The sequence below is a fragment of the Gymnoscopelus braueri genome (assembly GCF_963280865.1).
Source record: "Gymnoscopelus braueri genome assembly, chromosome: 11".
Taxonomy (NCBI): domain Eukaryota; kingdom Metazoa; phylum Chordata; class Actinopteri; order Myctophiformes; family Myctophidae; genus Gymnoscopelus; species Gymnoscopelus braueri.
The window spans coordinates 28,747,024-28,884,136 of NC_137613.1; the positions used below are offsets into that span (position 1 = coordinate 28,747,024).

General features: G+C 41.5%; 7 protein-coding genes across 7 annotated transcripts; 2 read left to right on the forward strand and 5 right to left on the reverse strand.

The window, feature by feature from the left end:
* Nucleotides 1–1,478: 1,478 nt before the first annotated feature.
* On the reverse strand, nt 1,479–12,419 carry mtdha (metadherin a). The gene is made up of 12 exons (XM_080441451.1): nt 11,989–12,419; nt 11,231–11,332; nt 10,395–10,500; nt 9,403–9,561; nt 8,955–9,005; nt 7,741–7,890; nt 6,507–6,587; nt 6,092–6,163; nt 5,720–5,847; nt 4,815–4,925; nt 4,417–4,468; nt 1,479–3,620 (listed from the first exon to the last, which is right to left on the reverse strand). Exons 1-12 carry the CDS (start codon nt 12,361–12,363, stop codon nt 3,553–3,555), a joined length of 1,455 nt encoding a protein of 484 aa, XP_080297577.1. The 5' UTR covers nt 12,364–12,419; the 3' UTR covers nt 1,479–3,552.
* Nucleotides 12,420–13,514: 1,095 nt separating this feature from the next.
* rrm2b (ribonucleotide reductase M2 b) lies at nt 13,515–20,092 on the reverse strand. Its single transcript, XM_080442265.1, has 9 exons — nt 19,941–20,092; nt 18,773–18,940; nt 17,688–17,804; nt 17,354–17,487; nt 16,776–16,870; nt 16,418–16,551; nt 15,408–15,512; nt 14,679–14,792; nt 13,515–13,991 (listed from the first exon to the last, which is right to left on the reverse strand). The coding sequence occupies exons 1-9, from the start codon at nt 19,980–19,982 to the stop codon at nt 13,839–13,841; spliced, it is 1,062 nt and encodes a 353-aa protein (XP_080298391.1). The 5' UTR covers nt 19,983–20,092; the 3' UTR covers nt 13,515–13,838.
* Nucleotides 20,093–21,229: 1,137 nt separating this feature from the next.
* On the reverse strand, nt 21,230–27,018 carry LOC308095338 (nuclear transport factor 2-like). Its single transcript, XM_080442363.1, has 5 exons — nt 26,935–27,018; nt 25,603–25,729; nt 23,086–23,157; nt 22,623–22,721; nt 21,230–21,606 (listed from the first exon to the last, which is right to left on the reverse strand). Exons 2-5 carry the CDS (start codon nt 25,705–25,707, stop codon nt 21,493–21,495), a joined length of 390 nt encoding a protein of 129 aa, XP_080298489.1. The 5' UTR covers nt 25,708–25,729; nt 26,935–27,018; the 3' UTR covers nt 21,230–21,492.
* Nucleotides 27,019–29,268: 2,250 nt separating this feature from the next.
* Nucleotides 29,269–30,372, forward strand: LOC308095572 (tyrosine--tRNA ligase, cytoplasmic-like; the record flags this gene model as incomplete). The annotated part of the gene is made up of 1 exon (XM_080442626.1): nt 29,269–30,372. One exon carries the CDS (start codon nt 29,269–29,271, stop codon nt 30,370–30,372), a length of 1,104 nt encoding a protein of 367 aa, XP_080298752.1.
* Nucleotides 30,373–34,008: 3,636 nt separating this feature from the next.
* On the reverse strand, nt 34,009–40,665 carry bloc1s4 (biogenesis of lysosomal organelles complex-1, subunit 4, cappuccino). Its single transcript, XM_080441746.1, has 5 exons — nt 40,254–40,665; nt 39,022–39,093; nt 38,322–38,423; nt 37,255–37,389; nt 34,009–35,942 (listed from the first exon to the last, which is right to left on the reverse strand). Exons 1-5 carry the CDS (start codon nt 40,596–40,598, stop codon nt 35,844–35,846), a joined length of 753 nt encoding a protein of 250 aa, XP_080297872.1. The 5' UTR covers nt 40,599–40,665; the 3' UTR covers nt 34,009–35,843.
* A 563-nt stretch (nt 40,666–41,228) lies between these two features.
* On the forward strand, nt 41,229–42,101 carry LOC308095573 (heme oxygenase 2-like; the record flags this gene model as incomplete). Its single annotated transcript, XM_080442627.1, has 1 exon — nt 41,229–42,101. One exon carries the CDS (start codon nt 41,229–41,231, stop codon nt 42,099–42,101), a length of 873 nt encoding a protein of 290 aa, XP_080298753.1.
* Nucleotides 42,102–43,878: 1,777 nt separating this feature from the next.
* Nucleotides 43,879–85,170, reverse strand: pard6gb (par-6 family cell polarity regulator gamma b). Its single transcript, XM_080442867.1, has 3 exons — nt 84,872–85,170; nt 80,242–80,464; nt 43,879–45,566 (listed from the first exon to the last, which is right to left on the reverse strand). Exons 1-3 carry the CDS (start codon nt 84,941–84,943, stop codon nt 44,503–44,505), a joined length of 1,359 nt encoding a protein of 452 aa, XP_080298993.1. The 5' UTR covers nt 84,944–85,170; the 3' UTR covers nt 43,879–44,502.
* Nucleotides 85,171–137,113: the final 51,943 nt, after the last annotated feature.

Consider the following 137,113-nt stretch of genomic DNA (forward strand, 5'->3'; position numbering starts at 1 on the left):
TAGGTGTAATGGGAAAAAATGGGTTTTGCACAAATCGGCCTCCTGGTGGCGCTATAGGCCCATGTGAAAATGTGGGGCAGAGGTTCTGAATTGGCATCCAGGGAGTGTGTGTACACAGTTTCGCAGCGACCGGGCCAACGGTACCGGAGATTAGCTGGTAACACACGGACAGGACACACGGACGGACGGACGGACGGACAGACAGGGGGAAAAACATACTCTCTCGCCATGCCTTTCGGCCTGGCGGAGACAATAAAAGTCTAGCTAATAAAGTGTCATGTCTCTCATTTTTTACAATGTATTTGATATTACCTTTATATTATTTAATAAATTATGCATTTCATCCTCTATATATTGTCCAGCAACCTTTATGATAAAGGCGAAAAAAGATAATAGACCCGTAGGAGCCAGATTGCTCAGATGCCAAGGTTCCTGTGCTGGGATTTGATCCCATGATCTTGTGGTCTGAAGGGAAGAGCCCTTCCGACTGAGCTATGGTCTTGTTTTTTTTTAGGACTTTCAGAAAGTCTTAAGCATTGGTTCTCAAAGTGGGGTCCTTGGGGGAGTTCCAGGGGGTCCCCAGCAAAATGTTATTATCAAATATGGCTCTTTTATTGCTACTTTTAACTTTTAATGGGTCCTATGTAAGTAAAGCCTGATAAAAGTGTCAAACTCCCAAAATCCACCAGAATACTGGAAAGTACATCTACTCTGTTAAAAAAAATCCTGGGGGGCGGGGGGGCCAGCGTGGTCAAGCGTGGGCAGTATTTAAAATACATGTATCAGGGACGTGATGAATAACATTTATATTTGCATTAAAGAAATTCATTACGATACAATTCACATTTGTGTGTGACAGGGCCTGACTTTTAAGGGGTGAAACGTTCATATTATTCATTTTACAAATATGCTGAGATGGCAGGATATGTGGATATTCTGTGACTCATTTTGAGGCACAAAATACAATTATATAATACTGTGGATGACATATGTTATGACAAATGTTTTCGTTTTTTGATTTTTTTAATTAAATAGTATTGAATGATTTATTCTTTAAATTGATGACATAGATATATGCCTGTCCAGCTCCAACCCACCCAGATAGATTCATCAAAGTCTTCCAAGGTTATCATCCCTTCTGAGTGTAGAATACACTCATTCACACAAAGCTATCTCATCAGAGCAGAAACCACCAGGGAAGCATGAAGACACGTGATCCTTTGGATCATGTGAATGAATGGAGAGAAAGAGATTTCTGCAGATTAAATGCTGGTAAATCCTAGCTGAATGGAGAAAATTGGGCCTGGGGGTGTTTTTATTAGAAGGGGAAGGTCAGCCGCTGCACTTTCGCCATGCGACCTCAGAGGTCTGGCACAGATTTTTTATTATGACGTTTGAAGCTATAAACCAGTTATAAAAAGTGAGTTGTTTTAGAGCTCTATTTGCCATTGAGACAAAATAAAAAAATGCAGGCATAAGACAGTAATATCAAGCATTTAATTTATTACCTTTTCAACTTTAACAAACATAGAAATATTGTTTATGCGATAAAACAAAATCATTCTCAAAATCATATCCTAAGGACAAGTATATAAATACATTGACTGAATTGATCATTTCATTCATCAGTATAAAAAAAAGAATAAAATAAAGAAAATAAGTGCCTGTAGCTAGAAGCTACACCAACTACTCTCACCGACGACCTATCAAGTCTACAAAGATTTATGGGCAAACATAAAAATACTGTATCACCACTCTTTGAACGCACAGTCAAAACCTAGTAAAACACAGCAGTTTTAATCCCCTCTAAAGCATAGGTCTATGAAAACGCTCAAGCCCCACATTTAACCCCCTATATGTACACCAAGTGGTACTACAGCAGCAGGTCCATAAATTATAGCACAATTATCTGCCCATTTCATTTATGTACACAAGTATTGTTTGCCTGATTTATGCTTCGGCAACAGTGTCATCCCCCCTTCCCCCAACTTAAGCCCTATTTTATAGTAAAAAAGTAACGCATTGTGAAAATAGCCGATCTACAAGCTCACAACACATTGTCAGCTTGTAGAAAGCTTTTGAAAGTTTTCACCTATTCATGATATGCCCAAAATAGATGCCAGGTTGAAAGTGGTTAAGTTCAAAATACATTGTTTTTGAGCGACATGTCGCACAACACTTTGTCGCTGAAGCATAAATCAGGCTTTGTCGAAGTCATGCAAGATTAATTTCACTTGACATCAATTGAAACTTGCAATTGGATGGAAACTAAAACGAAAGGATGTCAACGCACATTAAATACAACTAACAGGTTAAGGCAATAGAATTCAGTTCCTGATGTATATTATCATTTGTTTAAAAAACAAACCTTTGACATGGAATTAAAGCTGCACCACCCCCCTCCCCCACCCTATTTTTAAATGTAATTTATGTATTTATTTGTAACATCACAAAGGACTTTCTCCTCATCACAAAGCCAGGAAGTCAATTACAAACTGGGATTTACACATTTCACATTCTGCAAAAGGATCCTTAAAAAGAATCAAATGTCACAATAACATCAAAAGAATTCAGTACAGCCTTTTGCACAGTGCAATCACAGAGAATTGGAAAAAGCCCTTACAATCTGTACATATGGCATGGCTTTTTCTAGCACAGAGGTTGGAAGGAAAGACAAGGATTTTTAAAACCATCTGACAGGTATTTTAGAGTGCAAAAGAGAGTGTTAATGTCTCCAAAAAGATCAATGCACACTATAGAGAGCTACTCAATAATAATAACTGTACTGACAGAAAAAACAGCAGTGTCCCACAACCTTGCACTTAAGACTGATCTGTTTCAGTATTTAACACTAGTTACAGTGCCTCCTAGTGGCTGAAAGTTGTAACTGCTACAAAGTAAAGCATCAGTACGCCTGCCAGCACTATGAATCCCGGATCAAGTTAACCACCTCAAAATCTCTGATCTTAGCTGTTGGAGATAAATGTGGTTTAACCGGTTCAAGGTCAGCAAATGGATCAAAGAGCTTTCAACCTTTCAGTAACGGTGACGCTGTTGCCTGCGCTTGAGTAAAAAGTGCCACAGAACAGGGGGACGGACCAAACAAAACGAACCAAAGTAAACTCAGTTATACATTTTCCATTCCTTAATTAAAACTTCATTTTCATTAACAATATTTAACATACTCACTTAACAAAAAACACACGTTTGTTGCCATTGAAAAAAGAATAGGTTTAAAAACTTGTACCGCCCACTGCAAGTGAACTTGTGCTCTGTTTGCAGTGTAGCGTATATAGTGCAAATCAGTTAAGATCTCAGTCCATAGGACCTCACTTGTTCACTCTGATGAGCCAAGCACTTGGTATCTGCTGCTTGTTTTCTTTAAATTTCTCTCTCTTTTTCCTAAATTGAATAAAGTACAGTCAATTTATCCCACAGCAAAAAAGAAAACAAAAACAAAAACAAAACAAAAACTCCCGTACCTGGTAATTATTGCATTTTACACACAGGACAATCATTTGCATATGATTAATACGGACTGGTCATGTGACTTCATGTTTCCCTTCGCACTTTCTTCTTCTGGGATGACTTTGAAGACTCCACTGTCTGCTCTGATTTCTCTGCAAAGATGGAAGGAAGGAAGGAGGGAAAGAAGGAAGGAAGGGAAGAATGAGGGAAGGAAAAGAAGGACAGAAGGACATCAAGGTCGTATTGAGGATAACTTACAGTACAGAAACTATGGAGATTAACCAACATTTAACTCCAAGACATTTCTGGAAACATCAAACATGCAGACATTTAAGGACGTTTTATCCCCCAACAAACATAGTATGAGATTCTACCACTTCATTACACAAAATGTATTGAAATATTTAAGCTATTTTTAAATGAAGCACTTTCAACAGTGTAAGCAAAGCATACAGAACATCAGCATGACACAGTAGCTGTTAAAGAGGCAGGAAACAAGGGGTGCAACGGCTAATCAAACTCATTGATTCAACTTCCCCCATACCAAAATTAGCAAAGCGTCAAGCTTATGACGCTATGAGGGCTATTTTGGCTATTTGTATATGAGACTGTTGTACAACCAAGTACAAATATGGCTTAAGTGGTTAATCAGTTGATTTAGTTGATTATAAAAAATCTATTAGAATTAGAATTAATGCATCAATATATAAAAAATACAAATATTTTCAAAAAGCGCTTCTCCATTATTCAATAATCAAAAGATAGAATAATCGCTAATAAAATAATCGATAGTTGCAACCCTAGATGTAAGCAATGCTAATCTGAGTTCCCATCTAACGCAACCATTATTAATTATATTAGCTGCAGCTAAAAAGAAAAAAAATCAGTCTAGGGTTTCATTCCCCTTTAAATAAAAATAGAAGCGTAAATAAATCCATGGAGACTTACTCTGAGAGGAGGGCATGATGGGAGGAGCCTCGTGGGACACCTCACTTACTGTCTAAAAAACAAACAGACGCAACAATTAGTTAACGGTAACTAAAAAAAAATCTTTATCAATAAAAATGACTCTTACCTCACAGGGACATTGTTAAATTATTTTCTGGTTTTAAGCACTTAAAACTGTATACTTAGTTGACCGGATTCCCAAGGGCTCTATTCTAGGCTCCCTCCTGCTTTTCACTCTACATTAAATATCTTCACCGAAAATCTACAATCTACAGTCGCAACTCGACACGTTGCGAGCTTGCAGATCTGCTATGTTTGACAAATGTTAGCCCCAGAATAGGAATGCTAGGGTTCAAGTGGTTATGGAATTTTGGTCTTTTGAGGTAACGTTTTCTTGCCTGAGTAACAGCAGCAACATCTTCTTCTGCCTTCTTCTTCTTTTTCTTCTTCTTCTTGGATTTGGCTGTTCCCTCCGAGGGATCCTCAACCTCCTTCTCATCCTCTGACACCTGGGCCACAACGAGAACAACAAAAGAAACCAATCAGAAGACAGAAACCCACAAAGATCATTTATCAGCTTAAAGTTACATTTTTAGTTCCAGTTACAATTTTGTCTGCTAATTGTTATGTTTTATCACTTCCAATGAAAATTGGTATCCCGAACTGAACATTTATTTTCTGGTCACTAAAGAGCTGGAGAGACCTCTGTTACTGAACAAGTAACCATGGGCCATAGTGTGTATTTTAAGTAGTTAAATTATTTAATAAATGAATGACAGGATCACTATTTGGCAACAAAGTAGTATCACTTTAACAGGGGGACTTTGCTAGCAAGATCTGAAAAAGGTGCAAGTACAAGTAAAGGAATTTCAAGTTAGCTGCCAGAACCAACTCTTTAATAATAATGGTACATGCCCATTTTATTCTATAGACGTTTCAGGTGGTCACATGGGTGGCAACATGTTAATTGGCATAGTAGGAACTGTACATCTATACTGAAATCGTATGACTAACACATTATATTACTTTGTTACAGCTAAAAGTTATATATTACTGCAAGACATTACTTTTGTAATGCTTTACCCTCAATACTGCTGGCGATACAGGCTACTATCTTGGTTCCATTCAAGAGTTTTCTTTACTGTGGGGTAGGTGGTCAACAAACAGATCTGTAGATCAGTAGATCTGCTATTTTCGCTGAATGTTCGCCCCGGAATAGGGACGCTAGGGTTCATGTGGTTAAGAACACACTGAAGCCCCTAAAAAACGGAAAAACAAACGTAGCAAAGAGTGCCAGTCAGACCTTGAGAGGGGCAGCCTGCTCCTTGGGTGGTGCGGCTGGTGTCACCAATACAGGAGGCTCTTCATAATTGCCCCAGTGCTCTGCTGGGGCGTTCCAGTCTGAACTGGGGTCCACAGCTGTCATCCCATCTGGAACGCCACATCAGCAGCATATTAATATAATACAGACAATTTTATAAACATCCTCCAAAATCCATTTCCAAACCTGCCATGTCTCATATTGATGTTTAACTCTGAGTTCCTGTTTTTCCACCTAATTTTCTCACCAAACAGTGTACAAGGTTCCATTTTGAAATCATAACCAACCAGTGTTTGACAGAATGCTTGTTCAGTAATGTACAAAAGAATATTTAACCGATGGTTGAACACTTACTGAAACCAGACCATTCATCACTAACATCAGGATGTCTGTCCCACTGAAGGTCAATAGGGTGAGACATGGGCTCTGAGAGAGAGAGAGACACAGAGAGAGAGAGAGAGAGAGAGAGAGAGAGAGAGAGAGAGAGAGAGAGAGAGAGAGAGAGGAATTATATTGATTATATTACATCTGAGGGGCGTTATTCAACAACCACTTCAGCTGTCATATGTTTGCACAAGGAGTTTGAACAGGTAAGATTGGTGCATTTTCATAAACAGACAGACAGGCAGCAACAAAACTTAAAGATATTTACACACTAATTAATCAACAACAACAAAACAGTGTGTATAGATAATATATCAAAGATATGCAACAAGCAAAATTAGTTTTGAATCACACCCCACCTGATAATTAAATCACAATTTCCTACCTGTAGCGTTCGCTCCCAGCATGGAGAAGGACACAGGGTTGAGATCAGCCTTCATCCTGCCGTCAACCCCACTCCATGTCCCTGTGCAAAGAGGACAACAAGATCATTGTTTGGTTTGCACACAAGATCGGTGTGTCAGATATTTGGTCAAAAAAGTGAAGAATGTTCTAATCTATTTGAAAAACTCATATTTTATTAAAGTTTCTATTTAAGAACTCAAGTCTGAGGGGTTTTGCTGATGGCATGTATTTTTTTTAAAACAATATGCAAACCAGAAAGACATATAACTAAAGAGTACAGCAAAAAACAATGAAGAAAAATGGTGATAAACTTTTCCCTGAATTTATGTATTTTTTATGTTTACCTATCATAGCTGGAAAAGAACCTAGCATTCTTTGAAAAGAGCACATCTCTGCTAAACTGTCTGCTTTACCCAGTAGCAAGTACCTGCCAGAAGGGGGTGCTGCCGCACCAGATCCACCACCCTTGGTAAAGCCTGCAGCATGTGGTGTCAAAAACACTGGCCCTCATTTATCAAAGTGGTGTAGACCAAATAATCACCGAGATCGCCGCAATTGTCGGGATATATCAATCTATCGTGACTTTGTCGCAGTCCGGTTGTTAATGTCGTATAATCGGGGCGTTTCGAGAATATTCAAGGGAGTGGTATTTAAATGACGGTTGGTTTCAGCCGTCACATTTATCAAGCTCAGACAAAAGGTACGCTAGGATTGGCTGTATAGGATTGCTTGATAAATCTCACGTGGACGTGGGCTTAAGCTAAATCCTGGCCTCGAATTTAAGAAATGAGGGCCACTGAGTGGACAGAACTACCACATTCCAATGCTTCATACACTACTATGTAAGATATGAGTCTATTGTGCACATTGGAGCTGTTATTGTGCTCTTTTATAACTGTGGTATTTAAAATAGAAGTCATTTAAATCAAATCAAGTTTATTTATAGAGCACATTTGAAAACAACTTTTGTTGTACCAAAGTGCTGTACAGAGCAATATAAACAGCACAACAGAACAATAATAAAACAACATACAGAGGCATACAGTAATAAACAGTCAGTAGTAAAAACAAAAAGCAACATCATCAGACAGCATGTATAATCAAAGGCCATAGATAGAACCAAAGTAACATATCAACAACATATCGAGCAAAACAAATAAGATAGAGCCAACAATATCAGGGGGATTCAAATTGTATCCAGATGTGGGCAATACCTTGTGTCTCCTGTCCCCAGCACTGGGTCTCAGGCTGGGCTCTGTGTCGTGATGCTGAGGACCCAGAGCTCCACTTCTCCCCCTCCAGACCACAGGCCATCTTGAGGGAAACACCATTGACTGAGGGCTCCTCTCTCCAACCAGAAGATGCTGAAGAGGAGGACAGCAGGAACAATAGATAATCTGAGTCTTTATCCACACCACTATTGATACTTTTCTATTATTTGGTGGAAAGATGCAACAACAAAACATTCTTAATATAAGTGTATTGCTTTTTATTTCTTAACTTAAATGAATGAAGCCGGCCAATGTTAAATATATTTTGGCCAATTAAATACGAGTAATTATTGGCCGTACAAATATTAGTCTATCAGACAGGTGAGTGATACATTTTTGGTTTCATAAAATGTGCTATATTTAGAAGAAGAAACTTGTTTATTTATTTATTTATTCATTCATATCTTGTTCTCATAGTGGTGCTGTGAGGTTGCAGATTTGATCATGTCATTACTAGGGGACTATGAGTTAGATCTATAAACTAATGTGTCACATTAAAATGTAGATCTGTTGTTTTTGAACAAGTCGCTGTCTATCGTACTATGGAGTATGCTTTTATGTTTTACCTTATGTGGAGCGACATTGTATTCAACTGATTTTTATAAGACAATCAACATCAATATCTCGTCTCTTGATACATGACGTCACTTCATGGACCCACTAGACCTGATAGATATAACGATTAGCTCAAACCTTACTGACTTACGAGCCACAACAAATTCTGAGCCAAGTCCTTAATAGAACCGGGTTTTGATCCGAAAGTTTGATAAATGAGGGCCAATGTATTGGACAGTATTGTTGTGGGCATGGCCTTTTGTTGACAATGTTGTGTCCTACACCTTCTACAACAGACAGGCATGTGTTTCTACATGCGGGACGGGTGTTTCGTCATAATGAATGCAGTTATGTGGTTTTGCAAGAAAGTACAACAAGATACTCGCACAAACCTTTCTCTTGACTTGCAATTAAAAAAGATTTTTGAGGAAACAATGTTTCAGTACACAGACCTTCTCTGATGAGGGTCTGTGTACCAAAACATTGTTTCCCCATAAATCATTTTGAATTGCAAGTCAAGAGGTTATGCAAGAAGGAAAGCTTGCCTGGTCTTCTGAATCTCTGACGCTGACCAGAAAATAATGGTTAATTTCAGCTCTTACCAGGTGCACTGCCTGCATCACCCTTTCCACTGCTTCTTGTGTGCTGAGACTCTGAAATACATAGCAAAAGAAAAAGGAATTTCACAGGATTATCCATTTTCAATAATTACACAAGTGTTCATCATACACTGTATGTATAGTACTATGTATAGATTTAGTTTTCATTCAAACTGTATTTCAATCATGATTTGTTTGGAATGCAAGCTATAGCCATTAATCCTATATTAAATCAATTCAATTCAATGAATTAAGCCAGATTTTATACTCCAAAACTAGCCAATCTACAAGTTCACGACATATATTGTGATGTGATGCATTGAGATGTGACACACTGCGATGCACTGTGAGCTTGTACATCTGCTATTTGCAAAATATTTGAACACTGGCTACATCAAATCCTACAACACACTGAAAATATCATCTCTAGAAGCTCACAACGTTTGACTACCTCTGTGCTTTCGGCTGTTTGTAGCTGCTGGGGCTGCAGGTGGCTCCACGTGTCCAGAAGGGGCCTCCACTGTTCCTGGGCTCCCAGAGTCCTCGGGGCCCTTGTCCTTTCTACGCAGCTGCCTCTTCTCTCGGCTACTGACCTTGGTCTCCCATGCGCCTGGAGTTGAGAAGAGAGGGGATTTTTGTGTTGGTTACTAATTAGTTTTTGCCGTACTGTCAAAAACATCTTCAGTCAGTTGATGCTTGAGAAACCTGACAATGTTGACAAAGATTTGTGAAATACGACCCACTTATTTACATATTTGCTGATCTGTGAACAACCCAAAAATATGTGGCTGTATAGGATACATTTCAATACGTGACCTAAAATGAAATCATTGTTGGAACACAGCTTCACTCAGCCAAGGTTAAATCAATCACTGATGAACTGAGACTGGGTGTGTGCAGGTTCTCACAGCACGTGGATGCTCAGATCATTATCATTAAAGTTATCATTCTTTATGTGGATGCCCCTTTACTCTTCTTATTATACCATTCTAAACTTCAGTTCAATACAGAGGCAAGAAGGAAAATTACTGCCTTTAAGGCGACTGTATAGCCAAGATGTAGTCTATTGAGGAAAACCGCAGCGTAGGCTTAATAAATATAAAACATAAGGTCAAATACATACGCATATTTCAAACAAGTAGAAAAACGATACAACGAAGTAATGGGGGTTAATTCTATTGTTTATATTTCTTAAGTGTGTCATACTGAGAGACACAACTCAATGTTTGTAAAATTCTCTAAAATGTGTTGCCAGAGCTACTGTCATTCCATGTTGAAAGAGAAGGGCACAGCTTGCTCCAAAAAAATTAAGAAAAGAAAAACATTTTAAGGAAGTTGAAACTTCTTGATCTAATATGACAAGTCCCTGCTGAATAAGTATTCAGAGCTATATATTAAACACGTGTTATTAAGCAACTTTCCCTGGCTGGAGGTAGGTCTTACCATCCTCTTCCTTTCCGTCAGTGGTATACATTTTCTGGGTTGGTTTTGCTTCCGCTTTGGCTTTCCTCTTGTTCTTTTTGGCCTGTGTTGTGGGTGCTTGTTCTACCTGCAGCAGGAAACAAACAATCAGCTGTTAGATCACATATACAGTAGATATAGATGACATCTACTGTAAATTTATTGTCCATGAAACAGGCTCACTGACAATCAGTACAAACAAAGGCCCACGCCATAATTTGTTATATCTCACATAAGTTCTTTCAAATGGGGATACGTTAAAGGTTTAATGACATTCACTTTTACACCACATTCAAAGTCTTTGTCCTGGTCCTTCAAAAGTGTACAAAAAGTTTTAAGTGAAAATTCCATTCCAGTGATCAATGGCCGGTGTTTTTCTCTCACATTTCTAAAGCCTTTTCAACTGCAATGAAAAAAGAAATCTTTGCCTGCGGGTGTCGCTGGTGAGGGATTTTGCCTGTCAATCATCGCCTCTGCTCCGCCCCCCCCAAAGGAAAGGATAGGGGAGGGGAGGGGCGAGGAGGAGAGTGGGCGGGATTATTCGACAGTGACCTCACTGTCGAAGGGCCAAGCTCAGATTACTTTTCAGCCTAATTATTCAGAAAACCCCAGACCACAGAAAATCCACTGAATGTTTTAAGTTCAGGTTTTTTGGGTGTAATTGAGGTCATAAAACCCCAAATAAAACATTGAAAATAAAAAAAGTGAAAATGAATGTCATGATACCTTTAACAAGTCTCTTTGCCATCCATATGTGTGTTATTATGCCAAATATTGTACAGTACAGACATCTGGGCGATAGCTGCACAAAAACACACCTTCTCCGTTTTGATCTCTGGAGATGGCTTGGACACAGCTGGCTCACTGACGTTAACTTCCTCTTGAGATGCAACCACCACGCCTCCATTAGACTGAACCTTCTGAATGGGAAAGATTGCTAGATTCATTAATAAAGTCAATTAATAATGATCAATCTGTGGATACACACATTTTGGTCTAGAGACTGTCATAGATTTATTTTATGAGTCTGACATTTGCATATCTTGTCCTAGATATGCAAATGTCAGACTCATAAAATAAATCTATGACAGTCTGAGTCTTGATCCAACTCAAGGCTAGTTTTGGTCCATTCGTGTGAAATCTTTGGAGTTCACATAGATATAATATTCCTAAATTTCCCCTTTTTTTCTCCAATATTTTTCTTTGAAAATAGCAAATCTACAAGCTCACAACGCGTCACATTGCGAGGCGTTGTGAGCTTGTAGATCTGCTATTTTCAAAAAAAGCCAATGGTTCAGAGAGACCGCTGACTACCATGGCAGATGCCAGACAGAATGTAAACAGAAGTCAAATCCTCAGTGTTCATTTATCCATGTGTAACTCTGACAGCGTACACATGTAACCAAATGGACCCGTACATTTGTAGTATCAGAGATAGAAAACGGTGGCTATTACCCCAGCTGATTAGGGGGCAAAAACAAAACCTAGTGTAATAATCTCTGAATAAACCTATTGTTACAAATGGTTATTTCATTCTCTCAGTTCCACGGTCCAGTAACCCAGACTGCAGCAGTACCTTATCGGTGGATTTCTTTTTATTCTTTTTCTTCTGCTCCTCTGGTTTGGCCGTTTTGATGAAATGAGGAGGTTTTATCATAGGCTCGCCACCTTCTCCTCCTCCTCCTCCTCCTCCGGCGGGACTGACCGGGGATCCCCGCTGTTTCCCAGCCAGCGGTCCGCCGCACAGAGCGGCCCAAGACAGCACGACCAGCAGCAGCAGAGCCATCAGGACCATCCACCCGGGGTACAGCTCGGGTTTCAGGCCCAGGTCGAGGCCGAACTGAGCTCGGACGAACCCCTGGCCGGACGAGATCAGCTCCTTTAAACGGCCCGACAGGAATTCGGCTTTTTCCAACACCAGGGCTCGCAGGTCGTCGGCCGCCGCTGCCATCTTTCCTTTCAAATATTATTATCGCTGAACAATAAACGTTACTATGGATGGCCTTAGTGCAGTGTTGCCAGGTTTAGCGAGGGAAACAAGCAACCAGGTCTATGAAAACTAGCCCAAAAGAAGCGACTACAGCTATTTGGAAAAATAGCAGATCAACAAGCTCACAAAAAATGAGAACATAAAAAAGAAAATCTTGGAAAAAAAAGGTAATTTTTAACAACACAAATCTCGTATGGCACAAAATATTTTCAGATGGGGGGGGGGCGGTCTGTGGACAAATACATATTAATACATATTAATTTGGGGGTCCTTGCCATGAAAATTAAAAATAATTACTGGTTTCAACAACATTAGGAAACAAGCACCAAATAAGTAACTACACTTTAGAAACAAGCCCAAAATCGCTTATAATAAGTGGACATGGCAACACTGGCCTAGTGCTGCCTGCCAGCCACCGTATGCTTACAATCCTATAGCCCAGAGGTACTGTGTGTGGGTCACGCTGTGACAGGCTACTTGATTGTCAGGGCCAATCCACCCACGAGCGGTGTGTGTGTGTGTGTGTGTGTGTGTGTGTGTGTGTGTGTGTGTGTGTGTGTGTGTGTGTGTGTGTGTGTGTGTGTGTGTGTGTGTGTGTGTGTGTGTGTGTGAGGTACTATTTTGTGTGAGATATTATCTGATCTAATAGCTAGCCTATATTTGATAAAACACTTAACATTTAATGATCGCAAATAAGATAACAATCTAAAGGAAATCAGGTTCACGCTACCTCTGCCTTAGTATTTGCTATCCACCTATATTTATTTAATATATAATGAATGCTTGATTTATTCAAAGACTATCAACGATGATCAAATTGCTCTTTCAATTTGATATTAAACTTGCGGATGCATGAGACAACCTCTTTAATACAGTGAATGACAACCAATCAGCGCGACCATTCCACTGGCGTCTGGGGCTATGGGATCTATCATCTGACTATCGTGGTTAGGTTACAGTAATCTGGTTGAAGAAATCTCAGTAAAACCACAATCCGTAGTAAAGATTTTGCAAGGCTAGTGAATATATGTGCACTAGTTCAGCTTGATTTAAGCACATGCTACATTTCAGTATAAAAAATATGCGCAATGTAAAGTAAAAATAACACCACATTTGGTAAAATTATTTTATTACAAAATATTAAAGTATAATATACCTGAACACACAGCAGCTGACTTTATTCTCTTGTATCTGTTTGGCATGAGAGCAATGGCAATCAAAATCTGTTGCCACTCTAAACCGAGAAAGTAACATAACCAATAAATTAAATGACTTGCCATATTATGGTCACTGCAGCTGAGAGAGTTATGACAGAGACAGCGAATACAGTACCCCATCTTCCTTTGTTGGAGTTCAACAAAGGACAGGCAAAAACAGGCAAACACATTCATTGAATAAATATCTAAAATGTAACAAAATATCACAAGTAAAAAGTCTTAAAAGTCAGCATCAAGAGTGAATTCACAGTCCTTCGTATTTGACATGACTCCAAATCTCTGATATTCTGCAACTCGTTTCTCAAAAAAGTTGGTTTTCCCCTCTAGTGAAATGGACTCCATGAAGTCGAACGGGTTTTCAGCATTGTAAACCTTGAAATAATAAAACATTTAAAAAAGAAAAGAAAATATTAGTTGTTCATACCATAAGATTAATGACACTTACATGCCAGTACTGGACGCCTAAAATAGCCGATCTTCAAGCTCACAACTCAAGGTGTGATGCATTGTGAGCTTGTAGAATGACTATGTTCAGCATGTGATGGATAAATCAACCCTTAAGGTCCTTACACACCGGCGATTTTTTTCATGCGAATAATACTTTTTTTAAAAACCTTATAAAGTCAATGCAAGCTTCCACACCAGTTTCGCGGAGCGAAAAAAGCGTCTTTTAATTATTCGGAATGAGTCCGAATTTTGCGTATATTCGCATATTCGCCGGTGTGTAACCGCCATAAGATTAACAGTTTATGCATTTAGAAGCAAACTAAGGGAAAAAAAGTACAATATAAACATTTTCTCATTTCTACGCATCATAGTGTTACTACAATTACATGTGAAATTCAAAGAATAATAACTGAGTAAGGTAACAAGTGCATGCTATTCATTGTACAAAGGTGGGCTTTCAAATTAAAAAAAAAAAGAAAACTGAGGGCATTCAGAAAAAACTCGGGATAACTCGGGGCTTGGCACTGAGAGAGTTAATGTTACGGATTGCAACTTTAAATGACCTCTTAATTATCATTACATATAAAGAATTCATTTAAAGAGAGTAATTACCTTGGCCAGTCCGAGGTCAGTGAGTAAGCGGTCAGCAACAAACTCAATGTATTGCTTCATGAGGTTACAGTTCATCCCAATGAGATCTACTGGTAAGGCTTCTGTCAAAAATTCCTGCAACAACAAATGTCATACATTTTCAATATTGTCATGTTTATGAAGGTTATGGATACTTGTGGGCAGGACAGACTTTTGAATAACAGAACGAACAATCTATGTTATGTGACACGATGGAGCCACAGTGAAAAAAGCTGAGAACATTTGCCAGATAAGGTTTTGAAACAATGCAGTCATGAGTAAGTGATGCTTACAGTTAAGATGATATAAATAATCAGATGTGTGAGACTGTGGGTTATAGCAGTGGTTCTCAAAGTGTGGTCCAGGGAGCCCCAGGGGTCCTTGTGGGGGTTCCAGGGGGTCCCCAGCTAAATGATGGCTAGCGAGGAACAAAATGGACCCTTACGGTTCTGTAACTCAGAGAGTGTTCAAATGGAACCAAATGGACCCCATTTGTACACTCTCAAGAATTAAATTAACACCGAGTATTTTACAGCATAGATTGGGGTAAAGTAAAAAAAAAAAAAAAGTTTGGGGTACCAGAGATAAATATTGTATCAAATGGGATCTGTGGCCTAACGCATACTCATAGGCCTATCAAACTGGGGGTCCTTTAAAATAAAAAGTTGGAGAGCCACTGGGTTAGAGTGATCTCCCTGACCAATGATTGACCTGTTCGATGCTGACTGCTTTGGTGATGATGTCCCTCACTCTGTCCTGTGACGGCTTCTTCACCAAGTAGCTGTACAACAAGACGGCAAAATTGCAGTGCAGGCCCTTAGAGAGACACAAAATACACACAGTAAGTGGGGCGTAGCAGCTTAGGTAGCTTACCGGATAGTGAGTCCACACCACATAATTACAACATCCATGGTTTCTCTCTGCCCACAGTTTCCTGTCTTTCTACTATTACTACTATTTATTTTCTTTTTTTACCACACATACTAGGAGGGCAAAGGAGGGGAGAGCGATTGGAGAGGTTAGGTTTGATCAATCAAAAATCAATCATTAGCTCTTTACATTTAAATTCCCCAACACTCTTATCCAGAGTGTTTACTTTACGGCATATTACACATTATTAAGGGGTGCAAGAGTCAAACTCTCACTGACAAAACTGATTATAAACATTCCTGCACCTCGTACACTTTTGCATAACATCAGCATAAATGATGGATATATACATATATAATATTGTTATTTTATAACAATGCAGTTGTAAACGGAAAAGTTATTTCTGGAGTTTCATTCAGACTGGAGTAACTTAAGTTTGTAATAAGAGAGAATAAGGCATATTAACAGGTTGATGAACTGTAAAAATACAGTCTAAGGCAGGGGTCTTCAACGTTTTCAGCCCAAGGACCCCCTAGCTGAAAGAGAGATGAAGCAGGGACCCCCACAACATACTGTATAAAATTGTATTTTCATAGATTTCATAGACCAACACCAAACCTCTTTGCAAAAAATAGCAGATCTACAAGCTCACAACGCCTCGCGTGAGCTTGTAGATCTGCTATTTTTGGCTTAAGTTCTCTACAGAATAGGGATAATAGGGTTTAAGTGGTTAATGTAAAAATAAAAAACTCTGAGGACCCCCTAGGGGTCCCGGACCCCCTGTTGAAGACCCCTGGTCTAAGGGTCACTGAACAGTTTTGCAGACTGTCATCATGTGACGTTTATCTGACCTCGTCCCTGCTGATGAGCTCGTTGGAGTAGGTGAGACCAGGCATCAGGCCTCTCTTCTTCAGCCAGTAGATGGCAGCAAATGAACCAGAGAAGAAGATGCCTTCTACTGCAGCAAATGCCACTAATCGTTCCCCTACAAACAAATAACACATCATATTCATCACATAACTTCATCAATTATAGTCTTCCATTTGATGGAGCTGGCATAAAAGGTGTTCATGTTCCCGCTGGTAAAACTCCAACAGAACCAAAGTAAAGTTAATACTGAATAGAAAGTGTTGATACATGTGCTGGACTAGGGATTTCAGGATACAATGTGTAACCTCATGTTTCAGATGAGATGGGATAATTTCTTACCAAACGTGGATTTGCTGTCATTGATCCACTGGAGTGCCCAGTCTGCTTTTCGTCTCACAAAAGGCATGGTCTGAATGGCGTTAAATAAATAGTCCCTACAAAGACAAGAAACAAAGTGTGCATGTTGAACATTTTCATTTTTTAGTTGACAAAATGTCAAAAACACAAACAAACCTTGGAGCTACTTCAAAATCTACTGGGGCCTAACTGAAATTGCTACTTGTGGTGGAGAGACACATGTTGATATGAAGAACAGGTGCATGGTTTACAGTTTGTTTATCATCTTTTAGTAACTGTGGGTTTCAAAAGAAATATGATGCAGGTGGCTGATGTGCAGACATCAAACCAGTTTAACCACCAAACCCCTATTGACCGGAGTCCCCCAGGGATCTATACAAGGCCCCCTCCTTTTTTCCCCCATATACCAAATATCTTTGCCGATGCGACGGCTGCGTTGTGAGCTTGTAGATAAGCCAATTTCTCTGAACAATACGGGGACCATTTTTTCTCCCAAACCTTGTTTGCATCTCAACGGATGCTCAATGGAACGCTTCCTGATTGACTGAAGAGAGACTGACCTCTCCTTAAGGTCCCTGATGTATGTGTTGATGAGCATGCCATACATCTCAGAGTGGACGTTCTCAATGAGGATCTGGAATCCATAAAAGGAACGTGCTTCTGGGATCTGAACCTCCTGGCAGAATCTCTGCACCTGTTGAAGAAGACAGATGCGCAAATGTATGCCTTTAATTACATCTTTGAATGCCCAAGAGCCGCATGTACAGCAAAAATAAATAGATTAATTTTTTTAACCCCCTTTTCTCCCCAATTTAGTCGTTTAATTCCTCCCCACACACTGATGTGTGTTGTCAGTGATATTCATGCCTCTGCGGTTTTCTATCGCTCTCTCACCAGGTTCTCGTTGACGATACCGTCACTGGCAGCGAAGAATGCCAAGACGTGAGAGATGAAGTGCTTCTCATCGGGCTTCAGTCTGTCCCAGTGAACCAGGTCCTTGGATAGATCCACCTGAAAATATGGCCCCATATATATATATATATATATTTTTTTTACAGATATAGCATAGCATTTATGAGTGTGTGTACAGTATGTGTCTGAGGCCAGTAACAGTAATATACTGTACATTACTAGTTCATTGTTCTTATTCATTAGTCTTAACGCTTGATAAAAAGGAACTGTTCATATGGTACCTACTACTCTCTGCACTCTACTTATTATTAACTTATTATTAATTGACTTTACTCATTTACTGTATTCCGATTTTGCACTTGTCTCACTCCTGATAAGAGCATCTGCTAAATACCAAATGTAATTGCTTGATCTGATTTGTTAGCTTTAACTGATTGGACAAGGGCTGATAAATAAATAAATACTATTTTTTTTACCCCCTTTTCACCCAAATGTAGTCGTTATGCCATTTAATTCCTCCACACATAGTGCTGTGTGTTGGGTTTGTGTGTTAATGTAGTGATCTGAAAGGCTGAGAGATTGAAGGACTGCATTAACTTGTAGTGATTTGAAAGGCTGAGAGTTTGAAGGACTGCATTACCTTGTAGGGATGAGTGAGTGGGGGCAGACTGTTTAATCCAAGGGTTCCCAAACTTTTCAGGTCCCCCACAATAATCATATTTGAACCCCCACCCTGACAAGCACTTGGAATTGTAGGCATTACATTTAGTTTGCAGATACATATCGTGAAAATAGCCAAACTACAAGCTCACAACGCCTCGCACTGCAAGGCGTTGTGAGCTTGTAGATCTGCTATTTTCTTTCTTAGGTAACATTTGCCAATTTGGTATTAAAAAGGTCTTAAAAGTCATTAAATTGTAACTTTAGAAATGTGCAGATACCCTATATACTGTACACTTGTTAAGCTAATCAACTGGGGACCCCCCAAATAATTTGGGGACCCTCCTGGGGGCCCCGTTCCCCAGTTTGGGAACCACTGGTTAAACCAACAACAAAATACCACTCACCTCTTCTACGGTCCAGAAGGAAGCTTGTGCCTGTTTGTACATCTTCCAGACGTCAGGGTATTGGATTGGAAAGATAACAAAACGTCTGGGGTTCTCTCTGAGCAAAGGCTCATTCTCCACATCTGTGCTATTCTCGTGGTCTTCTTGGTCTGTATCTTTATAACCATTCTACAATATAATAGATAAATCAATTGTCAGTGGTGGAAAAAGTACTCAATTTTTTTTACTTAATAAGTAAAAGTATCAATAGGCCTACTGCAATGTAGAAATACTCTGTAACAAGTAAAAGTAAGAAATTCTAAATTTACTTGAGTAAAACTAAAGTACAAAGGCATTTATTATGCAGAATGTCCCATTTCAGAAGTTTTTAGATGTGTAAAATGTATTCAAATCTTTTGAAAATAGCAGATCTATAAGCTCACAATGCCTCGCATTGTGAAGCACTGTGAGCTTGTAGATCGGCTATTTTCAAATGGCCAAAATGTATATAGGGCTGAAGTGGGTAATGCATGTTTTGTAATAATAATCAAAATCTACAAAGTAACTAGTAACTTTAACTTAAGTTTCCAAATAATTGTAGGAGTAAAAGTACAATATTTGTGTAGAGTTGAAGTAAAAGTATTGAAAATTGAAAATACTAGTAGTAGTACAGTACTTGAGTAAATGTACTCAGTGACTTTACACCACTGTGAATAAACGTCAGTTTTACAGTAGTCCTATGAATATGGAGACAGTGAATAGTTCATGGGCTCCGTTGCCTTTAAAATGTATACTCCCTCGTACGACGGAGTCGCGCACCTAAAACAGCCGATCTTTAAGTTCACTACAAGTCGCAGCGCGACGCAGTGTGAGCTTGCAGATTGACATTTTCTACGCGCGACACCACCGTGAGACGAAGCATAAACTCTGATGTAACCCAGTCCGCCGCGCTTGCGCACTGAAAGGCTAGGTTATAAACGTTCAACAAAAGGACATAATTATCAATGGCAAAACATACTCGTCTCTTGATTTTTCAGCATTTCGTTTTACTACATTAACTTCTTATTTCTTGGCTAATATTATTGGTATATAGACCTATATACCAGTCAGCAGTTAGCCTACATTCACCAAAATGCTCCACCAAAAAGGTTTTGAGGTTACATATAGATGCCACGACTGTTTACATTACCTTATGTTTACTGGACTCCGGGCATACAGTCACTACGTCCATTGTATGCTTAGTAAGGAAGATGTCCTGCAGAACAGCAGCAGCTTATTTCCAGAGTAGACCGTTGCAGTCACATTCAGTAGACTAGTAATACTGGTCTCTCTTGGTCTGATGGTTGTACGGGTCTTTAAACTGCGTATCACCGAAATGATATATATCGCCCCCTACCGTTTTTTTGGAAAAACAACTCTCAGCCAACTGTACAAAGCCTGCAGACAGAGCCTGAGAACTGCTCTCAGTGCAGTTTCAGTATATTGCCAATACTTCAATACTTTTACTGCAGTATTGACACTTTTACTTAAGTAACAAATGTGAGTACTTTTTACACCACTGGACTAAGTTTATTCTTAGGATTAGTTTAGGGGGCTAGTTTGGACTTCTGAATAGCCATGTCAACAAGAGGAGGCAATCAAATTTGAAGGATGTGAAATCCATTAATATTCCATGAACAGACCAAGAAAGAAAATATTGCATGTGCACCGACCTCAAACCAAAACAACATCCATAATAGGCCAATAGCATATTTAGACTTTTATGTTACATGACTTGATCTGAATCCTTTGAAATAATTGTACCGCCACTTACTCTACAGTTCAGAAAGAAGCCTCTGCCTCAATGCTTCACTAGTAGTTATTTACAGTAGCTCCTGTTTGCAGACCTACACATAGACCAACAGTGATTAGTTCCTGTTATCACTCAGGCCAATGTGCACTAGTTTCAGATGCCGTCAAAACAGGACTGCATTGTAATCAATGATGTACTGTCTTAACAATCTTGTTAATTTGGATGTGACTAGATACATTTATAACTTCAAAGACCTGTTAATTCCATTTGAAATAATGTCAATCCACAAAACCGGGTCACCGAAACCGAAAGGTTAGAACTTAGATCACAATAGGGCTGCAGCTATCCATTACATTATTAACTATTATTTACCAATCGTCTTTTCGAACAATTAAGAAGTGCACCTTTTTGCACATTTATATATAATAAATGAATCGACATGAAAACATTCTAATGGATTTTTTAAAATAATCTACTATATCGATTAGTCTGATTTTGGCATTGTGATCTTGTAGATCAGCCATCGCAATTTTTGCAAATCAATTGTTTTATTCAAATAGATTATTTCTTATAATTAATAAAAAACCTTTAGTTTGATCAACTGTTGCACCCCCTAGATCCCACCATCTCAATATGTTTCTGTATGAGTTCAACGCAAATAACTGAACTGTAATTTAGAAAACTAATTTCAGACAAAGAAATTATTTATTGGCCTGTATGTGATCCAAACCATCTTGTTACAGACAGCTATATACTCTTAGAAAACATGACTTAGTGTGACACTGCTATCAAAACTCACAATTTCCTTGAACAAAATGGACTAGGATTGTGTAAACAATGGGCCACAAAGTGTAGCCAAAACATAGAAATACACACACTGCACAACTGAATCTCAAACAGATGGAATGCAAGTCACTGACAAAACTATTCAAAACGCTATGCTGCAAAGTTATGCAAAGTTATGTAGCGCCAACCGGAAGATGTCATTTGTGCAGACCCATGCACCATCTTGAAGCCTCAGCATAAAGATTTGCTGGAAACCCATAACTGGGTCATTATCCGCCTGTTGAGAGAAAAAATGAGGCATATTTACTTTTTATGGGTGTAATTGATTACAAGCTGCAATTAAGGCTACATTTACACCACAGCTCCTCTTGCCCAGTTCTACTTTTTTTAAACAATACCTCTTTGCTTTTTGTAAGTCGCTCTGGATAAGACTGTAAATCTAAATGGTAAATTGTAACATATTTATCCGAAATTCTTCGCTAAGCAGTTTCTGCTTGACCCATTAAGACCTGAGGCTGATTCTACAAATGCCTTCTAAATCAGTAGTTCTCACACTTTCAAGATTTTTCAAACATCTTCAACAATAGCTGATCTACAAGTTTGCATATCTGCTATTTTTGAATAGTCAACGCTAAAATCTAAAATCACACAGATGCTTTCCCGATTTTAATGGGTTAAAGTAGCACTATGCAACTTTTTTTTATGAATAAAAGGTAATTTTGTCCAATATGTATGGTAAGAGTATGTTAATGCAATATAACTTATACAATTGGGGTGGTTGTATTTTGTCTCCCTGCTCTTTTATTGAGACATTTAGAGATTGTGTCAAAGGTCACGTCTCACCTAGACACAGTATCTGAGACAAATTTTGACCTGATGTTCAAGATTCAATTTATCCCCCGAGCAAGCAGGTAGGCTCTATTAGCTCAATGGTAAAAAAATAAATCAGCACTTGCGGGTTCAAAGCCGGTTAGAAGAGGAAAGTTACATAGTGCAGCTTTAACAACAGTTTCTGCCTCTAAGCCAAATGAAACACCTGTGAGGTGTGAGTGGGATTGAAATGTTGAGTAAGCAAAGCTAATCCATATTTAAAAAACAATGGTTTCCCCGCTGCGTGGGGGAGAATGTGTTAGAATGTGTGTCTCCGAGGGAAGACAGTGGCCAATGAAATCACAGGGGGAAAAAAGGTCAATTTGATCTCACGTCCGCTTGTGTGGTAGGTCGACTTAATGCCGTCACGTGAGTGTTAAAGTGCGCAGAAACAATGTCAACAGCGAAATGGTCCCCCCTCACCTTCAGCTGTCCTGTCACCATGGAAACGATGCAATTATCGGGCGTGGGTTGGTGGTCTTGCGATGTGATAACATGCTGAATGGCTCCGAAAGGCAAACTCTGTGAAAGGGAGAACCATCAAGTCAGATATACTTAAAGGCTGTGGAAGTGAGTGCATGCCATTAAATAACTGAATCTGAAAATCTGTGTGTCTCTTTCACACACACACACACACACACACACACACCCTCTCTCTTGTCGAAGCGTCCCACCCGCCATTCAACATTTGAATTGGGTGACCAACTCATGCAGACACATCACTACCACTGATGCCGTTGTACGACACCACACATTCCAGTTCCACACACGATTTTGGGCCACAGAGGCTAATCGATGGTCCAATGACAGATTGAAGTGTCACATCCTAGCCATAACACAATACTGAGCAACCCAACACCACCCCAACCAGAGAAGACACACTTACGGTCAGTTTGCCAATTATACCAGTCCTCCCTGGGAAGCGCTCTCCTTCCCACGTCAAGCAGGATTCATTACCCTGAGAAAGAATATACAAAATCATAAAAAAGAGACAATGTGGATTTCTCCTTATATATTCAATGTCTCCAATAATTCCTACAATACAATCAAATCTCAATGTGTCATTTTGTTTTGAGAACATTTACTACAAGTGTGTGAAAGCTCTATCCTACGCAATCTGGTAGTGGCAGGCTTCACCTCTGAACGTATAGTTACTTTGCATTACAGCAAAGGTTTTGCCTATAACGACATGACCAAAATAGGGACAGATTTCTAAGCTACTCATCGTCATGAGAAAAACAGAATTCCTGTCTCTGAAAACTGTTTCTCTTTTAAATACACGGTTTACACGGTCTTCCACCAATAACGCAAGAACTGCCATCATGTTTGCAGATGAAGTTTCTGACTGACTGCATTAACCCATTTAGACCTGAGGCCGATTCTAAAAACGACCTAAGTTTTCTGAAGAACTTCAAATATTTATTAAAAAATTACAAAAACATGTACGGTAAGTTGCTATATACTGTACATAGCAACAACAACCCCAAAAGAGGATCCCGTCTTGAAAGGTATAGTTACAAATAGGGGTTCTTCCGCCATAAATGGGTTAAGTATGGGCTATTATCGCGAGACTGTCAATTATTGACAGCCTGTCAACCAATTCTCACGATGACAATGAGTGTGCATATTTAAAATCAAACTGTGAGGACATATCACTGTGACAGTGATATGTCCTCTTTTATTTTCCTGAACCATTTATTTGACAAAGGTCGCAATCATTCGAAAATATTGCTTGTTCCTTGTCTTGTACATTGACTTCAATGCATTCCATTGAACTTCCGGCTCCAGCTTGCCTCCCAGGTGCGTCAATGGCACATGTCAGGCATAGAACATTTCTGTTCCTTCTTTACATGGCCTTGGCTCCTCTATCCACACTATTATTCCTGGCCCACGGAGCGAGGAGTGAGGATTAGGAGGCATCTCTGCAGAGCTATGAACGAGGAAACGTGGGTATATCCTGTCAGGAAAACTTTCCAAGCTGAACAGCATTATGTTTATTTCTGAGCCCTACAGCTGGCAATGTTATGTTACAGGAGTGTGGATGTTGCGTGTGGATGCCAATGTGAAACTGTAGGTGCGGAAAAATTAACTGTGGCATAAGGTTGACATCAGCAGTGACATCAAATGACGTCAGCAACTTTTCTTTGTTTCCTCTCTACTTGCATAGTTTCCCAGTTCCCACCATGCATCTTTGGCGGGAGGGACTAAGACGCAAGGACAGTATGCAAATGAGGGAAACAATTATTTCATTTTCAGACCATTCATTTCTGCAGCCAAGGAAATTATGCAGGGAGAGAGGAACGAAGAAAAATGGCACGTCTAAGCGACGTCCATTTCGGATTATGACACAGCTGAGCCCCTCCCCCGACCTTCATTACTCTCAGGCATGCAAACAGCCCCGAGGTGAAAAAGGTGACACTGACAACAAGTTTTTTTTCGGGTCAGGTGTCACACAATTGCCCTATTTGGATTCAAAACGGCTATTGTAGCTGAAAAGCTACAAGTTTGCATGTCTGTACTCTGTTTTTAGACAAAGTTATGGCCCGCTATTTGCTGCAACTGTTTCACATCAGCATCCACCAGCGACACAGACTTGCATGCACACGTACGCACACAACGTAACATAGGGGCCGAGTCATTAACGTCATGCCGTTCAGCTTGGAAGGCTTCTGGGAAGGACGCACCACTGTATCCTTGTTGTATAGCTCCTCATCATTGCTCCTTAGAGCAGGAATAAGAGACCTGACACGTACGCCAAAATGGCAGACCGACTTGAACTTCAAGTTGCTCAAGTGATGATAGAGTAGAGAGGAAATATCAGTCAAGAGTTGTTGTTCAGAGGGTGTGCAGCTGCCATGCTACAGTACAGTGTTGTTAAGCATTTTATTGGCAGTAGGGCTACAAGTTACTATCGATTATTTTCTTAGTGACTATTCTATAGATTACTTTTTCGATGAATCACTCACTATTGTTTTATTTTTTTACTTTGCCTATAATGGCATGCCAAAAATGCAAATGGGGATCGATTATTATTAGTTACCCCTGACAACACAAAGGCAACTACAGCAGTCCCATTTCAAAGCTGACCAGCAGCATATTTTATGATGTAGCACACTGGTTCTCAAATTTGGGGGTCCCTGGGGGGGGTCAAGGGGGTCCCCAGCGAAATGAGGAGGAACAGTTTAAAGTTCCTCCTCATTTTAAAAACTTAAGCCCCATTTTATCTTCTCATTCTCTTATGGGGGTCTCTGGCATGAAATATTTTCAAATGGGGGTCCGCGGCCAAACATATCAATTTGGATTTTGGGGGTCCTTAACATGACAATGTTTGAGAACCACTGCTGTAGCATATAGAAGTGTATCCAAAACTAGCTAAAGTTGAGTAGACAATGGATATACTTACATATAATTCACCAAGACTCGGCCTTAATTCGTTTTTGTCGAATCGTCTGTAATATTCTCCAACAAAACCCTCTCCAATCTGCTCCCACATTTCTTTAGCAGCCATGGCTCCGACTGCAGATTCAGAACTGGAAAAGGGAATTTTATTTTTATTTATTCATGTCTTGTGTTGTGATTTCTTCTGTTAAGCACTTCCTGACTCTGCTCTTGAAAGGTGCTATACGAATAAAGTTTATTATTATAAAGCTTGTAGCCCTTAACTGGCAGTGGTAGCAGGATTTCAATATCAGTCACATAAATTGTATTTTTTTTTTGTATTGTTAACTTGCACCATGAAACATGTTATCCTTGCTATAAATACAAGAACTACCTTTTCAAAACAGTGAGATGTATTACTTGCTACATTTAGGTGTATATGGGCTTTAATGAAAAGGCATAAATGATAATGGCCATTTCTCAGCTGAAAAAAAACATTCTGAGATGGTAAAGTGTAGAAACAGCTCTGCATTTCTGAATGTAAAGCTGTGTCAATGATCAACATATGTGAATTTATGTCATGTTATAGCACATATCTTTACCTTGTTAAACATTAAACAAAGAACAGCAGCTCACTCTGAACTTTGACATATGGCATTAGTAGTGATAAACTTCATCGTGTCTACAAAAAGCAATGAAAGTGTGGAAATACATCATTTATATAGTACAGATTATGTATCTCATTAAACTTCAACTTAGTAGTCAAATATGGCTTGCAACAGTGGTGTAAAGTAACCAAGTACATTCACTCAAGTGCTGTACTTTTTTTAGGTATTTTTCAAAAGATTTATATCACATTGAACTTGTGAAATGTGACAGTCTGCATTATGAGTACTTTTACTTTTGGTACTTTAAGTATATTTTGATGCCAACACCTTTGCACTTTTACTCGAGCAAAATCTGAATACTGGACTTTTACTTGTTGTAACTGAGTATTTCTAGATTGTGGTATTGATACTTTTACTTAAGTAAAACATTTGAGTACTTCTTCCACCACTGCTTGCAAGTACGTCCACATACAACAAGTTAAATCCTTAGCCTGATTCATCTTCGTCCTACGGCGGTGCAGCACACCGAAAATAGGCGAACTACAAGCTCACAACAGCGACGTATTGCGAGCTTGTAGATCTGCTATTTTCGGTATGCTACACCGTCGTACAAACGGAGTATAAACTACCCTGGAAGGACATTGTTCAACAGTTGCTATGCGACGCAGGAAGGAAGAAATCATTGAACTCCAGCCAAATTCGACCGACCAGGTCTGTAATGTGTCAATAAAGGGGAATTAATGCTTTACCTTGTGCTGTAAAAAACAACTAAAAATAAAATCCGCCCACAGCTCAACGTGGTTCGTCCAGAGTGCTGTGCTCCGTCCACAATATTCCCGCTTCATCCGGGTTACGAGAGCGTCTTGACGTCACACACACATTGACCAATCACAGAACACGACGGAACGACGTGCGATATGATTGGTAATGGCTTTGAAGCGTACATGCGTGCGTGCGTGCGTGCGTGCGTGCGTGCGTGCGTGTGCGCGCGTGCAGGAGAGAGAGAGAGAGAGAGAGAGAGAGAGAGAGAAAAAAACATTCTGTGGAAGTTCAGATATTCTTCTGTCATTCAACCTGTGGGTGATTTCTGTCATCAGAATGTATTTACAATTTATTACAGCTGAAGAATTCATGCTTTAGGTATATGATGATCCCTTTTCTTTTCTTTTTTACATTTGTGTGTGTGGATTCCCTGTGTCCCAGACTCCCAGCCCCAAGCAAGCCCTACATCAGTTTGATGACGTTCTGCCAGCACAGCAGTCTGTGTGCTCATTCTGCTCAACATTTATTTTGTGGGCTTGGAGAAACAGTGGGCTGGCTCCCTCAGTCAGCTGGACAACAGCTGTTGAGAATCACATAGGCCTATATAACACTGGAAAAACCCTACTATCCTACAATCCTACAATAAAATGAGGAAACATCTGTCTGTCTGTCTGTCTGTCTGTCTGTCTGTCTGCGATTTACAGTAAGCAAGGTAAACACAAGGTGATACATCAACTGCATAGAGATAGTAATCTAGGATCATAGGTAAACCAAGAAACTATCATCAGTCTAAACAGTATATCTTTATTGAAACTATACAAACTATAGGATGCCAGGTCAAAAAATCAACCCTGTATCTGTCTAAATTACACTTTAACGTGAACATGCAATATACCCATGCAGAGTGTTTAAAAAAAAATGTTGACCTTGAACTTTCATCCTGTGTCCTATAAATGCAGAACTGCGATGGATGAACTGTACGAATCCCTGCTGAAATGTGAAACGAAAAAACGATCCATTCGTTTTTTCCTCAGTTCAGTTCAGGCCCTGTGAGAATGAAGAAAAAAAGGTGGAGCAGGAATGCTCTGTGTAAAGATCTATTATTCCTTGTCATCATTTGTGACATCGTCATTATCACTCCCATTGTTTCGGATCTGCAAGTCGATTGCATTTTTCTTTTTAAGTAGCCACATTTAATTTATACTTTTGCTTTGGCTTTTAAAACACCTGTCGGTAGGCCATACACAGCAGCAAATGTATACCATACTGTATGTATTAAATTAAGTGCACATAACACTGTTCTGTCTGGGCATTTTTCTGTCTAGGAATTTGTCAACCCCTGTGTGACTTCCTCTTTTAAATCTTCCTCCTCTGTATTGTATGAAATCCTTCACATATTGCTTTCCATCCTTTCCCTTTTGAAAAACTTTGATGTCTTGGGGTGTCTTCTTCCTCTTGTGCTGCTTCCAACTCTGGTGCATCTTTCTTTGCAGTTTTCACCTCCTTTGATTCTTCTTTATTTACATCCTCTTTTGCCAAATTCTCTGTCTTTTCCTCTTTTGCAACTTCCTATTTTTTTTACATCCTCATTCTGAATATTTCACGGCCTGTGCACCTTTACCCTCTGGCACGAAGTCCTTCTCCTGTTACATTATCTATATTTTACAGAGCCATTTGGCCTCTGGTGGTCCCCGGATCCAACATTGAGAAACAGTGCCACAGGTGCCACACCGTGAAAACAGAGTCCGTTTGATCTCTGTTACCATAGCAACTGTCATGTCATCAGAAAATGCTGTCTAATCAGTGCACAGCTGTGACGCACAAATTTGGAAGAGTTTATATAAGTTATATAAGTTCATATAAGGACCATGTCAACCTTGCACTAATGCATTAGTGGAGTCTCACCTGTAGTAAGAAGATTAATTTCAGTAATGTTTATGCCAAAGGTGTTTGGTGTTGGTGTCACGGCGATGGCCGCAGGAACACTTATGTATGGTTACTCCTGCATGCAGAAAAGGAAACAAAGACAGGCAGACACCCTCCTGAAGGACTGGGAGGAAATGAACCAGCCCATCAAGGAGAATGAATGTGAGATGAAAGACAAACTGATTGAAAAGCTCCTCTCGCAAGACGAGATTAAGGACATGGAAGAAGAGAGGGTGGAGGAAAGTAAGGAATGGGTGGAGGAGGAGAGATTTCAATTGAGTAGAGAATTCCTTAACTCCAATTTGGTAGAGCAGAACGAAGATATGAAGATCGTGACCACAGCGCACAAGGTCCGGAAAACAGAAGAGAACATTAAAGACATGGAGCAAGAGAGCATGGCAGAAGAGCTAAGTCCAGAGGAGAAGTTCCACCTCATCACAAGGAACCTGCAGGAGGTCCTGGGTGATCAGAAACTTAAGAAGATTCTCCAGGAGAGAGAGTTGAAGGTGTACTGGGGAACAGCCACCACAGGCAAACCTCACGTTGCCTACTTTGTCCCCATGTTAAAAATTGCAGACTTCCTCAAGGCTGGGTGTGAGGTGACCATTTTGCTTGCAGACCTGCATGCCTACCTGGACAATATGAAGGCGCCGTGGGATCTGCTGGAGCGCAGGGTGCAGTACTACGAACAGATTATCAAGGCCATACTGGAGAGCATTGGGGTGTCGCTGGATAAACTCAAGTTTGTCAGGGGAACAGACTTCCAGCTCAAAGACCAGTATAATCTGGACATGTACCGCCTGTCAACCATGGTCACTGAGCATGATGCTAAGAAGGCTGGAGCGGAGGTGGTCAAACAGGTGGAGCATCCTCTGCTGAGTGGCTTGCTCTACCCTGGACTACAGGCTCTGGATGAGGAGTACCTGAAAGTGGATGCTCAGTTTGGAGGAGTTGACCAAAGGAAGATTTTCACTCTGGCAGAGAAGTGCTTGCCCTCCCTGGGCTATGCCAAGCGCATCCATTTGATGAATCCCATGGTGCCAGGTCTGATGTGCACCAAGATGAGCTCTTCTTCCGAAGAGTCAAAGATTGATCTCCTGGACAAGAACGAGGATGTGAAGAAGAAGCTGAATAAGGCTTTCTGTGAGCCAGGCAACACCGAGAACAACGGAGTGCTGTCTTTTGTCGAACATGTCCTCTTCCCACTCTGCGGACAGTTTTTCCTGGAAAGAGACCCCAAGTGGGGCGAAGACAAAATCTATACCGTGTTCAAGCAGGTGAAGAAGGACTTTGAAGATAAGTTGATCGACCCGAAAGACTTGAAGGCCTCAGTGGAGGTTGCGCTGAACAAATTGCTGGACCCAATCAGGAAGAAGTTTGAGTCGCCTGAGCTCCGCAAACTCACCAACATAGCCTACCCCGATCCCTCAAAGAGCAAGGCAGCAGGGAAAGGTGGTAAAGCAAAGAGAGAGAAAGAGAGAAAACAAGGCGGGGTCTAATAACGGCATGTCTCATGTGGGTCTCGGACTTCATGTCTCCAGTCTATGACATCGGTTATCTACGTACTTCCTTCCTTGGCCTACTGGCAGTGTGCACAAGAAATTTGGCGTCTCTGTCCTTTTGAGCATTAAGCACCTAGAAAATTTGAAAATGTTACAGATGCCACTGTCAAAGCTATTTTTGGCAGAGATTTGGTGTAGAGGGGAACAGTTTATTGCCTGTTGCAATACAAAGTATTTCAGGCTGTACTGTATAACTTTGAAAATGTTCACTGTTGATTGCAAACTGGTGAATCTCAGGGTCAGCTAACTCAGCTTGGAGATTACTAGCAATATCAAGACAGAGCCATGGAACACATGCATGTGAAAATAAGACTGCTAAACATTCATCTTGAGAAATGAATCAAAATGCCTATTCAATTTCCTCTGCCAATTATTCTTAACTACTTTAACCCTGGCATCCTAGTTTTGGGCAAACATTTAAAATAAATTAAAAAAATCTAAACATTTTCAAAATATCAGATCTGTAAGTTCACAACATGTTGCTATATTTTTTAAATATATATATTTTTGGTTTTTTATGGGCCCCAGTCTGTTACAGGCCCCAAAGCAACCACATTACATGCATTTCCCTAACTTAAGCCCCATGTCCAATCATTGGTCCAACTGCTTCCAAACTTGCCACAAATATTGCTCAGCATTTATTGCCCTTGCACAGGCTACTTTGTCCCATTCAATGTGCATAATTTGTATACGCATAAACAATCCAATAACAGAATACTGCCGATTGGTTACTTGAGACGTCATGGACCTCCATATGTTGAACTAAAAAAAGAAATACAAAACAGTCAAAGCGGGGAAAGCAATTCTGAAGAAGTGGGTTTTGAGGGCAGTTTTAAGGGATGGGAGGGGTGGGGGCCTCTTTGTGGCTGGGGAGTGCATTCCACAATGGGAAACAATTGAAAATCCCTACCTCAGGTTTGGTGTTCCCTGTGAATTTTGGCATCAGGAGGTTGGCATCACCGGACTCGAGGGAGTGGGAGGGCACATGAGATCAGAGAGGAGAGCTACGTTGTTGAGTAAAACCAGGTTCGTAGAGGTTATTGGAGTCCATCTGTCCAGCTCATTCCAGGATTTTAGAGAGGATGGGGAGATTGGAAATGGGCAGGTAGTTGTTGGGGGTGTAGGGTTAGGTTTTTTTGTTTTGTTTGAATGGCAGAGACAGCAGAAAGCTTTAAGTTCGACATGTTATCCAAGAGCTGTATATGTGTTATTTGCACACACAATTTGTTTTCCCAATTATGCCTACATGAGGTTTTTGTACTGCCATGATGCTACTGTAACCCACAAAGAGGTTAGGCGAACAGGTGGTGACAATGGAATGGCGATGAACAAACTGTCACCTTGAACACCAGAGAACCATGTTAATTATATACAGTAATTAGTAATTATATAATTAACAATAGATACCAGAAACATTGGGGGAAATCCATTTTTGTATTTTTATGTCAATAAGTCCAATCTTAATGACTTCCTGCCAAACGTCAGCAAGCCGTATGAATAATCTTGAATCATGATTTAATTCACTTGTCTGATTCCCATAGCTCATGGCGGAGACACAAGCAGCCTGTTTGACAAGGATTTTCACAATAAAGGTCGCAACAAATCTTTAAAGCAAAAACTCTCAAATGGGTTAGAAAATTGATTGTCTTTAGTATTTGAAGGCTTATGGAGAAGGAGCTCCAGGACGACAAGACACACACAACACTTTTACCCCGTGGGTCTGTAGGAGGAAGAGCCGTCCAGAAGAGGGTCTTAAAATAAATATTTGAAAAAACATTTTCTGTAATATTTAACTTGAATTTTAATGGAAGTCAATGAGGCTCGGATCAGGCTGAAACGTCCCAAAATGTTGAATCATATGTCATAGATGCAGTACATCATAGATCAGTGGTTCTCAGCCTGTGGGTCCCCACATGATTTGGGGGGGGGGTCCCCAGATGACAGTGAAGTTTCAATATAAGGACTTTTAAGACCTTTTTAATACCTACAAAAAAAAAGAAAGAAAAGAAAAAGACTTTACTGCATCAAAAGTAATCAACAAACTACTATAAAAACTGGCGAAACATTGGCCAAATTGTCAAATAATATAAGAGGCAAATATTGTGAAAATAGCCGATCTATGCTCACAATGCCTTTCAACGCGAGGCGTTGTGAGCTTGTAGATAGGCTATTTTCACAACATTTATCTGTGGAACCGAGTCAAACAAAATGTAATGCCTCAACTCCTACATTCCAAGTGCTTGTCAGGGTGGGCGGTCCCCAGTTCAAATATGATTATTTTGGGGGGGGGGGGGGGGGGTGAAAAGGTTGAGAACCACTGTCATAGATGACCGACATCACCTGTTACATCATTCATCTATAGTGTACTGCAACATGAAGTCTAAGATCTACATTAGGCCCATTCTTAACAGTGTAGTTGTCTCCGCCGAAGGTGGAGAATATGTTTTCGCTTTGTGTGAGCAAACATTGTTAGCCAAGCTAACATTGGGCAAGCTCCACGTGACACGTGTCAATTTGTTGACACCAATGCCTCTGATTGGCTAGAGGGGCGCGTGACGAAATAAAATTCTATAAATAGGTGTGTCACTTCAAAAAGCCTTTACTTTTTGAAGTGAGGTAAAACAGGATCAATCAGACTTGATTGGAACAGTACCTTCAGTAAGTCCAAGTCACCCGTCTGTGCGTGTGTGTTTCCCTCTGAGAACACCTAACATTGGTCAAGCAAAGGCGCAGAAGGCCAAAGCTAAGAAAGCATACTCATCTACAATTGTAACGTAGAAGAGGACTAGAGTTGAAATGATCCCACAACAAAGCCGAACTCTTAATACGTGTCAATATGTTGACATCAATGTCTCTGATTGGCTAGAGAGACGCATGACGAAATACAATCCTATAATAAAAAGGTGTGTCACTTCAAAAAGCCGTTTACGTTTTTGAAGCGAGGTAAGACAGGATCAATCAGTCTTGATTGGAACAGTATCTTCTAGTCCAAATCACCCGTCCGTGCGTGTGTGTGTCCCTTTGAGTTTGAAGAATTGGCAAATCCATCAAAGTACCCTTATGGCCGTGGTGGTTTAAAAACAGAAAGAGAAAAAGACATCACACAGAGAAAATATTTTAACCAACGCCTTTTGCATTATGATGATGATATTATGAAATTAGAACATTCCTAGAGAACTATGGTTAAAGATAGGGTAGGTGATTTCATTTGATTAAAATAGCACGGGTCCGCTGGCGGAGACTTGTGCTCCGAGGAGCACATTTTCTAGTTTGACATATTTCTACTGGTTCAGAACTGTACTGAAGATATTTCTTCCTTCTTTTTTACGGTGTGGCACTGAAGGAGTCAGCCATCTAGAATAGCATTTGTCTGTATATACGATACGATACATACTTTTGTATGTCCACCCTATTTTTTGTGTGGAAAAAGGAGAGTACCAAATAGACCCCTGGGGTTACAGTAAGTAGCTAATCAACTAAAAAAGGAAGTTTTATAATGCAAATAAAATGTCTGTACAATATCAAACAAATTCCTTGTATGAACATCATATCAGGCAACAACATGCCTCAGTCTTCTGAGTATAACAACTTTATTGAGGATTTTGGCATGTAAATGAGTCATGACTTGTGATCATTATTGACTGGTGAGTTCAGTTCAGGGGGGGATAAAGGGGCCAAATCACATCATACACATTGTTTTCTCCATGGAACAAGATCCAAGGTTCCTGCTTACTACGTAATTTTAACACTTCAACTACCAAGGTTAACCCAGAACCTTCCATAACATGTAACTTTTCAGAGCCTGTGAAGTTCTGTGATAATTCTTTTGTCATTTCCATTATAACCAAAACCACAGAACAATTCCAAAAATAACTAAAATAGCCGATCTATGCATCGCGTAGATCGGCTGTTTTATATACGTAGATCAAGCGCACAATGCGATGCGCTGAGCTTGTATGTGTGCTATTTTCGATGACAGTGTTGTGTTTCTATAACGTTTGGTTCCAGTGTCGTCCCATTAGCTTGACCAATCCAGAGCAACAGCACCCCTTTCTCCTCCCATGGGTTCCCAGAACTCAGGGTTAGAACATACTCCTTAGCAGAGCCTAAATTAGGTTCTGAGAACCTTATGTGAAACAGAGCCGTAGTGTATAAAAACAAATCCAGAACCTGTGAAATACATGGCACGGCACTGTTCACTTAATCCTTGGTTCAAGACCTTGTGAGGCTATGTTATACTCTTCCTATCCTCTATTCTAGTGTGCTTAGAAAATGGGCATGTGAAAATGATTGATCCACTTCAGTGGGTGTCGATTGACACTTCACCAGGCCTGCAAAACAGTGAACAGCTGTACAGGCATATTCACACTGTCCAAAAAATGCATTGCCTTTTTACATGAGAAATGACCAAAAGGTGATCAACCGCTTAGCGCAAAAGCCATGCCATTTTTTAAATGCGCTAATTTGGCCAAAAAAGATGAGAATAGTTTGACTATTTTGAGAATGCTCATATTGTTTTAGGGGTATTTGTCACTATGTGAAATTTGTTTGCATTTAACCCATCCTAACTATTAAGAGCAGTGGGGAAGTTGTCTTGCACTTTGATGATGTGGGTTGCTGACCACGCTAAAATGTGTCTCGAGACTACTGGCTCAACCCTCAGCAGGTCTTCAGCCCCTTGCTTAGCCTGAAGTAAGCTTTAAAACAAGCTTCATCCAGAGGGAACTCCTAGACAAGGTTTTGATGTTCCGTACCGCTGTCGACCGTGGTTCAGCAGAAAAAGTACTCTGGGCAGCGCTGTCTTCATAACAAGCAGACAGTGTAAACACACCTTAATGGAAGACATAGTAAGCGCAGAGCTAGATGAGACCAGTATTTTTGGGGTGAATTAATGATACAATAAAGAGTTCATAACAGTATACAGGTCTATACAAACGTCAATAGTAGGAATTCGTATAAAAACAGCTGGGTTGATTCTTCAGGTTATACGTCCTTAGATTTCCTAACAATACCATAATTTATATTGTGCAAGTCCAGGTATCCTACAGGCAAGAGGGATGACGTTGTTCTTTTTGACTAACAGAAATTTTACATCTTTCTGTGCATTTTTATCTTCACTATTTGTGAAATCAAGAGAGAAAAAAAAGACCCTATTAGGCACTTAAAAAATTATAATGAATCATTTCGCTACAGTTCAGTGCGTGTCATTGTTGCCCAGTGAGTGACACAGAGAAATCTATAGAAATCTTGAATTTGATTTCCACTGACTTGTTCAGAAAGGCTAATATTGCTTTGTCGATCTGTTGCACCAGTAGATGGACGGCAGTATAACTGTCTCTACAGTTCCAACCAGCAGGCTTCTGAGGTTAGAATCCTGTCCTTGTTAAGTGTTTTTGTGGGGACCGAGGTCACTGTTCCGGATGTGATGTGAAATAGTCGTCTGTTCGGAACACAGCAGGAATCTCCTGACGGTGGTGAGGAGCTGGTCTTCTTGGGCTGGACGGTTTCTGCGATTGGACAGGGACAATGTATTACTTTAAATGGTTTAAATTAATGCACATTTGAATAATAATTCTGCTCTTTGCTGCGTTTTGTCCTTTAACCACTTAAAAGGGCAACAGCTCCTATATATTTCATTATACAATACATCAAACAGCAAAAATAGCCATCTACAGACTCACAACGCGTCACAACTGTGAGCTTGTACATCTGCTGTTTTTGCAGAATGTTTGTCTATTATGACAGAATAGGGCTGCTAGGTCTGAGGAATTTATTTATTTGTATTTGTATTTGTATTACATGACGTCCTCTATTTACAATAATCGTATGAATGACGATTCTTTGGTTAGTGTTGTCAGATTTCACACAAACTCCTCCTCACAATATAATTATAGGATTCAAGTCTTAAAACATCTGTAATTTCACACAAAAATTACAAGCTTTACAAAGTGGGTTCTTACAGAATTATTACATTCTATTCACCAGTATTTATCTTTCCCAGTTTTAGAGCTGGGTAAACATACTGGCAAAAAAACTCAGACCCACACAGTAAAGTGTGTTACAGTGATAGTGTTAAATCAACTTTGAGAGCAAGGCCACCAACAGGAGGGACAACCGGGTCAACTGTGGGCAAAAGAGCCCACTAACCTCTACATTTTCTGCTGGAATAATTTGTCAATAAACACATTTGTGAGTCACATAAAAGCTTATTTTCTTCCCTCCTAATTTTCCTTGATATAGTAGTCAAAAACAAACTATTTTACTAGACCCTGAATTCAATGATTTGTTTCTAAATGGCTCATGGCTGAATTGAGGAGCTAGACCACTAAAACTGTTTCTTCACCATATCCGAGTTATGATTTTTTTGTAGGGCGGGGCTGAAATCAGACCCACAGCAGTCTTATACTCCTCATAACTGCAGTGCCGTCATCAAATCAGGAATTTAGCTCCACTCCTAATAATACCTCTGTATAACAGGGCTATCACACAGGGCACGCAGGCAGCAACTTGAATATTGGCAGCCATCTTTGTTTACAGTATTGCAATGACTGTCACTCGAGCTTCGTCTTCGCCTGATGTTATACTCCGTCATGACAGTGTCGCGCTGCAAAAACAGCCGATTTAAAAGCTCACTACACGTCACAGACGCAACGCATTGACTCATTGAGAGCAATTTCCCCCTCAAGACAATCAATGCATTTGAGTCCCAATTTGACTGTGTAATAAGACTGTTAATACAACACAGTAACAGCTAGTGAGGAAACAAACTCACTGAAAAAGTAAAGCTATTAATCTATAGGCATTTAAAAGAGCACTTGCATTTAAGAAACTTGGGACCGTCATTGTGCGCAGGATCTTCTTGAAAGCACCTGGCAGCGTTCCTAGTTCACTCTCTCCCTGAGTGACCTGCTCCTCCATGGCACACACATTGGCACCAACTATCTTCACCAATGCCTAGAGGTCAGACCACAAACAAAGACACCTTGTCAGTGGGAATGTGTTGCTAGGGAACAACTTGGGTCCACGTTTATATGCTGTCAGTCAGCTGCTGATGTTCACAAACACTGCAACAGGAAATAAACTTGGACTAATGGAATGTTTATGTTGTCAAGTGTGAAAAGGTCGCGAACAGAAATACTTAACGACATGATGGAACACCAGGAAATGAGTGCAGACCATTCCTAAAAAGGTCCTGTAAAGTAGGGCTGGGTGGTATGTAAGAAAATGTATAATAATCATAGGGCATCAACATTAATATACCGTGTGATACCCGCTTATGGATATCACCTTAAATAATATTGTTGATGGTCATCATATTGACATCATGTAATGGAGAAGTGTGATAAAGTGTCAAATGAAAACTACTTTCAGAGATAATTGAGGAAACAGAATTAATTAATTAAGTTTGTTTTTTATCAATACTTTAGACCAGGGGTCTAACGTATTGTATTTTCCAGACATTTAACCACTTATAAACCCTCAATACTTAGTAAACTTTGGCTCTGTAGTCTGTACTTGATGTTTTTTTTTACCTCTACACCAAACTTCTTCACCGAAAATAGCAGATCTACAAGCCCAACAGGCTTGTAGATCGGCTATTTTCGGTGAATATTCCCCCCAAGTGGTTGGTGAACCCCCTCACATAGATTTGGCGGACCCCCTGTAGTAACTCTGAGTGAGGACCCCCTAGGGGTCCCGGACCCCCTGTTGAAGACTCCTGCTTTAGACAACTAAACTGTGTATCGTGACATAAAAGGAAAAAACAACAACTACACCAACAGACAATAGAAGATAAAATCAATACATTATTACCAATAACGTATTGAATCATTATTACCAATAATCAAAAGTATTTGGTGTTTTAAGACAACAAAATTGGTACTTACTTCTAACTTGTCAATTCTTCTGTATATTTGTCTCATTTCATCAGATTTCCGCTGGATTTGAGGTAGGCTCTCATTCACTATCTGGGAGGTATCATTACGGATCTGACAAGAGAGCAAAGACCAATTTATACTTCGTCATAAGACTAGAGCTGTCACGATTACAAATTTAAGTTGACGATTAATTGTCACACAAATAAATGCGATAACAATTCAATTGTGTTTTTGGCATTGAACATTGGAACATACAATTGTTTGCCTTTTAGGCTTCGTAATCAAATATTGCACAGGGTAGATATGACAAATAAACAAAGAAAGGACTGACACATTAAATCATTGTATACTTTTGAAAATGTTAGAACATTTATGAGCATTTTTCAACATGGAAACGATTATGACGATTATGCAAAAATAATTGCGATTATCTCAAATAATTGCGATTAGGCGATTATGTAATAATTGTGACAGGCCTACATATGACAGAGTCATGTGCGTGGCAACAGCTAGTATCAGTGCACGACTGTTGTAAGAGTACAAATTAAGCATAAGACAAGAGTTACATCTTCATGTGGAACAGTCAAATCTCTGCTGCACATCATTGGCATGGTTGGTAAGTGTCCAAAACGTATAATGTGTGTTTGTGTATCACAATGAGAGGCACACATTTACAGAGATGATCACATCTGGACCAATTTAAACCTACCATATCAAGCATGCCGACAAACTCGTCCACTCTTGTCAGCATTTCTTCCAAGCTCTTCTCCATGCAAAGGATCTGGAGAAGAAATAGTTTAGAAAATGTGATGAAACACGTGATAAGTGATGACTACGGTAAATCTACTGGCTACAGTTTAAATAGGATGTGTTGAAAGGTCACACACACACACACACACACACACACACACAAGTTTCTGCTCGAGTGCATTGGGATGCCATTCAAGTGTTTCAATAAGGGATACAGAACCAAAACACAAGGAGCCTTTGTATTCTGGCAGAGCAAGCCAGCTGGCCCAGTCTCTTATAATTGGCTACCAAGCATATCCAGTTAACAAGAAGCAGTCAGCTCTCAAGCTGGTTTAGCAGCAGCAGTAATTCAGAAACAAAGTATAAATTTAAAGCTGCAATCCAGAACTTTTTTAGTGAATAAAACATTTTAACCAAAGATTGCCACCACCTTAGCTGTAGTATACAACCCTCGTAGACGTATTTATGAATCATAAATACGTCTACGAGGGTTGTATACTACAGCTACCACCACCTAAGCTTTGGTTGCACTCTTGAAAATATGGGAGGAATTTAAACAAGCTCTTGTGTGTACAAATGTAACAAGCATAAGACATTCAAGTTGCAATATGGAACTTGTTTTCATGAATGTTATTTTAACCAATCTGTATGGTAGACTAGCACATCTGCAGTGGCTGGAGGTGAAGGTGGTCTACCTACTCTTCCATTGAGAAATTTAAACGCTGGGGTGGCTGGGCATCTGGTTAAGTAGCCCTGTCTGAAGCTGTACGTTTCACCTTCATATAGGACATTTTTTGCCCACCAACCTTCTACTTTCAGCTGCATTTTCAGAGGTGGAAAAAGTACTCAAATTGTTTAATTAAGTAAAAGTATCTATACGGCAATGTAGAAATACGGTTACAAGTAAAAGTCCGGAATTCAAAATTGACTTGAGTAAAAGTACAAAAGTATTGGTATCAAAATATACATACTGCAAAGTAACTAGTAGCTAAGTTTTCAAATCATTGTAGTGGAGTAAAAGTATAATATTTGCCTCTGAGATGTAGTGGAGTACAAGTAAAAGTATTGAAAATTGGAAATACTCCAGTAAAGTAAAAAAAAAATCCTCGAAATACTTGAGTACATTTACTTAGTTACTTTCCACCACTGCTTATCTACAATAGCCCCCCCATGTATGTAGATGTTAACTACCTCTTCTCCAGCAGTCGCTCTTATGTAAGAGGAATAACCCAGGGCGGTGTGTCTCAGGACCTCGTCGTCGTCGTCGTCTGGATCGGCCGCCGGGTCCTGGTGGTCGACGGTCCCCGGTGCTGCTTCACTGAAGCTCGGGCTCTGGGAGACCGATGCCGCGGCCGCCGCTGCACCACCGCCGAAGCTGGGGCTCTGCGACACGGTGCCGCTGCTGAGGATGTCGCTCACCATGGACAGACTGCTGGCACTCTGCGACACGATGCCGCTGTCTCTGCTGATCTCCGCGCTGGACTCCTCCAGGGGGGACAGAAAGCCCACCCTGTCCATCCGTTGATGGTGGTCCATTTTTCCAGTCTTTTCTTCTAGCTCCGCTGCACACTACCGTGTTATCTTTTCGCTTGTCAACTGACTGGTGATCACGTGGGTCCTGTGCGGCGGATGGTAGCGTGCGAGGGTCAAAAAGAACTATCCGCAGTAAAAAGCCTAGTGACGCGAGGTGGCTCATTCACTTAGCGGATACGGAAACCATTTAGTGTGCAAAATACCGGATACAGTAGGGACTCTTGACCGGAATCAGAGCACTGTGGAGGGCTGTAAAATGCTAAATGGCCCAGGGGGGCGCCTCCCTGAGGAAATCGGTCCTCACACACACACACACACACACACACACACACACACACACACACACACACACACACACACACACACACACACACACACACACACACACACACACACACACACACACACACACACACACACACACACACACACAATGTGTCCACAATGTGTCCACACTCCAATGTGGATCTCAGACTTCATGTACATAATGAGGCCAGAATGTGACATCAGTCATCTATGATGTCAGGCGTCTATGACATATCTATGACGTTATACCTGGCAAGGCAGCTTTAAAGACTTCGGTTGAGAGGAGTCTTGAGTTATTGCTGTATGATGTCAACGGAGAGGGTGGCGATGACTGTGAAAGTCTCCAACGGACCACAGCTGGCGTATGAAGGAAAGCATGACACAATCTGTCTCGGTGACCTGTCTGACCTGCTAGCAGCAGGAACCAAAGAGGTTCACAAGATGTCAGAGAACACCCAGTTTGTCAAAGACTTCCTGAAAGGACGAATCCACATAGAGCTGTTCAAGCTTGGTGCAGTGGCGCTTTATTACATTTACACTGCCATGGAAGAGGAGATTGAAAAGAACAAAGACCATCCCCAGTTTGCCCCTCTCTATTTCCCTACAGAGCTGCATCGTTACAAGTCCCTGACCCGTGACCTTGAATACTTCTATGGCCCAGATTGGCAGAGCCAGGTCAGTTGCTCCCCCGCCACCCAGCAATACGTGGAGCGCATCCACCAGGTGGGCCAGGAGGACCCGGTGCTGCTGGTGGCCCACGCGTATACGCGTCAAATGGGCGACCTGTCCGGGGGCCAGGTGCTAAAGAAGGTGGCCCAGCGGGCCTTGAAGCTGCCCCCCACTGGAGAAGGCCTGGAGTTCTATCAGTTTGATTGCATCCACAGCACCAAGGCTTTCAAGCAGCTGTACCGCAGCCGGATGAATGAGCTGGCCTTGGATTCGGAGACCAAGCAGAGGCTGGTGGCAGAGGCTGTGAGAGCCTTTAAGTTCAACATGGAGGTGTTTGAGGAGTTAGAAGAGATTGGAAAGACCATCCAGGAGGACGTTCTTAAAAACACTGGCATCCCCGTCCATGGAGCCTGTGGAACGGCCTATGGCTGTCAGCTAGCCATGGCTGCACTCAGACATCCCATGGGACAGGTCCTGTTCGCTGCTTGGGTCGCCGCTCTGGCTGGATTGGCTGCCTGGTACCTCACGTGATCCAGCCCTTAGTTGGTGTGCTGCTGGCTGGAGGGGAAGGGAGGAAAAACACAAAGGAGGAAAGTGGGGCTGCAGAGCTCTTGGACCGATGATGATGTGAACCATCCACTTTCTCCTCTTCTCCACCTCCTTAACGTTGGTTTTCTGGCATGATTAGTCATCTCAAGCCATTTTTTTTATAGCTGTAGGCTATTGTCACCGTTGTATACTTATAATAATAATATCCTATGTAGAGAGAGACAGGAAACTGTGGGGAGAGAGGCGGAAAGGACATGCAACACTAGGTCGAAACAGTTAAATGTATAATTGAAACTACTGCATTTTTACAGAGCTCAACACCAAATGGGAGGACAGGTAACGGTATAGTGGTAGGTCTAATTACATGAACGTCAAACAAAGCACAAGCTGTTAAAAGAAGAATACTGTAGGAATTGGCATAAACAGTGGGCATAAACCGTTTGTTATAATATTTGCTGCCATCTGCTGGCTATCACACACACACACACACACACACACACACACACACACACACACACACACACACACACACACACACCCTCGAAGCCAATAGATGGCAGCAAAATTACACCATGAACAGTTTATGCCCACTTTTCTTTTATATTTGTTCATTATCTCCACCAGGCCAACAGGCCGGGAGGCAGAGATTATGTTTCCACCCCTGTGCGTGTGTTTGTGTGTCCGTCTGTCTGTCTGTGTGCAGCCAATCTCATATTTGTCATAAACCGCAGGACAGATCAGCATCAAACTTTGCACACTCCCAGTAGGCCAGGGATGACACTCCACCAGTGCGCCCAAAAGTTTTCAAATCAGCCTCATTGTGGAGCTAGAACAGGCCGCTTTACGTTTTGGACTATAACTCGACCATACAATCAACAGTTTTTCCCCCCTGGATTCCTTGGACAAGGACAACTCTCCATTTAGGCTACACCCATTTTCATAGATTTTACACCAATAGGCAGACTGGCAGGTCACCGTCAGACATAGTGACAATGATCCATTAGCTGTTAGACCAATGTGTCACCCCAAGTATACATGGCAGATAAGACTTCATTAGCAGATAGGTGAAAGCGTTTTTCTACTGTTAGAGGCCCTGCAACCGGCAACAGAACAGCATTCCTGCAGTCCAGTAGGCCCTACTGGACTGCAGGAATGCTGTTCTGTTGCCTACTGAGTAGGGATAGCAAACAGTTTGAAATGAACACTACCTAAATGCTAGCCTGATATGCTGGTTAACCACATTAACCCTGCCACCCCTACTTTGGGCAAGTCATTATATATATATTTAAAAAAAACATACTCAAACTAAATGGGACAATAGGATCCAATGTTGATGTACAATAATGTTTCTCATACCCTGCTGTGCCATAATAAATACCTCCACCTTGGATCAATGGAACTAATGTAGTATACTTTAAATTCTTATTAATTGGTATCACTTCAATATTAATGTTATATTATCATTAAGAGCTTAAGTGTTTTGCCAATTATTTGAGGGCCCAGTTGCAATGCCCTCACAGCCCACCAGTGGGCTCTCGCCCACAGGTTGAGAACCAATGCTATACAGTAAGTAGGTGGTCAGCTTTTGCTGTGACTGTTGCTGTCAGACCTTTAAATATTTTTTTAGGTGGCCTCCCTACTCTCAACTGTCAGGAGACAAAGAAAACTGCAGCTTTCAAAAGATTGCAGCTTTAAATGGCATGGAAAATACAATCGTCATTTAAATCCTGATGCAAAAAACACATTTATAAGCAGTGAATTTGTTAGGCTTAGAATAATTTATTGGAGCAGATACAAAGATTTCATCAGAAAACACTTAAAAGAACTATTAAGAAATTCAGAAAGTTTACACAGCATTTATCAGAAATATAGAATTACTCTTTAAAATAAAAAGTTCATAAACAAAACCTCAAAGTTGGTCCCAGTAAAAAGAATGAGAGAATTGTATTAAAAGTGGTCACTAAGAAGGATAACAGGCTGTATGCACATTCAGATACCACGGACTAGCCTAAAAACGGTTACTTGTCCCGATGTCGATTACATACATACAAATCTTCTGTAGTAAGACAAAGACAACGTTTAAAAATACAGAATGAAGACAAACTCTTCTTGTTTCCTGGTTTACAATTTCTTGTTACCTTTTATCTTGTAAAAACAAAAAACAAGAAAAAACGAAAGTTACAAAATTAGTTCGAGGCGCTCATACTCTTATACCCCCAACCTGGGATGTTCCCGTTCAAGTCTCTGTGCAGTGGGGATATTTCTGCACGTGTGTACGTGTGTGCGTGTGTGTGTGTGTGTGTGTGTGATCTGTGTCTGTGAGGCTGTGTGTGTGTGTGTGTGATCTGTGTCTGTGAGGCTGTGTGTGTGTGTGCTGTGTGTATTATAGGGTAATAACCGTGCCATCCTCCTCCACCCCGCCCCTGGGCAGTGCCAGGCTGTGTCGTGGGTCCGTTTTCAGGGAGCTGAGGATTTTGTGCAGGCTGCCGTTGCTGTGACGGAGAGCCGGGTTGCTGCTGTGGTGCTGGGGCTGAGTGTGGTGGTGTTGGTGGTGGGACTGGGAGTGGGACTGGGGGTTATGCTTGAGGTTCAGGTCTCTGTGAAGCTGGTAGCTGAGGCTGCTGTGGTGGTGAGAACCCCCGTTGAGGCTGGGCTGGGAGTGGAAGGAGGCGGTGGAGACCACAGAGGCGGGCCGTGGAGTGGGGGGGCTGGGGGGTTCTGGCAGGGCCGGCGCGGGGACTTGCGGATTCAAGCGCGATGCATCGGACGCTACCGATGCGTTTGACCTCCGCGACGGCCGCTTGATGCTACTCTCGATGACGATGTCCGCATCGTCGTCGCTCTCCAGGTCATCGGGGTAACCGTGGGCCCCCACGCTCATCATTCCCGACGTGGCTGCAGACAAGCTTGGGTATCCCGCCGAACCACTACTGTCGGAGGACTGGCCCGAGCTGCCGGAGATCCTGCTGCTCCTGACCACGTTGTTGCGCTGGTTCACCGGCTTGACCGTCACGATCAGGTTGTGGCTGTTGGCGATCATCATGTCCGTGACCTGGTCCAGTGATTTACCCGTCACCTCGATGCCGTTCACCTCCAGAACCTCGTCGTTGACCGCCAGCAGCCCCGTGCTCTCAGCCAGGCCCCCTGGAACCATCCGGGAGATGAAGATCCCGGGGACCTTCTCCAGGCCGTGCGGCGTCACCCTGACACTGGTGCCGTCCCGGATGTAGAATCCCAGCGGCTTGTCCGAGCCGTGGCGGTAGAGACGCACGCGGCGGTGGGACTCGGGCAGGATGTCCACGTCTATGATGGAGGAGACGGGCCGGAAGTCCTGTGGCATGCCGATGCGGATGTGCGGGCGCTTGCGGTTCACGTCGTTGTTCCGCAGCGCGACCACCGCCTTCTTTCTGCGTGTCAGTGTGCCAAAGTTAGCGTAGTCAACCTCTTCTGCAGAGAGAGAGAGAGAGAAGAAGAAAAAATATCTATTGAGAACTTGTAACTCATGTTCAACTCGTATAACAGATGCTCGACGCATAACTCATGTTCAACTCATAAATTAGTAGTAATTAAATTCACATTAACCATTTAAGCGCCTTTTCTAGAATAGGGATTAAGTCACATGTGAGGTTGTAGATCTGCAATTTTGGCTATTCTTTTACATTTTTGCCAATAATGGCATGCCCAAAATAGGGATGCCAGGGTTAAAGTGGTTAAAGTGAAATAACGTTGCTCCTTATAAAACAACTGAAATGGGAGCAAAAAACGTTGACATGCTGGAACGAGTTCTTGAAGAAATGTACACAAGAAGCTCAGTAGCTGTCTACACAAGTAAATCATGCCGCAAGAGACATTTTCCTGTCTCTGCAAACTCACGGGCCTGACGCACAGATGTGCTTGAAAATACCACTGTCTGTAAAAGCCATGTTAACCATGTTTCATTTATACGGGTCTTCATTCCTTATCCTGAAAATGCATTGTGTTTATTGTAGCCATTGACAGGCCTTAACCTTCTCCAGCATAAGGCAGGATCCTATAATATTATAGAATAAAGGGCAAACCACGTGTTAAAATGTTAAGATGATGACATGAGTGCACGTCAGCTTTATTTGTGTCTTCTTGCAGCAAGTTCAGCTGTGCCAATAAATACAGCTGCTAATGAAACCCTGACACGGTGTGTGTGCTGAGAGTGCAGAACGTTCCTGTGTGTGCTCACTGCTGACAGAGGTGACCCACCCTGGAGCTACTCAGCAGCTGCTGTACAGAGTAGGGGCACAAACGTATAGATCGCCCACATGCACGGACGTGCACATGCACGCACACAAACTTTATAAAGTTTTGGTAATCAATATTTAACCTAAAAGGCCAACAGCTCAACTGAACTATCGATTGTCAAAATCACGCCTTTCTGGAATTAAACTGCAAGGAGAAGATTAATATTGACTGCATCAGTTAAAGCACGATTATCTGACCATGGAGACTTTCAGCAGCCAAACTAGATCACTTTCAGAGAAGTTACTAGTTAAATGTTCACGGTGTCTGTTCAGAATGTTAAAAAATACAATTGCCACAAATGTTGGTTGCTTTTCATTTTGTCCCCAATGTAGTTATTGGGGACAATGCGGTCGCTGTCGCTGCCGACGTCCACTGTTGACCTGTGGCGGGTGTAAACAACCACATAGATAGTCACCAGCCAATTCTTTTCACTTGAGCGAGTAGTTTCACTGAGAGAGCAAAACACATGCTGAGGTTCACACCATCTTCCCCAGTTCCACCTCCCCTCTGAACAGCCAGCACCTCAACCAACCAGTAGGAGTTGCTAGTGCAACAAGAACACAATCCCCCATCGGCTTCCCGCCTGCGAACACTAACAATTGTGTTGGTTAGTGTGCTAGGCTCGGCAGGAGGTATCGCTACTGGGAACCGAAGCCGGGCCTCTGCGGCGGCCGGTGTTATTTTATCTCCTCATTTTGACTACTATTTAGAAAAAGAGAGGAGGAAAGATGGAGCCCAACTTGAGCAGTGATGAAACACCAAGCATTTACTCTGGGGAGTCACAAATAAGGGAAACTTAAGAGAGGATAAAATGCATTAGGCTCCCCTCTCTTTGATGAATAGTGAGAGACAGACAGACAGAGAGATAAGAGCCCTATGTTAAATAATCTCTCTTGCTCCCCCCCTTCTCCAGCCAACAGGAAATCTGGACACTGCAAAGGACCCTGTGACAGGAAGTGACGGTCCCCAGGCATCGGTTCTACTGCTTCCATGGCAAAAAGAATGAGTCATCCTGGCCCTTCTGTTTGGGACACCTGCATTACACAATAAAGCAATAGAGGTGTGTGTGTGTGTGTGTGTGTGTGTGTGTGTGTGTGTGTGTGTGTGTGTGTGTGTGTGTGTAGCACACATTAAATATTTGTATATGTTTTGTGCACAGTATGTTACTACACTAGGACAGGTCATGGACATTCAGAGCATTCTTCTCTTGTTCTGCTACATTTTCTCAGTGGGAGTGTGTACCTCAGCCATTTGGCGGTGTTATACTATGTTGCACACTTAAGATAGCTGATCTACAAGCTCACAATGTGGTACACCGTAACATGTTGTGAGCTTGTAGATTGGCTATTTTCGGCACACAACCAAGTACAGCTCTGACTCATCACTTTTCTACCTCTTCCTCCTTCCATCCTGTGTTTTAACCCACAGGAGGACAGCCTGTTCCAATAACGCTTTGCAAAACACACCGTATGGTTAGGAAGGTGTTAGGGGAATGGTCAATTGAAAATAGCACTCAGTCAGCAGACGATGTGACATGAAACGGCGGTCGGTCGCTGCTTTGCGGCCCCATATGGAGCAGCAGATGGCCTCTAAGGGAATCGGAGGCCAGAGACCCCAGAAACCACATAAACTCAAGACAAGCAGGCGATTTTCACATATGTCTCTGGCTGTGCCAACACGTGCCATGCCATTGCAAGCGAAAGTGTTTTAACTGGCTGACAGAAGGAATAGTCTGGAAAATACCTTCTTTCAATGTCCAGCTGTGGTGAAATGTGTTTCTAGAACAATGCCAATTTCTTTTTTTCCTCCATTTGTTTTTCGCGAAAGCTTCTGAATGTCATCAAAGTATGGAGTGGTAGGTATTCTTAGTTTAGTGTGTACGTCGTGGCAGAAGTTGTTTTGATTGAATCCAGACAAGGCATTTGCTAAAGGCCTGGAATTTCTGCCACAAGTGCAAGTCTCCCTGATGGGAACCATATTGGTGGGAGCGCTGCCGAGTCTCATTACAGGTCCTTGGTACAACGCCCTCGGTCCACGCCCTTACCTTGTCTAAAGCATCAGTCCTGCATTTACTTGGAAAGATGCAGACAGAAATGCTTGCATAGAGTAATAATTATGATTCTTCTAAGTAATATGTTTCACAGATACAGTGGCAAAACCCATAGAAATCTCCTATTGGTAATATACTTTCGTAGCCGGACGATCCGAGATCTCTGCTGACCGATACGTCTGGTGAAAACTAAATCCAATGTAGTGGTTAGAACAGTGGTCGCAAACGGACAGCTGCTAACAAACATACTCCCACTACTGACAACAAATCATATCACCGGCCCAACATAACGGAACACCCTGAAGTCAGTCTTTATTTAAATTTTTATCTCCAATTGTTTCCATCCAGTTATAGCCACTAGAGTGAATAGTACAGACGTCACTAGACGTATCAGTAGGAGGTCGTCTGGCTACATGAGACTAGTATAATACCGTAGGTTTAAAGAACAGTTTTTACAAGCTTAAAGACCCAGCATGCACTTGATATGTCTTGATATGTCTAGTGTCCCAGTTGCATAGTCTTCATCTTTATCACTGATTTTATGGGTGTGACATGCTACAGAGAGGAAGTGGGAAAAAAACACCAGGCGCATGAGACCAAAGCAAAGCTAGAACTACATTCCCTTGGTAACACAAGTCTAGAGAGCAACCCCAGATTCCAGAACCCTCGGACGCCAGAGGAATGGGATATCCAGTAACAGAACCAGACGCTGGCACCAGAACTCTCTCTGTGTGTCTGTCTGTAAGCATGGGATACTGGCCGTGTCAGCGAGACTCGCTGGGAGTAGATGGGTTCAAATGGGTTTTTCCATTGCAAGATTAGAAGCTACAGTATGTTGCGTTACTATGCTACTTGACTGCATTCCTGGCCCTGGCAGGTATCGTGCTTTAGTGAGAGACAGAATGCCTTGAGAGTGAACAAAGGTAACATTCTGAGCTATAAATACTAGAAATGTCCAGTTTGTTCCTTGCTTTACTTTATTATACATATCAAATAATTGAAGGTGGATTCTTTTTAAATTCAATCTTCCATCATAGTTAAAGCAAAGCCATAAAGGGTCATTTTTTTTTTGACTTTTCAGTTGGTATTTTTTTTTGGGTTGTTGATGATTTTGTGCAACAAACCATATTTATGCTTAACTACTTTCAACCTGGCATCTCCATTTTGGGTGAAAACTTAGTATAGCCGATCTACAAGCTCAATGCGATGCAAACTTGTAGATCAGCTATTTTCGCTAGTCATTGTACGACGAAATATATAGGGCTCAAGTGGATAAGCCTCCTTAGGCAGACCAATCCAATTTCATTTGATCACTTCATAAAAAGGAGCAACAGAGAAATGATGCATCAGTGTCTACAGCTTACAGGGCCTGAACAGCCAAGTGTGTGACAGACACATAGCACAGGAATTCTGGTACAGACGTTGTAGACTCAGTGAGCACCGTTTGGCCCATCAGACACAGGTTACTGTAATGGCTCCTGACAAAACTAATCCGTACCTCACTGAAGAATGATGGTTAAGCCAATGTGAACCCGCCGATCAAAGGCCGGCTGGATCCAGACATGTGTAAGCCCAAAACAAGTCACAGAACCCAAGCCTTTTATACATGACGAGTGATTAAATTGGACTTTATTTTTCATCAGTTATTATTTATATTTTATAATAAAATTGTATAATTGCACGTGTGCACGCAGCTGCGCACAAACACACACAAGCCGTTTGCATTTACCCACAAACTTTCATTCCTTTCTAACCAAATGCTATGGCATGCTACTACAAATCCAGCCAAGGAGCATGGTTAAATGCTGACAGAGACGGAAAAAAAAAACATTAATTCACTTACATACTGAATAACTTTTGTGGTTAACTAGCCAGGACTATCAGTGAGAGTAATGTGAGAACTTGCTCAAGGCTTAGTGGATAAGGACAGACAGATTATGAATGGTTGGACACAGAGAATTCTACTTTGCCTCTGTATATCTTTTCCTCACCATTGCCAAGTTTTTCCCTGATGCACAATGATTTTCTTGTTTTTGTAAACAACTTTACATTTCAATACAAAATGAATGGTCAACCAACTCACCATGGGAAATTAGGTCTGTGGAAAAAGGCTCAACCGAGCCCACCTGACCTAGCTCCCACCCACAACCCACATAAGGTCAGGGTTTAGGGGTCAGAGGTGAAGAGGAGAGCTGGTGGGCGACTGCTCTAAATTCTGCTCTCTGTTTCTACCCGTGTATGTGTGTCTGTGCAAGAAACATCAGTGCAGTGGAATGTAGGGCTTCATGTAATTGGAGATATTTCAGAACAGGTTGAACACACAACAGGCCTGGACCACTTTAACTCAACGCAAGCAAGATCTTCAAGCCAATGGCATCTTGGTAGCCTTCACAACCTTGGACTCGCTTAAGCAACTTACGTTTTTGCCAGATTTAAAAGCTATGCGTATCACACAATTCTTGCACTAGATTCTGTATCTGTACATTCAATACTTTACATTTAAACATTTACCAATACACCTTTTTGATGTAGCTATTAAAATAAGCGAAATGTAAAAAGCTGGTTTGGCAGGTGAAAGGTACAGTCAGTGAGGTTGTACTAACGGTATTTAGACACCAGAACAACCAGAAGCTAGCTAAGTAGCTAACATCTGCTTCTGGGTTCCCCCTTTCCAGCACCATGCTGATCTTGCGGTAATGAAGCCAACGAGAAAGGAAAGTCTTTGTTCCACTGAAGCCCACCTATAGTTAACTGAAGCTGTGAAAAGAAGGCCCTTGAAACAGGTCTACTGCTTTTTCATCATCTCTAATAAAACCAAGGAATCTAAAGGAGTTTTATGATGGCCTATTAAGGCCTCCCCACACACTTTGTACTGGCATGTCTTCTTACATTCACTACTGGCCCAACATAACCATAAACAACATGGTGGAAACGTTAACGAACCAAAGCAAAAACATATTTCTATTTCGAACCACCGTTTCATATGCCCATTTACGTTTTGCTAAAAAACATTTACAACAAGAGACGGCTGTGCTTGATTAATACATTGATGATATGGGGAAATTGATAATAGGAAGTATGTTTGGGGCTGAGGAAGTGTGTGTGTGCTGTGTCGTGTGTACACGTCAGCTAGCTAACCAACTACATCGCCAAAGATGGAATTCAGGTGTTGTAGCAGCAACAGCACAGCAGTAAGCGTGAAACACAGGATAGGTACAGGTAAGAATAGGGAGATACAAATAAAGATAGTCAAATAAATTGTCTATCAATAAATAAAGTATAAATGTTATCACCAGTGAATATACTGCTCACAGAAATGGCAAAAACATTAAGGGTACTAATTGTTCCCTTAACTCTTTGAGCAGTATCTATCACCAATGGATATATGAATGGATATCTGAATGAGTATCTGGATAACACATGTGAAGATGTACAGTCTATCAACAGAGAGTTGAGATTAAAGTTATGTAAACCCATAAGTTTGTAAAGTTTATAAACATTCATTATTCAATTTACCAACATATCATCTGCAACATTACAGGAATGCCTTTTCTCTTCCCTTGTTATACAATAGTAACTGAAGAAACTAATTATTTTTGTGAAGGTGTCCGAAGTACGGTTCCATAGGTGTGGCATTTCACACCAAGAGTTCTGAAAGTTTGCACTGTCTCAGATATTTGTGATACACGTGTTGGCATAGCGGTTAGGAGTAGGACTCTGGAGGTTGAACTACTTTCCACAGCAGTTAATAAAAGAGATATTTCCTCCATGTAATGCACACATGTATGCAACATGCAGACGTGTAAATCTGTATGAATGGAGACCTTTATGCAAATTGGTCAACAAATGCGTGTGACTGCAGTTATCTGTAAGCGCAGTGGTGGTGACAATAAGCACCCCTTCAGTGCGGACTTATCGGTGTGCCTCAAGGTCGTGACCCCCAGAGGAGGTGGTGGTATTTTTACATGTTGGTATCACCCTCACACTACTAACCCAACTGGGTCGCTTACAATCACTTGATCCTCTTTTAGATGGATATTTACTCCTTCGCAGGAGTCTAAAAGGCTAACTGATATTGTGCAAACATGCTGCACTAATAATACTATATTACATAGAGTATGACACTATGAAAACAAGAATATGTTGACTGCATGGAAAGCAAGGGAAATTATTTGAGGCAAGGCCATTAACCACATGAACCGTAGAATCCCTATTCTGGGCATGTCATAATAGACTTGCATTTGGCTACTGTTGCGACGTGTTGCAGATTGGCTAATTTTGAAGAAAATATTTGGTGTGGCGCCCGCTGGCCTAGCGGTCCAGGCACATATTACCACATAGGCTGGTAATCCAGTCTGACAGCGTGTCGTGGGTTCGACTCCCGATCCCTACCACCTTTGCTGCGTGTCACCCCCCCCATCTCTCTCCCCATTTCCTGTCAGCCTACTTTCCTCTCAATAAAAAGGCAGAAAAAGCCCCCAAAAAAAAAAAATATATATATATTTGGTGTAGAGGGAAAAAAAAAAGAAGGGGCCAAATATCGATCCCTGGGGGGGGACGCCGGTCAATAAAGTACTGTATAGGTTTAAGCGGTTGAAGTGCTTGAAGTAGATTTGTGCAAAAATAAAACTCAATATTTAAAGGAATTCTACCAACATTGTTACATGGTTAGCATTTATGATTTTCACAAAAAGGGAATGATTGCTTTCAAGAACATCTGAGTAAAGATGGGCTTGTATTCCTCAAAGCACGATGGCGAGAATTTAGCCTCTGACCCAGAGCGAGAAGCTCCAACTATATCCAGTTATGTCTAGGAAAGAGGTCTCCTTTCTCCTCTATCCCTCAGTCATGGTCTTTTCCTGGGCAAGCGTGACAAAGTGCTTAGTGACAGAAGAGACCATAACCACCACAAAGACAAAGAATAACGCTGAGAGACCCTGATGCTTTTTATATTAGGTCACTAGCTGCTGTGGCAGTGGGCTTCATTCCTGGGTCTAATAGAAACACACACACACACACATAGTCTTCCCACTAGCAAAGCTACCAGCAGTAAATTGCATGGAGTGGAGTAGAACGAAATGAAACAACTCATGACAGAGCAGAGCAAGCTTTACAAAATGCAGACGAATACAATACTGTTAAGTAAGTGTACACTGAGTCTGAGCCAACACCCCCTACTCCTCATTCACAATAGAAAGGACTCATTTTAGAATGCAAAATAAAATGCAGAGAGCCTTGAACACGCATTTATATCCCCATAGTGTGAGGGCCTGAATTGATGGTCGCATGGCAACACTCCGCTGCTCAGTGTAGTGGAGTGTCGTTTTTGAAAGATGGAACCTTATGCTTAATTTGCGAGGTAGCGTAGCACACCAAAGATACTGTAGCTGATCTACAAGCCCCCAATGCGTCGCATCACGCAACTCCTGTATGTAATGAAGTATAAATCAGGCTTCACCATACCGCTCTCTACCATACAAATCAGAAGAACAATCAACTCAAGGAACTAGAGAGCAAGTACTTTTCTCCCTGTCCAAAGTACTTTGCCTGCCAGGACAAGGAATGTAATCAAGGTGGCATACCAACACATGTAGATAGCAAAGCTTTTAATCTTCCAATCCCCTCCCATGCAAACAAACCACATCTTATAATAAAATAAGTCTGGATGTTGCAGGAAATTCACAATCAACATGTCACCTGAAAATATGCCATGTACACAATGATACTGTAGCATATACAGCATAATACAAAAAGGCAAGGAATGGGCCAATGCTTTGGAACATTTATGACTATGGCCATTTCTGTAGACATATTTTACATGAATGACATTTTCCTATAGATGTTTTATATATGACAGTCTGGATTTCTCATATAGCATTTCTGTATGGGTATTCCCTGTTGAAAATGACAGGGAGCATTTCTGTGTGTGTGTGTGTGTGTGTGTGTGTGTGTGTGTGTGTGTGTGTGTGTGTGTGTGTGTGAGAGTGAGTGAGAGAGTGTGTAAGCGCACGCACGTACACAGCAGTAGGCTGCTGCCAAGATATTCAACTAACACTAACATGGAAAAAGTGAACCCAGACAGAAAAAGGGACGACTTCTTTTTTAAAACAAGCAAACATATTTCACATTCTTGTTGGGGTGGCTGAGGCTGCTAGCAGTGCCTGGAAATGTGGAGCGGCCTGAAAACGAACATAGTCACTGACAGCTGCCGTGTATGATGCCGCGGAACTTACTGGAAGTTCCTCTGGGCTTGTACCACACACAGACAAACATGGATATTTAGGCTGCATGTGTGTGTGTGTGTACACGCGCACACACAAATGAATGCATAACATAATCAGCTGACCACCTAATGTATGTCTTGTTCCCTCAGGAATGGGGGAAAGAGGAGAAGACACTTGCATTGTCGAAAGCCAACAAAAACAGCTCTGTCGACAGTCGTGTTATGTCTCAACAAGCGGATTAGGTGCACATTCTGCACAACAAAGGTAAATTATCTAACAAGGACACAAGGACAAATAAAGTACTGTAGACTTACGTACATGCAGTCAAACAAAATTTTGCATGTACCTGTTTAAGTTAGAGTATTTTTTTTAAGCCCTTATTTATCCTGCGGGGAACCAGCTGATGGCTTCTCAGATCGTTATGATGAGCGCTCGGGGGGTGGGTGGGTGGGGTCATGGGTTAAGGGTCTTGCTCAGGAACACTGACACGTATCACTGGATGGGCTGGGAGGCGAACCGGTGACCTTCTAATTACCAGACGGCCACTCTACCCACTAAGTTAAGGCCATCCCATCAATATACATGAGGGTATCCCAAACCTTTCCATGCCAAGGACTCCAAAAAAGCCATAACCTCTGTTGTGGCACCCTTGTTGTGAAATGGCTTTTAAAAAAAGCCAAGCTACAAACCCATAATGCGATGCATTGTGAACTGCTATTTTCAGTATTTAAAATTTTAAAAATAGATGTTGACAACTGACATGCCCAAAACAGGGACACCAGGTTCAAAGTGGTTAAACTGGTACAATAATGTTATGAAATGATAAATAAAATTAATACATTAATTTATTTTTTAATTTTCCAAATCGGCCACACTGGCGACCCCTCCGAAGGCCGGGGGCCCAACTTTGAAAACCCACTGGTATATATATTATGTCTTGGCGTAGTGCTGTCAATGGCTCCTACTGCACATTTAGCACGACACGCCCTCGGTGGCGCCCGCCCCCACCCCACCCCCCACTTTCTCTCTTGCACTTAACGCTGCATGCTGCTGCTGGGGCCGACCCAGTGCACATCTGGGACAAGTTAAACAGGGCTGCCTTGCCTGCTCTGCTCTGGTTGGGTCTGTATGGGCAGTTTGCAGGACTGAAACTCCCTGTGGGGCCTCAGTCACCACCACCCACCCCCAACGTTACTCAGACGCATCGCATTTCTACAGGTTACAACACAGTCTGCGAGGGAGAGAGAGTAAAACCTCACGTCAGACATGCACACCAACACGTATTCCTATCGTACGCTCAATTATTTGCGATCCTGAAGCCACATACTGTACACACACAACACTGCTTCTACAACCAAGCATGCAGTAAATATATTGCTTTGGAACTCATTAAGTGGGTTTGAAGGAAATAGATTCTGGCAGTAAACTGGTGAAGCAAGTCACAATAGTAGGGTTGGACTGGTGTCTCTTGGCTGGCCTTCTGGTACGACTGAAAGACTTCTATGAAAGTCTACCACACAGAAGACCTGAGTCACCATTAAGAGGATACTTTACAATTATGTTTAAATGTTAATAAAAAGAGAAGGCCATCAAAATACACACAGTCAGTCACACACACACACACACACACACACACACACACACACACACACACACACACAAACACACTTAAGTACCTTCCAACCTTGACTAGTTCACATATCGTTTAATGGGCACTGAGCTGTAAAGATTGGTGCTCAATTGGATTTGCTTAATGAGAACACAGTTTATGTATCCTGTGTGAATAAAACTCCAGTGGACATGCTTCAGTGGTGGAGAGAAATTAGTATAGTTTTCTGGCAATATCTGGACTGCTTTATGCAGTTAGTCACATTAATAAACTCAATGTGTCATTCAATGTTAAGAGTTATGGTGGAATAACTTTTTGTTATCAGGATGTAAGCGTGGCAGCGTATGAGATCTCTTGTTTGAGTATTACATGCCATGTCATTATATTAGGGGGAAAGAGAGCATTTTTCTGGTACCCGGGGGAGGTGAAATTGCTTTTACTACTTCATCCAGCTGATGGATGCTAAGGTGGCTCCGATGCGTGATTTGGGAAGGTACAGGACCAGTTGGCAAACCCCCCCGCGGGAATCAAAACCGCGCCCCCGACCGTCTCCATTGGCTGAATCACGCCTGCTTGAAATGTACATACCGTACGCCTTGCTGTATGTTATGCCACGCACTTAAAAAGAACGTATCTACAAGCTCACAATATAAAAGACAGTTTTTGTGCATTTGTGCAGGCGTTCTCACATGCCCTATTTTCCTGTACAGTCTGCGTTATGTACCGTTCTCATTCTTGGCGGAATAGTCGAGTGCAGTACTTGCCACTCACGTGAGATATGACAGTATAGCAGACTAGGCATTTGGTGATGAGAATTATCGAATGAATGAATGAATTAATGGATATTTTATTTCCGTGTCCTAACAATTTTTTGACCCATCCCACATGGGATTATCAGACATCAATCAATTTAAAACAAAATAACAAACATTCCAGTGTATATACCCTACCAGCAACTCATAATACAGCCTGATACACACACACACACACTGTACACACATATAGAATATACAAAGATAAAAATGAAAATTCATCTATTATAAGTCACCCTTCTCCTCCTATGCTTTATAAAGATATTCTGAAAATGCTAAAATATATATCAAGTTTAGTTCAATATAGCACACATGATCCATCCATCTGCAGGCTGGCAGACGGCTGTAACTTAATCCATTGAAATAAAAAATTAACGGATGGTTTTCTGCTGAGGAAACAGCAACGAAAGAGACCAATTCCAGAATAATATATTCTCATTATCAGGGTTAATAAGAGCACAAATCTCCTCATTCCACCCAACATTCCAAACATATCTTGAAATATCAACTTGCTCGTTCTGTTTTTTTTAAACAGCCCCTTAATTAAAGCATATACTGGTGGTGCGCTCCCTCTCTCTCACTATTAAAGCAAGCTTCATGGTCGAGTGACCATCAGTTTATATTGGGAGAGGGACCATCACGGTGAGTTGGACTAGTTGTAGCAGATACCGATGTATTGTAAAAGTAAGAATGAAACATCAAAAAACGTAATCAGACTGTATTTATCACTTGAATGAAATTATCCTCTGCCAGATTCATATTTAGATCTTAGTTGGAAAACTGCCATAATGGCATTTCATCAGAGTGTTCAACTGTTGAACACTTCTCCATTCATGTAAAAAAAAAGGCTATTGAACACAAGTCACACTCAGAATATGCAAGCAACATCATGATCCTGCCGGCAAGGTGTTCTTTAATCTGCCAGTATAGAATAATTGAAAGAGGAGGTGCATGTGAATGGATGGATGGCACGTTTGTGCCGCGTCACGTTCTTGCAACGTTCCCGACTTGTGTGACCCTGAATAGGCCGGCGCTAATCTCTCAAGAACAGATTCTGCTCTGCGTTGGAATCTGCTTATAACCAAAACGATCCATGTTCTCTGGGAGAAGTGGTGTTAGTGTTCCGTGTAGAAATATTGTTAGTGGGAATGAAAACATAGTGGCACCACCGGAAGTGAAGGCTGAAGGCAGACCAAAACCCCGGTTTCCTTGCGCACGGGTGCTACGTTGTCATTGTCCCAGAGCCAAGATGAGATAGTACAAACAGCAGAGGGCGCTGTTTTTCATTCTCATCTTGGCTCTGGGTTCCCAGATTGGGCCGGCGCTGGTCTATATGAACAATAACGGTAACCTACAGTACATAATGAAAAAAGCTAATGCAATAATCAATAATCAAAACAATGAGGTAAATTCAATTTATGGGACTTTTAAAATACTGATGATAGCACTTGATTGAGTTTCATGTATGGTACACGTATATGGTAGACATTTCAGTTCATCATTTATTTTTCTTACTTCCCGGTCGGCTGGAAAAGTCTTATAATTTACGGTTTATTTCCATGTTCCCCTTCTTCCCCATCGCTGTGCATTTGACAAGACTAATTAATATCTTCCCATTCTGCGTGGACACAGTCTGGATACTGTATGTCTTGTCTCATGGCATCTCTTCCCAAACTCATTCTCAATACTGTTTTCCTGTCTCGTTTCGTTAGCTGTGGTTGAAAAATAGTAGTCTACTAGTAAACGGCTAACACACCTGAACCATTGTTATGCTGCCAGGGCCATTCCTGTGTTAATGTGCATGGCGCCGCTTCTCTGATATGATTCAACCCAGTAAACCTGACTGTGATTGGACGGTGGACGATATGAATGGACGTTTTTGTCTGGGTTTTATAATTGCTCCACTACCTAGGGATCGACCCGGTCCATCTCAACCACTTAAACCCCATATACTTAGCTGACCGGGGACCCCCAGGGATCTATACTTGGTCCGCTCCTTTTTACCCTCTACACAAAATCTCTAATTCTACAAACTCACAATGCGTCGCGTCTGTGACACCTGAGCTTGTAGGCGGGCTATTCTCGCCGAATGTTCGCCCCTAGAATAGCAACGCTGGGGTTCATATGGTAAAAGACATGGTTGCTCACCACTGTTTGTTCTAATCTGTCCAGGGTTACAGGTGACACACACAACAGGCTTGCCTGTGAAGATTAGGGCCTCACTCACAAATCCTCACCATGGCAGGGAAATGGATAAAAGATGTGGAGGAAGAATCAGACACACCGACAGAAAGTTACAAACACACAGACACATCAATCAGCCAAGTGTACAGAGACGGAGCGACACAAGAGTAATGAGGCATAGACAATACAGCTGCACTACTTGTGATTTTTCAACTCTTTGTCTGAGATTTTTGTTGAGTTAAACAGCGGTTTTCCCTGTCTGCCAATATGTCTGCCAGCCAGCGAGCCACAGAGAAAATTGCGCTATTCATCATGAGACAATCCCAGCTGAGGTAGAATAGTGGGGGGAATAGGCCATTTTTATTTTCACTTTATCATTTTTATTGACAGATGGTGACTACTGGTGACAACGCCTGATGGTTCCAAACATGGTTCCAGACTGGAAAAGCCAATGTAGGAAAGTAAATATCAAAACACTGAGAAAAAGAGAGCATCAGTGAGACAGAGAGAGAGAGACAAAGAGTAGGAAGACTGAAAAAATTGCAAGATGGAAATAAGAGATACAAAGAATGGGGGTGGAGAGAGAGCAGGAGAAAAAAAGAAAAGAAAATATCACAGTAAAGACTCTTGCTGAGGAGAGCTCAAATCAAACCACAAAGTTCTTCTCCTGTTGCGTTTGGAGTCAGACATATCTAATTCAGCAGCGAACTGGAAAAATAAAGAGCTACAACTCCATTTACAGTATATACTGAAACAGAATGTTATCCGAGTCAGACAATGGATATAGACAAGGAATACTGTACATTTTGTAATTACAGTGCAAGTGAAGAGATGCATACACAATCCTAGGCACCTTAGTTTTAGACTGTTGGCCACTGAGCAACTGTATTGGGATACAGTTAAGTCTGATTTCTACTTGGTTGCACATCTTGTCTCACGCAGAAATGTGTCAATCTGCAAGCTTGTAGATCTGTAGATCTGCTATTTTCGATGCAAGACACCAGCACGCAACTAAGTATAAATCAGGCATTAGGAGTGAGTAGGCCCACTCACTCCTCAGTCATAATTATGAGATTTAACTAACCACAGTTATGCAAAATTTGTCTTATGGACTGAGACAGATATTGTTATAAAGAGGTACAATAAATCTGTGATATCTTTGACCTTTGGCTTGCCAAGTAGACATCCGGCCACAGGGGGCGATCTACACACATCTCGCCTCAATGAGGGCCCCCTGTACCTCGGGCGTTGATTGGGTAAGCTCCGCAGGTTGGGGCACGTCTAAGCCCCACCCACTTCAGCACCTGAAGCTTTCACACCCTTTTAAAAAAATCACATAGAGTAATAGGACACTTCCTCTGTGCGCACATTGTTGACATACATCCAGAATGCCTCATTTCTGCACTGCTCCACTGACTCCACACACACAAGTCCTTGCAGCCAACGTCCTGGCTCTTACCATGCCCGTATATCCGTTTTTCAAACAGGGCTAAAGCAAACAAACGAAAATGAACCTGAACCGAAATCCGATACACATGCAGAGTCATCACTGACACAGACATTCCGCCCACATTTGGTGCACCAGCTATTCAGAAATTGCACACACACATTTTCATGTCAAGAAGAGCCCTAACATTTCCACCCAAAAACCCCATACTTTAGTTAAATCATGGCCTTTCCTGCAATACACACGCAAACATGCATGCACGTAAGCTGCCAAAACTGCTGGGGTAATTCCACTGAAACTGTCAGTGTCCATTGTCTCTAAAACACATATTATCTAAGGACAAGTCTTCGTTCCTCCTTCCTTCCTTTCCTATACTCCTCTCTCCTCCTATCCTCCCCTCCTCTCTTCCTTATCCTGCTTGCATCCTGAACTGCTGAGTTGGCCCGAATCAACGACTGACCGACGGCGGCCCACATGTTTGGATAGAAGGGAGCAAGCCGGCGTCTTCTCACGGTGTGTGTGTGTGTGTGTGTGTGTGTGTGTGTGTGTGTGTGTGTGTGTGTGTGTGTGTGTGTGTGTGTGTGTGTGTGTGGCTCTCAGACGTCAGTGGTTCTGTGCAGGAAGCCATAAAGAACTTACAGTATGTGCTCAAATAGACGAGTGACATGCCCAATACAAAGTTAATGCAAAATGTGTTTCCTAGTTCCAGCGCATTACCAAACTTTCAGCATGTTGAACATACCCAAGAGGACCAGTGGTGGACAAAGTACTCAGTCCCAGTACTTGACTCAAAGTATAAATACTGGTCAAATATTACTCAACTACAAGTGAAGTATTGAAAAGTACAAAAAATATCAATAGAGAAAATTGCAGATTTACATGCTCACAACACTTTGTGAGGTTGTAGATTGGCTATTTTCACTATATTTGAAACAGGGCTTAATATTATGACACTTTCCCTTCCTAGAAAAGTAGTCACGTCACAAGTACAATATTTGTCTTTGAAATGTAGTGGAGGGAATGAATAAGTAAAGCACAGATACTCAAAACATGTACTTAAGTACAGTACTCATACAAGACACTACTGCACATCCAGGACACAGTACTGAGTGACTACTGCAGAAAGGCATGGAAGGGATGTTGTCTTAAGGAAATCAAAGTTAATTAGTTTTTATCCTCCCCATAACCGTTCCAGGACAAATTTCTTTACTGTGACTAAGGGATGAGACATCAGTTAAAGCAGATATGAATGTGGGTTTAAGCATTGCCCACAGTCGTCTTGCACAATTTCATTTGGTTTTAAGGCTAATGGCTGAATGTGTCTAGGAATGTGATAAGAAAGAATCCTTCTTGCGTCGGGGGTATTGGTGGTGGAATCTAGTTAATTAAAAAGTACATTTATATAAGCTACTAATCATAGTGAATCGCTCTTAAGGATTGTAAAAGGCAACAAAGAATTCAGTTGAAGAATTAATAATGTCATAGGCTAATCTTTCGGCTCTGTTCTTGAGGGGATCATTTTCACCCAAGTTAGAGACAAAGCACAGTTGAGTGCCACTCTGCATTTAAAGTTAAAAGCAACTCTGGTGATTCAATATGACGAATCAGAAATACTTTACATTCCATGTAACCAATCACATTTTGTAGACTTCACTGCCAGTTATGGCTGAACAATTGCCAATTGGCGCGGCAGCCCTTTTCATTGTCTTAGCCCCATGACCTATATATGGTTATGTTGCGGACATGACCCTTCAGCTGCACTTAATTGTCATTTTCATCCCTTAAGCACATGGGACACACACAGACCCACACACTCGTGCACGAATGTCACACATGCACACACACTCTACCAACCCCCACCATTCTCATTTACTCCTTACTCCTACAACTTACTCCTTTTGTTAACCAAGCCTATAATAATAATACATCAGACTTTTCTTAGTACCCAAAGTCGCTTTACAAAACAAATCAACAAACAACTTTATTAGGAGCGAAAAGTTAAAAGGCTAAAAACATTAAGCTAAGACTTTGAAGCAGAAAGGGAGATTTGGTTTGAGTTAGGCGGGCAAAGCAAGTCTGAAATAATGTCATGCTATTTTTTTTAGGCTATAACCCAGAGTAAATTTTTTACAACCACCATTAGATAATACAAAACATGAACTGTCAAATTAATTGTTTCATGATGGCTGGGATAAGGCAAAATCAAGAAGATAAAAAACAACCACAGAACCCCTTGGCTCCTGAAAAAGAAAGGAAATAGCTAAATGGTTTCGGATTGGGCCGGTGCCGCTCGCCCCCACAAGGGGATACTTTGTTTTCTCAGTGTTGTTTACACTGAGATACTAGTCAACTCCCCTGTAAGCTACACCCAAATGTGGCTATTTTGAGAATCTACGCTGAATTTGGTTATTTTGAGATGCTATGCTGAATCTGGCAATTTTTAGGAAAAAAACAACAACATTGCTACTGTTCATTCACTTACGGCATAGTCTCGTGTCCTCAGTGTAACCATTGCATTGTGGGTATTTGTGTGAGCACACCTTTTGTGTTAACATGCATGTGTGTATATATAGTGGAGGTAGTCAGAATCTATACTATCCAAACTAGAGATAATCATGAGATTCCATCGACAAGGCAGACGCACACACACACACACACACACACACACACACAATATACTAGATACAGTATAGACACAAACACACACACACAGTCTCAAAGGGTTAAGCGTGCACACGCACACATTTGCACTTCCTTTCATGCTGTTAATTTGCTTCCAAATAATTTTGACCACGGAGATCGTGAACTCCTGACCGCGGCCGTCAAATCAGGAAAACAAACTTTTTTTTTTGGCAAGCACATTGATGCCTTCATATGCACGGTAGGCGAACCACGTCATGTGAACGTTTAACTGGTCTCAGGTGATGGGTGGGGTGCATGCATGTGTGCATGTGTGTTAGTTGTATACTGCAATCTGCTCCAAAGACTTTTTATTCCAATCGAAGACAGTAATGTTTATAGATGTTTGTAATTTAGGAGTAAGAACCGTGCACACAGCACCTTCAAAGCTAGAAAAAAAGGACAAACTGTTTTTGATACTACTGCTACTCCCTGATTCTTGCTGATTCCTTGTTATTTTCTTTTCTTTCATTTTTTTTGTGCCATTTCCCATGTTGTTATTATGTTTACAATTACTGTTACTATTAATGTTGCAACAATGTCTGAGAAAGCATAACAAATGAGTTTTTACTATTTTGTACCCATACTCAACAAGTATAAAGAAACCTTGAGTAAGGCAGCTTCCTGAATGGCCAGAGAGCCCACCTGGGAAGCAGAAGGTCCCAGGTTCGATTCCCGGCCCCAGCGATGTGTTGAGGTGTCCATGAGCAAGACACATAAACCCCCCCCCCCCCCCCCCCTGTGCTCCTCTGTTAGCAGCAATTCAGTTGGGTGAAGCTGAAAACAGAATTTCCCCCACGGGCTGAAATAGGTCCAATGTCAAAAATAGGGACACCAAGATGGATATAATGGCAACTTTACTTATCCAATATTATAGCCAATGGTTAAATCATATTTGTATAGTATAGTTGTATTTTGCTATAATGTGTGGTTGTCACAAAATCCCAAGGCACACCTGGACTTGTGTCATGGCACACAGTTTGGGAAGCACTGGCATTGACCACTTTGCACACATTAGCATTCACATTTGTAGCCTACAAGCTATAGTTAACGGGGTGTCTCTCCAGTAAGCTTTGCCAGCGGTGTGTGCAATTGCTGCGGGCTGAGCTGACGAGAAGCAAAGTCAGTCCCTCCTTTGTAATTATGGACTCTGAAAATAACCCTCCGTTAGCCTCCTAGCTAGCTAGCAAGCATACAGGCATCCAGGTTCAACTCACATATGCCAGCAAGCTGCATGTTGGCTCTAATTGAGGCCAGAGATTGAAGTAAATAGGGTCCTGCTGTTTGGGAGATGAGGCTTGTGAACATTCCAATGAACTGATTTGGAAATAATCTGTAAAAATAAAAATTACTTGCAGGTCCACATACATATCAAAACGGTACAAACGAGATTCCAAAAACATTGGCTCATCCGTATAATATGTTTTGCACTTTCACTGGTTGTTCTTTCACTGGTCGTTCTTACTCTGTCTGGAGTAATGTAAAAACAAAGACAGACGGAGGGACTAGAAAGCCCAAAAAGAGACCTTATTGGGCAATTTGTGAGACACAAAATCAGATTGAGGAGAATTCTAGCGCTTGATTTTATATGTATAATTAGGTCACGTCCTTTACATACATACATACTGTCACAAATTAAACTGTATACATTTCTTTGACTTTAGACCAGGGGTCTAAAGTCCTTTTTCCCTCTATACCAAATCCTTTGGCCGAAAATAGCCGCTAATAAGGTACGGTAAGGTAAAGTACTGTATGTTTGATCAGGTTAGGTAACCTTGATTTCCCTCAGAGTAGTAAATCCTTCACACATGCTTGCACTTGTGTTCAATACATTTGCTTGTAATAAAGCACACTCTCACAATATAACACACACACACACACACACACACACACACACACACACACACACACACACACACACACACACACACACACACACACACACACACACACACACACACACACACACACACACACACACACACACACACACACACACACACACACACCAAATTTTAGCATTTTAAGTTTTAACCCTAAAGCTGATCTACAAGTTCACAACTAAGTATAATTCAGGCACAACTCCAATCCGTAAAACTAACCTCTAAATGCCTAATCCTTCCTAACCCCAACCTGAATATTTCACTAATTGTGAGCCTAAAGTCTGAAAATCTTTAACCATCAAACAACCATTTCTCTTGTGAGGAACAGGAAAATTGTCCTCACAAAGTCTATTTATGAAATTCTACTAAACTTGTGGAGACATTTGGCCCTCACAAGTATAGTCATACAAGTGTAAAACAAAACACACACACAGCGCATGTCTGGCCTTGTCTCCAGTAGAACTGTAATTAGGGAGGAACCGGAGCAAGCGTTCTTGCGGCAGGCAGTCTCTAAGCAATCCAGTGACTCCTCCCTCAGAAAGCCACTAACACTCACCCAGCATCCCATTTCCTCGCTCTCTTACCCCAAACCTTCAACCCTGCTTCTCCACTTTGCTCATTTGCCTGGTTCTAAACTTGGCCTGGGAATTTTCCTACCATACTTTCATCCACAACCATCCTCTGTATGTTACCAGTTACTGGAAGGAAGCCACTGAAATGCTATAGCATTAATATAGAATTGCCTCATTGAGGTGAATATACGTGTGTGACATTGTTTTAACCCTATAAATGTACAGATCCATTTTTGATTTGAAATTAGAAATGTCCACCCCTGTCCAAAATAATGGTTTACATGACAACCTTTTAACCTGGAAATCTATAAAGTTTCCCCTCAACCCCATAGTGTTGTGATAACTCTGTAGGTCATCTGCCATCATGAGTCACTCTACCTAACCATAGACTATCCAATTACGATCCTATTTGTTCCAAAAACAGGATTCTGATCTTATTCTTTTGAATTAAAGAACCCATTTTATTACAGTGTGGCTCTCTGAAGGAGTCTAGCTGAGTGTAAGAGTGTGTCAGTATGTATGTCTGTCATAGATGACTGATGTCACAGGCTCACCTTATTAAGTCAGATCCACGTTGGAGCCACGCCGTTCCCATGTGGATCCCGATATCCACACGATTACATTTTTTAGTTAAGATATTATTTTTGGGTGGAGTCAGGGGTGTAAGGTTACCAAGTAGAAAACTCTGCTGCCTTGCAGGTTGTGTGTGATTTCTATGACCCCAAATGTGATGGTTGCAGGAGCATCGTCCAGAGCCAAGGACGTGTCAGTCTGACTGGAAACCACACAGACTGGTCTGGGACCAGCGGCCACAAAACTCAGACTGGGGATACGAACAATTACTGCTCAAAGAAGGACTTCCTGATTCTGAAGACACACTAACACACCACAGACTCAAAAAGGAGTAAAGACAGTGGGACAGACATGCACATTTTAGGCTTTGTCTCAGTTCCAAGCCGTAAACCAAGAAATGAGTGTAAGTGAAGGAAATATTTAAGGCTTGTTTTCTCAGTTTGAACGTTTGGCACAGATTCGTGACCATGATGATAGCGGCTTAGGAAGTTGTTTGTTTGTCCCTGGAGAATTGCCTATACCGTTCTTAGGCTACATCTATGTTTATCTACATGTGCGGGTGGGGTTGATTTCAGTTCAATCGCTGCATTTTGATCCGTATAAACAATTTCGATTCACCATTTTCTTGTAAATACACTTTGAAATGAAATTGCCACATATCAAACAAGTTATTCACTTTAAAGGTGTAATCGGTAAGCGTTATGTCGTACCTCGGTTGCAATTCCGATATATTTTTTTGGGGAAAAAAAGAAAATCAATACAATGAAAAACTAAATTAATGAAAAAAAGAATCGAAAAAACATGGCCCCCTCACGTATTAGGAAGGCAGTATGAGTCACCAGAACCAAGGACGGGTGTTTTTGATGAATCTATCATGGTTAAAATGGAGTTTGAAGTTACAATGGGTTTGTATAGGAAGGGGGCATGTCTGATAAAATGTATATAAAAGATCTTAATACTGAATCAAGCAACTTAAAAACTGTCCAAGGTGCTCACAAAAGTGAAATATCCCTTTAATTACTGTCCCGCTACACAGGAAAACAGTAACATAGCAGCACTTTGCTGCCAAGAAGGGCAGTAAAGTAGTAAAAACATGGCAGATACATCTCCCTCTACAGTACAGTATGTGCGCCACTGACTGCAACCAGGAGAAACAGATGTAAAGTGACAAACAGGTCAGCAGCATGTGGTTGGAGTGTCCCAGGTTAAAAAGCTCAATTCCTCCCCACTATGTCTGGAGAATCCATTGTGAAGGGGATCAGAGAGACGGTTCAAAGTGGGGTCATAAACTAAAATGAGGTGGTGACCTACAAGCACAAACACCAATATAAAATACACCAAGAAAAACAGACCGTACAAGTTTTAATTAAAACTAAGGGCCTTCCCCCGGGCTTGAGTATAAACATAAAGCCCCATTTATACTCCGTAGTACAATGGTGTTGCTTACTAAAGAATGATCTACAAGTTAACAACTTGATCTTTGTAGACTCTTTTTGACAAGCGACACCCTTGTGCGATGGAGTATAATTTAAGTTGAACATTTCAGAAAATGGCTGAAAGTGTGTGTGTGTGTGTGTGTGTGTGTGTGTGTAGGGGGGAGACTTCAAATCTTTTGCCTCGATTACGATACTATACTTTCAATATATATTTTTAAGTATAGTGAAAATAGCAATATACAAGCTCACAATCCGCCGCGATGCGCTGCGTTGTGAGCTTGTAGATCATGCTCACATTATATTTATTTTTTTAACGTGCTTCTCGTTATTCAGTCAAAAGTCTGTTACTGGTTCTAAATGTTGGTTTGGATATATTTTTGGTTAATTGCCTGGGCCTAGTGTGTGGTGTGTGAGAAAGGCAGACTGGTATTTGCAGACCAGAGAGACAGCCATGGAGGACGGTTTAAGAGAACGGGAAGTGTTTGTGCCAGTGTGTTCACGTGCGCACACGGTAGGGAAAAAGGAAATGTGAAATGCATGCATCCTCTTAGTGTGAACCTCATCTAACCCAAATAAAACTCCCGATGTGGGATGTTTTTCGTTCCCCAGGAAGTGTTTATTTGTCAAGGAGAGCTGAAAGCTACACAAAAGGGGTTTTCAACAGAGCTCTGCTTGTAAACTTGACTTGCAGCACAAACAATTACAGCTATAAGTATATTAATTGCCACAGGCCGGATGTGTTGTATGTGTGCGTGCGTTTGTGTGTACAGTATGTGTATGCTTGACCAAGTCTCTTCTTATATTGGTGCACTGGTTCTCAATGTGGGGTCCGGAGACCCCCAGGGGTCCTTGAGGGGGTTCCAGCAGGTCTCCAGCTAAATGATTGATAGTTGATAGATAGATGGTAACCAAATCAATCCTGTAACTACGAGAGTGTACAAATGGAACCATTTGTACACTCACTGAGGATTTTACAGTGTAGATTGGGGCCCCCTGGGATCCTGTAATGATTTACAGCCCCATCCAAACTGGTTTTAATGGTTTTGCATTCACATGCACAAAGGAAGACAGCTTCCATCAGACATGGATACTGTTCCTCTATCCTGCTTCATTGTGCCAGGGTTCACAGGGAGAGAGGGCCACACACACAGGGTTCTTTTTATCCTTCAGAAGCCCACACACACTACCTTAATGTTTTACAGTGCAGAATCTTTTTCCCAGTAGGGTGCAAGGACACACACTCAAACACAAATCATTGGAAAAAACTATTCAACCGTTTAATTGTGTAGACAGGCTGAGGGCCACGGACGGACGGACGGACAGACAGACACAGCTAGCTTTCAGATGGCGGTTTGCGGCCAAATTCATATCAATTTGGGGGTCCATGACATGAAAAGGTTTGAGAACCGTAGTCTTTTTTTTTTTTAACACAGTAAAGCCCTAAAAACGACTAATGGCAAAAATTGCTGATCATGATCAACCCAGCTCACAACCCATCGTAATGCGATTCTTCACTTTTTGACAATATGCCCAAACTAGGGATGCCAGGTCTAAACACTTAAAGTTGACCAGGGTCCCCCAGGGCTCTAGACTAGGTCCAATAGTATTTATCTCTACACCCAATCTCTTCACCGAAAATAACGATCTACAAGCTCAACGATCGTCTATTATTGTTAGCCCCAGTATACGGATTCTACGGTTCAAGTGGTTAACACTCATGATTGTATTGTGTGCCTGCACAAGTCTTCTCTTTCCTTGGAATATTCCAAGGTGGACTTGTGCTGACTCAGACTGCTACAGAGAAGACAGCCAGACCACATAACGGAGGTGGACTCAAACCTGACCAGACCTCCTTCCTTTGTTCTGTGCTGGGGTTTGCTCTCCTTGTCTACAGTCAACCCATGTACAGCCTCTATTGTGAAAAGAACCGAATTGGTGTGAAGCTAAGCTAACCAACAGAGCCATTTGCAATACACACAACACAAGTTGATCGCATGGACACGTTGCACAATTGACAGCAGTCTATCTCACAAGTAGACCAAGTGTGTAAGAATTGACCCTTAAAGGAGTAGTTCATCCAAAAAAATACTTATTTTCTATCAATTACACACCCCATGAAGCCTTGAATACATGGATTATTTTGTTTTTGTCTCTGGTAGGAGTCATCAGATTATTGGCTCAGGAATGCGACAAAAACAAAAAAAAATCTCCACGTATTCAAGGCTTCATTGGGTGCGTAATTGATGGAAAACAAGTAATTCTTTGGGTGAACTACTCCTTTAAAAGGGTACATTTTTACACTGTTAAAGTTAGATTAAAGTTGAATTAACCATCAGGACTGTCCCCACCAATCTCCGTATTTATGTTTTTTATGGTTTTTTTTTTTTACTGTAAAGTAATTTCTGTCAATAAAAGGAACAAAAATATAAAACATAGACAATGGGACCTTTTAACTAAAAGCTTGTTGAGGCTTTGAAAACATCAAACATGACCGGTATCATATTCGAGAGTTGAATATTGCCCAGCCGTCCTTTTGAAGGGATAATTCATTTTGTGGGGAATCGTATTGTTTTTCCTACCTACCCAGACAGTCCGATGGACATAAAAAGGGCATCCATCCATCACAGATGTCTTTTTTTATGTCTCTGCTGTGTGCAGTTTGAAGGTTATGTTGAATGGTGAGCCTAGCTCAATTCAATTCCTGGATGTCTGCAGGATCAAGTACAGTAGCAGCTCCTCTATAAAAAGTTCAGGAAAAAGACTTTCTACAAAGCTGAGGGTTTCATTCTTTGCACATTAGCATAGAATTAACTATTTATTTTGATACTCATTTTCATACAAAACTATTTACGTTTGCTGAAATATGCAGTGACATAAAAAGTGCAGTGTAGCGGACAGCTGGTCGTCATCTCCCTGCAGCAGCAGCAGCAGGCAGTGTGCGGGCATGTCGTATCATAACCAGCCACCCCTCTCAAACAACCAGCTCCTTCACTGCACAGCCTGAGGGCCCTCTCTGATACCCAGAACAAAGACTGTAAAGGTAACGTCCTGGAAGCTCTCACATAAAAGGCTGCATTGATTCTCAAAGGCCCTCTGATGATCTGAAAGCGGATCGCAGCCATAAACCGCACAATGGGACAAGTCTACCGCACGTTTATAATGCCCAAAATAGACCCACGTCGGACAGTATATGAGGTAAGGGTGGCCTCTTTTTTTCTACCACGCCATTTGATTGGCTGACTGGCACGTGAATTGTATAATCCTCTGAAAGGCTTCCAAAAGGCAACGAAGCAAATAAAATAAAAAATGAAACAAAAAACAAAGCTTGTACTAATATTACATTAGCTATACTAATCAAGAGATCTAATCTAATCTGTGCCTAGTATCAGGGGACTAATTCAGATTTCCGTGCTTTGGACTGGAATATACAGCAAGAGCTGATTACTGCTCTCCGTCACTCTCCTTTTCCCTCTCTCTCGCTCTCTCTCTCTGATGAAATGCTTTGGGGGCAAAGCTTTGTAAACTGCTTCACATCTGAATCTAAACAGAGTCACAGCTGTCACAGAGTCACAAATTCATTCCCCATCTAATGAAAAGTAAAAAGACGAGCGGCAGGAATACCAGTGCACACACGCAGACACACGCGTACACGTGTTCTGTGAAGCCCTTCGGCTGTTGTGTGAACCAAGACAGATGTGCTGCTAGATTCCCGAGCACACTAACAATGAAATAAAGAAGTCTTAAGTGTAGTCTGTATAATCGCTGTACAGATGTGCATGTACACAACAAACAAGAACAAGATTTTTTGTTTGTCTCGCGTAATCATCTCTCAAAGCATTTCAATAGAAGTTTCCGCCATTTACCATTTAAACCCTATAATCTATGTACGACGAATAGCGAATATGCATCATGAAAATGCACAACGCATCACGATGAGACACATTTTGAGCTTGTATATCGGCTTTTTTTTCCCCACAAAGGACCCAGAAATACTCAAAGGAGCAATCAGAAGAGACCGTTGACCAGATGCCTGATGGGCAATCAGAGCTCCATTGTGATTTCATAGCCAATAGGCCTGTCCCCGACTAAGGATTTGTTTAGTCGACTCTAATTGGTGACTAATTGCCAATAGTCGATAAATAAAAATAATAATAAATAAAAAAATAATATATATTTTTTTTTTTTTGGGCCAAAATACATTTTATTTCAAAGGGCCAAGTCTACACAGTTTGTTTTGTCTCCAGCAGAGTTTCTAGTGTCTCTATCTCTCTCTGGAAGAGGTTGCACATGAACTCTGCAGCCACACTGAGGCGCTCCAACACAAACAATACCAATACAAAGACGAGGAATAAGAAGAATAAAGTGGAAGTTACGTGTGGTTGCAGGTGTAGACTTGGCCAAAAAAACGATTTAAAACATTTTTGGCCCTTAAAAGAGTCGACTAAGTCGACTAAGAGACACTTAGTCGACTCGGACCCCCCGCGACTAACCAGTCGACTAGTCGACTTAGTCGAGGTCAGGCCTAATAGCCAATAAGGTTATATCAGGGTCAAGCATTTTATGCAACCTCAAATCACCCATAGAACATAAGCACTGGCTATGCACCTGTGCTGATATTAAGAGACTGGAAAGGCATCGTACTGATGCATATACCAAATATTAACATTTTTGTCCCACTGATTCTTTTTATTTTCTTTTTCATTTTAATAGTTTTTAGACATCAAACAATCATTTTTTGCAGGGAGAAACCAACAGTTATGCCAATAGTTATAGCCAAACTGTTTACCAGACCAGGTACACTATTTTCTCCTCACTTTCAGGCAGTATTACAGAGTGCTAATCTACCTTGGAATTTAAGGAGTTTAAGTGAGAAATTACAACTCTGTTTTCAGAGCTTGCCAAATTTGTTCCTTAATAACTTTTAAGATTTCAGCATAGCTCTGCAAGCGAGCCTAGCATACAAAGTGTAGCATGCAAAGGTGTGTTTCATTCTAATACTTGAACTAAAAACTAAATCATACACAAGTCCTTTCAGGTTTTAAACAAATATCTGCATTGGTTTTAATGTGTGCGCTTTTAAGTCAGCTTAAACCGGTTCAATTGCCGTTTCATAATTACACTGTGTTTCACTATAACCCTCTTTTGTTATCTGGTTCCCTGTTTTTCACAGGTGTTACCAGGGCTTTGTGTACTCATGCAGTCGGCAGACATGATGACCTTGGTCTACCTCATCCGCTGGATTTACTTAAACCTGCAGGCCTTTGCAAAAAAAGTGTCCCTCTCTTTTTATTAGGAGTTTAGTCTACCTTCAGCTCACTGGTGCAAAACAAGCTGCTCTCAACATTTTGCTTTCAGAAGCAGTCACAAGTTGAAGATGATGTTTTGTCTATCAAAGGCAAGGTTAAAAGTGGCAAACTGAATGGCATGCGTTGTGAGCTTATAGATCAGCCATTTTTGGCGAAGATATTTAGGGTAGCGGGAAGAAAGGAGGGGGTCTAGTATAGATCCCTGGAGGACTCCGGTCAATATAGGGTTCAAGTGGTTAAAAAGTAAAAACTAAACTGTAGGCAGCTTTCACGTTGAGGCTCTCCGCAGCCTATTTTGAATGATTTTGCATAGAAGGAAAATGGACAGTTAGTGCTTGTGATAATCTTTCCCTATATAAACAGATAATGAATACGCAGTACTTAGATATCAGATGTCAGAGTGCTGTATCCTGGAAACATAGCTTCTTTGCATTATACGTCAAATAGTAGGTGACATTTACTTTTGTATGATTTCTAAATAGGATTGACCTGAAGGGTGAACTAAACTAACCAAACCAGATTTGCTTGCATTTTGCTTCCTCTGTCCAGTCACACATATCCTTTGTAAAGCTTAATTTAAACTCCATCACAAGACGGTGTTGATGGTCAAGAAGAACTGGTCTTCAAGCTAACAACTCGTCGTATAAATTGAGCTTAAGCAGGACCACAATGTGAATTGTGAGAGCTTCCCTGACCCTGATCTAATGTGAATGACCAGCCCAGTGCACATGACTGAACTACTACAATCAAACACACACAGCTAGGCAGAGGTTCACACACACACACACACACAGTCCAGACAGACAAATGCAAATTCAGCACACCAATGTTTGCATGTCCGTCATTGATTGACATCTGACTCCTACAAGTTCCTCGATGTCCAAAACAGTGACCCGTTCGCTGATCATGTTTACACTTATACAAAGTCAAGGTCTCTTCACATTTAATCTGGATCCTTTGTTAATCGTTTCTGTGTGAAAGCGGAGTGAATTGGTGTGGAACATAAACGTCCAACATCTTGAAAAAAAAAAAAAAAAGATTTATGAAACGCCCACACTTTCACTATTAAATACCTTTCTCAACACAATCTTGATAGTTATGAAATCACTATGTAATTATAAAAGCATAGGTGATTTGATTGGTGTGGGAGCTCCATTCGTTTAGTAAACATCTCTCAACATGCCGTCATCATATCCTATATAGGGAACAATAGGGAACAGTGGCAGGATCATAGCGGTACAGCCACACTGCTGCTGCACGTGGCCAACTGATCTCAATAACAATGGTAGTCTAAGCCCTGAGGGAGTCAGGTACACACACACACACACACACACACACAGTTACAGAGTTCAAATGAAACATGGGGATGTCCGCTCTCCATGGGGGGTGGGGTGTTTCCAGGTTCATGCGTTCTGTACGAGTGATTTATCCTCCATAATATGACGACGTTGCTTGCCAAAAATAAAAGATTGATCCGATGCGATGCATTGTTAGCTTGTAGATCTGTTCTTTTTCACAAGTGACACCCTTGCGAAATTAGTACATAAATTAAAGATGCAGTCGAACTTATTTTAAGGAATTGGTAGTGTATGTTAACTAGCACATATTTGGAGGTAGTCTCCCGACTCTTCCATTGAGAAATTTAGACCCTAGTGTCAGATAGGACACCGGTACCGTACTGGTTGACAACTAGTACTGCCTGAAGCTTATAAGAACATCTCCCCTGGCCAACTGAGGATTCCCTCTTGAAAGAGCGGTGGAGGTTTGGTCTCCCATGCAGGAAACGCAGGTTCGAATCCCGGATAGGACATGACTCGCAAATCGCAGCTTTAAGCTTAACCCCTAGCGGGTAAACATATGCTTACACACCCACTTGAGTCTCCCGTCCCGTATTTGTTTTCAGGTTTGACGAGCTGGTTAGAGTGTGGAATGCACTCACCAGACGACCTGTCAAATGATTTACAGAGTTAGGTTTTGTCACCCATAGGACCCCTATTGTCAATCAAACCAAATTCAATTTAATCTCAGCTGGTTTCACAAGACTTCCAAGTATGTACCGTATGATAAAAAAAACTTTTTTTGCATTTGGATTTTTTTCCAGTTTTTTTTTATCAGAAGCCAAGACAGAGAAGAGAGACCATTAAATACTTTGGGGGTACAACTATTGTTGGCTGTCATGGAAGCCGCATTGTTGAGTGTTTGCCGAGTGTGTGTTCATGTGTTAATATATATATTTATCACACATTATCGTGTGTGTGTGTGTGTGTGTGTGTGTGTGTGTGTACATCTGTGCATGTATGTGTGAGGGCCAAACACAGGTTGTATCTGCCTGTGTTAAGCTAGTTACAATGCTCCCACTGTGACAAAGGGTGAGTCACAGTGTCTTTGTGTGTGTGTGTGTGTGTGTGTGTGTGTGTGTGGCCCACTCAGTCTCGGGTGGTCCGCAGACGGGAAAGAGATGAGTAGCTACAGGGTGACACCAAGTGCACGCTCAGTCACCCATGACCTGTGTTGGTAGACTGGTACTGCCTGGCACAGCTTCACACAAACACACGCACACACACACACACACACACACACACACACACCACTTGAAAAGGACACACAAGGACAGTAGTGAAACGATTCCATATTATAAAATGAAACATTAGTCAGTTTCTGACTGGTGGGGAAAACTATTAGGCAATTTCAAGATGATTCATTGGTTCAGAAGAAGATGCAACCATAACGGACAGTTAGGATATGTCTGTTCACACAAGCACACACATACTGTCAGGTGGAAACCTTGTAGCCTATGTCCAAAACCCTAACTTTTCGTTTGCGATGAGTTGTGAGCTTGTAGATCTGCTATTTTCAGTGTGAGACTCAAGTATAAATTGGCCTAACTCTAACCCCTAACCTCTAAATGCCTAATTCTAACCCCAAACATAATATATTTTCGTAGTAAGCCTAATTTTAACCCATTAAGACCTGCGGCCGATTCTACACATACCTTCTAAATCAATAGTTCTTCTCACACTTTCAAGATCTTTGAAAAATGTTAAAATTGCCGATGTACCGTGCTGTGAGCTTGTATATCTATTTTTTTAATATCCAACGCTAAACATCTAAAATGACACAGATGCTTTCAATGGGTTTTTTTTTCCCATCTTTTTTTAACCATAAAACAAAACAATTTCTAGAGAGGACCAGGAAATTTGTACTCACAATGTCAATTTCTCAAATTCCTGTGTATACTTACAGTGACATTTGGCCCTCACAAGTATAATAACACAAGTACACACAGACACACACACACACACACACACACACACACACCTCATTGTCTACTCACCAACAATAGAAGCCACTGAGGCTTTATTGTGTTTTGAGCCAAGTCCAGAGTCACAACAGCACACATCACCATGTCAGCACTCTGTTTACGCCACAACCACAGCAACTGCAGGAGCAATGGGCCTTCTCACAGCCAACCATAGCTCTGTCCCGCAAGTGGGACCAGTCCATTAGGTGACTTCAAAATATACTTACCCAAATCTGTTTTCGTATTCGTTAAGGATCATAGGCACCTTTAAGACAATATACAATCAAGAATGACAGAGAAGACAATAATAGTTGCAATTGGATCCATCAGGACCCCAGCTATGTATTATGTATGTACTGTATTTAATTTAATTGTTTTTTTGTATTTCTTCTGTGGTTAGTCTGATGTCTGTTTATGGATATGAAGAGCTTTGAACTGTTGGCTGGAAAGGTGTTATTATAGAATTATTATAAGCAACTGTGACTGATGAGTGAGCTGGAGTCGCAAGGACATCCACAGTATGGGGTGGCTTGTTATATCAATTATGTAATAGATATCCAACTAACTAATGTAAAAATAAAATATGTTTTTCTAGTGGCAACAAAGGTTAAATTACTGAAAATTGCTACATAGTGTTAATTTATCTATTTGTAACAAATGGACTCATTTTTCACAGTGTAATATATCTCAGTCAGTATTAAACATTTCAGATCACATTGTTCAACTTTGGCAGATGGACCTGCCCAACATACAATCAGAGTATTCAGTAATGGAGCCTCTTAAGACACTGTATCAGACCAAATCTAAGGGGATTGTGGCTGGGCCTTGTGAATAGCCAAACCCTCTTTCTATCTCCAGTCTGCTACAAGATAATTCAACACATTGTGCCCTCCTTTTGTAGCTCAACCACTGGACTACAATTAAGACAAAACCCTCAAGTGTACGTGCCCAAAACTAAACCAAGCCAGGGACATTCCAAAAAGGATTGGATGATGAATAGATGTGAGCGGTGATAGATTAATTTGTATGCTAGCTAGCTAGGTAGTTGGCAGGCAGTCAAGACCCACTACAGATCTGGGATCAATGAGAGAGAGATGGAGAGAGGGAATACAACTGGTTCCCATTCAGTGTTCTGTGGTGTTCTATTGGAACAAGCGAACAAGTACGTGTGCACACGCTCCCACACGCACACACACACAGCTCAGCAAGGAGCCTCTCTTTTCATGCAGATCCTTTGTCTCTCAGTAATGTCTGGTATGCCGGGATACTGGCTTTGCTCAATGACCTGATTTCTATGGGGCTGCCACTGCACTGGCCTGTGTGTGTGTGCCTGTGTGTGTGTGTGTGTGTGTGTGTGTGTGTGTGTGTGTGTGTGTTCGTCTGCCTGCAAGCCCTTCCTTTGGATAAGACAAGCCTTAAACTGTCCAGACAGACACAGATCTAGCCAATAAGACGACAGGAAATGCGTGTGTGCACAGACTGCACACACGCACATACATACACACACACACACACACAACGCATGCATGACATAAACAGAAAGCACCAGAGTTCTTGGTGTGCAAGGACAAACATAACTGGGTGAGAAGATAGTGTGTGGAAAAGTGGTTTTGATTAGCAATGGTACAATAACACGTTACACGGCTACATGAGGCCCCTGAACTAAAAACATGAACTGTCAATAGTAAATACAACTATCAATGTACAGGTTGTACAAGATCTAGTAATACAATCTATTACAAAAAGAAAAGTGTGTTTCTTCTACTATAAAGCATTATATCAGTACAAACTGAGAATTGTGATATTAAACATTAAGTCAACATTTAAGTAAACATGAGTGGCTCGTGCTTAAATCCGTGGGAGTTCAATTCCATTTTCCACGGTGTGGTTTAGTAGTACGTTAACTATGAAAAACCAAGCAGAAAGCTGGTACAATTAACCCCTTTAACTCAAGTGTCCCCATTTCGGGCATGTCAATACAGGTGACAGAAGAAGAAAAAACGTTTTTGCTCCGCCAGGCCGACATGCACAACATGCTACAGGCTATGTTTTCGCCCCTGTCCGTCCGTGTGTCGTCATTCCGTCTGCGAGCAGCTAATCTCCGGCACCGTTGGACCGATCTGCATGAAACTGTGCACGCACACTCCCTGAAGGCCAAGTAAAAACGTCTGCTCCAAATTCTTCACGTCACCCTGTTATCGCACCACCAGGAGGCTGATCTTTGCTAGACTCATATCACGCAAATCAGTACACATTATCTCTATAGTCATGTTATCAAGACGGATCCGTCGGATTTTTCACATTCCATCCTGATTGGCTAAGATTGGCTTCCAAAGTTTGCAGGAGGGGCTCGTTTTGAACAAAACGCCTCAAATCATGAAGGCAGTGTCCGATTGCTGTGAAACTGAAAATTATTTCCCCCCCCTAGATTCCTTGGATCCTTACGCAACTCCCCAAATAGGCCATGCCCATTTCCACCTGACAATATTAACACCATTTTGGTACCCAATTTGGTAAACCTCATCTCTGTAGTCATGTGATCAAGATGTATCCGTCAGATTTTTCGGATTCTATTTCGATTGACTACGATTGGCTTTCAAAGTTTGCTGGAAGGGCCCGCTTTGCACGACATGCTACAAGCACCACTGGACCGATCGGCAGGAAGCTTTGCACGCATGCACACTCCAAGTAGGCCAAGGAAGAATAGTGCTGTCAGTTTCCCTCTATAATCCCATTCAAATACTAGTCCAAAAAAACCCACTCGAGTTTTCAGATCCCATTCCAATTGGGTAAGACTGCCTTCCAAAGTTTGCGGTAGGCAACGCGGCCTGGCGGAGAACTGTGCTCCGAGGAGCACACTTCTCTAGATCCAATTCTACAATCTCACAACAAGCTTGCAGGTTGCGATGTAATGCATTGTGAGTTTGTGGATCAGCCATTTAGGAGTTTTTTCCAAAACTATTTAAAAATAGGGCTTATGTGGTTCATTTGTTGTGAAAGAGAAAGTACGAATGTGGCACGTGCAGTTTGCATTGTTCCTTGTCCTCAGGAACCCAATCTCCCCTGGTGCCCTTTGAATTCTACCTCTGACTATTATTTCAAGTTGCACCCTGATCCACTTTGTAGCGGATTCTATTAACCACTTTCTCCCAGGCATCCCTATTTTGGGCATATCATTGAAAGTTTTCAATTTTTTTCCAAAAGCCGATCTATAAGCTCACAATGCGTGACATGTTGTGAACTTGTAGAATGTAGATCAGCTATTGTTTTTCTTAATGCTGCTTTCACACTAGCAACAAAATGGCCAGCTACATTGCTTCCGAGTCGCCGTTGAAATGTTGCTTAAGCCACAGCCACAGTGCATATTGTGTGTAATGAAAAGGGTAGAGTTAAATAGCATAGTTTTTCTTCCCAATTATGGAGGGGAAAAGGAATTGTGGGGAGAAGGAGAGTGGAAATGGTGAAACAAAAATGTATTGACCTTTCACTGCATCACTGGAGCGCTGAGTTGTAGCACACCACGCCTGTCATACAGTGACAAGTGACAGGTGTCACTTTATAGTTTCATGTTGCTGGCTTCCAGTGAAAATGGCTTGTAGCCTGATGCTTTGTTGCCGCTAGTGTGAACGCACCATGACTGGTTAAAGGGAAACGTTGTGGATTTTAACCTGAATATTATCATTATTTTGTGTAGGCCAGGGCAGGGAGTTTTCCAGAACTTTGCCCACAACAGAACAGAGGTATCCATGGTCTGCCTGGTGTTCAGGTAAATACCTTGTCTCTGGATGAAGATCCTCAGCAGCGGGTGTGCCGTCGACACCGCCTTGCAGAAGTTGTCATCGTTGTTGATTGGCAGCAGGTCGCCGTGGATGTCAGCGTAGCCGATCAGCACCTCCATATTGGCGATGCGGTGAATATGCATGATGAGCTTGTAGAACTCCTCAAACTTTCCGGGTTTGACCCGGTCCACCGAGAAGCGCCGGAACTCTGCGCCATACTGAGCCAGGAGGATCAGAAGAAAGACAAAAGGAAAACATTAGAAGGACACTACAGTTGTCATGGCGATTAAACAGGAAGAGGAAACTGGCAGTCTTCTTGACCTTGTGGAATTTATCTAAACCAGTTCGCTGACAGACTGTATAGTGTGGAAGCATAGCAACTCTGTCACAGCTCTATTCATCTTCTTTGTGTACAAGACGTTATGGCGTCTTTCAGTTTCATGCATGCTGGCCTAATTTATGCTTAAGCGAAAAAGTGTTGTGAAATAAAAATGACATTATTTTCAACTGAAAAACTGAAATCAATTGTCAATGTGACTCACATCTACACTTTTTCCATTTCGCCCATGCAGGCCAATGAGGCCATGTAGTAAATGAGCTAACTCAAGGAAGTACACAAACTAACCTGACTGCATAGCAGAACCAGTTTCAGCCAAGTCAAGGTGATAACAATCTCATGTGATAAAAGCTACATAATGCACTCTCAGTAAGGCCTTCAAACGGATATCAAAAAGGAAAGACTCGCTATATTCTGCCTAATTAAAAAATCCCTAGAAAGATTTGGCCTTTACAGAACCAAAAACTGATAGAAAGGTTGGTCATTGTACCTCTGTCCTATGACACTTTAACCTCTTACCGGGGCTCTATACTTGGTCCACTCCTTTTATTCCTCTACACCAAATTTATTTGTCAAAAATAGCGATCTAAAAGCTTACAGAGTGTCACAACACAAGTCACGACGCGCTGTGAGCTTGTAGATCTGCTATGTTCATGTGGTTAAGTAGTTGTGTTGCGGCTTTTTTGTGCTAAGGTCACTGGTCACAAAGAGCAGAGGGTCATGGTTGGGTCATCATGTGACATTAAAAGTAGGAGGGAATAGGCAGGTTAAAGAAATAGCCAAGAGTGAGCATGAGGACAGTAAGGAATAAAATATAGATAAACGATAGCAACGGGGAGACAGAGAGAGATTGAGATTGAGAGAGAAAGATACACCATGAGATGGAGACAAACAAAAGAACTGCTTGCTTCTGCAAACCACAACACCAGACAGTCAGTGACAATAGCACTGGTGTCAAAATCACAGTGGTAATTTGTTGACTGTGGTGATGTGCGTTACTGTAATTATCAGTTCAGAGAAGAGAAGAGAAATTTAGCTCAGAAGACAAGAAAAGCAAGTTAAAACGATTGATGAGGTGAGAGGACAGAAGAGAGGTATGGAGGTGACAGCTAGGACAGAAGGGGACACATTAGTCAGTCAGCTCTGCTCTGTAATTAGGAGATGACATATGATCATAAGAGAAGAGATGCATGCTGGGAGGGGGCTGTTGGGACGGCAGGTTGCTGGAGTTTGCCAGACTCTCATATACAGTTATACACCTCACACATACACTAATGCACAAACAATGAGTCACTTGACACATTTTGGCAGCAGTGAAGCCTCCATTTGGCTATTTATAAAAAGTTGACAAACATGTTTCTCAGAAGGCAAGGGGAATATTTAGGAAAGTTAAAAAACTGAATTGAACTAGTGGCTAGTAAAGTAACATATAACATCATACCGATAATAATGTATACAAGTGGGAGTTCAGCCAGTTAATTTAGCCGCTGGAGCATGCAATTTCAGTCAAGTTTGACAATTCACATCAACCTTAGAACCACAGAATTGCACTGTACTTTACGCTGTCAACGAGTGTATAATAAGCTTTGAGCAAGTCTGAACATGGTTGATTAATCACTGGCCTAAATTTGAAATCCAAACCTGAGAGTACATCACATGAATGGTGACATCACTACTCCTGTCCTATCAGAGTAAAGCAACATTAACAGGCTCAAACAAGTCCAGAGACAACACTGGATCATCTCACCTCTGACACAGAAGTGGAAGATAAAAGCTTAGCTTACTGCACTTCTGTTTTTACTTGAATACTATTTTGTCCCCGCTGCCTGGTGAATGTTCACCCAGTGCTGTTGTCCCACTAACAACTGTATTCTTCCTAGGACAATAATAAATAAATTTCAAGTGCAGCAGGTCTAAACTGGCCTCAAGACATGAAGATCAGGCATGCTAATGAGAGTGGAAGGTCAAGAAGGAACCTGAAATTCTTGCGCTTGATGGTCACCCCCTCTCCCTATCCCTCTGACCTGTCTTTCACTGATAACTGCCGCCAGTGAGGGAAACCAGCTCCGGACCAAGGCTCCATAACAGCCAGATGGACACCTCTGGTGTCGCCTCCAGATAGGCTTATCACTAGAGCACCTTCCCCCCAGAGAAAATCCAAGCTGACTGAGGCAGGAACATCAGGAACAACCAAACCACCCACAGCAAACAATCCAGACAAGTTTAAATATCAGCCAATATCAGAGTATCGCATCTGTCTTATTTATCCATTAAGTTTACAAAACAACTCAGATTTATAGTCTACATTTGGTGTCTGTAGATGTTTTCTCCATAAGTCATCACAACGTCCTCTGGTCATGGGAATTGTGGGCATGATGCAACACATCAATCAAGACACTATGACACACATGATACTGAAACTGCTTATCTGCAGGACAAGCCCAACAGTACTGAATGACAATGACTTGATGGCTAAATGGATGTGAATGGTTCGATGAGTCATCTTATCAGTATGTCCTATCTGTCCTAAACGTGATGGTGAATGACATTGACTCAGCAGCACTGACAATAACTTTTAATGTGACGACACCGTCAACATCGACCATCCCACCCACCCACGCAATACCAAACTTGTGAGTCCCTCCCACCTATTCACAAACAAGGCCTGGCAGGCTTACAAACAAACAAACCACCTACAGCCCCATTTCCATGGAACAAACTTTAACCAGAGGACCCGTCCTGCCTAGTAGCCAACAAACACCCACTCAACTCTTTTTTTTTACCCTAAATCATTCTGAGGATTGGATACCCACAAACATGATGGATGAGGCACACAGGGCTAGGTGTGTAGGAGGGTGGTTTATGATCTTATGCCCAACTAGTCTTTTCACTTCACCACAGGGATGGATTTATTTAGATGGCAGTATGTAAAAGAGACAGGGCAATACAAATAAACCGAGATTGGATTTATGTGTGTTAAGTTGTGGGATACTGTGTTTGAGAGATAGAGCATGTGATTGCATATTATGCAAGAGTGCATGTGCATGCATATGCATGTCAGGACCTCTCACTCTGCCATAGACTGGGAGGGAAACAAACACTTTTACACTGACACATGGACATCTTTTAGCAGCATACCCAGCTCCATTAATGCTAAATCTCCACCCTCCCAAAGCCATCACAATCAGATACTTTTACCACCTCACTCCTTTAACTGGGCAAGATCTTGCATTTATATCCATTAATGGTTCATAGGCTACTTTGCTAACCCGTTCACACACGGTCAGTCCAAGTGCAGCTGGACAGGTCGAAGCCTTCCATTTATGCCCATATTATTACTTGTGATAGAACACACATGATAGAGCCAAGCCTATATATTTACATCTATAATAGTTCATGCTTTATGCTAGCCCAGTCAATGCAAGTGCACGTCACGTGACCAGGCCATACTTTAAATCTTCCATTTAATATTTTGTAATTTACGTAATTTTTTTATCATTATTTACTTATTTCTGCATCTCTTGCCTTTCATGCTTACTGTGATGCGGTTATGACACCTGAATTTCGCTCGGGATCAATATCAGCTCAATCTATCTGTCTATTTGTCTTATCTATCTTAGAACATTTAACTGTGTGGACAGGTGTGAAAACAGCCAAACTAAATGATTGATAAGCCTCAGCTTCCATGTGGAGGAGAGATGCTCTGATCCAACAGAAGCCCACTAGTGGGCAGCGTTATGGGAGCCTAGATGGGTCGATATATTTGTGGCCATTCATGTATTATTGGTTGACCGAACTGAAAGCGAGCGGCGGCAAACAATTGGCATCAGTGTTGCCAAAATACACGCGTTGACGCTGCAACAATGTAGCAAAAACGTCCAAGGTTTATTATTGGACGAATGCCGCGTTAACGGAGGAAAAGAGTAAATCAAAGAGGCTATTTGACTACATTGTCATCCAAAGAGCTTCGTGGCGAGTCGGGGAGAAGTCTGTCTTCTCCTTCCAACTCTTTAAAGAAATCACAGGATTGTTGTCCTACAGCGGGATTTCAACATCAAAGGGTGAAAAATACACGAACATACGAAACAAACGCACGGCTGCAAACGACGTTTGTGTTTCTTGAGCGCGAGGGTCGCTCTTTATAGTTCAGAAAGCATGAAAAACCTCGGCAAATAGTTTGTAAATTGCACCACACGAGTGTTACAGCCCATAACGGGGACGGGACACGGCCATGTGAGACAGGGTTTTCCTCATCAAATCCACACATTATAAGCCCAAAAATCCTCACCTTGCTTTTCACCTCCACTGCGTTGCATTCCGCCTGTCGCAAAGGTTGCGATCTGTTAAAACTTCGATTCATTGTGGTAGCGGTTAAATAAAAAAAAAGAAAATAAAAAAGTTCAGCGATGTGTCCCCACCGAAAAGGGGCTTAAAATCCACACTGGAATAAAAACTAAATCCCTCTGTCCCGCTCAATTCTGCCAGCAGTATGTCTTGTCTTTTTAGTTCAGCAACGATCTTTTACGCCCTCGGATTCCTGGTACTGTGAGTCTGCATTAACGTTTTTGGGAAAAGTTGACGGGAAAATAAGAGGCGAACAAATCGCCGCCTCTGACTTGGGGGAGTGAGTTAAGTTTTGAAATGACATCATCAGCTCAATGGTTTACAGCCCTCCTGAAAACGTTATTACGCATATTAGTCCTCCCATGCGCCAGAGGACGCACTTGAGATAGTACAGACAGACAGATTTTTTTTTTTCAAATCAAGTCGTCTGTCTGTCTGTCTGTCTGTCTGTCTGTCTGTCAGTGGTGGAAAAGGTACTCAATTTGTTTTACTTAAGGAAAAGTATCAATACTGCAAAGTAGAAATACTCTGTTGCAAGTAAAAGTCTGGAATTCAAAATTTACTTAAGTAAAAGTACAAAGGTACTTAAAACTTAAAGTACCAAAAGTAAAAGTACTCATTGTGCAAAATGTCCCATTTCACAATTTCAAAATGTATACATTTCTAGAAGCCCGCAATAGGTCGTGTCGTATTGTGAGCTTGTAGATCTGCTAATTTCAAATGGCCGAAATATATATAGGGCTGAAGTGGTTATAGTGTGTTTTGTAATAATAATCAAAATCTACAAAGTAACTACTTAACTAAAGTTTTCATATAATTGTAGAGGAGTAAAAGTACAATATTTTCCTCTGAGATGTAGTGGAGTAGAAAATTGCAAATTACTGTAAGGAATATGCTCCTGTGTTTGTTTGTTTGTTTGTTTGTTTAAAGAATCCCTTTTGATGCCATGGCAATCAACTAGTCTTTTTCTGGGTCCACACCTGACCTAATATACATCATTGGTTCCCAGGACCCCCAAGTGGAACATAAATATTAAAAACTAGCACATAGTTATACTGTATATACCAGTCTCTGTGTGCTCTATCATTCTGTCTGCATATTTGTTGCATGTTTGCATCGGCAAACTGTCGAGTCAGGACAGATATCACCAAATCAACAAACCCAGCAATATCCACATTTTGGTGATTTTTATCACGATTAAGTTGGAGACAAGCCTTAAGTTGCAGATAATAACAATCGTCTCACCAGGGACATAAACAAATAAATGGTAAATAATCACATTTCCTTATCTCCTGGTGTCAACAACTATAGGCCACTAATTTTAATGAAAAATAAATAAAAATCCAATTAATGATGATGTTTAATTGATTATTATTATCCATGTGATTCTCATTCTTGTAGATTGAAATTAAGCATTCAATCAAGAGGCTAAATCATGCTGACTGAATAATACATTTTGATTTGCACACTTGACTTTACAAAATGTGGAGGGTCATATGTATTCTAGAATATGGCGTGAATGTATCCCTGTTTACAACATTCCTTGGCCCTTAGAGACGCCAGTCTGCAACAGCTGCAGACTGCCATATTGTCCTTCTCTAATATCTGCTGCTGTACTGCTGTTTACAATGGGATAGTCAATGGTCTCTCACTGCATTGTCAATAAGTTTATTCAGCTATGGGCATGCAAAGTTGCTGTAGTATACCAGCATTGTAAAATGCAATGCTCGATAGTATTTAGTTGTTGTTGTGGCTCCACCGCCATATCTGTTTTGATACAAATTATAGATATTTAGTGCAGGGTGTAGTCAGTTCTAAAATATCATTTATATAATTTAATTCATTATACAATATTACATTTGAGCACTGACTCATTATGATTTAGAAGACAAAAGCTAAGACAAACAGCATTTTAACCACTTTCAACCAGGCATCACTATTTTGGGCAAGAGAGAGATTATTTTTGTATTGCAAACCCTAAAGTGATTGCTTATCAGTATATTTGAGCACTTATTTTGGCTCAATATGTATGTGTGTATGTATATTTTGTGTACACCTTTAAAGCTAAAATCCATGAGCTTTATGTCCTCTCCTGACAGAAAGAAACCAAACATCGAACAACGCGCAGGAAACCAAACATCTTCCGCTCATTCAAGAGGGAGTCTACCCCGTGGCCAGGTAAGACATTTTATAAGCTTCAGGCAGGGCTGATAGTCAACCATATAAGTGTCCTGCCCGACACCAGGGTCTAAACCTTCTCAATGGAAGAGCAGGGAGACCACATCCAACCACTGCAGATGTGCTAGTTATATTGTATTAATATACTCTACCATTGGATTGGATTGGATAAAATAAAAATGTATTCATTAAAATAAGTAATGGATTGCAGCTTTAAACATTTAGTAACAGGAGTGGGTCACACTGGTCATTTTGAAGGTTTAAGATTGGAAGAGACATGGTAATGGCTTGATATAGGAAACTCTCTTTATTGCTTCTATCACAATGAAAGTGCTAACCAAGCTCAACTCAGTACTGCAATAGAAGTGGGGGAGACACAAGGTCCACTACAACCACGCCTATATCCATGGTTTCATAACCAAACCCCTACACATGTGAAAGTAAAAGGACAAATGGAATAACGGACACCAAACAACAACATCGATCACAAAACCAAAAACCAAAACCATTCTCTAACTCAAATAGCAGGCACAGTTGCCACAACAATAAAACAATAAGTGTGGGTGCACCCTGAGGCATGCTGGGAAATCCTTGCAAGTCGAACGGGCACACCACAGGATGCTACACAATCCCCACCTGAGGGATGTAACAGTCCCCAGTAACCCACCCACACAACACAAAGTCCCAAAGGTGCTTTTTTTTTGGGGGGGGGGGGTCCAGTATGCCTACAGTACCAAGGGCAAGTGGACAAACAGTTGATACGCGGCGTCCTCTTGATAGGGAGGCCGGCCAAATCTGGGCTTTAGGGCGGCATAGCTTAGTTGTTCCTCCGGGCAGTGGTGTGACAGGGTCTGCCACAGTCGAGATGGAGGTCATAGTCGAGCGGCCATCTGGACCTGGATGCGACAGATGTCTGGAGGCCCATTGCAATTGTAGCAGGGTAACTTGGCACCTGTTGCAGGTGGCATGCTGCCGCTGAAGCTTGCCGATGGTGAGTAGTGGCTGCCTGTAGCCCCTGGAGTTTGAGGAATACCTAACAGCTTGCTGCTGGTGAGGCTTGACCGGCGACTGGAGAATCCCTGGGGCCTCTACAATCACCCCATGGTTTCATAACCAAACCCCTACACATAAAATAACATACACCGAATGCCAACATTAATCACAACAAACATACAAAACCATTATCCCCAAATAACCACATTAATGCCCATTAACGTGTGGGTGGGCGCGGCATGCTGGGAAATTGTACCATTTGTTTGTGTCCCTTTTGTGCCCATATGGAGGTCTCTGTCAGTCCTTGTCCCCTTTATGCCCATATATGGAGATCCCTGATGTCATCAGTATAATTATGCCCCTTATTGGCATGCCCATATATGGACATATCAGTTAGATCGGCGGTTCTGGAAAACTGGACATGCCGAAAGACTCGTCGGTGGGCACCGCTCTCCTCGAGTGAAGTCGGTCGGTCTCATATATGCACATGACCATATGGGCATAGCAGTCGAATCTGTGGCCCTGGACAACCAGGTCTCCATATAGGCCTATGCCTTCTATAGCGTATCGGGTATCGGTTTTGTTTATGGTTACGTCTGAGTCATATAGTGACATGCCTATAAATGGGCGTATTGGGTTTGTTTATGGTTATGTCTGAGTCATAGTGACATGGCTACATATGGGTGTATCAGGTTTGTTTATGGTTATGTCTGAGTCAGAGTGATGTCAGAGGTCTGCCCGCCCGCCTTGCTGCCTTCCCATTAGCCAATTTTAATAGGCTATATAGATGTGAAAAAGTTAAGAATAAAAGTAGGCTATGCCTTGGAAAATGGTGTGGAATAATGTAAAGTAGGCTATATCTGATTTGAACATGCACTGTACATCTTATCTAGACCTAAAATCTACCCTTCAACTTTAAGTTTATTGGATGACTGGCCATCCACAGTTTGTTGAAATATTAGGCCTTAAATGTCAAATATTCAAGCATGATCAAATCATGTTTAGCCTACTTATTTCAGACCATTTTCCAAAGCATTGGCTACAACATTAGATAAAAAACTGGAGATCCGGGCGGGTTTGTTGACTATTAGCCTGTCTCCGGTGAGCACCTGGTTGCCTCGTTCTCTTCTGCCAAAGACTAAGTTTTTGTAAAAAATTAATAAATAGCCAATTTAACATTGAGGTGCGCAGACTTCTCAAGGGCCCACTCTTCCGGCTGCCAACTGGCACACCCTCGGACGATAGCTACTACAAACTAGACGCGTCGCAATTCAGGGCAATTGCAGAGTGTGGTTGCACCGACGCTAGTCGCGGGTCGCTGCCGCCGGGACTCGAGGAATACGCTGGGAGGAATACCGTCGGAGGCTGTGCCAATTACATTGTCACGTAACTCCTGAGATCACTTGCGTTTCATTTTGAGAGGATTGATCCCCCCAAAATATGTTTTTTGCATCAAACGGTTACATTTTGAGCATTTGTGGCGCCCCCTATGGATGAAAGTTGAAATTATTTTGGGAATTTGTTGAGTAAACCACACTTGACATGTGATTGAAATTTGGGATTGACTGGACGTTTTGTTCGGGATTTGTGGGCTTTTTTGTAAAACGGGCCCCTCCCGCTAACTTTGGAAGCCATTTACGGACGAACGGTATGGACTATCAAAATTCTGTTTCCGTCCAGATTATCGCATGGGTCCAGAGATCATGTGTACCGATCTTTGTGAAATTTGGACAAAATATATGGGAGGAGGAGCTAAAAGCGTGTTTTGAAGAAAATTCAAAATGGTGGAAAATCTATCCTGACGCAAATGGGCGTGGCCTATATGGGGAGTTGCGTAATGACCCAAGGAATCTAGGGGAAAAGAAATTTTGATTTTACGACCTACGGTTCAAGAGTTATAGGCCAAAACGTAAAGGGCGCTGTTATAGCACCACCATGTGGCCGATTAGTGTAATTATTTTTTCAATAATTTCGGACTAAATTATGAACCTCCCTTCAAAGTCTTTTAACTCTAGCACTTACGGTTTCCGAGAAAAAAATACTTTGTGATTTCTGGCATTTTTGGTAAAACGGTTCCCTCCCACTAACTTTGGAAGCCATTTACGGACGAACGGTAAGGACTATCAAAATGCCGTTTGGATATGTTTATCGCATGGGCCCAGAGATCATGTGTACCGATTTTTGACATAGGAAATTTGGACACAATTTGTGGGAGGAGGAGCTAAAAGTGTGTTTTGAACAAAATTCAAAATGGCGGAAAATCTATCCTGACACAAATGCGTCATGACCCAAGGAATCTAGGGTTTAATTTTTTATTTTTTTTATTTTACAACCTACGGTTCAAGAGTTATAGGCCAAAACGTAAAGTGGGCTGTTATAGCGCCACCATGAGGCCGACTGGTGTAATTATTTTTTAAATAATTTTGGACTAAATCATGAACCACCCCTCCAAGTCTTGAAACTCTAGCCCTTACGGTTTCTGAGAAATAAATACTTGAATGGGAGTTTTTTCATTTTCCCATGAAAGTGGATGGGGAAATTTAATGCACTAATAAATCAATATCAATTAAACTATGGAACCAATCTCTTAGCAAAATACAAGCGCACGATTCCCGGTCAAGACGGTCATTTTGACATATGGCACGACATTGGGGGATAAAAACTGTGGGAGGAGAGACGGTCTAAACTAAACCGCTAGGGCCTCTGGAGGATAACAATAGTCAACTAGACGCGTCGCAATTCTGGGAAATTGCAAAGTGTGGTTGCGCCGACGCCGGTCGCGGGTCGCCGCCGCCGGGACTTGAGGAATACGCTTGGAGGAATACCGTCGGAGGCCGCGCGACGTGCCATTCGAATTTGGTGATGATTGGATCCTGCGTTCGTGATACATGGCGTTTTGATTTTAAGAAATAGGCCCCTCCCACTAAATAAATAGGCCCCTCCCACAAATGTAGCGGGCCAATGACATCGTCCTGTAACTCCTGAGATCACCTGCTTTTCATTTTGAGAGGAGTGATCCCCCAAAAATCATGTTTTTGCATCAAACGGTTACGTTTTGCGCAGTTGTGGCGCATGGATCAAAGTGGAAATGCTTTTGGTGATTTGTTGAGTAAGCCACCCTCGACATGTGATTTAAATTTGGGATCGATTGGACGTTTCGTTCGTGATTTGTGGGCTTTTTTGTAAAACGGGCCCCTCCCGCTAACTTTGGAAGGCATTTACGGACGAACGGTATGGACTATCAAAATTCTGTTTCGGTCCAGATTATCGCATGGGTCCAGAGATCATGTGTACCGATTTTTGTGAGATTTGGGAAAAATTTGAAGGAAAAGGAGCAAAAAGTGTGTTTTGAAGAAAATTCTAAATGGCGGAAAATCTATCCTGACGCAAATGGGCGTGGCCTATATGGGGAGATGCGTCGTGACCCAAGGAATCCAGGGGATTTTTTTATTTTATTTTACGACCTACGGTTCAAGAGTTATAGGCCAAAACGTAAAGGGGGCTGTTATAGCACCACCATGTGGTCGAATGGTGTGATAATTTTTTTAATAATTTCGGACTAAATTATAAACCTTCCCTCCAAATCTGGTAACTCTAGCTCTTACGGTTTCTGAGAAAAAAATACTTGAATTTGAGTTTTTTCACTTTTCCATTAAAGCGGATGGGGAAATTTAATGCACTAATAAATCAATATCAATTAAACTGTTTAATTAATCTCTTAGCAAAATACAAGCGCACGATTCCCGGTCAAGACGGTCATTTTGAAATATGGCACGAAATTGGGGAATAAAAACTGTGGGAGGAGATGCAGTTTGAAATATTGTTTATTAACATTGTTCAAGAACAATGTTAATACTAGACGCGTCGCAATTCAGGGCAATTGCAAAGTGTGGTTGCGTCGACGTGAGTCGCGGGTCGCTGCCGCCGGGACTCGGGGAATAAGCTGGGAGGAATACCGTCGGAGGCCGCGTGACGTGCCATTCGAATCGGGTGTCAATCGGATCCTGCCTTCGTGATACATGCCGTTTTGATTTTAGGAAATAGGCCCCTCCCACAAATGTAACGGGCCAATCATATTGTCACGTCACTCCTGATATCACTTTTATTTCATTTTGAGAGGATTGATCCCCCCAAAAATCATATTTTTGCATCAAACGGTTACGTTTTGAGCATTTGTGGCGCCCCCTATGGATCAAAGTGGAAATGCTTTTGGGGATTCGTTGAGTAAACCACCCTTGACATGTGATTTAAATTTGGGATTGACTGGACGTTTTGTTCGTGATTTGTGGGCTTTTTTGTAAAACGGGCCCCTCCCTCTAACTTTGGAAGCCATTTACGGACGAACGGTATGGACTATCAAAATTCTGTTTCGCTCCAGATTATCGCATGGGTCCAGAGATCATGTGTACCGATTTTTGTGAAATTTGGAGAAAATATGTGGGAAGAGGAGCTAAAAGTGTGTTTTGAAGAAAATTCAAAATGGCGGAAAATCTATCCTGACGCAAATGGGCGTGGCCTATGTGGGGAGTTGCGTCATGACCCAAGGAATCTAGGGGAAAAGAAAATTTGATTTTACGACCTACGGTTCAAGAGTTATCGGCCAAAACGTAAAGGGGACTGTTATAGCGCCACCATGTGGCCGAATGGTGTGATAATTTTTTTAATAATTTCGGACTAAATTATGAACCTCCCCTCCAAATCTGGTAACTCTAGCTCTTACAGTTTCTGAGAAAAAAATACTTGAATTTGAGTTTTTTCACTTTTCCATTAAAGCGGATGGGGAAATTTAATGCACTAATAAATCAATATCAATTAAACTATTTAACCAATCTCTTAGCAAAATACAAGCGCACGATTCCCGGTCAAGACGGTCATTTTGACATATGGCACTAAATTGGGGAATAAAAACTGTGGGAGGAGATGCAGTTTGAAATATTGTTTATTAACATTGTTCAAGAACAATGTTAATACTAGACGCGTCGCAATTCAGGGCAATTGCAAAGTGTGGTTGCGCCGACGCCGGTCGTGGGCTGCGGCCGCCGGGACTCGAGGAATACGCTGGGAGGAATACTGTCGGAGGCTGCGCCAATTACATTGTCACGTCTCTCATGAGATCACTTGCGTTTCATTTTGAGAGGATCGATCCACCCCGAAATAATGTTTTTGCATTAAACGGTTACGTTTTGCGCATTTGTGGCGCACCCCTATGGATCAAAGTGGAAATGCTTTTGGGGATCCGTTGAGTAAACCACCCTTGACATGTGATTCAAATTTGGGATTGACTGGAGGTTTTGTTTGTGATTTTTGGCCTTTTTTGTAAAACGGGCCCCTCCCGCTAACTTTGGAAGCCATTTAAGGACGAACCGTAAGGACTATCAAAATTCAGCTTGGAGACGTTTATCGCATGGGTCCAGAGATCATGTGTACCGATCTTTGTGACATTTGGACAAAATATGTGGGAGGAGGAGCTAAAAGTGTGTTTTGAAGAAAATTCAAAATGGCGGAAAATCTATCCAGACGGAAATGGGCGTGGCGTACATGGGGAGTTGCGTCATGACCCAAGGAATCTAGGGAAAAAGAAATTTTGATTTTACGACCTACGGTTCAAGAGTTATAGGCCAAAAGGTAAAGTGGGCTGTTATAGCGCCACCATGTGGCCGACTGGTGTGATTTTTTTTTAAATAATTTTGCAATAATCTATTAACCTCCCCTCCAAGTCATGTAACTGTAGCCCTTATGGTTACCGAGAAAAAAATACTTGAATGGGAGTTTTTGCAATTCCCATTAAAGTGGATGGGGAAATTTAATGCACTAATAAATCAATATCAAAAAATCTATCCAGACGCAAATGGGCGTGGCCTATATGGGGAGATGCGTCGTGACCCAAGGAATCCAGGTGAAAAGAAATTTTGATTTTACGACCTACGGTTCAAGAGTTATAGGCCAAAACGTAAAGGGGGCTGTTATAGCGCCACCATGTGGCCGATTGGTGTGATTTTTTTTAAAATAATTTTGGACTAAATTATGAACCTCCCCTCCAAATGTGGTAACTCTAGCTCTTACGGTTTCTGAGAAAAAAATACTTGAATTTGAGTTTTTTCACTTTTACATTAAAGCGGATGGGGAAATTTAATGCACTAATAAATCAATATCAATTAAACTATTTAACCAATCTCTTAGCAAAATACAAGCGCACGATTCCAGGTCAAGACGGTCATTTTGAGATATGGCACAACATTGGGAGATAAGAACTGTGGGAGAAATAGCAGTTTGAAGTATTGTTTATCCGGAAGATTAATAAAGTTCATCAAGAACTAGACGCGTCGCAATTATGGGAAATTGCAAAGTGTGGTTGCGCCGTCGCCGGTCGCAGGTTGCCGCCGCCTGGACTTGAGGAATATGCTTGGAGGAATACCATCGGAGGCCGCGTGACGTGCCATTCGAATTTGGTGCTGATTGGATCCTGTGTTCGTGATACATGGCGTTTTGATTTGAAGAAATAGGCCCCTCCCACTAAAATAAATAAGCCCCTCCCACAAATGTAGCGGGCCAATGACATCGTCATGTCACTCCTGAGATCACCTGCTTTTCAATTTGAGAGGAGTGATCCCCCCAAAAATCATGTTTTTGCATCAAACGGTTACGTTTTGCACAGTTGTGGCGCCCCCTATGGGTCAAAGTGGAAATGCTTTTGGAGATTTGTTGAGTAAACCACCTTCGACATGTGATTCAAATTTGGGATCGATTGGACGTTTCGTTCGTGATTTTTGGCATTTTTGGTAAAACGGGCTCCTCCCACTAACTTTGGAATTAAATTACGGACGAACGGTATGGACTATCACATTTCCGCTTGGAGACGTTTATTGCATGGGTCCATAGATCACGTGTACCGATTTGTGTGAAAATTGGACAACATTTGAAGGAAAAGGAGCAAAAAGTGTGTTTTGAAGAAAATTCAAAATGGCGGAAAATATATCCTGACGCAAATGGGCGTGGCCTATATGGGGAGATGCGTCGTGACCCAAGGAATCCAGGGAAAGGGAAATTTTGATTTTACGACCTACGGTTCAAGAGTTATAGGCCAAAACGTAAAGGGGGCTGTTATAGCGCCACCATGTGAGGGGATCCGTTGAGTAAACCACCCTTGACATGTGATTCAAATTTGGGATTGACTGGAGGTTTCGTTTGTGATTTTTGGCCTTTTTTGTAAAACGGGCCCCTCCCGCTAACTTTGGAAGCCATTTAAGGACGAACCGTAAGGACTATCAAAATTCAGCTTGGAGACGTTTATCGCATGGGTCCAGAGATCATGTGTACCGATTTTTGTGAAATTTGGACAAAATATGTGGGAGGAGGAGCTAAAAGTGTGTTTTGAAGAAAATTCAAAATGGCGGAAAATCTATCCAGACGGAAATTTTTAATTTTTTTTAAATAATTTTGCAATAAACTATTAACCTCCCCTCCAAGTCATGTAACTGTAGCCCTTATGGTTTCCGAGAAAAAAATACTCGAATGGGAGTTTTTGCAATTCCCATTAAAGTGGATGGGGAAATTTAATGCACTAATAAATCAATATCAAAAAATCTATCCAGACGCAAATGGGCGTGGCCTATATAAGGAGTTGCGTCATGACCCAAGGAATCTAGGGAAAAAGAAATTTAGATTTTACGACCTACGGTTCAAGAGTTATAGGCCAAAAGGTAAAGTGGGCTGTTATAGCGCCACCATGTGGCCGACTGGTGTGATTTTTTTTTAAATAATTTTGCAATAAACTATTAACCTCCCCTCCAAGTCATGTAACTCTAGCCCTTATGGTTTCCGAGAAAAAAATACTTGAATGGGAGTTTTTGCAATTCCCATTAAAGTGGATGGGGAAATTTAATGCACTAATAAATCAATATCAAAAAATCTATCCAGACGCAAATGGGCGTGGCCTATATGGGGAGATGCGTCGTAACCCAAGGAATCCAGGTGAAAAGAAATTTTTATTTTACGACCTACGGTTCAAGAGTTATAGGCCAAAACGTAAAGGGGGCTGTTATAGCGCCACCATGTGGCCGATTGGTGTGAATTTTTTTAAAATAATTTTGGACTAAATTATGAACCTCCCCTCCAAATGTGGTAACTCTAGCTCTTACAGTTTCTGAGAAAAAAATACTTGAATTTGAGTTTTTTCACTTTTACATTAAAGCGGATGGGGAAATTTAATGCACTAATAAATCAATATCAATTAAACTATTTAACCAATCTCTTAGCAAAATACAAGCGCACGATTCCAGGTCAAGACGGTCATTTTGAGATATGGCACAACATTGGGAGATAAAAACTGTGGGAGAAATAGCAGTTTGAAGTATTGTTTATCCGGAAGATTAATAAAGTTCATCAAGAACTAGACGCGTCGCAATTATGGGAAATTGCAAAGTGTGGTTGCGCCGTCGCCGGTCGCAGGTTGCCGCCGCCCGGACTTGAGGAATATGCTTGGAGGAATACCGTCGGAGGTCGCGTGACGTGCCATTCGAATTTGGTGCTGATTGGATCCTGTGTTCGTGATACATGGCGTTTTGATTTGAAGAAATAGGCCCCTCCCACTAAAATAAATAAGCCCCTCCCACAAATGTAGCGGGCCAATGACATCGTCATGTCACTCCTGAGATCACCTGCTTTTCAATTTGAGAGGAGTGATCCCCCCAAAAATCATGTTTTTGCATCAAACGGTTACGTTTTGCAGAGTTGTGGCGCCCCCTATGGCTCAAAGTGGAAATGCTTTGGGGGATTTGTTGAGTAAACCACACTTGACATGTGATTCAAATTTGGGATTGACTGGACGTTTCGTTCGTGATTTGTGTTTTTTTTTGTAAAACGGGCCCCTCCCGCTAACTTTGGAAGCCATTTACGGACGAACGGTAAGGACTATCAAAATGCCGTTTGGATATCTTTATCGCATGGGTCCATAGATCACGTGTACCGATTTGTGTGAGATTTGGACAAAATTTGAAGGAAAAGGAGCAATAAGTGTGTTTTGAAGAAAATTCAAAATGGCGGAAAATATATCCTGACGCAAATGGGCGTGGCCTATATGGGGAGCTGCGTCATGACCCAAGGAATCTAGGGAAAAAGAAATTTTGATTTTACGACCTACGGTTCAAGAGTTATAGGCCAAAAGGTAAAGTGGGCTGTTATAGCGCCACCATGTGGCCGACTGGTGTGATTTTTTTTAAAATAATTTTGCAATAAACTATTAACCTCCCCTCCAAGTCATGTAACTCTAGCCCTTATGGTTTCCGAGAAAAAAATACTTGAATGGGAGTTTTTGCAATTCCCATTAAAGTGGATGGGGAAATTTAATGCACTAATAAATCAATATCAAAAAATCTATCCAGACGCAAATGGGCGTGGCCTATATGGGGAGATGCGTCGTGACCCAAGGAATCCAGGTGAAAAGAAATTTTGATTTTACGACCTACGGTTCAAGAGTTATAGGCCAAAACGTAAAGGGGGCTGTTATAGCGCCACCATGTGGCCGATTGGTGTGATTTTTTTAAAAATAATTTTGGACTAAATTATGAACCTCCCCTCCAAATGTGGTAACTCTAGCTCTTACGGTTTCTGAGAAAAAAATACTTGAATTTGAGTTTTTTCACTTTTACATTAAAGCGGATGGGTAAATTTAATGCACTAATAAATCAATATCAATTAAACTATTTAACCAATCTCTTAGCAAAATACAAGCGCACGATTCCAGGTCAAGACGGTCATTTTGACATATGGCACGACATTGGGGGATAAAAACTGTGGGAGGAGTAGCAGTTTGAAATATTGTTTATCTATAAATAAAGAGTATAGAGTACTATAGTCTGGTTGCCCTGTTAGGGCAACCACACTAACTAGACGGGTCGCAATTCTGGGAAATTGCAAAGTGTGGTTGCGCCGACGCCGGTCGGGACTCGAGGAATACGCTGGGAGGAATACCGTCGGAGGCTGCGCCAATTACATTGTCACGTCACTCCTGAGATCACTTGCGTTTCATTTTGAGAGGATTGATCCCCCAACATAAGGTTTTTGCATCAAACGGTTACATTTTGAGCATTTGTGTGCGCCCCCTATGGATCAAAGTGGAAATTCTTTTGGGGATTTGTTGAGTAAACCACACTTGACATGTGATTCAAATTTGGGATTGACTGGACGTTTTGTTCGTGATTTGTGGGCTTTTTTTGTAATACGGGCCCCTCCCGCTAACTTTGGAAGCCATTTACGGACGAACGGTATGGACTATCAAAATTCTGTTTCGGTCCAGATTATCGCATGGGTCCAGAGATCATGTGTACCGATTTTTGTGAGATTTGGGAAAAATCTGTAGGAAAAGGTGCAAAAAGTGTGTTTTGAAGAAAATTCAAAATGGCGGAAAATCTATCCTGACGCAAATGGGCGTGGCCTATATGGGGAGATGCGTCGTGACCCAAGGAATCCAGGTGAAAAGAAATTTTGATTTTACGACCTACGGTTCAACAGTTATAGGCCAAAACATAAGGGGGGCTGTTATAGCGCCACCATGTGGCCGAATGGTGTGATATTTTTTTTTATAATTTCGGACTAAATTATAAACCTCCCCTCCAAATCTGGTAACTCTAGCTCTTACGGTTTCTGAGAAAAAAATACTTGAATTTGAGTTTTTTCACTTTTCCATTAAAGCGGATGGGGAAATTTAATGCACTAATAAAACAATATCAATTAAACTATTTAACCAATCTCTTAGCAAAATACAAGCGCACGATTCCCGGTCAAGACGGTCATTTTGACATATGGCACGAAATTGGGGAATAAAAACTGTGGGAGGAGATGCAGTTTGAAATATTGTTTATTAACATTGTTCAAGAACAATGTTAATACTAGACGGGTCGCAATTCTGGGAAATTGCAAAGTGTGGTTGCGCCGACGCCGGTCGCAGGTCGGCGCCGCCGGGACTTGAGGAATGCGCTTGGAGGAATACCGTCGGAGGCCGCGCGACGTATCATTCGAATTTGGTGCTGATTGGATCCTGCGTTCGTGATATATGGCGTTTTGATTTTAAGAAATAGGCCCCTCCCACTAAATAAATAGGCCCCTCCCACAAATGTAGCGGTCCAATGACAACGTCCTGTAACTCCTGAGATCACCTGCTTTTCATTTTGAGAGGATTGATCCCCCCAAAAATCATGTTTTTGCATCAAACGGTTACGTTTTGCGCAGTTGTGGCGCCCCCTATGGATCAAAGTGGAAATGCTTTTGGTGATTTGTTGAGTAAACCACCCTCGACATGTGATTTAACTTTGGGATCGATTGGACGTTTTGTTCGTGATTTTTGGCATTTTTGGTAAAACGGGCCCCTCCCACTAACTTTGGAAGCCAATTACGGACGAACGGTAAGGACTATCATAATGCCGTTTGGATACATTTATCGCATGGGTCCATAGATGACCTGTACCGATTTGTGTGAGATTTGGACCAAATTTGTAGGAAAAGGTGCAAAAAGTGTGTTTTGAAGAAAATTCAAAATGGCGGAAAATCTATCCTGACGCAAATGGGCGTGGCCTATATAGGGAGTTGCGTAATGACCCAAGAAATCTAGGTGAAAAGAAAATTTGATTTTACGACCTACGGTTCAAGAGTTATAGGCCAAAACGTAAAGGGGGCTGTTATAGCGCCACCATGAGGCCGAATGGTGTATTTATATGTATAATAATTTTGGACTAAATTATGAACCTCCCCTCCAAATCTGGTAACTCTAGCTCTTACGGTTTCTGAGAAAAAAATACTTGAATTTGAGTTTTTTCACTTTTCCATTAAAGCGGATGGGGAAATTTAATGCACTAATAAATCAATATCAATTAAACTATTTAACCAATCTCTTAGCAAAATACAAGCGCACGATTCCCGGTCAAGACGGTCATTTTGACATATGGCACGAAATTGGGGAATAAAAACTGTGGGAGGAGATGCAGTTTGAAATATTGTTTATTAACATTGTTCAAGAACAATGTTAATACTAGACGGGTCGCAATTCAGGGCAATTGCAGAGTGTGGTTGCACCGACGCTAGTCGCGGGTCGCTGCCGCCGGGACTCGAGGAATACGCTGGGAGGAATACCGTCGGAGGCTGTGCCAATTACATTGTCACGTAACTCCTGAGATCACTTAAGTTTCATTTTGAGAGGATTGATCCCCCCAAAATAAGGTTTTTGCATCAAACGGTTACATTTTGAGCATTTGTGGCGCCCCCTATGGATCAAAGTGGAAATTCTTTTGGGGATTTGTTGAGTAAACCACACTTGACATGTGATTCAAATTTGGGATTGACTGGACGTTTTGTTCGTGATTTGTGGGCTTTTTTGTAAAACGAGCCCCTCCCGCTAACTTTGGAAGCCATTTACGGACGAACGGTATGGACTATCAAAATGCCGTTTGGATATGTTTATCGCATGGGCCCAGAGATCATGTGTACCGATTTTTGTTAAATTTGGACAAAATATATGGGAAGAGGAGCTAAAAGTGTGTTTTGAAGAAAATTCAAAATGGCGGAAAATCTATCCTGACGCAAATGGGCGTGGCCTATATGGGGAGTTGCGTCATGACCCAAGGAATCTAGGGAAAAATAAATTTTGATTTCACGACATACGGTTCAAGAGTTAAAGGCCAAAACGTAAAGGGGGCTGTTATAGCGCCACCATGTGGCCGATTAGTGTAATTATTTTTTCAATAATTTTGGACTAAATTATGAACCTCCCCTCCAAATCTGGTAACTCTAGCTCTTACAGTTTTTGAGAAAAAAATACTTGAATTTGAGTTTTTTCACTTTTCCATTAAAGCGGATGGGGAAATTTAATGCACTAATAAATCAATATCAATTAAACTATTTAACCAATCTCTTAGCAAAATACAAGCGCACGATTCCCGGTCAAGACGGTCATTTTGACATATGGCACGAAATTGGGGAATAAAAACTGTGGGAGGAGATGCAGTTTGAAATATTGTTTATTAACATTGTTCAAGAACAGTGTTAATACTAGACGCGTCGCAATTCTGGGAAATTGCAAAGTGTGGTTGCGCCGACGCCGGTCGCGGGTCGTCGCCGCCCGGACTTGAGGAATATGCTTGGAGGAATACCATCGGAGGCCGCGTGACGTGCCATTCGAATTTGGTGCTGATTGGATCCTGTGTTCGTGATACATGGCGTTTTGATTTGAAGAAATAGGCCCCTCCCACTAAAATAAATAAGCCCCTCCCACAAATGTAGCGGGCCAATGACATCGTCATGTCACTCCTGATATCACCTGCTTTTCAATTTGAGAGGAGTGATCCCCCTAAAAATCATGTTTTTGCATCAAACGGTTACGTTTTGCACAGTTGTGGCGCCCCCTATGGGTCAAAGTGGAAATGCTTTTAGGGATTCGTTGAGTAAACCACCCTTGACATGTGATTCAAATTTGGGATCGATTGGACGTTTCGTTCGTGATTTGTGTTTTTTTTTTGTAAAACGGGCCCCTCCCGCTAACTTTGGAAGCCATTTACGGACGAACGGTAAGGACTATCAAAATGCCGTTTGGATAGGTTTATCGCATGGGTCCAAAGATGACCTGTACCGATTTGTGTGAGATTTGGAAACAATTTGTAGGAAAAGGAGCAAAACGTGTGTTTTGAAGAAAATTCAAAATGGCGGAAAATATATCCTGACGCAAATGGGCGTGGCGTACATGGGGAGCTGCGTCATGACCCAAGGAATCTAGGGAAAAATAAATTTTGATTTTACGACCTACGGTTCAAGAGTTATAGGCCAAAAGGTAAAGTGGGCTGTTATAGCGCCACCATGTGGCCGACTGGTGTGATTTTTTTTTTAATAATTTTGCAATAAACTATTAACCTCCCCTCCAAGTCATGTAACTCTAGCCCTTATGGTTTCCGAGAAAAAAATACTTGAATGGGAGTTTTTGCAATTCCCATTAAAGTGGATGGGGAAATTTAATGCACTAATAAATCAATATCAAAAAATCTATCCAGACGCAAATGGGCGTGGCCTATATGGGGAGATGCGTCGTGACCCAAGGAATCCAGATGAAAAGAAATTTTGATTTTACGACCTACGGTTCAAGAGTTATAGGCCAAAACGTAAAGGGGGCTGTTATAGCGCCACCATGTGGCCGATTGGTGTGATTTTTTTAAAAATAATTTTGGACTAAATTATGAACCTCCCCTCCAAATGTGGTAACTCTAGCTCTTACGGTTTCTGAGAAAAAAATACTTGAATTTGAGTTTTTTCACTTTTACATTAAAGCGGATGGGGAAATTTAATGCACTAATAAATCAATATCAATTAAACTATTTAACCAATCTCTTAGCAAAATACAAGCGCACGATTCCAGGTCAAGACGGTCATTTTGAGATATGGCACAACATTGGGAGATAAAAACTGTGGGAGAAATAGCAGTTTGAAATATTGTTTATCTATAAATAAAGAGTATAGAGTACTATAGTCTGGTTGCCCTGTTAGGGCAACCACACTAACTATAGTCTGGTTGCCCTGTTAGGGCAACCACACTAACTATAGTCTGGTTGCCCTGTTAGGGCAACCACACTAACTAGACGCGTCGCAATTCTGGGAAATTGCAAAGTGTGGTTGCGCCGACGCTGGTCGCGGGTCGCGGCCGCCTTGACTCGAGGAATACGCCTGGAGGAATACCGTCGGAGACCGCGCAACGTGCCATTCAAATTCGGCGCCGATCGGATCCCGCGTTTGTGTTAAGTAGCGTTTTGATTTTAAGAAATAGGCCCCTCCCACTAAATAAATAGACCCCTCCCACACATTTAACGGGCCCATCATGTTGTCACTTCACTCCTGAGATCACTTGCTTTTCTTTTTGAGAGAACTGATAACTCCAAAAATCACGTTTTTGTGTCAAACGGTTACATTTTGCGCATTTGTGGCACCCCCTATGGGTCAAAGTGGAAATGCTTTTGGGGATTTGTTGAGTAAACCACCCTTGACATGTGATTCACATTTGGGATTGACTGGACGTTTTGTTCGTGATTTGTGGGCTTTTTTGTAAAACGGGCCCCTCCCTCTAACTTTGGAAGCCATTTACGGACGAACGGTATGGACTATCAAAATTCTGTTTCACTCCAGATTATCGCATGGGTCCCGAGATCACGTGTACCGATTTTTGTGAAATTTGGAGAAAATATGTGGGAGGAGGAGCTAAAAGTGTGTTTTGAAGAAAATTCAAAATGGCGGAAAATCTATCCTGACGCAAATGGGCGTGGCCTATATGGGGAGTTGCGTCATGACCCACGGAATCTAGGGGAAAAAAGATTTTGATTTTACGACCTACGGTTCAAGAGTTATAGGCCAAAACGTAAAGGGCACTTTTATAGCGCCACCATGTGGCCGATTAGTGTAATTATTTTTTCAATAATTTCGGACTAAATTATGAACCTCCCCTCCAAATGTGGTAACTCTAGCTCTTACGGTTTCTGAGAAATAAATACTTTAATTTGAGTTTTTTCACTTTTACATTAAAGCGGATGGGGAAATTTAATGCACTAATAAATCAATATCAATTAAACTATTTAACCAATCTCTTAGCAAAATACAAGCGCACGATTCCCGGTCAAGACGGTCATTTTGACATATGGCACGAAATTGGGGAATAAAAACTGTGGGAGGAGATGCAGTTTGAAATATTGTTTATTAACATTGTTCAAGAACAATGTTAATACTAGACGCGTCGCAATTCAGGGCAATTGCAAAGTGTGGTTGCGCCGACGCCGGTCGGGACTCGAGGAATACGCTGGGAGGAATATCGTCGGAGGCTGCGCCAATTACATTGTCACGTCACTCCTGAGATCACTTGCGTTTCATTTTGAGAGGATTGATCCCCCCAAAATAAGGTTGTGGCATCAAACGGTTACGTTTTGCGCATTTGTGCTGCCCCCTACGGATTAAAGTGGAAATGCTTTTGGGGATTCGTTAAGTAAACCACCCTCGACATGTGATTCAAATTTGGGATCGATTGGACGTTTCGTTCGTGATTTTTGGCATTTTTGGTAAAACGGGCCCCTCCCACTAACTTTGGAAGCCAATTGCGGACGAACGGTAAAGACTATCAAAATGCCGTTTGGATAGGTTTATCGCATGGGTCCATAGATCACGTTTACCGATTTTTGTGAGATTTGGGAAAAATCTGTAGGAAAAGGTGCAAAAAGTGTGTTTTGAAGAAAATTCAAAATGGCGGAAAATCTTTCCTGACGCAAATGGGCGTGGCCTATATGGGGAGATGCGTCGTAACCCAAGGAATCCAGGGGAAAATAGATTTTTATTCTACGACCTACGGTTCAAGAGTTAAAGGCCAAAACGTAAAGGGGGCTGTTATAGCGCCACCATGTGGCCGAATGGTGTGATAATTGTTTTAATAATTTCGGACTAAATTATGAACCTCCCCTCCAAATCTGGTAACTCTAGCTCTTACGGTTTCTGAGAAAAAAATACTTGAATTTGAGTTTTTTCACTTTTCCATTAAAGCGGATGGGGAAATTTAATGCACTAATAAATCAATATCAATTAAACTATTTAACCAATCTCTTAGCAAAATACAAGCGCACGATTCCCGGTCAAGACGGTCATTTTGACATATGGCACGAAATTGGGGAATAAAAACTGTGGGAGGAGATGCAGTTTGAAATATTGTTTATTAACATTGTTCAAGAACAATGTTAATACTAGACGGGTCGCAATTCAGGGCAATTGCAAAGTGTGGTTGCGCCGACGCCGGTCGCAGGTTGCCGCCGCCCGGACTTGAGGAATATTCTTAGAGGAATACCATCGGAGGCCGCGTGACGTGCCATTCGAATTTGGTGCTGATTGGATCCTGTGTTCGTGATACATGGCGTTTTGATTTGAAGAAATAGGCCCCTCCCACTAAAATAAATAAGCCCCTCCCACAAATGTAGCTGGCCAATGACATCGTCATGTCACTCCTGAGATCACCTGCTTTTCAATTTGAGAGGAGTGATCCCCCCAAAAATCATGTTTTTGCATCAAACGGTTACGTTTTGCAGAGTTGTGGCGCCCCCTATGGGTCAAAGTGGAAATGCTTTAGGGGATTTGTTGAGTAAACCACCCTCGACATGTGATTCAAATTTGGGATCGATTGGACGTTTCGTTCGTGATTTTTGGTAAAACGGGCTCCTCCCGCTAACTTTGGAAGCCAATTACGGACGAACGGTAAGGACTATCAAAATGCCGTTTGGATAGGTTTATCGCATGGGTCCATAGATGACCTGTACCGATTTGTGTGAGATTTGGACAAAATTTGTAGGAAAAGGAGCAAAAAGTGTGTTTTGAAGAAAATTCAAAATGGCGGAAAATCTATCCTGACGCAAATGGGCGTGGCCTATATGGGGAGATGCGTAGTGACCCAAGGAATCCAGGGAAAAAGACATTTTGATTTTACGACCTACGGTTCAAGAGTTATAGGCCAAAACGTAAAGGGCGCTGTTATAGCGCCACCATATGGCCGATTAGTGTAAATATTTATTCAATAATTTCGGACTAAATTATAAACCTCCCCTCCAAATCTGGTAACTCTAGCTCTTACGGTTTCTGAGAAAAAAAAACTTGAATTTGAGTTTTTTCACTTTTCCATTAAAGTGGATGGGGACATTTAATGCACTAATAAATCAATATCAATAAAACTATTCAACCAATCTCTTAGCAAAATACAAGCACACGATTCCCGGTGAAGCCGGTCATTTTGACATATGGCACTAAATTGGGAAAAATAAACTGTGGGAGGAGTAGCGCGCCAAAGTATTGTTTATCTAGAAAGAATAAAGGGTATAGAGTACTATAGTCTGGTTGCCCTGTTAGGGCAACCACACTAACTAGACGCGTCGCAATTATGGGAAATTGCAAAGTGTGGTTGCGCCGTCACCGGTCGCAGGTTGCCGCCGCCCGGACTTGAGGAATATGCTTGGAGGAATACCGTCGGAGGTCGCGTGACGTACCATTCGAATTTGGTGCTGATTGGATCCTGTGTTCGTGATACATGGCGTTTTGATTTGAAGAAATAGGCCCCTCCCACTAAAATAAATAAGCCCCTCCCACAAATGTAGCGGGCCAATGACATCGTCATGTCACTCCTGAGATCACCTGCTTTTCAATTTGAGAGGAGTGATCCCCCCAAAAATCATGTTTTTGCATCAAACGGTTACGTTTTGCAGAGTTGTGGCGCCCCTATGGGTCAAAGTGGAAATGCTTTTGGGAATTTGTTGAGTAAACCACCCTTGACATGTGATTCAAATTTGGGATCGATTGGACGTTTCGTTCGTGATTTTTGGCATTTTTGGTAAAACGGGCTCCTCCCGCTAACTTTGGAAGCAAATTACGGACGAACGGTAAGGACTATCAAAATGTTTGGATAGGTTTATCGCATAGGTCCATAGATGACCTGTACCGATTTGTGTGAGATTTGGACAAAATTTGTAGGAAAAGGAGCAAAAAGTGTGTTTTGAAGAAAATTCAAAATGGCGGGAAATCTATCCAGACGCAAATGGGCGTGGCCTATATGGGGAGAAGCGTAGTGACCCAAGGAATCCAGGGGAAAAAATATTTATTCTATGACCTACGGTTGACCTACGGTTCAAGAGTTATAGGCCAAAACGTAAAGTGGACTGTTATAGCGCCACCATGAGGCCAAATGGTGTGATTATTTTTAAAATAATTTCGGACTAAATTATGAACCTCCCCTTCAAATCTGGTATTTCTAGCTCTTACGGTTTCTGAGAAAAAAATACTTGAAATCTAGTTTTTTCATTTTCCCATTTTCCATTAAAGTGGATGGGGAAATGTAATTCACTAATAAATTAATATCAATTAAACTATGCAACCAATCTCTTAGCAAAATACAAGTGCACGATTCCCGGTCAAGCCGGTCATTTTGACGTATGGCACGACATTGGGGGATAAAAACTGTGGTTGCCCTGTTAGGGCAACCACACTAATAAGGACTGTGGCGCCCCATATCGATCAAAGTGGAAATGCTTTGGGGGATTTGTTGAGTAAACCACCCTCGACATGTGATTTAAATTTGGGATTGACCGGACGTTTCGTTCGTGATTTTTGGCATTCTTTGTAAAAACGGGCCCCTCCCACTAACTTTGGAAGCCAATTGCGGACGAACGGTAAGGACTATCAAAATGCCGTTTGGATATCTTTATCGCATGGGTCCATAGATCACGTGTACCGATTTGTGTGAGATTTGGACAAAATTTGAAGGAAAAGGAGCAATAAGTGTGTTTTGAAGAAAATTCAAAATGGCGGAAGATATATCCTGACGCAAATGGGCGTGGCCTATATGGGGAGTTGCGTAATGACCCAAGGAATCTAGGGGAAAAAATATTTTTATTCTATGACCTACGGTTCAAGAGTTATAGGCCAAAACGTAAAGTGGACTGTTATAGCGCCACCATGAGGCCAAATGGTGTGATTATTTTTAAAATAATTTCGGACTAAATTATGAACCTCCCCTTCAAATCTGGTATTTCTAGCTCTTACGGTTTCTGAGAAAAAAATACTTGAAATCTAGTTTTTTCATTTTCCCATTTTCCATTAAAGTGGATGGGGAAATGTAATTCACTAATAAATTAATATCAATTAAACTATGCAACCAATCTCTTAGCAAAATACAAGCGCACGATTCCCGGTCAAGCCGGTCATTTTGACGTATGGCACGACATTGGGGGATAAAAACTGTGGGAGGAGATGCGGTTTGAAGTTTTTCAGTTTCTCTATAACAATAGTTTGGTTGCCCTGTTAGGGCAACCACACTAATAAGGACTGTGGCGCCCCATATCGATCAAAGTGGAAATGCTTTGGGGGATTTGTTGAGTAAACCACCCTCGACATGTGATTTAAATTTGGGATTGACCGGACGTTTCGTTCGTGATTTTTGGCATTCTTTGTAAAAACGGGCCCCTCCCACTAACTTTGGAAGCCAATTGCGGACGAACGGTAAGGACTATCAAAATGCCGTTTGGATATCTTTATCGCATGGGTCCATAGATCACGTGTACCGATTTGTGTGAGATTTGGACAAAATTTGAAGGAAAAGGAGCAATAAGTGTGTTTTGAAGAAAATTCAAAATGGCGGAAGATATATCCTGACGCAAATGGGCGTGGCCTATATGGGGAGTTGCGTAATGACCCAAGGAATCTAGGGGAAAAAATATTTTTATTCTATGACCTACGGTTCAAGAGTTATAGGCCAAAACGTAAAGTGGACTGTTATAGCGCCACCATGAGGCCAAATGGTGTGATTATTTTTAAAATAATTTCGGACTAAATTATGAACCTCCCCTTCAAATCTGGTATTTCTAGCTCTTACGGTTTCTGAGAAAAAAATACTTGAAATCTAGTTTTTTCATTTTCCCATTTTCCATTAAAGTGGATGGGGAAATGTAATTCACTAATAAATTAATATCAATTAAACTATGCAACCAATCTCTTAGCAAAATACAAGCGCACGATTCCCGGTCAAGCCGGTCATTTTGACGTATGGCACGACATTGGGGGATAAAAACTGTGGTTGCCCTGTTAGGGCAACCACACTAATAAGGACTGTGGCGCCCCATATCGATCAAAGTGGAAATGCTTTGGGGGATTTGTTGAGTAAACCACCCTCGACATGTGATTTAAATTTGGGATTGACCGGACGTTTCGTTCGTGATTTTTGGCATTCTTTGTAAAAACGGGCCCCTCCCACTAACTTTGGAAGCCAATTGCGGACGAACGGTAAGGACTATCAAAATGCCGTTTGGATATCTTTATCGCATGGGTCCATAGATCACGTGTACCGATTTGTGTGAGATTTGGACAAAATTTGAAGGAAAAGGAGCAATAAGTGTGTTTTGAAGAAAATTCAAAATGGCGGAAGATATATCCTGACGCAAATGGGCGTGGCCTATATGGGGAGTTGCGTAATGACCCAAGGAATCTAGGGGAAAAAATATTTTTATTCTATGACCTACGGTTCAAGAGTTATAGGCCAAAACGTAAAGTGGACTGTTATAGCGCCACCATGAGGCCAAATGGTGTGATTATTTTTAAAATAATTTCGGACTAAATTATGAACCTCCCCTTCAAATCTGGTATTTCTAGCTCTTACGGTTTCTGAGAAAAAAATACTTGAAATCTAGTTTTTTCATTTTCCCATTTTCCATTAAAGTGGATGGGGAAATGTAATTCACTAATAAATTAATATCAATTAAACTATGCAACCAATCTCTTAGCAAAATACAAGCGCACGATTCCCGGTCAAGCCGGTCATTTTGACGTATGGCACGACATTGGGGGATAAAAACTGTGGGAGGAGATGCGGTTTGAAGTTTTTCAGTTTCTCTATAACAATAGTTTGGTTGCCCTGTTAGGGCAACCACACTAATAAGGACTGTGGCGCCCCATATCGATCAAAGTGGAAATGCTTTGGGGGATTTGTTGAGTAAACCACCCTCGACATGTGATTTAAATTTGGGATTGACCGGACGTTTCGTTCGTGATTTTTGGCATTCTTTGTAAAAACGGGCCCCTCCCACTAACTTTGGAAGCCAATTGCGGACGAACGGTAAGGACTATCAAAATGCCGTTTGGATATCTTTATCGCATGGGTCCATAGATCACGTGTACCGATTTGTGTGAGATTTGGACAAAATTTGAAGGAAAAGGAGCAATAAGTGTGTTTTGAAGAAAATTCAAAATGGCGGAAGATATATCCTGACGCAAATGGGCGTGGCCTATATGGGGAGTTGCGTAATGACCCAAGGAATCTAGGGGAAAAAATATTTTTATTCTATGACCTACGGTTCAAGAGTTATAGGCCAAAACGTAAAGTGGACTGTTATAGCGCCACCATGAGGCCAAATGGTGTGATTATTTTTAAAATAATTTCGGACTAAATTATGAACCTCCCCTTCAAATCTGGTATTTCTAGCTCTTACGGTTTCTGAGAAAAAAATACTTGAAATCTAGTTTTTTCATTTTCCCATTTTCCATTAAAGTGGATGGGGAAATGTAATTCACTAATAAATTAATATCAATTAAACTATGCAACCAATCTCTTAGCAAAATACAAGCGCACGATTCCCGGTCAAGCCGGTCATTTTGACGTATGGCACGACATTGGGGGATAAAAACTGTGGGAGGAGATGCGGTTTGAAGTTTTTCAGTTTCTCTATAACAATAGTTTGGTTGCCCTGTTAGGGCAACCACACTAATAAGGACTGTGGCGCCCCATATCGATCAAAGTGGAAATGCTTTGGGGGATTTGTTGAGTAAACCACCCTCGACATGTGATTTAAATTTGGGATTGACCGGACGTTTCGTTCGTGATTTTTGGCATTCTTTGTAAAAACGGGCCCCTCCCACTAACTTTGGAAGCCAATTGCGGACGAACGGTAAGGACTATCAAAATGCCGTTTGGATATCTTTATCGCATGGGTCCATAGATCACGTGTACCGATTTGTGTGAGATTTGGACAAAATTTGAAGGAAAAGGAGCAATAAGTGTGTTTTGAAGAAAATTCAAAATGGCGGAAGATATATCCTGACGCAAATGGGCGTGGCCTATATGGGGAGTTGCGTAATGACCCAAGGAATCTAGGGGAAAAAATATTTTTATTCTATGACCTACGGTTCAAGAGTTATAGGCCAAAACGTAAAGTGGACTGTTATAGCGCCACCATGAGGCCAAATGGTGTGATTATTTTTAAAATAATTTCGGACTAAATTATGAACCTCCCCTTCAAATCTGGTATTTCTAGCTCTTACGGTTTCTGAGAAAAAAATACTTGAAATCTAGTTTTTTCATTTTCCCATTTTCCATTAAAGTGGATGGGGAAATGTAATTCACTAATAAATTAATATCAATTAAACTATGCAACCAATCTCTTAGCAAAATACAAGCGCACGATTCCCGGTCAAGCCGGTCATTTTGACGTATGGCACGACATTGGGGGATAAAAACTGTGGGAGGAGATGCGGTTTGAAGTTTTTCAGTTTCTCTATAACAATAGTTTGGTTGCCCTGTTAGGGCAACCACACTAATAAGGACTGTGGCGCCCCATATCGATCAAAGTGGAAATGCTTTGGGGGATTTGTTGAGTAAACCACCCTCGACATGTGATTTAAATTTGGGATTGACCGGACGTTTCGTTCGTGATTTTTGGCATTCTTTGTAAAAACGGGCCCCTCCCACTAACTTTGGAAGCCAATTGCGGACGAACGGTAAGGACTATCAAAATGCCGTTTGGATATCTTTATCGCATGGGTCCATAGATCACGTGTACCGATTTGTGTGAGATTTGGACAAAATTTGAAGGAAAAGGAGCAATAAGTGTGTTTTGAAGAAAATTCAAAATGGCGGAAGATATATCCTGACGCAAATGGGCGTGGCCTATATGGGGAGTTGCGTAATGACCCAAGGAATCTAGGGGAAAAAATATTTTTATTCTATGACCTACGGTTCAAGAGTTATAGGCCAAAACGTAAAGTGGACTGTTATAGCGCCACCATGAGGCCAAATGGTGTGATTATTTTTAAAATAATTTCGGACTAAATTATGAACCTCCCCTTCAAATCTGGTATTTCTAGCTCTTACGGTTTCTGAGAAAAAAATACTTGAAATCTAGTTTTTTCATTTTCCCATTTTCCATTAAAGTGGATGGGGAAATGTAATTCACTAATAAATTAATATCAATTAAACTATGCAACCAATCTCTTAGCAAAATACAAGCGCACGATTCCCGGTCAAGCCGGTCATTTTGACGTATGGCACGACATTGGGGGATAAAAACTGTGGGAGGAGATGCGGTTTGAAGTTTTTCAGTTTCTCTATAACAATAGTTTGGTTGCCCTGTTAGGGCAACCACACTAATAAGGACTGTGGCGCCCCATATCGATCAAAGTGGAAATGCTTTGGGGGATTTGTTGAGTAAACCACCCTCGACATGTGATTTAAATTTGGGATTGACCGGACGTTTCGTTCGTGATTTTTGGCATTCTTTGTAAAAACGGGCCCCTCCCACTAACTTTGGAAGCCAATTGCGGACGAACGGTAAGGACTATCAAAATGCCGTTTGGATATCTTTATCGCATGGGTCCATAGATCACGTGTACCGATTTGTGTGAGATTTGGACAAAATTTGAAGGAAAAGGAGCAATAAGTGTGTTTTGAAGAAAATTCAAAATGGCGGAAGATATATCCTGACGCAAATGGGCGTGGCCTATATGGGGAGTTGCGTAATGACCCAAGGAATCTAGGGGAAAAAATATTTTTATTCTATGACCTACGGTTCAAGAGTTATAGGCCAAAACGTAAAGTGGACTGTTATAGCGCCACCATGAGGCCAAATGGTGTGATTATTTTTAAAATAATTTCGGACTAAATTATGAACCTCCCCTTCAAATCTGGTATTTCTAGCTCTTACGGTTTCTGAGAAAAAAATACTTGAAATCTAGTTTTTTCATTTTCCCATTTTCCATTAAAGTGGATGGGGAAATGTAATTCACTAATAAATTAATATCAATTAAACTATGCAACCAATCTCTTAGCAAAATACAAGCGCACGATTCCCGGTCAAGCCGGTCATTTTGACGTATGGCACGACATTGGGGGATAAAAACTGTGGGAGGAGATGCGGTTTGAAGTTTTTCAGTTTCTCTATAACAATAGTTTGGTTGCCCTGTTAGGGCAACCACACTAATAAGGACTGTGGCGCCCCATATCGATCAAAGTGGAAATGCTTTGGGGGATTTGTTGAGTAAACCACCCTCGACATGTGATTTAAATTTGGGATTGACCGGACGTTTCGTTCGTGATTTTTGGCATTCTTTGTAAAAACGGGCCCCTCCCACTAACTTTGGAAGCCAATTGCGGACGAACGGTAAGGACTATCAAAATGCCGTTTGGATATCTTTATCGCATGGGTCCATAGATCACGTGTACCGATTTGTGTGAGATTTGGACAAAATTTGAAGGAAAAGGAGCAATAAGTGTGTTTTGAAGAAAATTCAAAATGGCGGAAGATATATCCTGACGCAAATGGGCGTGGCCTATATGGGGAGTTGCGTAATGACCCAAGGAATCTAGGGGAAAAAATATTTTTATTCTATGACCTACGGTTCAAGAGTTATAGGCCAAAACGTAAAGTGGACTGTTATAGCGCCACCATGAGGCCAAATGGTGTGATTATTTTTAAAATAATTTCGGACTAAATTATGAACCTCCCCTTCAAATCTGGTATTTCTAGCTCTTACGGTTTCTGAGAAAAAAATACTTGAAATCTAGTTTTTTCATTTTCCCATTTTCCATTAAAGTGGATGGGGAAATGTAATTCACTAATAAATTAATATCAATTAAACTATGCAACCAATCTCTTAGCAAAATACAAGCGCACGATTCCCGGTCAAGCCGGTCATTTTGACGTATGGCACGACATTGGGGGATAAAAACTGTGGGAGGAGATGCGGTTTGAAGTTTTTCAGTTTCTCTATAACAATAGTTTGGTTGCCCTGTTAGGGCAACCACACTAATAAGGACTGTGGCGCCCCATATCGATCAAAGTGGAAATGCTTTGGGGGATTTGTTGAGTAAACCACCCTCGACATGTGATTTAAATTTGGGATTGACCGGACGTTTCGTTCGTGATTTTTGGCATTCTTTGTAAAAACGGGCCCCTCCCACTAACTTTGGAAGCCAATTGCGGACGAACGGTAAGGACTATCAAAATGCCGTTTGGATATCTTTATCGCATGGGTCCATAGATCACGTGTACCGATTTGTGTGAGATTTGGACAAAATTTGAAGGAAAAGGAGCAATAAGTGTGTTTTGAAGAAAATTCAAAATGGCGGAAGATATATCCTGACGCAAATGGGCGTGGCCTATATGGGGAGTTGCGTAATGACCCAAGGAATCTAGGGGAAAAAATATTTTTATTCTATGACCTACGGTTCAAGAGTTATAGGCCAAAACGTAAAGTGGACTGTTATAGCGCCACCATGAGGCCAAATGGTGTGATTATTTTTAAAATAATTTCGGACTAAATTATGAACCTCCCCTTCAAATCTGGTATTTCTAGCTCTTACGGTTTCTGAGAAAAAAATACTTGAAATCTAGTTTTTTCATTTTCCCATTTTCCATTAAAGTGGATGGGGAAATGTAATTCACTAATAAATTAATATCAATTAAACTATGCAACCAATCTCTTAGCAAAATACAAGCGCACGATTCCCGGTCAAGCCGGTCATTTTGACGTATGGCACGACATTGGGGGATAAAAACTGTGGGAGGAGATGCGGTTTGAAGTTTTTCAGTTTCTCTATAACAATAGTTTGGTTGCCCTGTTAGGGCAACCACACTAATAAGGACTGTGGCGCCCCATATCGATCAAAGTGGAAATGCTTTGGGGGATTTGTTGAGTAAACCACCCTCGACATGTGATTTAAATTTGGGATTGACCGGACGTTTCGTTCGTGATTTTTGGCATTCTTTGTAAAAACGGGCCCCTCCCACTAACTTTGGAAGCCAATTGCGGACGAACGGTAAGGACTATCAAAATGCCGTTTGGATATCTTTATCGCATGGGTCCATAGATCACGTGTACCGATTTGTGTGAGATTTGGACAAAATTTGAAGGAAAAGGAGCAATAAGTGTGTTTTGAAGAAAATTCAAAATGGCGGAAGATATATCCTGACGCAAATGGGCGTGGCCTATATGGGGAGTTGCGTAATGACCCAAGGAATCTAGGGGAAAAAATATTTTTATTCTATGACCTACGGTTCAAGAGTTATAGGCCAAAACGTAAAGTGGACTGTTATAGCGCCACCATGAGGCCAAATGGTGTGATTATTTTTAAAATAATTTCGGACTAAATTATGAACCTCCCCTTCAAATCTGGTATTTCTAGCTCTTACGGTTTCTGAGAAAAAAATACTTGAAATCTAGTTTTTTCATTTTCCCATTTTCCATTAAAGTGGATGGGGAAATGTAATTCACTAATAAATTAATATCAATTAAACTATGCAACCAATCTCTTAGCAAAATACAAGCGCACGATTCCCGGTCAAGCCGGTCATTTTGACGTATGGCACGACATTGGGGGATAAAAACTGTGGGAGGAGATGCGGTTTGAAGTTTTTCAGTTTCTCTATAACAATAGTTTGGTTGCCCTGTTAGGGCAACCACACTAATAAGGACTGTGGCGCCCCATATCGATCAAAGTGGAAATGCTTTGGGGGATTTGTTGAGTAAACCACCCTCGACATGTGATTTAAATTTGGGATTGACCGGACGTTTCGTTCGTGATTTTTGGCATTCTTTGTAAAAACGGGCCCCTCCCACTAACTTTGGAAGCCAATTGCGGACGAACGGTAAGGACTATCAAAATGCCGTTTGGATATCTTTATCGCATGGGTCCATAGATCACGTGTACCGATTTGTGTGAGATTTGGACAAAATTTGAAGGAAAAGGAGCAATAAGTGTGTTTTGAAGAAAATTCAAAATGGCGGAAGATATATCCTGACGCAAATGGGCGTGGCCTATATGGGGAGTTGCGTAATGACCCAAGGAATCTAGGGGAAAAAATATTTTTATTCTATGACCTACGGTTCAAGAGTTATAGGCCAAAACGTAAAGTGGACTGTTATAGCGCCACCATGAGGCCAAATGGTGTGATTATTTTTAAAATAATTTCGGACTAAATTATGAACCTCCCCTTCAAATCTGGTATTTCTAGCTCTTACGGTTTCTGAGAAAAAAATACTTGAAATCTAGTTTTTTCATTTTCCCATTTTCCATTAAAGTGGATGGGGAAATGTAATTCACTAATAAATTAATATCAATTAAACTATGCAACCAATCTCTTAGCAAAATACAAGCGCACGATTCCCGGTCAAGCCGGTCATTTTGACGTATGGCACGACATTGGGGGATAAAAACTGTGGGAGGAGATGCGGTTTGAAGTTTTTCAGTTTCTCTATAACAATAGTTTGGTTGCCCTGTTAGGGCAACCACACTAACTAGACGGGTCGCAATTCAGGGCAATTGCAAAGTGTGGTTGCGCCGACGCCGGTCGCAGGTTGCCGCCGCCCGGACTTGAGGAATATGCTTGGAGGAATACCATCGGAGGCCGCGTGACGTGCCATTCGAATTTGGTGCTGATTGGATCCTGTGTTCGTGATACATGGCGTTTTGATTTGAAGAAATAGGCCCCTCCCACTAAAATAAATAAGCCCCTCCCACAAATGTAGCGGGCCAATGACATCGTCATGTCACTCCTGAGATCACCTGCTTTTCAATTTGAGAGGAGTGATCCCCCCAAAAATCATGTTTTTGCATGAAACGGTTACGTTTTGCACAGTTGTGGCGCCCCCTATGGGTCAAAGTGGAAATGCTTTTGGGGATTCGTTGAGTAAACCACCCTCGACATGTGATTCAAATTTGGGATCGATTGGACGTTTTGTTCGTGATTTTTGGCATTTTTGGTAAAACGGGCTCCTCCCACTAACTTTGGAAGCCAATTACGGACGAACGGTAAGGACTATCAAAATGCCGTTTGGATAGGTTTATCGCATGAGTCCATAGATCACGTGTACCGATTTTTGTGAGATTTGGAAAAAAAAAATAGGAAAAGGTGCAAAAAGTGTGTTTTGAAGAAAATTCAAAATGGCGGAAAATCTATCATGACGCAAATGGGCGTGGCCTATATGGGGAGATGCGTAGTGACCCAAGGAATCCAGGGAAACAGACATTTTGATTTTACGACCTACGGTTCAAGAGTTATAGGCCAAAACGTAAAGGGCGCTGTTATAGCGCCACCATGTGGCCGATTAGTGTAATTATTTTTTCAATAATTTCGGACTAAATTATAAACCTCCCCTCCAAATCTGGTAACTCTAGCTCTTACGGTTTCTGAGAAAAAAATACTTGAATTTGATTTTTTTCACTTTTCCATTAAAGCGGATGGGGAAATTTAATGCACTAATAAATCAATATCAATTAAACTATTTAACCAATCTCTTAGCAAAATACAAGCGCACGATTCCCGGTCAAGACGGTCATTTTGAGATATGGCACAACATTGGGGAATAAAAACTGTGGGAGGAGTAGCAGTTTGAAATATTGTTTATATAGAATAATAAAGTTCATCAAGTACTATAGTCTGGTTGCCCTGTTAGGGCAACCACACTAACTAGACGCGTCGCAATTATGGGAAATTGCAAAGTGTGGTTGCGCCGTCGCCGGTCGCAGGTTGCCGCCGCCCGGACTTGAGGAATATGCTTGGAGGAATACCGTCGGAGGTCGCGTGACGTACCATTCGAATTTGGTGCTGATTGGATCCTGTGTTCGTGATACATGGCGTTTTGATTTGAAGAAATAGGCCCCTCCCACTAAAATAAATAAGCCCCTCCCACAAATGTAGCGGGCCAACGACATCGTCATGTCACTCCTGAGATCACCTGCTTTTCAATTTGAGAGGAGTGATCCCCCCAAAAATCATGTTTTTGCATCAAACGGTAACGTTTTGCAGACTTGTGGCGCCCCCTATGGGTCAAAGTGGAAATGCTTTTGGGGATTCGTTGAGTAAACCACCCTCGACATGTGATTCAAATTTGGGATCGATTGGACGTTTCGTTCGTGATTTTTGGCATTTTTGGTAAAACGGGCCCCTCCCACTAACTTTGGAAGCCAATTACGGACGAACGGTAAGGACTATCAAAATGCCGTTTGGATATATTTATCGCATGGGTCCATAGATGACCTGTACCGATTTGTGTGAGATTTGGACAAAATTTGTAGGAAAAGGAGCAAAAAGTGTGTTTTGAAGAAATTTCAAAATGGCGGAAAATCTATCCAGACGCAAATGGGCGTGGCCTATATGGGGAGTTGCGTCATGACCCAAGGAATCCAGGGGAAAAGATTTTTTGATTTTACGACCTACGGTTAAAGAGTTATAGGCAAAAACGTAAAGGGGGCTGTTATAGCGCCACCATGTGGCCGATTAGTGTAATTATTTTTTCAATAATTTCGGACTAAATTATGAACCTCCCCACCAAATCTGGTAACTCTAGCTCTTACGGTTTCAGAGAAAAAAATACTTGAATTTGAGTTTTTTCACTTTTCCATTAAAGCGGATGGGGAAATTTAATGCACTAATAAATCAATATCAATTAAACTATTCAACCAATCTCTTAGCAAAATACAAGCGCACGATTCCAGGTCAAGACGGTCATTTTGACATATGGCACGACATTGGGGGATAAAAACTGTGGGAGGAGAAGCAGCCCGAAGTATTGTTTATCCGGATTAATAAAGAACATCCAGTACTATAGTCTGGTTGCCCTGTTAGGGCAACCACACTAACTAGACGCGTCGCAATTCTGGGAAATTGCAAAGTGTGGTTGCGCCGACGCCGGTCGCGGGTCGCCGCCGCCGGGACTTGAGGAATACGCTTGGAGGAATACCGTCGGAGGCCGCGCGACGTGCCATTCGAATTTGGTGATGATTGGATCCTGCGTTCGTGATACATGGCGTTTTGATTTTAAGAAATAGGCCCCTCCCACTAAATAAATAGGCCCCTCCCACAAATGTAGCGGGCCAATGACATCGTCCTGTAACTCCTGAGATCACCTGCTTTTCATTTTGAGAGGAGTGATCCCCCAAAAATCATGTTTTTGCATCAAACGGTTACGTTTTGCGCAGTTGTGGCGCATGGATCAAAGTGGAAATGCTTTTGGTGATTTGTTGAGTAAGCCACCCTCGACATGTGATTTAAATTTGGGATCGATTGGACGTTTCGTTCGTGATTTGTGGGCTTTTTTGTAAAACGGGCCCCTCCCGCTAACTTTGGAAGGCATTTACGGACGAACGGTATGGACTATCAAAATTCTGTTTCGGTCCAGATTATCGCATGGGTCCAGAGATCATGTGTACCGATTTTTGTGAGATTTGGGAAAAATCTGTAGGAAAAGGTGCAAAAAGTGTGTTTTGAAGAAAATTCTAAATGGCGGAAAATCTATCCTGACGCAAATGGGCGTGGCCTATATGGGGAGATGCGTCGTGACCCAAGGAATCCAGGTGAAAAGAAATTTTGATTTTACGACCTACGGTTCAAGAGTTATCGGCCAAAACGTAAAGGGGACTGTTATAGCGCCACCATGTGGCCGAATGGTGTGATAATTTTTTTAATAATTTCGGACTAAATTATGAACCTCCCCTCCAAATCTGGTAACTCTAGCTCTTACAGTTTCTGAGAAAAAAATACTTGAATTTGAGTTTTTTCACTTTTCCATTAAAGCGGATGGAGAAATTTAATGCACTAATAAATCAATATCAATTAAACTATTTAACCAATCTCTTAGCAAAATACAAGCGCACGATTCCCGGTCAAGACGGTCATTTTGACATATGGCACGAAATTGGGGAATAAAAACTGTGGGAGGAGATGCAGTTTGAAATATTGTTTATTAACATTGTTCAAGAACAATGTTAATACTAGACGCGTCGCAATTCAGGGCAATTGCAAAGTGTGGTTGCGCCGACGCCAGTCGGGACTCGAGGAATACGCTGGGAGGAATACCGTCGGAGGCTGCGACAATTACATTGTCACGTCACTCCTGAGATCACTTGCGTTTCATTTTGAGAGGATTGATCCCCCAACATAAGGTTTTTGCATCAAACGGTTACATTTTGAGCATTTGTGTGCGCCCCCTATGGATCAAAGTGGAAATTCTTTTGGGGATTTGTTGAGTAAACCACACTTGACATGTGATTCAAATTTGGGATTGACTGGACGTTTTGTTCGTGATTTGTGGGCTTTTTTGTAAAACGGGCCCCTCCCGCTAACTTTGGAAGGCATTTACGGTATGGACTATCAAAATTCTGTTTCGGTCCAGATTATCGCATGGGTCCAGAGATCATGTGTACCGATTTTTGTGAGATTTGGGAAAAATCTGTAGGAAAAGGTGCAAAAAGTGTGTTTTGAAGAAAATTCAAAATGGCGGAAAATCTGTCCTGACGCAAATGGGCGTGGCCTATATTGGGAGATGCGTCGTGACCCAAGGAATCCAGGTGAAAAGAAATTTTGATTTTACGACCTACGGTTCAAGAGTTATAGGCCAAAAGGTAAAGTGGGCTGTTATAGCGCCACCATGTGGCCGACTGGTGTGATTTTTTTAAAAATAATTTTGCAATAAACTATTAACCTCCCCTCCAAGTCATGTAACTCTAGCCCTTATGGTTTCCGAGAAAAAAATACTTGAATGGGAGTTTTTGCAATTCCCATTAAAGTGGATGGGGAAATTTAATGCACTAATAAATCAATATCAAAAAATCTATCCAGACGCAAATGGGCGTGGCCTATATGGGGAGATGCGTCGTGACCCAAGGAATCCAGGTGAAAAGAAATTTTGATTTTACGACCTACGGTTCAAGAGTTATAGGCCAAAACGTAAAGGGGGCTGTTATAGCGCCACCATGTGGCCGATTGGTGTGATTTTTTTAAAAATAATTTTGGACTAAATTATGAACCTCCCCTCCAAATGTGGTAACTCTAGCTCTTACGGTTTCTGAGAAAAAAATACTTGAATTTGAGTTTTTTCACTTTTACATTAAAGCGGATGGGGAAATTTAATGCACTAATAAATCAATATCAATTAAACTATTTAACCAATCTCTTAGCAAAATACAAGCGCACGATTCCAGGTCAAGACGGTCATTTTGAGATATGGCACAACATTGGGAGATAAGAACTGTGGGAGAAATAGCAGTTTGAAGTATTGTTTATCCGGAAGATTAATAAAGTTCATCAAGAACTATAGTCTGGTTGCCCTGTTAGGGCAACCACACTAACTAGACGCGTCGCAATTATGGGAAATTGCAAAGTGTGGTTGCGCCGACGCCGGTCGCAGGTTGCCGCCGCCCGGACTTGAGGAATATGCTTGGAGGAATACCGTCGGAGGTCGCGTGACGTACCATTCGAATTTGGTGCTGATTGGATCCTGTGTTCGTGATACATGGCGTTTTGATTTGAAGAAATAGGCCCCTCCCACTAAAATAAATAAGCCCCTCCCACAAATGTAGCGGGCCAATGACATCGTCATGTCGCTCCTGAGATCACCTGCTTTTCAATTTGAGAGTAGTGATCCCCCCAAAAATCATGTTTTTGCATCAAACGGTTACGTTTTGCACAGTTGTGGCGCCCCCTATGGATCAAAGTGGAAATGCTTTTGGGGATTTGTTAAGTAAACCACCCTTGACATGTGATTCAAATTTGGGATTGACTGGACGTTTTGTTCGTGATTTGTGGGCTTTTTTGTAAAACGGGCCCCTCCCGCTAACTTTGGAAGCCATTTACGGACGAACGGTATGGACTATCAAAATTCTGTTTCGGTCCAGATTATCGCATGGGTCCAGAGATAATGTGTACCGATTTTTGTGAGATTTGGGAAAAATCTGTAGGAAAAGGTGCAAAAAGTGTGTTTTGAAGAAAAATTGAAAATGGCGGAAAATGTATCCTGACGCAAATGGGCGTGGCCTATATGGGGAGATGCGTCGTGACCCAAGGAATCCAGGTGAAAATTTTGATTTTACGACCTACGGTTCAAGAGTTATCGGCCAAAACGTAAAGGGGACTGTTATAGCGCCACCATGTGGCCGAATGGTGTGATAATTTTTTTAATAATTTCGGACTAAATTATGAACCTCCCCTCCAAATCTGGTAACTCTAGCTCTTACAGTTTCTGAGAAAAAAATACTTGAATTTGAGTTTTTTCACTTTTCCATTAAAGCGGATGGAGAAATTTAATGCACTAATAAATCAATATCAATTAAACTATTTAACCAATCTCTTAGCAAAATACAAGCGCACGATTCCCGGTCAAGACGGTCATTTTGACATATGGCACGAAATTGGGGAATAAAAACTGTGGGAGGAGATGCAGTTTGAAATATTGTTTATTAACATTGTTCAAGAACAATGTTAATACTAGACGCGTCGCAATTATGGGAAATTGCAAAGTGTGGTTGCGCCGTCGCCGGTCGCAGGTTGCCGCCGCCCGGACTTGAGGAATATGCTTGGAGGAATACCGTCGGAGGTCGCGTGACGTGCCATTCGAATTTGGTGCTGATTGGATCCTGTGTTCGTGATACATGGCGTTTTGATTTGAAGAAATAGGCCCCTCCCACTAAAATAAATAAGCCCCTCCCACAAATGTAGCGGGCCAATGACATCGTCATGTCACTCCTGAGATCACCTGCTTTTCAATTTGAGAGGAGTGATCCCCCCAAAAATCATGTTTTTGCATCAAACGGCTACGTTTTGCAGAGTTGTGGCGCCCCCTATGGCTCAAAGTGGAAATGCTTTGGGGGATTTGTTGAGTAAACCACACTTGACATGTGATTCAAATTTGGGATTGACTGGACGTTTCGTTCGTGATTTGTGTTTTTTTTTGTAAAACGGGCCCCTCCCGCTAACTTTGGAAGCCATTTACGGACGAACGGTAAGGACTATCAAAATGCCGTTTGGATATCTTTATCGCATGGGTCCATAGATCACGTGTACCGATTTGTGTGAGATTTGGACAAAATTTGAAGGAAAAGGAGCAATAAGTGTGTTTTGAAGAAAATTCAAAATGGCGGAAAATATATCCTGACGCAAATGGGCGTGGCCTATATGGGGAGCTGCGTCATGACCCAAGGAATCTAGGGAAAAAGAAATTTTGATTTTACGACCTACGGTTCAAGAGTTATAGGCCAAAAGGTAAAGTGGGCTGTTATAGCGCCACCATGTGGCCGACTGGTGTGATTTTTTTTTAAATAATTTTGCAATAAACTATTAACCTCCCCTCCAAGTCATGTAACTCTAGCCCTTATGGTTTCCGAGAAAAAAATACTTGAATGGGAGTTTTTGCAATTCCCATTAAAGTGGATGGGGAAATTTAATGCACTAATAAATCAATATCAAAAAATCTATCCAGACGCAAATGGGCGTGGCCTATATGGGGAGATGCGTCGTGACCCAAGGAATCCAGGTGAAAAGAAATTTTGATTTTACGACCTACGGTTCAAGAGTTATAGGCCAAAACGTAAAGGGGGCTGTTATAGCGCCACCATGTGGCCGATTGGTGTGATTTTTTTTTAAATAATTTTGGACTAAATTATGAACCTCCCCTCCAAATGTGGTAACTCTAGCTCTTACGGTTTCTGAGAAAAAAATACTTGAATTAGAGTTTTTTCACTTTTACATTAAAGCGGATGGGGAAATTTAATGCACTAATAAATCAATATCAATTAAACTATTTAACCAATCTCTTAGCAAAATACAAGCGCACGATTCCAGGTCAAGACGGTCATTTTGAGATATGGCACAACATTGGGAGATAAAAACTGTGGGAGAAATAGCAGTTTGAAATATTGTTTATCTATAAATAAAGAGTATAGAGTACTATAGTCTGGTTGCCCTGTTAGGGCAACCACACTAACTAGACGCGTCGCAATTATGGGAAATTGCAAAGTGTGGTTGCGCCGTCGCCGGTCGCAGGTTGCCGCCGCCCGGACTTGAGGAATATGCTTGGAGGAATACCGTCGGAGGTCGCGTGACGTGCCATTCGAATTTGGTGCTGATTGGATCCTGTGTTCGTGATACATGGCGTTTTGATTTGAAGAAATAGGCCCCTCCCACTAAAATAAATAAGCCCCTCCCACAAATGTAGCGGGCCAATGACATTGTCATGTCACTCCTGAGATCACCTGCTTTTCAATTTGAGAGGAGTGATCCCCCCAAAAATCATGTTTTTGCATCAAACGGTTACGTTTTGCAGAGTTGTGGCGCCCCCTATGGCTCAAAGTGGAAATGCTTTGGGGGATTTGTTGAGTAAACCACACTTGACATGTGATTCAAATTTGGGATTGACTGGACGTTTCGTTCGTGATTTGTGTTTTTTTTTGTAAAACGGGCCCCTCCCGCTAACTTTGGAAGCCATTTACGGACGAACGGTAAGGACTATCAAAATGCCGTTTGGATATCTTTATCGCATGGGTCCATAGATCACGTGTACCGATTTGTGTGAGATTTGGACAAAATTTGAAGGAAAAGGAGCAATAAGTGTGTTTTGAAGAAAATTCAAAATGGCGGAAAATATATCCTGACGCAAATGGGCGTGGCCTATATGGGGAGCTGCTTTTCTAGGGAAAAAGAAATTTTGATTTTACGACCTACGGTTCAAGAGTTATAGGCCAAAAGGTAAAGTGGGCTGTTATAGCGCCACCATGTGGCCGACTGGTGTGATTTTTTTTAAAATAATTTTGCAATAAACTATTAACCTCCCCTCCAAGTCATGTAACTCTAGCCCTTATGGTTTCCGAGAAAAAAATACTTGAATGGGAGTTTTTGCAATTCCCATTAAAGTGGATGGGGAAATTTAATGCACTAATAAATCAATATCAAAAAATCTATCCAGACGCAAATGGGCGTGGCCTATATGGGGAGATGCGTAGTGACCCAAGGAATCCAGGGAAAAAGACATTTTGATTTTACAACATATGGTTCAAGAGTTATAAGCCAAAACGTAAAGGGCGCTGTTATAGCGCCACCATGTGGCCGATTAGTGTAATTCTTTTTTCAATAATTTTGGACTAAATCATGAACCTCCCCTCCAAATCTGGTAACTCTAGCTCTTACGGTTTCTGAGAAAAAAATACTTGAATTTGAGTTTTTTCACTTTTACATTAAAGCGGATGGGGAAATTTAATGCACTATGCCAATGACATCGTCATGTCACATCGTCATGTCACTCCTGAGATCACCTTTTTCAATTTGAGAGGAGTGATCCCCCCAAAAATCATGTTTTTTGCATCAAACGGTTACGTTTTGCACAGTTGTGGCGCCCCCTATGGGTCAAAGTGGAAATGCTTTTGGGGATTCGTTGAGTAAACCACCCTCGACATGTGATTCAAATTTGGGATCGATTGGACGTTTCGTTTGTGATCTTTGGCATTTTTGGTAAAACGGGCTCCTCCCACTAACTTTGGAAGGTAAGGACTATCAAAATGCCGTTTGGATATCTTTATCGCATGGGTCCATAGATCACGTGTACCGATTTGTGTGAGATTTGGACAAAATTTGAAGGAAAAGGCGCAATAAGTGTGTTTTGAAGAAAATTCAAAATGGCGGAAAATATATCCTGACGCAAATGGGCGTGGCCTATATGGGGAGCTGCGTCATGACCCAAGGAATCTAAGGAAAAAAATATTTTTATTCTATGACCTACGGTTCAAGAGTTATAGGCCAAAACGTAAAGTGGACTGTTATAGCGCCACCATGAGGCCAAATGGTTTGATTATTTTTTTAATAATTTCGGACTAAATTATGAACCTCCCCTTCAAATCTGGTATCTCTAGCTCTTACGGTTTCTGAGAAAAAAATACTTGAAATCTAGTTTTTTAATTTTCCCATTTTCCATTGAAGTGGATGGGGAAATGTAATTCACTAATAAATTAATATCAATTAAACTATTTAACCAATCTCTTAGCAAAATACAAGCGCACGATTCCAGGTCAAGACGGTCATTTTGACGTATGGCACGACATTGGGGGATAAAAACTGTGGGAGGAGATGCGGTCTGAAGTTTTTCAGTTTCTCTATAACAATAGTTTGGTTGCCCTGTTAGGGCAACCACACTAATAAGGACTGTGGCGCCCCCTATGGATCAAAGTGGAAATGCTTTGGGGGATTTGTTGAGTAAACCACCCTCGACATGTGATTTAAATTTGGGATTGACCGGACGTTTCGTTCGTGATTTGTGGGCTTTTTTGTAAAACGGGCCCCTCCCGCTAACTTTGGAAGCCATTTACGGACGAACGGTAAGGACTATCAAAATGCCGTTTGGATATCTTTATCGCATGGGTCCATAGATCACGTGTACCGATTTGTGTGAGATTTGGACAAAATTTGAAGGAAAAGGCGCAATAAGTGTGTTTTGAAGAAAATTCAAAATGGCGGAAAATATATCCTGACGCAAATGGGCGTGGCCTATATGGGGAGCTGCGTCATGACCCAAGGAATCTAAGGAAAAAAATATTTTTATTCTATGACCTACGGTTCAAGAGTTATAGGCCAAAACGTAAAGTGGACTGTTATAGCGCCACCATGAGGCCAAATGGTTTGATTATTTTTTTAATAATTTCGGACTAAATTATGAACCTCCCCTTCAAATCTGGTATCTCTAGCTCTTACGGTTTCTGAGAAAAAAATACTTGAAATCTAGTTTTTTAATTTTCCCATTTTCCATTGAAGTGGATGGGGAAATGTAATTCACTAATAAATTAATATCAATTAAACTATTTAACCAATCTCTTAGCAAAATACAAGCGCACGATTCCAGGTCAAGACGGTCATTTTGACGTATGGCACGACATTGGGGGATAAAAACTGTGGGAGGAGATGCGGTCTGAAGTTTTTCAGTTTCTCTATAACAATAGTTTGGTTGCCCTGTTAGGGCAACCACACTAATAAGGACTGTGGCGCCCCCTATGGATCAAAGTGGAAATGCTTTGGGGGATTTGTTGAGTAAACCACCCTCGACATGTGATTTAAATTTGGGATTGACCGGACGTTTCGTTCGTGATTTGTGGGCTTTTTTGTAAAACGGGCCCCTCCCGCTAACTTTGGAAGCCATTTACGGACGAACGGTAAGGACTATCAAAATGCCGTTTGGATATCTTTATCGCATGGGTCCATAGATCACGTGTACCGATTTGTGTGAGATTTGGACAAAATTTGAAGGAAAAGGCGCAATAAGTGTGTTTTGAAGAAAATTCAAAATGGCGGAAAATATATCCTGACGCAAATGGGCGTGGCCTATATGGGGAGCTGCGTCATGACCCAAGGAATCTAAGGAAAAAAATATTTTTATTCTATGACCTACGGTTCAAGAGTTATAGGCCAAAACGTAAAGTGGACTGTTATAGCGCCACCATGAGGCCAAATGGTTTGATTATTTTTTTAATAATTTCGGACTAAATTATGAACCTCCCCTTCAAATCTGGTATCTCTAGCTCTTACGGTTTCTGAGAAAAAAATACTTGAAATCTAGTTTTTTAATTTTCCCATTTTCCATTGAAGTGGATGGGGAAATGTAATTCACTAATAAATTAATATCAATTAAACTATTTAACCAATCTCTTAGCAAAATACAAGCGCACGATTCCAGGTCAAGACGGTCATTTTGACGTATGGCACGACATTGGGGGATAAAAACTGTGGGAGGAGATGCGGTCTGAAGTTTTTCAGTTTCTCTATAACAATAGTTTGGTTGCCCTGTTAGGGCAACCACACTAATAAGGACTGTGGCGCCCCCTATGGATCAAAGTGGAAATGCTTTGGGGGATTTGTTGAGTAAACCACCCTCGACATGTGATTTAAATTTGGGATTGACCGGACGTTTCGTTCGTGATTTGTGGGCTTTTTTGTAAAACGGGCCCCTCCCGCTAACTTTGGAAGCCATTTACGGACGAACGGTAAGGACTATCAAAATGCCGTTTGGATATCTTTATCGCATGGGTCCATAGATCACGTGTACCGATTTGTGTGAGATTTGGACAAAATTTGAAGGAAAAGGCGCAATAAGTGTGTTTTGAAGAAAATTCAAAATGGCGGAAAATATATCCTGACGCAAATGGGCGTGGCCTATATGGGGAGCTGCGTCATGACCCAAGGAATCTAAGGAAAAAAATATTTTTATTCTATGACCTACGGTTCAAGAGTTATAGGCCAAAACGTAAAGTGGACTGTTATAGCGCCACCATGAGGCCAAATGGTTTGATTATTTTTTTAATAATTTCGGACTAAATTATGAACCTCCCCTTCAAATCTGGTATCTCTAGCTCTTACGGTTTCTGAGAAAAAAATACTTGAAATCTAGTTTTTTAATTTTCCCATTTTCCATTGAAGTGGATGGGGAAATGTAATTCACTAATAAATTAATATCAATTAAACTATTTAACCAATCTCTTAGCAAAATACAAGCGCACGATTCCAGGTCAAGACGGTCATTTTGACGTATGGCACGACATTGGGGGATAAAAACTGTGGGAGGAGATGCGGTCTGAAGTTTTTCAGTTTCTCTATAACAATAGTTTGGTTGCCCTGTTAGGGCAACCACACTAATAAGGACTGTGGCGCCCCCTATGGATCAAAGTGGAAATGCTTTGGGGGATTTGTTGAGTAAACCACCCTCGACATGTGATTTAAATTTGGGATTGACCGGACGTTTCGTTCGTGATTTGTGGGCTTTTTTGTAAAACGGGCCCCTCCCGCTAACTTTGGAAGCCATTTACGGACGAACGGTAAGGACTATCAAAATGCCGTTTGGATATCTTTATCGCATGGGTCCATAGATCACGTGTACCGATTTGTGTGAGATTTGGACAAAATTTGAAGGAAAAGGCGCAATAAGTGTGTTTTGAAGAAAATTCAAAATGGCGGAAAATATATCCTGACGCAAATGGGCGTGGCCTATATGGGGAGCTGCGTCATGACCCAAGGAATCTAAGGAAAAAAATATTTTTATTCTATGACCTACGGTTCAAGAGTTATAGGCCAAAACGTAAAGTGGACTGTTATAGCGCCACCATGAGGCCAAATGGTTTGATTATTTTTTTAATAATTTTGGACTAAATTATGAACCTCCCCTTCAAATCTGGTATCTCTAGCTCTTACGGTTTCTGAGAAAAAAATACTTGAAATCTAGTTTTTTAATTTTCCCATTTTCCATTGAAGTGGATGGGGAAATGTAATTCACTAATAAATTAATATCAATTAAACTATTTAACCAATCTCTTAGCAAAATACAAGCGCACGATTCCAGGTCAAGACGGTCATTTTGACGTATGGCACGACATTGGGGGATAAAAACTGTGGGAGGAGATGCGGTCTGAAGTTTTTCAGTTTCTCTATAACAATAGTTTGGTTGCCCTGTTAGGGCAACCACACTAATAAGGACTGTGGCGCCCCCTATGGATCAAAGTGGAAATGCTTTGGGGGATTTGTTGAGTAAACCACCCTCGACATGTGATTTAAATTTGGGATTGACCGGACGTTTCGTTCGTGATTTGTGGGCTTTTTTGTAAAACGGGCCCCTCCCGCTAACTTTGGAAGCCATTTACGGACGAACGGTAAGGACTATCAAAATGCCGTTTGGATATCTTTATCGCATGGGTCCATAGATCACGTGTACCGATTTGTGTGAGATTTGGACAAAATTTGAAGGAAAAGGCGCAATAAGTGTGTTTTGAAGAAAATTCAAAATGGCGGAAAATATATCCTGACGCAAATGGGCGTGGCCTATATGGGGAGCTGCGTCATGACCCAAGGAATCTAAGGAAAAAAATATTTTTATTCTATGACCTACGGTTCAAGAGTTATAGGCCAAAACGTAAAGTGGACTGTTATAGCGCCACCATGAGGCCAAATGGTTTGATTATTTTTTTAATAATTTCGGACTAAATTATGAACCTCCCCTTCAAATCTGGTATCTCTAGCTCTTACGGTTTCTGAGAAAAAAATACTTGAAATCTAGTTTTTTAATTTTCCCATTTTCCATTGAAGTGGATGGGGAAATGTAATTCACTAATAAATTAATATCAATTAAACTATTTAACCAATCTCTTAGCAAAATACAAGCGCACGATTCCAGGTCAAGACGGTCATTTTGACGTATGGCACGACATTGGGGGATAAAAACTGTGGGAGGAGATGCGGTCTGAAGTTTTTCAGTTTCTCTATAACAATAGTTTGGTTGCCCTGTTAGGGCAACCACACTAATTAGTGTGGTTGCCCTGTTAGGGCAACCACACTAATTAGGCTAAAATGCTTGTTCATTAGCATTAACACAGCAGAGCGGGAACCATTTGTTGCTGTGTCGCAGTTTGTTACTAGAGAACTAAAAACTTAACCAAGGCTATTTAGGCTAATATTGTGATTTATGAATTTCGCTGTGCCCTCTAGTACCCGGTTTATCTACCTGATTATTGAAAAGCAACAACAACCACATTGTAAAAGAAAAAGATACATGTTTGTTGACGCTTCTTCATGGATGATGACGAGTCCAAACTTGAGCAAGATATTTGCTCACATAGGCTACAATTAAGACAACAGGTATGTAAGAGAAGATGACCAAATCAAGAAGGCTTCATTAATATAAAAATTATGATGGGTAGGCTAGGCTACAACATTGAATTTGAATAGGCCTATATGTATGTGTGTATATATATATATATATATATATATATATATATATATATATATATATATATATATATATATATATATATATATATATATATATATATATATATATATTATATATGTGTGTGTGTGTGTGTGTGTGTGTGTGTGTGTGTGTGTGTGTGTGTGTATGTATGTATGTATGTATGTATCATACATACATACATACATACACACACACACACATACATACATACATACATACATACATACATACATAATGTTAGCTCCATAAAGAACCTCTCACTCCGCTATACAGCTCCGAGATGAGGTTCTATGTCGTTACCTTCCAGAATCGGGTATACGTCCGCCAAGGCTCCGCTGTTTACCCTTTTGTATACGTCGTATCCCAAAACTAATGGTAGATTCCAAGCCGCACGGATGTTTAAAGTTTGGTCCGGAGCATAACATTTTAGGAACGGAGCGAAACTACCCGTTTAAATCGCTTATTTAGTCAGCCTGTGGCCATGTTTCCCATTCAAACCGGAAAACCCCCCTACGTCCGCTGCCAGTACTGCTCCCGGCTTGGCTACAATGGGAAACATGGCCACAGGCTGACTAAATAAGCAATTTAAACGGGTAGTTTCGCTCCGTTCCTAAAATGTTATGCTCCGGACCAAACTTTAAACATCCGTGCGGCTTGGAATCTACCATTAGTTTTGGGATACGACGTATACAAAAGGGTAAACAGCGGAGCCTTGGCGGACGTATACCCGATTCTGGTAGGTAACGACATAGAACCTCATCTCGGAGCTGTATAGCGGAGTGAGAGGTTCTTTATGGAGCTAACATAATGTATGTATGTATGTATGTATGTATGTATGTATGTATGTATGTATGTATGTATGTATGTATGTATGTATGTATGTATGTATGTATGTATGTATGTATGTATGTATGTACGTACGTAGTATATGTGTGTGTGTGTGTGTGTGTGTGTGTGTGTGTGTGTGTGTGTGTGCGCGCGCGTGCGCGCGCGCGTGCGTGCGTGCGTGCGTGCGTGCGTGCGTGCGTGCGTGCGTGTGCGTGCGTGCGTGCGTGTGTGTGTGTGTGTGTGTTTTACAGTGAAACCAATTTTGAACGGCATGTTTTTGTTCCACAGTCCAATATGGGGTCTACAGAACAGATAGGCTACTACCATCCATCACAGAGTGTCAATAACGTCATCAGGTAAGCTAGCTACCTATAAAGAAATGCATGTGAATGCAAAACAATGATTCATAAAAACATTTTTTAGTGTCAAACTGAGAAAATTGTGGATGCCAAGAGATAGAGGCTGCAATGGCTTATCGGATTTGAGGATGTACAGTATATCCTTTGAATTAGGTAAATTGTCTTAACATTGGTGTGGCATGAATTCAGAATTAGACTAGGTAACTATAGAGAGAAGAATAGCTTCACTGTTCCGTCCAATTGATGTTCTATCAATCAATCTAGTCCAATTAAAACCTATATAGTTTTTACGTTCAAGGAGGGTCTGGTGGAAAATGCATAAAACATAAAATGTCAAATTTTAAACAATCATACTCCTCACTTTGGAATAATCCTGACATATGTATCCAAAACACTGCTGTCATCCTGTGGATAATGTCTGAATTGCAGCCTGCATGATTATTCATGGCAAGCGGTTCCTAACCCTTGATCCTTGGTAGTACTGCCTGTTTTTTCCATCTGTTCATTTTGTTGAGTTAACTCTAGCTGTTTAATCAAGGACTTGATAATCCTGTGATCGTAGCTGAATATTTTGAAGTTGCTTGCTTCTTCTTCTTGGCTGATGTCTGAAAAGCAAAATAAGCTAAATATACATTTGATATTTCACAAAAGATAAAAAATATATAATAATAAAAAACTATATATATATATAATTGTATTGCTTAATTAGCATGTCAGTGGATTTGTATTTTACCATGCAATTAGAGAAAGACTGAGACATGAGTTTTTTTGCCTCATAAACAGTGTACTTCCACATATGAACAGCAGAGGTCATACTAAGCCCACTAACCAACCAGTCAGAAGGAGACCAACATAAACAGTGTTATAAACAGGGACATCTGTGTTGTATTGCTTTATTTCTAGACCCACAATTTGTTCCCCTATGAATTGAGTTCAAAGGGTCATCCATCTCTCTCTCGCTCTCTAGCTCTCTCTCTTTCTGTCTCTTTCACTCACTCACATCACACACGTGCGCACACACGCACGCACGCACGCACGCACGCACGCACGCACGCACGCACGCACGCACGCACGCACGCACGCACGCACACACGCACACAGTGATACTGTGATACTGTGCACATGCACATGCCTGCGTGCACAAACAATGATTTATAAGCTGCAGAAATTCTGTCTTTCTGCTTCATGTGTACTGTGTCAATCAACATGCACACAGAGCTTTTCCCAGAGGAGAAAGTTGCTATTCTCTGTTCTTTCTGGTCTTGGTAGAGCATGGGCTGTGATTGTGCATCTAACTCTCCTGCAACATAATGTAATTGTTGTCCGTTATTTAATTTATATTTCATTGCTCAACCTTTTAGTCATGTATGATCAGACACGAGTATGGAAGGAAGAGAGGAAGTAGTTAACGAAGAATAAAGGAGAAGAAAAACAGACAATGGATGGACGGATGGATGGAAAATTAAGTTTGAAGGAAGACAGGATTGAACAGATGAAGGGAAAAGGAAGAGGAAGGGAAAAATACGGAAAGGGGATAGGAAGGGAATGAGGACGGAGGGCAGTGAATCATCAAATTCAGACAGCAGCTCTCTCTCTCGCTCTGTCTTTGTCTCACTCACTCACACACACACACACACACACACACACACACACACACACACACACACACACACACACACACACACACACACACACACACACACACACACACACACACACACACACACACACACACACACACACACACACACACACTTTTTTCCTTCATATAATGCCATGCTGTGATGAATAGAGGAACAGACAGTCAGATAGTCATATCGGTGTGTTTTTAATTGAGCCCCACATGTTTGAATCCAGGTGGTCCCCGCGGTAACGATAGACGAGAAGATTACAGTTTGATGAAGATATTCTCAGAGTAATCCATTCAGTGAGACAGATGAACATCCGGAACCGGTTAGCAGGGTATTTAGAATGCAGTGGTGCCAGCCTACAGACAGACAGACAGACAGACAGACAGACAGACAGACAGACAGACAGACAGGCAGGCAGGCAGGCAGGCAGGCAGTTAAGCAGGCAGTCAAAGAGACATAAACTGACAGACAGAAAAATAGACGCTGTTAATCTAAACAGACAGACAGATAAACGGACAGGCAGGCAGGCAGACAGACAGACAGACAGACAGATAGACTGACAGACAGACCGACAGATAAGCTGTCAGACAGACAGCTTCTAGGTTGTTTCTCTGTTCTGTTCTGCTCCACTCACTCCTTGATTAAAGAGAAGGGAAGATGCACACATTCGCCGAATAAAGTAACACACACACACACACACGCACGCACGCACAGACACACGCACGCACAGACGCACACACACACACACACACACACACACACACACAGCAGTGCTGGACATCTAGATGATGTCAACGCGAAGGTCCTAGGGCGCAGACATTGTGGTTGTGATTGGGGCCGCAATGTCGGCTCCTATCGTCATGCCCTCCGTCAGTACCCTGGCACTGCACACCCGACAAAATGAAAGGCAGACGCACACTGCATACAAGTCTATGCACGGCTCAGAGTGCATCAGTTTGAATGCTGGGCGTTTCGCAGCGCAGCACAGAATGGAAAATAAACTATATTTTTTCCTTTTTTGGAGGTTCTTTTATCTCTTTCCATGCCTTTCTGTCTCACTGTACCTCTTTCTATGGATATCATGTGCATGAGGGAGAGATGAGGGGAAGAAAATAAAAGAACAAAGGAGAAAAGGATGGTGAGAGAGAGGAGAGGTGTCATGTGCTCTGGAGGAAGCTGTCACCTCTGCTATGGGGTGACTTGGCTGTGTGTGTAGCCTTCATGTCTGCTGCCACTTGAGAGAGAGAGAGAGTTGAATGAGAAAACAATGATGGTGGCCGTAATACACTATTATGTGTAGTCCAATGCATGCCAAAGATTGTGTCTGAATGCGTGCGTCTTAGTGTGTGTGATGATCTAGTCATAATCTGAGGTTGTCATAGGGGGAGTTTTTCGGGTTTTCCGCAGGTTTGATACTCTTTTTTGGGGGGGTTTGTGACTTTCATTCGGTTACTTTGATTAATTCAGTACAAGCGTGAATTTTCGGGTTTTCCGCGGGTTTGTTACTATTTTTTTTGGGGGGGGGGGGGGGGGTTGTGACTTTAATTCGGTTACTTTGGTTAATGAATTCAGTACAAAACATTTACTCCATAAAGTGTAGAGTAGATCCGACTCCCAATTTTATTTTCTTTATTGAATTATAATTTTTTATAAAAAAATAAAAAAACATCCCCGGTCGCCATAAAATCCGCCTATGGAGGTTGTAGTAAGACGGTACAGTAATGAACTATTAAGGTAGTGAATATTCAGCCGTCGGACACTATGTAGTTTGAACTGAAGCTGGTTGAGGATAAATACCGTTATGGTCTTATGGTTTTAAGTTCAGAGATGGGTTTGGGGAGAATTTTGTTTAACATTTGGCACTCTTAATAAGATTAGTCATGGGCTTTGTGAGATTTAATTAATTAATTTCTTCTTTCGGCTAATTCCACGGCGTATCATCTGTTTCCATCTGTTTCTGTTCTGTGCATCTTCCTCGGTCACTCCAGCCACCTGCATGTCCTCTCTCACCGAATCCATAAACCTCCTCTTTGGCCGTCCTCTTCTCTTGCCTGGCAGCTCCATCTTCAGAATTCTCCCAGTCCCAATGTACCCCTCATCCCTCCTCTGCACATGTCCAAACCATCTCAACCTCGCCTCTCCCCAAACCTTCTAACCTGGACTGATCCTCTATGTAGTCATTTCTGATCCTGTCAATCCTTGTCACTCCTAATGAGAATCCTCAATTCTGCCACCTCAACCTCCAGCTCCCTCTCCTTTGTCTTTGTCTTTGTCTGTGCCACCGTTTCCATGCCATACAGCATGGCTGGTCTCTCACTACTGTCTTATACATCTTCCCTCTCACTCTGGCTGGTACCCTTCTATCACAAATCACTCCTGACACTTTCCTCCATCCATTCCACCCTGCCTGCACTCTCTTCTTCACCTCTCTTCCAAACTCCCCATTACTTTGGATAGTTGACCCTAGGTATTTAAACTCCTTCACCTTCGCCACCTCTACTCCTTGGCATCCTCACTGTTCCACTGTCCTCTCTCTCGTTCGGACACACATATTCTGTCTTGCTCCTGCTTACTTTCATTCCTCTTCTCTCTGCATGCTTCCACCTTTCCAGACTCTCTTCGACCTGTTCCGTCCTCTCGCTACATATCACAATGTCGTCCGCAAACATCTGTCAACCTCTCCGTGTCCATTACTAATGCAAACAAGAAAGGGCTCAGAGCCGATCCTTGGTGTAGGCCCACCCCAACCTGAAACCATCCGTCACTCCTACCGCACTTCTCACCACTGTCACACTATCCTCATACATGTCCTGCACCATTTTGACATAATTCGATCTAATTCTCTGCCACTCCTGACTTCCTCATGCAATGCAAATGTCCAGAGAGACATAAACTGACAGACAGACAGACAGACAGACAGACAGACAGACAGACAGACAGACAGACAGACAGACAGACATGAGATTTAATTAATACATTTTACTTTGCAGTCTATAGTAGTAAAGTTTAGTCATGGGCTTGGAGAGGTTTGCACTGAAAAAAAAAACACATTTATGGGTTTTTTTAAGTTAGGGGTGTACAATGGTTGGTCCACAATATTACTTTTCTTCCATCACTTCTTCCATCACTGTGATGACCACTGTGACCACACCGCCCACTTCACACTGGGCGTGATTTTAGATTTCTTTGGGCTATTCAAAAATAGCAGATATAAAAGCTCGTAGCGCGGCACCGAGTGCCGCACTACAAGCTTGTAGATCTGCTATTTTTGAAAAATCTTGAAAATATGTGAAAATCTTTGAATATAATATTTTTTTAAAGCGAACATTTGTGACTCAAATCTTTGCTTCTGGGGGGTCCCTGGAACAAAATATTTTTGGCGGGTCCGCGGCCAAATACATATCATTTTGGGGGGTACTTGACATGAAAAAGTTTGAGAACCACTGATGTAGCAACATGTAGGTTTTTTTCAGGAAACTGTTAGGATTTAGAAGACATTTTGTAGAATCGGCCTCAGGTCTTAATGGGTTAAATCTGTGCGATGCTTTCATGCGTCCGAGCGTGTTTGAACGCCTGACCAGCGGAGGTATAGGGTTTGTGTAGTGTTTTAACCACATTTAACCCTGGCGTCCCTATTTTGTGCACGCCATTTATTTATTTTTTCCCACCAGGTCTCGGGTCCTGCTGAGGGGTATTTTTAGCCACTTTTCTCTCTTGCTCCTTTGTTGATCTTCTTTGTGGGCTATTGTTGGGCGGTGAAACCGCCCCTATATGTGAGGTTTGGATATTTGCACCTCCCAATCCTGCGCTGTGATTGGCCACCAGTGTACCCCCCTAACCCTGCCAACC

Bases quoted from the DNA above. Each gene is read 5' to 3' on its own strand.
- pard6gb (XM_080442867.1), bottom strand. From the start codon at position 84,943: ATGAATCGAAGTTTTAACAGATCGCAACCTTTGCGACAGGCGGAATGC. The intron at 80,465-84,871 runs GTGAGGATTTTT...CTCCTGGCTCAG, and splicing joins CAGTGGAGGTGAAAAGCAAG to TATGGCGCAGAGTTCCGGCG. The intron at 45,567-80,241 runs GTATTTACCTGA...CTCTCTCTGCAG, and splicing joins GATCTTCATCCAGAGACAAG to AAGAGGTTGACTACGCTAAC.
- rrm2b (XM_080442265.1), bottom strand. From the start codon at position 19,982: ATGGACGTAGTGACTGTATGCCCGGAGTCCAGTAAACATAAG. The intron at 17,805-18,772 runs GTGAGTGGTATT...CCATATTTTCAG, and splicing joins CCTTCTGGACCGTAGAAGAG to GTGGATCTATCCAAGGACCT. The intron at 16,552-16,775 runs GTAAGAAATTAT...ATTTGTTTGTAG, and splicing joins TGACAGCAAATCCACGTTTG to GGGAACGATTAGTGGCATTT.
- bloc1s4 (XM_080441746.1), bottom strand. From the start codon at position 40,598: ATGGACCACCATCAACGGATGGACAGGGTGGGCTTTCTGTCCCCCCTG. The intron at 39,094-40,253 runs GTAGTTAACATC...TTTCTTCTCCAG, and splicing joins GAGCGACTGCTGGAGAAGAG to ATCCTTTGCATGGAGAAGAG. The intron at 38,424-39,021 runs GTAGGTTTAAAT...CTCTCTTGTCAG, and splicing joins TTGTCGGCATGCTTGATATG to ATCCGTAATGATACCTCCCA.
- LOC308095338 (XM_080442363.1), bottom strand. From the start codon at position 25,707: ATGGCTGCTAAAGAAATGTGGGAGCAGATTGGAGAGGGTTTTGTTGGA. The intron at 22,722-23,085 runs GTAAGTGTGTCT...TCCCTTTCACAG, and splicing joins GTATAATTGGCAAACTGACC to AGTTTGCCTTTCGGAGCCAT. The intron at 21,607-22,622 runs GTGAGGGGGGAC...TTCTCTCAACAG, and splicing joins TGGTGACAGGACAGCTGAAG to GCGGATAATGACCCAGTTAT.
- mtdha (XM_080441451.1), bottom strand. From the start codon at position 12,363: ATGGCAGCGGCGGCCGACGACCTGCGAGCCCTGGTGTTGGAAAAAGCC. The intron at 7,891-8,954 runs GTAAGAGCTGAA...CCTCCTCTTCAG, and splicing joins TGATGCAGGCAGTGCACCTG to CATCTTCTGGTTGGAGAGAG. The intron at 6,164-6,506 runs GTAGGAAATTGT...TCTCTCTCTCAG, and splicing joins GCTGGGAGCGAACGCTACAG to AGCCCATGTCTCACCCTATT.